At 38.0% G+C, this 144,179-nt stretch overlaps 1 protein-coding gene across 2 annotated transcripts; it reads right to left on the reverse strand.

Annotated features, from left to right (window-relative positions):
• Positions 1 to 884: 884 nt before the first annotated feature.
• On the reverse strand, positions 885 to 100,043 carry MDFIC2 (MyoD family inhibitor domain containing 2). Of its 2 annotated transcripts, XM_027121480.1 has the most exons (4): positions 99,956 to 100,043; positions 43,653 to 43,691; positions 13,724 to 13,945; positions 885 to 1,144 (listed from the first exon to the last, which is right to left on the reverse strand). In XM_027121480.1, the coding sequence occupies exons 1-4, from the start codon at positions 100,041 to 100,043 to the stop codon at positions 885 to 887; spliced, it is 609 nt and encodes a 202-aa protein (XP_026977281.1). The 2 variants fall into 2 exon arrangements, with proteins under 2 accessions (XP_026977281.1, XP_026977282.1); XM_027121481.1 differs by lacking the exon at positions 43,653 to 43,691.
• Between the last annotated feature and the right edge of the window lie 44,136 nt (positions 100,044 to 144,179).

The raw sequence follows: 144,179 nt of genomic DNA on the forward strand, positions 1-144,179 counted from the left end.
TCATCGTTCAGTAAAATGAAATGGTTCTGTTTTAATATCCTGCTGCTTATTGTACCTGACAAACAGGAATGAGGAAAATGGCAAATTGATGATCTGGGGTCATTTTCTTGAAACTTGCACGTAATTCCCATTTCTGCTCATTAGAATAAAGAAAAGCCTTTCTGTAACAAATTAAGAACATGCATAACCTGTTATGACATAGTCATAGACATAATAATAATATGGTCTAGAATTACAGCACTCTCTCGAAGTACATCATATTCAAAATTCACTGGATATGTCTTGGAGACATCTGTAGTAATTATAGGAACACGGTTTCTAATTCATTTAATTCCCTTTCTACCTAAACTGAACATATAAGTGAATTTTAAGAGACTGTACAAATAAATTTTTAATTACAAAATGATGTTATGCAATGCATTATTAATAATAACCAACAATGCATAATGTTTATACATGAGTCCATTAGAAGGACAAGCTAATGTATGTCAGTTCTAAAAGAATGTGCTAATTTGTCCTGAATTTGTGAATGAAGTTGAATCCATGATGCAAGCCAGTGAGTGCAATAACAGAATGGCTTCACATGCTGTTTTACAGTTAAGAAACATCTTGTACCTATGGCATTTAAGAGGTATTTAAGATTTGTTCATCACATGTGATCAAGATCTGATTTTTCAGTGAGCCATGCGGTTGGGAAATTTGGAATAAGGCCATTGAGTTGACAATACTAGCTTTTTCCCAGACAGGTGCAGAATAAAATGGTCTGGAGCATCCAAGAAATGTATACAGTCCTTACATTTCAGCGCATAGAAATCACAGTCTCATTGTAATGGAGTTTCCCCCGGGGGCCAAAGGGTCTGCCGGGATGTGGTTCCTTTGTCGCGCTAGTGGTAACAGATTTCTGAAATCTCCATGGCCAGCTCCAGACACTCACTGGTCTCCTGGCAAGATTCAAAGAGGCTGCAGTCTATGTCACAGTTGCAGTTGCAGTCATTCCGGGAGTGGCTTTCATCTGAGGTGTGGCGATACCTGTGAGAGGGGCAGCACAAACTGGTACACACCGTTTCACACGTATCCGGGAGCATCAGGAGACAATCCAAAAACTGGCAAAACAGACAGGTGAGGATGAGGGAGGCACAGTCCTCTGTTTAAAGAAGAAGAAAGACAATTACAGGTGGCCCCTCTGGGGGCGCATATGAAGAGGAGGCATGTGCAGTGGTGTGCTTGATAACTTTATAGCCCGCTCTTAATTATTTATCCGTATTAGGGGCGATGTACACCAGTTATCCTCTCAAGCTCCCCCTCCCCCATCCACTCTACTTAATTAATTGCTTCATTAACTTCCTGAGCATTTCCTATTGATTCCACGTAATCTGGTTATTTAAAGTGCTGTCACTTTTCTAAACTCCTTTATTTACGTTGCCTGCAGAGGTGCTGGGAAGCCGCACAATTAGCTGCCTATCTGGAAACCTTGCAGTGGTCTGAAAAACAGTCCTCCCCAAGTGCAGGGAGCTTGCAGCAGCAATTAGATCTGGGGACAATGAGCGATCATACACATTTCTGGCTTCTCGTCACAAGGCTTTCTTATTTGTTTGATGTGGACTCCAGTAAATCTGTAACACCCATATTCAAATGTGAGTGAAAAGCACATTTCAAAACCTAACATAAATGACTCTTTAAATAATCATAGTTGTTTCAGGTTGTCTTTTATTTTTAATCCCTGTCTTCTTTTTCCTCCATTTATGTAAAGCCTTGATTTTATATCAACTTAAATGAAATATGTCATCGTGTACACCTAAAATGGTGTAAATCTTATCAATCCTCTTTAAGAAAATTGGTTTAAAAATTTACTATGCAGACTTGTAAAAGTGTGAAAAGTATCTCTAAGGCATTGAAGGTAATTGGTAATTCTAGCCAAACAGCTGTGATGGGTTATAGATTATTGTATTTTTTGTTTCCATAAAGGGAATTAGTTAGAAGATGTAGCAGTTCTCTTGTTAAAATTATAACTTCTTAACATCTTCCTTCCTTCCTCCCTCCCTCCCTTCCTTCCTTTCTTTTTTTTTAACATCTTTATTGGAGTATAATTGCTTTACATTGTGGTGTTAGTTTCTGCTTTATAACAAAGTGAATCAGCTATACATATACATATATCCCCATATCCCCTCCCTTTTTCGTCTCCCTCCCACCCTCCCTATCCCACCCCTCTAGGTGGTCACAAAGCACCGAGCTGATCTCCCTGTGCCATGTGTCTACTTCCCACTAGCTATCTATTTTACATTTGGTAGTGTATACATGTCCATGCCACTCTCTCACTTCGTCCCAGCTTACCCTTCCCCCTCCCTGTGTCCTCAAATCCATTCTGTACATCTGTGTCTTTATTCCTCTCCTGCCCCTAGGTTCTTCAGGACTATTTTTTTTTCCTTTTAGATTCCATATATATGTGTTACCATACAGTATTTGTTTTTCTCCTTCTGACTTACTTCACTCTGTATGACAGATTCTAGGTCCATCCACCTAACTACAAATAACTCAATTTGGTTTCTTTTTACAGCTGAGTAATATTCCATTGTATATATGTGCCATATCTTCTTTATCCATTCATCTGTCGATGGACACTTAGGTTGCTTCCACGTCCTGTCTATTGTAAATAGTGCTGCAATGAACATTGTGGTACGTGACGCTTTTTTTTTTTCCCCCCGGTATGCGGGCCTCTCACTGTTGTGGCCTCTTCCGTTGCGGAGCACAGGCTCCGGACGCACAGGCTCAGCGGCCATGGCTCACAGGCTTAGCCGCTCCGCGGCATGTGGGATCTTCCCGGACCGGGGCACGAACCCGTGTCCCCTGCATCGGCAGGTGGACTCTCAACCACTGCGCCACCAGGGAAGCCCACGTGACGCTTTTTGAATTACGGTTTCCTCAGGGTATATGCCCAATAGTGGGATTGCTGGGTCGTATGGTAATTCTATTTTTAGTTTTTTAGGGAGCCTCCATACTCTTCTCCATAGTGGCTGCACCAATTTACATTCCACCAACAGTGCAAGAGGGTTCCCTTTCCTCCACACCCTCTTCAGCATTTATCGTTTGTAGACCTTTCGACGATGGCCATTCTGACTGGTGTGAGGTGATACCTCATTGTAGTTTAGATTTGCATTTCTCTAATGATTAGTAATGTTGAGCATCCTTTCATGTGTTTGTTGGCAATCTGTATATCTTCTTTGGAGAAATGTCTATTTAGGTCTTCTGCCCATTTCTGGATTGGGCTGTTTGTTTTTATGATATTGAGCTGTATGAGCTGCTTGTATATTTTGGAGATTAATCCTTTGTCAGTTGCTTCATTTGCAAATATTTTCTCCCATACTGAGGGTTGTCTTTGGTCTTGTTTATAGTTTCCTTTGCTGTGCAAAAGCTTTTAAGTTTCATTAGGTCCCATTTGTTTATTTTTGTTTTTATTTCCATTTCTCTAGGAGGTGGGTCAAAAAGGATCTTGCTGTGATTAATGTCATAGAGTGTTCTGCTTATGCTTTCCTCTAGGAATTTGATAGTGTCTGGCCTTACATTGAGGTCGTTAATCCATTTTGAGTTTATTTTTGTGTATGGTGTTAGGGAGTTTTCTAATTTCATTCTTTTACATGTAGCTGTCCAGTTTTTCCAGCACCACTTATTGAAGACGCTGTCTTGTATATTCTTGCCTCCTTTATCAAAGATAAGGTGACCAGGCTTCCCTGGTGGCGCAGTGGTTGAGAGTCCGCCTGCCGATGCAGGGGACGTGGGTTCATGGCCCAGTCCGGGAAGATCCCACATGCCATGGAGTGGCTGGGCCCATGAGCTATGGCCACTGAGCCTGCGCGTCTGGAGCCTGTGCTCCGCAATGGGAGAGGCCACAGCAGTGAAAGGCTCGCGTACCGCAAAAAAATAAAAACAAAAAAATAAAAGATAAGGTGACCATAGGTGTGTGGGTTTATCTCTGGGCTTTCTATCCTGTTGCATTGATCTATACTTCTGTTTTTGTGCCAGTACCATACTGTCTTGATTACTGTAGCTTTCTAGTATAGTCTGAAGTCAGGGAGCCTGATTCCTCCAGCTCCATTTTTCTTTCTCAAGATTGCTTTAGCTATTAGAGGCCTTTTGTGTTTCCATACAAATTGTGAAATTTTTTGTTCTAGTTCTGTGAAAAATGCCATTGGTAGTTTGATAGGGATTGCATTGAATCTGTAGATTGCTTTGGGTAGTATAGTCATTTTCACAATGTTGATTCTTCCAATCCAAGAACATGGTGTATCTCTCCGTTTGTATCATCTTTAATTTCTTTCATCAGTGTCTTATAGTTTTCTGCATACAGGTGTTTTGTCTCCTTAGGTAGGTTTATTCCTAGGTATTTTATTCTTTTTGTTGCAGTGGTAAATGGGAGTGTTTCCTTAATTTCTCTTTTAGATTTTTCATCATAAGTGTATAGGAATGCAAGAGATTTTTGTGCATTAATTTTGTATCCTGCTACTTTACCAGATTCATTGATTAGCTCTAGTAGTTTTCTGGTAGCATCTTTAGGATTCTCTCTATATGGTATCACGTCATCTGCAAAAAGTGACACTTTTACTACTTCTTTTCTGATTTGGATTCCTTTTATTTCCTTTTCTTCTCTGATTGCTGTGGCTAAAACTTCCAAAACTATGTTGAATAACAGTGGTGAGATTGGGCAAACTTGTCTTGTTCCTGATCTTAGTGGAAATGGTTTCAGTTTATCACCATTGAGAACGATGTTGGCTGTGGGTTTGTCATATATGGCCTTTATTATTATGTTGAAGTAAGTTCCCTCTATGCCTACTTTCTGGAGAGTTTTTATCATAAGTGGGTGTTGAAGTTTGTCAGAAGCTTTTTCTGCATCTGTTGAGACGATCCTATGGTTTTTCTCCTTCAGTTTGTTAATATGGTGTATCACATTGATTGATTTGCATTTACTGAAGAATCCTTGCATTCTGGGATAAACCCCACTTGATCATGGTGTTTGATCCTTCTAATGTGCTGCTGGATTCTGTTTGCTAGTTTCTGTTTCCTTCCTTTCTTTTTCTTTCTTTTTCCTTCCTTCCCTTCCTCCCTCCCTCTCTCCTTTCTTTCTCTCCCTCCCTCCCTCCCTCCCTTCCTTCCTTCCTTCCTTCCTTGCTTCCTTCCTTCCTTTCTTCCTTTTTTTTAGTTAAGAAAGTCTCAACAACATGTGAGGGTTTTGAAAAAGGGTAGGTAAGTGTCATGTGATACAGCATCTAAGTAATTAAAATCAGCATCCTGAAGACTTGATGGTTGAAAGTAATATTCTAGCATGAATTGGAGAAAAATTCATTCCTCCTGATGGGCTTATCAATCAATTAACATTAGACTTTTTGTAATCTATTTTTCCCCCATTAAGAATGTTAATAACCTTTGGTTTTCAGACTTCAGTTGACTGTAACTGTACAAGCCTGCAGGAGAGATTTCGCTCTTTGCCTCACCTGTCAGAGCGATCTAAGTGTTCCTAGAGCTCCCTTCATTGAATTCAAACAATGTTTTCCAGAAAACTTTTTTCTTTTCTTATTCATATACTTCTTAGTGTTTAAGAGAAGGGAGAGCATGGAAACTTGCTCTGAAAGGGAACAAATATTTTAAAGAAAACCATTCTTATTTCTTTTAAAAACATCTATAAAGGTCTAAAGTGAGTTCTGCATATAGGTAAACAGAAATCTCCCTTCATCCCTGTGTTCCTTCCCCTCCCCCTGCCTCTCACCGTCCATTTCTTTCTTCCGCATAAGACAGTGGTAAAGAACCACACCATGACTTTTATGACCACTTGAATTGCCATATATTGTTGCAGGTGCTGTGGCCATTACTCAATATTTGTAGTTTAGGTGGACTATTCCATAGTATGTCTGTGGTGTGTGTACTCATCTCTTTGCCAGACTGGGAGTATTTTTGTTCACTCAGAGCCAGTTTCTAGCATGTGGCCAACTCACCCGTAACTCATAAGTCACTATAAATCTCCCGCAGAAATTCAGGAGTGAGTGAGTGCTGTACATAGACGCTATTCTGCATATGCATTTCTGAAGAGGGCGTGTTGGTGGTCAAAGATTTCAGGCATAAAACCTCGTCACGTGTTTTGCAATTCCAAGACTGCTGCTATAGCAGCCCCTGGCAAAGAAGTTCTCAGAAGAAAGTATTCCAAGCAAATGCTCCCTGATCTTTTAGGCTAGAGACTCAAGTCCATGACCATATACAAATGATTTTCCCTCTAGATCCTGTCTTTTGTAGGTGCGAGACTGAAAGTTTGGCTTGGAAGTAAGTCAGGTTGGGTGTAGGGTGTTCTGTGGGGATGGGAGCTGGTGTTTCCTATCAGAGTGTGAAAACCTGTTTGTAAAATGGCCTTATAATTTCCTGTGGGCGTATAACCGTTTGGTTCAAATCCTCTTGCCAACGTCTCCTCAAATTGGCAGACTCCAGAGGTCTCTACTTCTGATGTATACTATAGATTTTATTTATAAAAATATATATGTTGGCGTAATCCTTTGGTCAAGTTGGCATTTGTTTCCTTCCATCTCTCTATTTTGCACTTGAGAATAGAGCCCATTTTTTTCTGTTTATAAGTCAGTCCTTTTTATTTGGTTGTAAAGGGCAGAGCCTCTTGCCTAGAGAAACACGGCAACATTAATGAATTGAAAACAGATTTTTCCCCACTTTCAAGTGTGTTCCACACTGTTCCTAAAAGACATATTAAATAATTATACACGAGCAGGCAAACCTGTTTTGCATATGGCCAGTTATGTTTGCACAAAGGTAGCGTAAGCAGTTCAGAGGAAAATTGAAAATGGCACTGTTTGAAAAGAGAGTTGGACTTTCCGTTCTCCTGAATGGGTATATTTTCCTTTGCCTGCAGTATTCCTTGGGACTTTCATGTTTAATAAACTTGATGTTCAGAGTCATAGCCTATGATTAGTTCTCCTCTCGGCCCATCCAAAACATCATCCCTGCATCCTGCTGCCTGCTTCCCATCTCTTCTGCTCTGTGCTCAGAACATCTCACACTTACCAAGGCCGCATTACATCATGGGTGTCCCTCTTTCCCGCATCCCACAAACCTGTCTCTTCCCTCGTTTTCTCTTGTGAATGGCTCCCGAACACGCAGATGAATTGGCACAAATCTGGGACTCATTCTTGTCATTTTCCCTTTCCTCATCATACCCTTCCCAGCCAGTTCTTTCCTGAGTTCTGCTGATTCTTTCTCAAATTCCTGTTTGAAACCCATCAGCCTCTATCCACCATCCTAGCTGTAGCCACCATCAGCCATCATCAGGTCAACAGAAACAGCCTCCTGTCCTGACACTGCTTCCACATGAGCCCACCTCAAATTCATCAGCCCCTGTGATACTGTTAATCATTAATTAGAACATCTCACTCTCCCTTTAGAGTCAAGTCCTAAATCCTTGGCATAGCCTGCAAGCTCCTGTGTGATCAGGTTCCTGCCTATTTCTCTGCCTTCCAGTTCCAGTGTCCTCCTTACTCACTGCACTCCAGCCACACTGGTTAAATTTCAGCTCCTGGGATGCACCTAGCTCAGGGCCTTTGTACGTGCTCTGTCTCTGGCCTGTGTTGCACACTTTCCCCTCACAACTTTACCTAACTCGTACTCAACCTTTGGGTCTTTAGCTTAAAACACCTTCCCTGTAAATCACATCCTTGCAGAAACTCTCATAGCACCCTGCTTTGTTGTTTTCTTCATAGCACTGACCACAGGATAGTATACTAATTAGTTTATTGATTAGTTCCCCCCCTACTAAAACCTAAGTCACAAGAATGGCTTATCTCTTGTTGAATGAATGAATAAATGAACAATAAGAGATAAACAACATGGTCCCCACTTTTTAGATGTAAGGTAAGGCTTAGGGATTGTCACTGACTGTCCTAAAACTTTCACCTGTATGGTGGTGGAGCAAGGAATTAATCTAGCTCTGGATCCAAAATCTGTGCTCTCTCTCTCATTGTTAGATGTGTCAGCTGGTTCGTGGAAAGCAAATTTGCAGTCCTGTACACTTTACAAACATCTCACATGGGTCTTGAGATAACTCTCAATTGAGTACTACTACTGTTCTATAGATGAGGAAACTGTGACTCAGAGAATTTAAGAAATACAGGAAGTGGTGGGGCTGTCATGTGAACCTAGATTGTCTCCTCCAGAGCCCTTAACTCTGAAGCTGACCTGCCCTTCATAACACACACGCTTTCTTCTGTCATGTTCAAGCCTGGCACGAGATGCTCTAGGCCTCCTGGTGACCTGTTCTCCCTTCCATTCCCCTCTCACCCTACTCCCCTCTGTATTCACAAGACTGGTAAGGTGTGTTTTGCAGGTTCTGCCAGGTGGCTTCTGGCTAGCTCCAGCCAATAGGAGGCAGCTATAGGAAATGGGAGGGTGGGAGAAAGGAAAGCCTGGGGTATATCTCCTTCTTTCTCTCTGCTTTGTATCTTCCCTTTGGTTTTATCTTCTTCCGAATGCCCTTCTCTTTGTGACTTCTGCTAATGCCACTTACTAGTGGTCTGTCTAGTAATAGTTAGTTGCTAGTGGCCAATGAGCTAATGCCAGTAGTAGTGATTTACTAGTGCCCTAGAGAGACCAAGGGAGGAGGTGGCAGAGCTTTCCTGTTGTCGGTAATTTCCTCACGTAGCTTTTCACCTCTCCCTATACCTTTGTAACACATTTCCAAGTATTAAATTTCTTTTATTGGACTACCTGGCATCATGGCATAGGCTCTAGTTGCTGCTGTCATAGTACCCATCTCATTTCCTACTTCTTCCTTCGTTAAACCTGGATTAAAGGAGGTTTAAGATGTATCCAAGACCTGCAGGCCATTCAGCTGGAAGTGGTATTTGCCTTTGAGCAAGAAGCCATGATAAAAACCCTCTCTGAAGTTGGTTCCATTTCCTCTTTACACCGCTAGGGTACATTGAGGATGTGGAGGCTATAATATGCTAAGTGATATCCTCACGCCCCTGAAGGACTACTGCAGCTTCTAAAGGTGCTAAATGTTAACTGGATAGTGGCTACTTATATAGTGTTTGTCTTTCTCTGTCTGATTTACTTCACTAAGCAGAATATTCTCTAGGATAATCCATGCTGCTGCAAGTGGAAGTATTTCATTCTTTTTTACGGCTGAGTAGTATTCCCTTGTATATGTATACCACATCTTAATGTGGTTACCAAAGGGGTGATGGAAGGGGGCCACAAATTAGAGGTATGGGCTTCACAGATACAAACTACTATGTATAAAGTAGATAAGCAACAAGAATATACTGTACAGCATAGAGAATTATACCCATTAACTTGTAATAACCTATAATGGGATATAATCTACAAAAATACTGAATCACTATGCCGTACACCTGAAAGTAACACAATATTGTAAATCAAGTATACTTCAATTTAAAAAAGAACAAAAAAGAGGGTAATAAAGAGAGGAAGAATCTGCCTCATAAGAATGGATCATGTTTAATCATGGTGGAAAAGGTAACAGTGTGAAGGAGTTTCCACTCATATACCTGAGGTTGGCCCCACGTTCACGGTCCTGTAATTCCTGAGTTTGTCTTTCCAGCTTTCAGTGTTCTTGCCACCATGATTCCCCAGGATCAGGAGGAGGGAGGAACAAGAGGTAGCTGTAGCTGCCCTCTGCGGTCCCTGGTGCATTCCTCAACTCCAGAAACATGCTTCCTGCATCTTTGGGAATCATTTTCCAAAGTGGCAAGAACATGATTCTTCCAGAAGTGACCGCAGATAAACAACAGTCTCCCTTCCTCTCCCCCCAAAACAAAGTAAGAAAAAAAAGGACAAGATACCCCCAGTATTCTCATACGTTAATGGTTAATGTGCTGTCCCTGAGAGAATTTGGCATAATAACAAGATTCATGACACCTGTCTCCAACTGATCACTAGAAGTTTTTGGTCAAAGAGTATCAAAATTGGGACTTCCCTGGTGGTGCAGTGATTAAGAATCCGCCTGCCAATGCAGGGGACACGGGTTCAAGCCCTGGTCCGGGAAGATCCCACATGCCGCGGAGCAACTAAGCCCATGAGCCACAACTACTGAGCCTGCGCTCTAGAGCCCGTGAGCTGCAACTACTGAGCCCACGTTCTGCAACTACTGAAGCCCGTGCACCTAGAGCCCATGCTCCACAACAAGAGAAGCCGCCACAATGAGAAGCCTGCGCACCGCAAGGAAGAGTAGCCCCGCTCTCCGCAACTAGAGAAAGCCCGCACGCAGCAACAAAGACCCAATGCAGCCAAATAAATAAATAAATAAACCAAAAAAGTATAAAAATTGGTTCCCACTCCCCCAACATTTAGTTCTTTAAAAAAGTGTAATACAGAATGGGAATAAATAAAGTGTGACTGCCTTTCTCTAGCTGGGGTATCATTCCTGATGTTATCAATTTTAATAGCTACTTAAATATGTCAAGATCTATTTAAGTTCAGACAAGCACAACTAACATTCAAGTCAGTTCTTTAGAACTAGAATGACTAGATTTGGGTGATACTTAGTAAATTTTTGCTTATGTTTTTTTCTGAGCAAATGAACTGAAATAATTATAAAATTGAAACATTTTATAAGATGACACTATTGCATTTAATTGTATGAAATTTACAGTGTAGAAAATGTAATCATTTTATTCAGTAGTCCATGGTGTAATTAAGACTGTTCTTTTGAGGTATCTTGTATTTATGATTTTCCCCTTCCACCTGGATGAGACATCTCAAATTCAAAATTATACATCAATTAGGTTTATTCTCAAGATTCTTTTTAAGGAGCCTGTTTTCTCATATCATGTGTATCCCTGGTTTTATCATCCACGGGGATGCTTTTGCAATCTGAACATAGAAGCAGAAGCAGAGACACAGATAGTGCTCTGTACTTGTTCCATTTTCTTCAAGAAAGGGACCACACAGGATGAGGCACAATTTAATAATAATGTCGCAGCACAGAGTGTGTGATGTGCAGTAAAGATCATTTTAAATTCCCATCAGAGTACACACCATGAACTGTGCTAATGGATGTAACACATTTTACAAAATCTGCATGTGTGAGGCTTCTCCATCCTGTTTTAAGTGGGGCAATGTATATAAATAATAGATATTAGCAATTAAGCATCCATTCCTATGCACTCATTTATATATTTGAAAATAAATTAACCACAAACTACATAAAAGTGGATGCAATCTTCTCTTTTCCCTTCTGTTTCCCCTGCTGTTCCTGAAAGATATTTCTGTATTTATCTCAGTATGAACAGTGACCCCAGCTCTCAATTTCTGCATCCTTAAATTAATTACTATCAAAATTTTCCTAAAATGCAATGAGTCTGACTTAACTCTTTATTTCCTTGATGTTTGCTATCTAGGATAATGAGAGGTTCTTAGCACCATTTGTGGGCCCTAGTCTAGGTGTTTTACTCTGTTTTTTAACCAGGTACCAAAAACTCTTACCTCAGTGGGAGGATTTTTTTTTTTTTTTTTTTTTTTTTTTGCAGTGTGAGAAATGAGGATGAGCTATTACCTGTGTTGTCAGCTTAATACTGGAATTTTCTGGGTCATAATAGCCTCTGTCCAGGGCCTAAGAAAACAGTCTAATTCAATGGTCTTCATGAATCTCCTTTGCCCTTTTGAAGAAAGAGTAGTTGGTTCTTTTCCTACATGAGGCTCCTGAGTATGTGTTGCCATTTTAATGGAGTAGTCATTTTGGTCTTCCCTGAGAATACAAGGGTTCAGGTATCATGCTAGCTGCATTGGTCCTTCTCATTCTGCCAAGATACCTGATAAGACAGATCAGAGTGGTTCCGGAGGGGCACTCTCCTGTATTGTGTGGATACATATAATGGTAATTCGTAATTCTGGGATCATTACAACCAAGATCCATTACAAGTAAAAATCCATGCATCCCTTACATGATCTGATAAAATTCTCTATTGTCAAAATGTAGAGAACTCTCCTCTGTTGCCTGTTTTCTTTCTTTTTTTTTTTTTTTGCGGTACGCGGGCCTCTCACTGTTGTGGCCTCTCCCGTTGCGGAGCACAGGCTCTGGATGCGCAGGCTCAGCGGCCATGGCTCACGGGCCCAGCCGCTCCGTGGCATGTGGGATCTTCCCGGACTGGGGCACGAACCCGTGTCCCCTGCATCGGCAGGCGGACTCTCAACCACTGCGCCACCAGGGAAGCCCTTGCCTGTTTTCTTGATTAGCATCAAGCTCTAACAAAACCAGAAGCTTGGACATCATCTTGGACTCAAGGTCATACCTGGCAGCCTATTGGCCAAAGTTAGCTGAAAGCTGTGTATTGTTGGGAGTGTCTGGGGCTTCATAGAAGAAATAGAACTATTGCCAACACTTAAAAATTGGGAGATTTCCTGTAACACTCTAGTTCTGGCAGGTCTGAACCTCTTTTTCCTTCTGGCAACAATTAGCTGGAGCTGAGTAGAGGCAGTGTTCTTCTCCTTGCCACAGTCCTCACCCATCCCTGTCATACATCTGGAGTACTTCCTTATTCTCACTGTCTCCTGGCAACTGCAGGCAATCGTGTCTTCTAGTCTAAAGCCTCCATGGCAATGTTTTCACGAGATCATATATAACGTGTGTTAGAAATCTCTCCCCTTACTTTTTAAAACCATAATCATAATAAAAGCAGAAGTCGAACATCTGTTCTGTGAGAGATTGTCTACTGGATGTTTTACCCATGTTATTTCATTTGATCTTCAAAACACCCTATTGCGTGTTACTAGCTCCATTATATAACTGAGTCTGAGATTTAGAGATGGTAAAAAACTTAATCCAGTGTTCCAGTGAATAAATTTCAGAGCCAGGAATTAAACTGATGTGATTTCAAAGTTCCTGTTATGCAAAGTTTATTTCACTTTTTTATCTTATTTTAAAAAAGTAAATATGAATTTAAATATGGACCAGAAACTGTACCTTTTTATGTTTTCCTTTGAGAAACTTCAAGGTTTCTTTAAATGCAAATGTCAATATGGAACATTACACAATTCCTGAATGGTTTATGTCTCCTATGAAGGTCAGTGCAAAGTTAACATGAGTAAAATTCCATATGTCTTGGTGTGGAGTCCATGACCTTGAACTTGACTGTGCTGATCATTTAGCATAAATTCAATTTGCAATTGGTTTTGCAAATGCAACATGCCTCTTATGTCATATATAGAGGTGGTTTGGTGTAGCTTTGCACTGATTCGAATGCCTAGGAGGTGATGTTACCTAGAGGAACCAACCCTTTTCCACAGGCTGCTGGTGTAAGCATCCTTGTATTTTGCTGCAGTCTATATTTATACTTTTCCAGCTTTGCAATGCTATTCCACCCTATCTTCTTCTCCTCTCAGCCTAGAGTCGCGGGTTGAATGGTCCCAGATGCAAGAAGAGAAAAAAATTGGCCATTTTTTAGTCTACTTCATAGCTCCATAGCAAGAATGATTTTACCTCACTCTAGCTATTTAAAACACTTTGCCTCAAACTCCCAGCTTTGAGAGCAAACAACCTGCCAAGCACCTCATAATTGCCAGGTGACCTTGACATGTGTCATTCATCAGAGTTTTCAAATTGAAGCCTTCCTGTTTAATATTCATGGAGACTTTTTTTTTTCTAACAGCATATATGATGGTTTTCCAGGGGCTGGGGTTTGGGGAGCTTTATTTAGAGATGGGTTGATTGTGAGAAACATACCATCAGTGTCTCTTGGATGAACTGAAGGATGAGTTTGGAGGTAGGAAAATTTCGTTTGGCATTCTTCAAGGGAGGTCAGTGATATGCTGGATTCTGACAGTTTTTTCTCACCGGGGGTTTCCTTGGCTGGTCCATCTGTGATTTTGAATTCGGATACTGAGTTTATAACGATGGTATTAATGGCTTTCTCGTCTGCCTGCTTTCCGTTTGTGAGTTGCGTATCTAGAGGAAAAAAGAAAACACACATACACAGACCCGCTTATAGTTGACGTGACCTCCCGATCCAAGAAGGGACGTTGGCAGAAAAATTCACATTCTAGGCTTTTATAAGATTAAAATCTTATTTAGAAGCATGAAGCATTATTGGACAGGATTATCTTGAATGAAAATATATGTAAGAATGAAAGTTCAGTAATTATAAAATCTTACCCATATTACAAGTTTCACCTATCACAGTAATTTGTACCACTTATTTCAGAAACACAGTGGTTTTTATAGTGATGGGTGGGGAGAATCAAGGCATTCATTCACTAGGATTAACAAAACCTCATAGAATGTTGTCAGCTTATTGTCATAATGTTTTATGGATCTCAGAAGTAGTAGAAGTGTCTTAAATGCTGTTAAGTAATGTATGTGATCTCAATCAAGTTGTTTTATTTCTTTGTGTCTACAAACCTCAGTTTCCTGCCCTGTATAAGAAAAGTGGTCACACATAACCATCCTATGAGCCCATTTCTACATCTGCCCTTAAAGACTGTTATTTCGCCAGTCTTTTCTCTGCCTTGCCATTTGTTAGGTGTCTATGAAGTTGATAGTCTTTGTGGCTTTGGGGGTGTACTTCTTGGGAACAGACTTTTATTTCCATGTAACCACCTGGCAGGGAACCTAGAGCAAAGTCCTTGACTGAGATTCTGGTTTGGAGAGGCACAGAGAAGGCTGAAAAGACCTAGGTGCTTCGTGTATTTCAGAACTCCCATACTCATTTACTGGTTCCCGCAGAATAATTGAGGGTCTGTTACATAACAAGCACTGGTCTCGAAACTGGGGATTAAGTGCTGACTAAGACAGGCATGGTCCCTGGCTTTCAGAAACATCCAGACGGGGTAGTGATGCAGGCAGTGTATAGCTTACCTACACCAATTAAATCATCCTAAGATGGAGAGAAGAGTTAACAGAAGGTATTCTCAAACCTGCATCCAGGATGACACCCAGGGACTTCTTCAGACCTAAAGAAGCATCAGTCCTGGTAATTTGGCAGCACTATTGGGAGATAGTGAAGACGCCTTCTAGAGAATTGCCTTTTCCATCACTAGCCCAATGCCTGATTCATTGATGCTCACAGAGTGACTGAAATCAATAAAGCAGTTGGCAACCTGGTTTAATTTTACTGTGCTTAGGTAGCTCTGTGCAAGAAATACATTCTTGCCAAGTCCGTTTTCATTGTCCTTCGAGAAATTGCTTCTTAGTTTGAGGTAGATGGAAATCTCTGCTTGATCTGCCTCCTAGGACAGTGGTAGATGTGTCTACAGGGTAGAATCATCTAGGAAACCTTCTAAAAATTTGGAATTTTTTTAAAGCTCAGGCAATCCCTCCTCCCCCTCAACAGATTAGATCACATTTCCTGAGGGATTTTCAAAGCTCCCTGAGTGATTCCAGCATGCAGAAAAGTTTGGGAACCACTGCCACAGGGGCCTTCTGCTTTTGAGAGTGGAGAAAGGAGAGGACAGCCACTGATACATACATCAGTGATTTTCAGAAGCTAATCACGAGGCAGTTGCTCTCCAAAGGCTCCTAACTGGCACGAGAGCTGACAGTATTGCACGCACAGTTGTCTTAGGCCATTTTTGTTGCTTTCTGAGCCTCCAAACAGCTTTGGCTTTCAACAGTGTTTAATTTTTATTCCCTACCTCTTAGGCTGCTAGCTTTAAATCTCTTGGTTGCAGAAATAGGGGTTCAGAAAAACATCTATTGTTGATAGCAGTTAATGTAATATTGAATAGATAGAATTAGTTCAACAGATTGGGAAGCTCTTGGGTTCCTTTAACCCAAGATTCACCAAATTAATGGTATAGTGATGATAACGATGATGATGACGATGATGACAAAAATCATAGTTTATTTTTCTTGCTTGGATATCAAAGTGTCAAGTAACCAGCTTTAATCACAAATAGTCATTCACATTATGCCTTCAGTACTTAGAGAAGCACTGATATTTGGGGCCAGGTAATTCTTTGTCACAGGGAGATTGTAGGATGTTTAGCAGCATCCCTGTCTTCTACCTGCTTGATGCCAGTAACACCAGCTGCCCTAGGACATGACAAACAAAAGGTCTGTGGATATTGCCACATTTCCTCCATGGGGCAAAACCACCAATTTTGAATATCAAACCACTGCTTTATACACGTGCGCGCGCGCGCGCGCACACACACACACACACACACACACACACACACACACACACAGCACACAGAATTGTATACCTTGTATGTCAAGTTCTGTGTTACCACTATGTACCTTATTTAATTTAAGCATCACAAAGACTCTAGGAGGTAATACTGGCAGCCTCCCAGGACAGATGGGAAATGTATAAATTGGTACCCCAAGTTAACAGATGAATGAGCGTAACCAAGGCTTAGTTTATTTAGATAAGTTCCCTGAGGCTTCCTTGTTAGTAAATGGTAGAGCTGGGATTTGAACCCAGGCCGTTTGGATTCCAAAAGCTTTGCTCTTGTCCCTGTCTCTTTATATTATTCAACATTTTCTCCAATTTGTTGTTAGCTTTTATCTCTGCTTCCTCACTATTGGGACTGCACATCAGCAAAACCCTCTTCACTCTCAATCCCGTGATGTGTCACCTACCTGCAATCAAGCCTTGCAAATAACGTTGCTTTACAGACATACCTAAGCAGTCTTTGCAAAGCTAAGACTACTTTCTTGCACACTTAGGGAATCCTGCCTCTTTAGTTACAGCTGCTGTATCCCGTACATCAAAGAGCATTTCAGGAAGAGTTGATAGATAAGAAAACCTTGATGAGTATAGAGATTACAGCAGCTATTTACTACAGAATTAATTGACTATCAGCTCAAATTATCACACGTAGTCAGGCTGCATGTAATGTAAATTGCTTTTGCACAAAGTAATTCAGTAACAAAAAAAAAGTTGGATAGAGGTTACTGGAATATAAGAACATGCGGAGAATACAGTATACAGCCAAGTGGTATATGATTCTCTTTTTAATTTCTCGACACTTTTAAGTATAGCATTTTGAATCTAAGTGGTGTGCTACATTAAGCAACCATTTGGAGACACTGGGCTTGTACTGAGAGAATTTTATGGAGAAGTTAAACTGCCATTCATAAAGTTATTTTAATTCTATAATCTCTGTTTATATTTTTATTTTTTTTCATTCCCCACTGGGAACTATCTGTTACTCATTAGAAAATCATCTGACAAACACACATTTCAGAACCCAGTCTGTTCAACCCAGAATTCTGACATCTGAAATGAGTCACAATTTTTGGGTGAATGTTACTGACATCTTCCATCTTTTATAGATGGAATGCTAACAGTAATTTCCCCAGATTCCTTCTTTTGTGGTGTTATTTGACTTTGTACCCGAAGTATTATAAAGTAGCATAAGCTAAAAGGAGAAACACATAAAAAGTGGTATCACATCTTCTGCAGAGAAAACTATTTTGGAATTAAATAAGGAACTCGTGAAACTAAATTTGGGATGTTATACATAGTTCTTGACATTAACTTAGAGAAAATAATTTTTTTCAACAGGAAAAAATCACCAAAATTAGGACAAAAATTAGAAGTTCAACTGTATTTCTTGGGAAAGAAAGTGTGTACTGAAAGTCAGGGAAATAGAAAATTTCTCTTTGGGCTAGAAGTAATTGCAGAAGCAATGGGCATAAACTTAAGTAACAGAGACGACAGACAGTAAATTAATTTTTTATTACCACTGAGCAAATGTTATTAATTTAATTCAATTAACATTTATTGAGTGCCCACATGGAATGGATGAATCAATGTGACAGGAGCTGTTAATTTATTTACTTTAAGTCATTAATGAAACATTTTAATGATTTTCATTTTTGCTCACTAAGTGTGACTTTAGAATTTTTGCATTGGTGCATCTTCTGAGTCTCTATATATATGAATTCAAATCATGAATAAGTAACATCTCTTCTCCCCCCCCACCCCCGGCTTCTCCCATCCTATTCTTGTTTTCCCCCTCCCTTCCCTTCCCATTTCTCTGTCTGGGTTTACTTCTTTGACCTTTCCTATCTTGATTATTGGTTTCTTTTTTCCCTCCCATTCCTTCAATGTAGTTTTTTCTCAAACTTTGTTCTCTTGGCTCCTTTCTTTGTTCCTTGGTCTTAAAGTCTGTTTTCGTTCACACTCACAACTTATTTTCTTTGTGCACTTGGGCCCCAAATCTCTATGCAGTTAGCCAGCCGGCCACAAAAGCTATGTGTCTAGCTGTACTAGGTGCTTGGGAATTCAAAGACTAAGAGCAAATAGTCCTCAAGAGACCCAGAGTCATCACAAATTGCAGTCTCAAACTTGCAACTGACTATTGGATGTTTTATTTGAATTACTGGCCAAATCCTTACAATTACTGTGTCTCTTTCTATTGGCCCCTCATTCTCCTCCCCAAACTTGGTAATCCTGGATATCCCTGGAGAATTCACAGTTCGATTTCTTTTCATAGTATTGTCATTTTGCCAGTTTCATGAGCTTAAAAATATTTGATTTGCCCCATCTCTCCGTTCAATGACCTTCCAGTTTTTCTTTCTTATTCTTTCTAAATATCTCACAAGTCTATCTCTGTTTTTTCATTTGAAATACTACCACTCAGGTTTAATCTTCTGTGCCCTCAAATCTGGACTCCAAGGCATACCTCAGAGATACTGTTGGTTTTGTTGCAGATGGCCACAATAAAGGAAATACTGCGATAAAGCAAGTCACACGAATTTTTTGCTCTCCCAGTGCATATAAAAGTTCTGTTTACACTATAGTGTAGTCTACTAAGTGTGCAACAGCGTTATGTCTAAAAACACAAGGTACATACGTTACTTAAAAATGCTTCACTGCTGAAAAATGCTAACCGTCAGTGAGTTGTTGTCTTTTTGCCATAGTCATAGCAAAGATCATTGATCCCAGACCACCATGACAAATACAGTAATAATGAAAAAGTTGGAAATATTGTGAGAATTATCAAAATGTGGCACAGAGACATGAAGTGAGAAAATGCCGTTGGAAGAAATGACTCTGATAGACTTGTTTGATGCAGGGTTGCCACAAACCATCAATTTATAAAAAACACAGTATCTGTGAAGCACTATACAGCAAAGCACAATGAAACAAGGTCAGCCTGTGTTTCAGTAATCATTGATCTCAACTATAATAACAACTCTCCTAAGACATCTTACTCACTGTAATCAAAATGATGTCGTGAGCAGTACTCTTCTGGTCATATTACTCATGAAAAAGCAAAACGAAACAAAGCAGACGCACATCATGCATACACACAAGATGTCAGTAGCTCTTTCTTTCCCATTCTCTTATTCTCAGTTAACTTATCCATTCTACCGACAAATTGCCTTTGACAAAAGTTGCTTGTTGTTAAGTTTTTCTTGTGAACGCTAAACTCCAGAAGCCTCTATGAAAATTATTAGATAAGTTGTTAAGGCAGGGTGATTTTAATTTTAATTCTAGACCAAAACGTTTAAGGTGAGTGTGTATTTCAAATGTTTGGACCATTTTTAAAGCTGTAATGGTGAATTATATTTTCCTTTGGATTTAAACTATAGTCTAGCTTAGAATTCAGTACTGTGATTATCCGTGGTTGAAATCAGATCAAAACAGACAGGTGACATTTCAAAGTGTAAGCTACTAAACCATTAATAAATAAGTATGGTTAGTAAGCTGACACGGTAGAGATAAAAAAAAGTTCTTTCCTTTGTATGTAAAGTTTTTAAAGTTCACACAAATGTCAGAAATGATATTTTGTTGTTATTGTTAGACTATATGGACTTTCTTCTCCACAGCTTGGTAGGTAATGACACAATACACAAAGTAGAGAAAAGCATACAACATGATCACACATGATGAAAATTATTAGAACGAGCTAGGATCATTTTCTGTATGTATAGAGCATTATTTTTCTTACATTGAGTTAAATTTGAGATTTGATAGTATGGCTAAAGACAGAGCAAAATGAGGACGATGAGGGTTCCCTAGTAGTCACAAAAGCATAATAAAAGGTAACTGATACTCAAAGAAGGTGTTTTTTTTTTTGAAAAAACCCACATTTTCTTTTTTGGAAGCTGAGTGGGGTAATTTTCTCAAGGTGAGCGTTGAAGGTAGTTTTCTCAAGGTGAGCGTTGAAGGCCTCCTAAAATGTTCTCACCTTTTGAAATGAATGGCAGTAAGTAATTCATGGAGCATTCCATTGTTATATCCTGTTAGTTAGACTGAACAAAAAATCTTGGGTTCATTACATCTATTTTTTGTTGGGGGAGGGATAAATGAACTAAGAATATTATACTGGACCTTCTTTTTCTTTAATTTTTCAAATGCCAGCTCTGGTTAGATGTCTTTTAAAGACATTCAGGTTTTTTGTTTGTTTGTTTCGTTTTTTAAGACATTCAGGTTAAAGCAGCAGTTTTACATATCATTGTTTTGCTTTGTCTTCTGCAGCACTTCAACTGAAACTCTGCTTCAAAAAACATTAGGTAAAATGTCTATCAAGGGCCGTGACAAGAGGACATTTTAAGCCTTTTCAGTCAGCCTTAGTAAATCTTGTTTTTTAGAGAGGGAAAAAGCAAAAGAATATTATTCCTCCAGATGTCATAGCAATGAGTGTTCAAGGTAAAAAGGATTCAGGGAGAAGAAGGTTCTAAGAGAAAGTTGAACGTGGCCTCCTCCTCAGGCTTCCCTGATACCTGCAAAGCAACTTCAGTCTTTTGGGGCCGAAGTGGGATTTTTGGCCTAATGTTTCTAGATAATTACCTCCGTTTTCTGCTTGCCACTATACTTTGCACCGGTAGGCAGACATAGGCTAAGTGATATACTTTTATAGCTTGATCTTAAACTTTAACAAGGAGCAATTCAGTCCTAGGAAGTGGTTGAATCTTCTTTAGACATGAAAACAGTTTGCAATTATGAGTCTCCATTTCATTTTCATGCAGTTAGCTTCAGTTTAACGTTAGTATAAAGTGTCTCAAGAAGCAGAGATTATGTTATCTCAGGAAAAAAATAATTGGTTAGCAGTTTTTATAGCTTGATGCACTTGGATTAGTAATAGGTTAAGAGCTCTGAAAAAATAAATGAAGCCAATCAGGCTATAAACTCATGTATAATTGGTGTTGTGTATAGATTTGATTTCTTTTTTTACTGTTATGTTTGAATATAAATGTTAAAAATTAAATTATAATTATTCACGATCGTCTCTATTATGTTAAAACCATCACAATTTATCATCCCAACTATTTGAATGTCACTGAAAGTCTCTTACTTGCATTATCTCATTTGACGCTCACAACAGTATTGCAAAGTATTATTATCACCATTATATGAATGAGGAAGTAGATGGAGTGTCAGAGATTTTAATGGTTTGCCCAAGATTACCCGGCTGGTAAGGGGCAGGGCTAGTACTTGAACTTATGCCTTCTAATTCCTATGACAGTCAAACTTTCACAAATTGCTTTATGGAACCAGGCACTCTGATATGAGATCAAGACACTTTTCTGAAGTATAACTCCTTTGTCCTTTCTGATTTTCCTTTCTCTAGGCTAAGCGATTTTGCTGGTGTTTGATTAGGAAGCACGTTCTGTGTTTGCTCAAAACCAGAATTCTTACAAATGATTGCATTTTCCAAACTTATCCCTCAAAGACCATTGCAAGTGTCATCTCCTAGGTGAAGCTTCCTACACTGCCCCCCACTCCAACTGAAATTGTTACCTTTGAGAGCCCCCAGAGACCTGGGTTGGTCCTCATTATACTTCCATTTATTGTACTGTGGCTAATTGTGGATGTATTTCTCTTCCCTTTTCTGTTGTGAGCTCCTTGAAGAAATGTGACCTGCATTCATCTTTGATTTTCCAGCACCTGGCACAGTGTCTGGCAGAAAGCAAGCGTTAAGTAAATTTCAGATGACTGATGAACTGACTGACAGATTGAACGTGGGGTGTCTCAGCTTTCAGTTGACAATTGACTCATTTTCCCTGGGACAGGTGTTTCTGAGCACATCTTCCATTGGTCTTCCTCTCCCACTCTCGCTATGCCAGTTGATCCTGGTGAAAGTCTAAAAATTCTCTCTTTTGTGCTAAAATACATATTGATTTTTACTTTGATGTGAAAGCAACATTTGCATTTGTATCTATAAAAGTGTGAAGAATATAAAAAGACACAAAGAAAATAAAATCCCCTGTAATTCTACCATTATTAACACATTATTTCATTTGTTTCACAAAGAGACAATGGAAAAATCTGGTGTATATATAGCATATATATCTACATATATGTCAGATTTATAATATATAAAATATTAAAATTAGAATGTTTATCTAATTTTAATATATTATTATATATGCAATATATGTGTATATATTATATATAGTGTTTCCAAGATGTGCCACTCACTCTTCTAGGAACTTTGCGTGTATTAACTCATTTAATACTCCCAGAAACCTTATGTGTTAAGTACTACTAGTGTCATCCCCATTTTTTGGATGAGGACCCAAAAGCACAGGGGTATAAAGTAACTTACCCAAGGTCACCCAACTAAAAAGTGATGGAGTTGGGATTATAATTAAGGCAGCCTGGCTACAGGTTTGTGCTTCTAATCATCATGCTATATTGTCTGTCTAGATAGAGGTTTAAAAAGAAAATCAATATTGCGATTTTATTGAATATATCGTATTATATATGTTACAGTTATTTCATGAATGTTTCCCTATATCCTAAAGATTATTTAAAAACATACATCTCAGCTCAAATGTTACCTCCTCAAAGAAGCCTTCCCTACACTAAATCTAAAGCAGTGGTTCTCAGTTGGGGCAGATTTTGCCACCCAGGGGACAATGGCAATGGTTGGGGATGTGTTTTACTGTCATGACTGGGATGAGTGTTTTTAGTGACTCATGGCCAGGGATGCTGCTAAACATCCTGCAATGCTCAGGAATCCTCCCTGCCTCCCCCCGACAAAAAAAAAAGCCTCCACAAAGAATATGGTTTCCTCTGAATTTGAGAAATCCGTATATAAACTAATCTCAAGCCCTCACCACCAGCCATTTCTACTACATCACAATTTCATTGTCTTCATAGTGCTTTCCATTATTCTGAAAATGTTTTGTTTATGTATTTGTTTACTTGATTATGGAGTATATATCTCTTCTACCCTCGACTAAAATATCACCTTTATGAAAGCTTTGTCTATATTAATTAATTGCAATCTCCTAGAGGGGTGCCTGGAACATAATAGGTACTTAATAAATAAGAAGTCAAATAATGCATAACATTTCTTGCATGACATATCATAAATTATTTAACATTCCACCATTCAATAAAACTGTAAATTGTTGCCAATTTTTGCTATTATAAATATTCTTAAATGCTATTTTCGTGAATCTTTTCATATATCTATTCATTTATGCAGGTTTAATTCATAAGTAAGGACTTAATTGGATTAATGGCCAAATTTCTAAAGCTTTTCGTATAATTTACTAATTGCCTTCCAAAAGGATCATGTCAATTTATACCCACACCAGTAGTGATTGGGGGAAGTTTGCATACTCTTTTCTGGCTGACTCTAGGTTTTACCAATAAAATAATTTATTTTTATCAATTCAAACAGAACTTTGAGCCAAGTCTTCAGTTTTCTATATCTGAAAAGACCGTCTTTCACTATCATGAGAAGTGCGAGGTTTTTTTTCATATCCACTGCCTTTCTGAAGAATTTTTGTTCCACAACTAGATTCATGGGTAATTCTGAGCTCTGCTGTATTATATGGAATTAGACAGTGAAAGACATTCATTTTGGGTTTATAGATCTATACGTTTTTGTTCAAAAATATTTATTGGATGATTGACGTTTGGATTTCGTTTATTTAGCTGGTTCTTGCTTTTGTGTCCTAAGGGCTCTGAGGTGACATGTCTGTTGACAGACTATGCAAGATCCCTGTTGGCTTGTAGGTCTTGACAGGTTCATACCCATTTGTAACATGCCTATCTAAATGTAGGATAGGGATGAGATCTAAACAGAGAGCCTGGAGGCTAGAAGTCAAGCCACACTAGGAGGAAGGGCAAGAGGTAACAAGATGGAGTAAGTAGAGAAGCAAAGCACGTGCTCATTTACAACTCCTTTGGCCCATTGTATGTGCCCAGCGTATTATGGCATCTATCAGAAGCCTAACTGGGCTTTATGATCTATTTTCCTGGTGGCCCATCTGGTGGAAGTGTACTCCAATGGTCTCCCTCCTAGGGAAGGTACAAGTCTATCCAACGCGGGTTAGAGCAGCTACTCACATTTTTTTTTAAGAAAATTATCATATAATAGTTATTTTGGTATATTTTGTAACATACATAGCAGTTAATGTGGCAACTTATATATCCATTGCATGTGCACGTGTGTGTGTGTATGTGTGTGTATATATGTATACACATACCTACCTAAAGTGGGCCTTGCTGTTTTCCCCCCTTTTTTACTAGTAAAGGTTTACAAGAAAAACTTTGGAGACCGCTGGTCTAAGTAATAGACTGAGGTCAGCCCTCTACATCCCTCTCCACCTGAAGGAAAATCCATTTTCTTAGGCTTCCTTCTGGTACCGAGGGTGTGGCACACTGGAAGACTGACAGCCACAGCAGCTGCAGTAGTGGCCTGAGTAGACTTTTCCTCTGAGTTTCTATAGTGGTAACAGGATTAACAGACTCTATTCTGGAAGTACTTGGGTGGCATAACACCTCCCAGCAGAACTATTCCTGACAAGGACGTGCAGATGGAAATGCATATTTATGTCACTTAAAGCCTACCAGAGACACAAGGATTTCAGCTATAACAATAAATAGAAAAAAAAAATTCTCCAGAGTTTTTGGTAACCCATACTCAAGTGCACTGACGGTGCTTGGCGAAAGACCTACGGTTTGCTCCTTGTCCGAGCGTAAAATATTCAGTATTCCAGCATGTGAAGGTAGACTATTCTGAATATATTTTAGAATGCTTAAAGCAGGCTAGCACAAAGTTAGGTTACATATTCAGGTCTTAAAAATAACAGAACAATTCTATGAAGTGTTTGGACCATTTCAAGGAAAAAACGAGTCTCCTTTAAAAAAGTATCCACTTATTCCATGTATTAATCATGATAGGTTTTAAAAAGTTATTTCCACAGGCCTAATAGTCACTGTAGTCACAGCTTCCAAGTTTAAAATATTGTCTTTATAGAAATCCTTGATAAAATTTCTCCTAGCTTCCTTCTTAAACACCTCTGACAATATGGAAAAAGAAAAATGCTCACGTCCACAAAATATGGGCTTGCTTGTTCTGGGAAGAATTAACACAACATATCTACTCATTAGAATTGAACTAAAGAATCCAATCCCTCTGGCGCTTCGGCTAGCTCAGCTGAGAGGGCAGTGCACAACCTCTGTCTCCCCACCGTGCCCCAACACCTTGCCTGGTCCAGTAATGAATATTCTGTATCATTTGGAAAATTGAGCTGCCCTCTCCTTTGAAGAGCTGTGCTTTTTGATCTGACCAGCGAGCTGTAGTTCTTTGTCACTCTAACCAATCCAGGTATGATTTTTTACAATAAACAGAAAATTTTCAAAAATTGAGATTCTGATTAGATTGCCTGAAGAAATCTGTGAAGAAAAGAGAAGAAAATATTAAGGAGCAAACAAATGGAGGTGAAAAGCCTGCAGGATAGATCCAGAGGGACACAGTGAATTAAGAGATTCTGAAGAAGTCAAGATTATAATGACAGAATTAAAATCTGCGTTCTGGGCAGTAAAACAGAGAATTGACCCTACAGAGAATATCAGTAGTCATGTAGAGAGTAAATATGAACAGCTTTCCCATAGTTTAAAAGTAAAGGATAAAGGACTGAACTTATGATGATAAACATGGTGTTAGATACAGAGGTCAGAGCACATAGATCTCACCCAAGCGTTAATAGTTTCCTAAAGAAGAAACCAAAACAATTTAAATATAAGCTTTGTTTAAAGATAATCTTGATGTGTATGTCTTCAGTAGAAACAGTTCATGAGTGTGTACCTCACTGTCTAAAATTTAGTAAAAAAGAGACCAATAATCCTACAAAGTATTTTAAATTATAAAAATAAAGATATTTTTCAAGCACCCAGACAAGAAAACTGGATCATATAAAAAAGAATTGTTCTGAGGTTGTCCCCAAATCATTTTTGCCAAAGCTACGTGCCAAAAAACAGTGGTGCAACATTTCTTAAATTTTGAGGAAAGATTAGGCCTTGACAATTTTATCCTCAATCAGTTTGTCTTTTCTGTGGGAAGGTATGCTAAGGTATTCTCCTAATACATTATCAGAAGAAAATATTCTACTCTAAAGAAAACTAACAAAACCTTTTCTGAAAACATTATTTAAAGTTATATTTTCACTTCCAGAGAAAGCAAAAGCAAAGATAGGAACTCAGGTTTTGAGATGCTGAGGCAAGGAAAGAATGACAGTTGTCTTGAGGAACGATCAATGGTTATTACAAAATTAAAATTACAATGAAAATATTGAGGTGAATGTCCTTATTCAAAACTAGCACTGATTGGAGGTGACAGAGCCAGAAACCAGGAAGTGTGTAGAACTCTTTGGTCTCCTTATCAGATGGTATCTGGGTGTAATTATAAAGCAACCTTTGCAGGATTCATTTTTATTCTTCATTATGGCAGTTACCTGGAAATTATACGTAAGAAAGATTCTCAGATAAAACCTCCACTCACAAAAGTGTTTTCTGAATTTTCCAACTGCCTGTAACGAGCATGAGTTTTCCAAAGTTTCAGAATCTTTCACGTTTTCTTAAATGAGCATTTTGACACAAAAGGCCTTTGTAAAAACTAAGAAAAATATATTTCTTCATTGAAAAAATATTCCTTTTCAAAATGACCAATTAAAAATGGGGAACTTTAAAATGAATGCTATAAAATACTGATGCAACGATATGGATTAGAAACCAAGATAGTCAAATAGAAACGTTAGTGTCTGGAGTGGTCAGTTGTGTACACGTCAATAATTTTATTCTTTGGAAAGTACTAGTATAAGTATTTCCTTTGTTTAATGAAAGGAATGATGAAGGCAAGTATTATACGTCTTTATTCTTTAGTGATTCTCTAAAATATTTGTATAAAGAAAGGCGGAAGAGAGAATTCAGGCATTTTGGAGAAGATCCTGGAGCTAGTGAATGTTGAGATGAGGAAACCATCTCAGAACCCTATGGGATGCCAAAAAGGTCAGAATCAGGGCAGCAAGCAGCACAGTAGTAATGCAGCTGTCGGGGGCTTTCAATTCACGCAGTGTGTTCACAGCCACTGTCTCTTTTTTTTTTTTCCCACTGTCTCTTTTGATCTGCAGATCCTTTTCTCCCAACAGCATCCTCTCCACACATAGACATTTGTGACTCCCAATTTTGCGAATGCCCTTTACAAGTGCCATTCTCTCTGCTTAGAGTTCCCTTCCCTCCTTCCCCACCTTACTCAGCGCCTCATTCCTCAGACCTGGAGGACATGGTACTTATTTATTTAACAGCTATCTGTCATCTGCTCCTGTACTTAGAAACCCTGCCAGATACAGGGAATATGGGGATTAATGAAACCCATTTCCCATCCTCAATGGGCATTTCACCTTCTCTGAAGCCTTTCTTGACTTGTGACAAAGGTTCTTTCTGTGCTTCCAAGACATTCTGTTATGCATGTGTCTTTCTTTTCTGTGAGGAAAGGGGTCCATGCCTTGGTATTCCTGACCTTAGCAGAGCATTTGGCATAAAGGTTGCATGAATGTAGATCAGTATCTGCTTACTAAGTGGTAGGCAATGAAATGTTTAAATTCTTGTTCCCCTGGCCTCTAGTCTCTTTCTCTTTCCGCTATATTATATTGCATCCAAAACAGGTACAATAATAGCCAGGACAGGTGACATATTTTCAGGTAAGTTTTCAGATATGAAATTCTTTGGAAACTGAGTCAAATTATAGAATTTTAGATGTTGGATAAATCATAGATGTCAGTTTCATCTTCCAGACACCAATTCATCCATCCATTCATTCACTTAGCACCTGCTGTAATAATGAAAATAAGGACACCTAATAGTCGCTCCACACCGTGAGAAGCTTTGGCTAAGTGCTTTAAATGAATTCTCCTTTAATCCTCACAATAACCCAATGAGGAGGTTATTATAAGTACAGTTTTCCTAGCGAGGAAAATGCAGTTTAGAGGGGAAGGGGGCTGTGCTTTATTCATTGGTGTGTTCCTAAGCTAGTAGAGATTGGAGTAGGAATTTGAATTTAGGCATTTGGAAGCTACGGTCCTTCCTCTTAACAAAGATGCAGGAGGCACAAAGATGAATGTGGCATGGTTGTGCCTTTGGGGTCTTTATGGTCTATTTATAGGAGGCAAACTTGTCAACAGATAGATTGCCCACAGGTATCCCTTCTCTGCCATCTGTAACCTGCTTTTTGTACCAATGAAATTCCCCTTAATGACTAATAGCTGGTCAGAAATCCCCAGTGAGGCCAAGGTTCAAATGAAGGGGCAGAAAGGACAACGTATGATGGAAGATAAGGCAGTTTGGCTCTTGTCCCACTCCCTGGGACTCTGATGCATATGATCATGTTTGGCTGTCATTGTTAAGGAGAGCTTGCATATTTACAGGACATTACGAAATTAGATGATGAGTGTTGGGCCTCATCCTATCAGTTGGGTAGATTAATCTCCTGATTCTCTTTAAGAGCCTCTATCAATTAGGTTGTCATAGAAAAAGAACCCCTGAGCCTGGCGGAAATCCTTTGTGTCTAGCAGGTGAGCGCTCTGACTCTCACTTAGAAAATAACAGTAGTATTAACCATGATGTCATCCACCCTTTATGCTTTAGATCGCTGTAGGTGCTTTTATGGTCCACCCACTCCCCCCAAGTTTATAGGACAAAGAAGCACTGCCGGTCTCTTTCTTTGGAAATCTAAGAACTCAAGTAGGGGAACAGTCATAGCCATGGAGAGTTGGAGGTTTGGGTAAAATTTGAGTTGTTTTTGGTAATTGGAGATGAAGACTCTTTGAGATTCTAGGTCCTCAGCATCTGAAATGCTTTTATGTTTCCATAAAGATAAAACTAGGCATTGTAGCTGTTTGTTAAGAGCGCATCGGCATTTGTATTTTTGTCAAATGAGTTGTATGAAACTATGCATTTTAAATCACTTTAAAGAATTGATACTTGTGGATTTGTTTGTGTCTGTGTGCTTATAATTTAGTACTTTGGATGGGTAGGCTTTCAACAAAGCAATTCTTTACTAGTACTACTACTACTACTAGTACTACTACATCTGTTTTGGATTAATCTCACTTTAATTGAATGCCAAATACATTTGCAAGAGCTCAAAAGGTTGAAAACAGTAACAGAAACTCTAAAGGAATAATACTTTAGGTGGAACCACAGGGCCTCCTGGGTTACGTGAACTTCCTTACAACTTAGCTAATGGGATATTTAAACCTGAAATGAGCCAGCTATACTTTGAGGTTGTCCCTTGGTGATACACAAACAGGTATAAATATACAAGGTGTTTCCAATTCAATAATTGTGGCAGACTGGAATGAGGATTTTTTGTTTCTCTAGGAGAGCTCTGTAAGTCATCAGAAGATACTGCTGAACGAGGATTTTTTGTTTCTCTAGGAGAGCTCTGTAAGTCATCAGAAGATACTGCTGATGTTTTAAAGGAAGTACCTTTGCTCCTGTCAAGGTTGCTCTGAAAGGAATACCTTTATAGGTGATCACCTTGTTGAGTCCAGCTGGTAACTGTGCAATAGTTTATACATTGAGCCCACCTAGATCTTGTTTTCTAATACCTAGGAGAGTGGTCCCCAAAATTTTTGTGTAGCTATTATGAGCCCCAAGGCAACTGAAATTCAGAGAGATGAAGCAACTTGTCCAAGGTCACACAGCCAAGGCTCAAACCCAGTTTGTTCTGATTCCAAAGTCCTCTCTCTTATTACCATCTATCTCTGCACAGATTCCTTCAGATCAGCTGAGATGAGTGCAGAGTGCCGATAATAAACACTCGCATCCAATACTTCGGGCACACATATGTTTAAGAAGATGTTTGAGTTAGAATTAGAAATGATCCTCTCTTTTCCTTTCCGAGCAAAAGTTACTTTTCTAGATTTCAAAGAGACTAGTTGCCATGCATCAATTAGGAAAGATTGAAATTCTCTTCTAGAAAATGAGTCATCTATTAAATTCTCGTACTGTCTGAATGAGACTTAAAGGCCGGTGCCCTGTCCTAGGTTCATCACCAGAACTTAACTCTGAGATATTTCTTTTCCCAACCTACTACCCAATTTTAAGAGCATCCTAGGACAGAACCAGGTCAACATGATTACAGGCAGTCAATTTAATTCACATACAAATGAGCAGATGACGCTGGGCTTCTTTGGGTTCTTTTGGTGGTGTTTTTTTTTTTTTCTTCTCAGAGGTGAATTTACTTTTATCACTTTTTGGGACCTAATCTTTAACCCTCTTTTACTGTGCTCTTTCTGTGGTACCCGTTAGTCTATCTGACTTTTGTAACTTCTCCCCCCGGCCCCCCTCCACAGTCCTTGTGGTGTCCTTTCTTTCTTGACTTAGCTGATATGCTCTCTGCGTTGGATATGTACAAGAGTGCAATATCTCTAGTCGTTATATATTTCCTCGTGTATCTTAATCTTTATTATTTATCACAACAGGCATTGTAGAAAACCCCAGGTTCATGTAAAAGCCAAATTCTCATGTGTATCCTTATCACTAACAAGCAGAGGGAAAATATTGAGTGTGGATGAAATGGGATTAGTAAACTGCAAGAAATAGCCAAAATATGTTTTCTTCTAAGTTTGTAAGTGGGCTTCTTGCTTACTGGTTCAGTGGGCCTTGAGTTGAACTCTACATGGACCAGATACCCTGCGTTCTTCCTTGGTCTTACGAGTATTTATGATGGTGGATGAATAACCCTGGTACGTGTGCAGAAATGACTCTAGCCCTCAATGGCTGAGGTGTTGTGCTTTATTATGTTCTTGCATCTATTCTGGAGGCCCTTTGGATGGGCTCCAGATGTTTCATAAAAGGTGGCACTTTTTCTAAAGACAAACACTTAGTTTTCTCGTTGGCAGCATTTCATGAGTGTTCTCTGAAGATAGGAAGGCACCCTGCAGAGGATGCATTTAACACAACGCTATAATTTCCAGGATGCTCACTCAGGGTCTGACTTTACAACTGCCCCTTTGCCTTCCCAGTGCCCAAGGCAGTAATGGGGTCAGTTAGAGAGCTTCCTTCAACACTTGGGAGTCTTCCCTCTGAGACTTCAGTGGAGATAAACACCAGGAGAAAATTCATCCCTGTGGGTTTTTTTTTTTTCCATTCATTTAGAGGTTCACTCAGCAAAATGCCATTTCCAATTCTGTTCTCTATTGAAACACTGCGGTTGATAACATCACTGTAATTTTTGTAGTATTTTTTTCCCCTCTTACACCATCCAACAAAGAAAGGAGATGGATGAAAATGTATGTTAAGTGAAAACATAATATTATATCTTCTTTGACTTTCGCAAATGGTGTTAAAACAGATTCATTAGTTTTGCCTAAATGTGAAGTTTCCATGAGGATTTTGGATAAGTGACATGACAGAGTTGATACGTGTGCTCAAGACAGTGGAGGTTAAAACTGTTTTGAAAATGTATTTCTCTAATATATCTCACATGTCGAGCAAGTTACAGAATAAATACATGGTAGATAGTTTTCAACGTAAGAAGAGAATTTTCAAGGCAGGTCTCTCTTTTCATGAGATGCCTTTAGTGCCATGATGAGCTAGCCAACAAAAGAATTTTGGGGGGGAGGTCAATAAGAGAAAGTAATTTATAATACTAATATGTCAATATGTGTTTCAATAAATTTTTCCCCAGATTTTCTTGAATTCTCGTCATTGTAAGAATTATAATTATATGTCTTCCTCCCACTTTCAAAGTGGCACAAGGCGCCCGTATGCAGTTCTGCTGTCGTTGTCACTAGAATAGAAATGTCAGGACTCAGTTAACAATGCTTTATTATTCACATGGATCTTTTTTTTTTTTACAGTGTTCTTTATCTCAGAAACATTGTAAATCAGATATCTACCTCCCACTCTTTTGTTCACTTGCAAATTTGTATTATTCTAGTTGAAGAAAGCAATGGTGTGTCAGGAGTCAATGTGTACTGTTTATGTTCTTCCTGCTTCAAAATCCTGTTCTCCACAAAAAGGGAAGATGCCAGAAGCATGCCTAATTCTAACTTCTTTATACATGTTTGTAAGAAAACTTTCTCTTGTGGATCAAACGAAATTTGGTGTTTCTGTAATCCATGAAGATGAAACAATGGAAGGAAAATATATTTATCATAGAAAGAAAAAAGTACTTTAGATGTATGTCTTTTAAAAATATGTCATTTGCTTCTATCTCATTGTCTCCCTTTGCAGCTATGTATGTGGCTTTTACTGCAGCACTGCTGTGTTCAGTTCAAGATGTATGGTGGTGCTTTTATCGAAATAACTTCAAACTGTCCCTTTTAGACAAAAGTTACTAGTGGAAAGAGTGTTGGCCTCCTAGGACTTAAAAATCATGCTATCAAATCTTTGTTTCATCACCAACTATCAAGGTTTTTTTTTTTTTTTTTTTTTTTGATACGATACTTAACACGATTTAAAACAATTTAAGGAGTGTGAAACATAGCACCTTATTCCTGAATTCAGAAGTATGGTATTTATGTGGATTAACCACACGGGTTAAAAAAAAAGATCCCTCAGAAAATGTCACGCAATATCCACCTAACAGATGAATTTGAAGCAAGACAACAATCAGTAATTCACTCACTCATCTGTGAAACATTTATGGATTCTTTACGTAGTACTTAGCAGTATGCTCACTGCTGGTAGATACACAAAGGTAAATAAGACCTGCTCCCTGTCTTCTGAGTTTACCCTTCAGTGTGGTGATAGGCACTCAGATGACTTCAATAGCATATGATAAACGGATAATAAGGTTCGGTGGTACATAGTTCTCTGGGTGTGAAATTCAGGAATTTCTAATAATGCTTGGTGTATTGTAGCAGATAGAAGTCTAAAAAGAGATGACGTTTTCACTGGATCTCAAAAAATTAGTATTCAGCTGCCAGGTGGCCACTGATATTCAAGAAAGAAGAAAAAGTTTGTAAAACGTGGAAGTGTGAACAACAGTACTTAGTAGAGCATGGGGGGAAAAGGGAAAAGAGAGAAGAAGGACTGTGAGAGTTAAGGTGGAGTTTTTTATGTATGTCTGTGGATTTTAGACTTTCCATTGGGGCAGTGGTTCTTGATTTAGGGGGAATGGACCCCAAGGAAGTATATGAACTCTTTCCTTGGAAAAATGCACCATACGCAAACATATAATACAGACTACTGACCCCTCGCCCCCCCCAACACGCAAACTATATCCAAGTTCCCTTAACTTGTTTAAGAGCCTGAAAGAAATGTTTTAAGCAGAAATAAAACAAGATCATATATTTGTCTTAGAAAGTCCAATATGGAGGATGAACTATAGAGAAAGTAAACTGGAGTCCAGGATTCTAGCTATTCTTATTTGACTACTTTCCATCACATTACCTGTAAACCAATTACAACCTTTTCCTTACACTATTTTTTTCTGGGGCCAAAACTATAATATCAGTCTCTCTGAATTTTTCTGTGCCTCTTCTTGCCCAAGAGATGAGAACATTTCCGAAAAATGTGTGATTAAAAGGGCAAATGTTGTAAAGAAGGCGAGGATACTTCAGGATGGAAAACAAACTGCTGAGTTTGGTAATTCGGTGACAATTTGCTAGAGGAATTTCAATAGGTGGGTGAAGCTAGAAGACAGATTAAAGTACGATGAATGGGGGAAAACAGAAATAAGAAATTTAGAAAAATGGAACATATAGTACTCTCTCAGTAAGTAATAATAGCCAAATATTTCTAGAGGCTTTAGCTGTGCCAGAAGATGCTCTGAGACTTTCCATGTGTAAGCTTATATGATCCTCACCAACCCTATGGGCTGAGGACCATCACTATCCACATTTTATATATGAGGAGGCTGAGGCACAGATAGGTAATATAAGTTATGAATTGTAATTGCAGATAGTGAATGGCAGCGCTGGGACTTCTACTCAGGAAGTCTGGTTCCAGAAAAGAAGATGAGCTTTTAATTATCATGGTGCCCTGCCTGTGATAAAGTAGACTTAATAGGCAAGAAATAACATTCTTAGTATGTATAATATAATAAGTAATATTGATAATATAGTGGTATTATAATGGTAATAGAATATGCAGTATACATTAAATGCAAAGGAGAAACTTTAATGATATCAGTTTGAATAGGTCACCACAATTATTAGGATTTAGTGTGCAATATTTTAATATTTGGAACTGAATAAGGTGCTAACAGTAGTCTTTACTACCCTTAAGTTTAAGAAGTTTTGTTATAAAGAAAGACATTTTTTAGAGGTGAATATTTATAATAAGATGTAAAATAGACAATAATGCAAAAATACTGAAGAAAATGTAACACTATATATTTTCACAGTGAATGAATGGAAAAACCTTGATAAAAAATCTTGTAATCAAAGTTTAACTTGAAAAGTCACCCACCTTTAGCATAAGTATTTTTCTTGTATCTTAGAAGGAACTATTTGTCTTATAATTATATTAGGCTGCCAAAAGAAAAGTTTCACTAATAGAGATTCAGAGATGGCCTTTTTTTTTTTTTTTTTTTTAACATAGCTTGCAAGCTTTGGGAGAAGGCTCTTTGATAGTCTTGTTCTAAGTTGTCTTTTCTCTTCAAGTGATAGTATATGAATACATGAAGGAAAGAAAAATATTTCCTAAGTCAGTTTACTGGAAACTGGTGCAGCATTCAAGATTGTTTGCTTTTTAAAAGGTATAGTGTTAAATGTTGAAAATTGAAAACAAAAGATTTTTATACTTTTATAAAGGTAAATATATTCCTCCCGTTTATTTTTTTCATGACTCATTTTTTCTTTGATAGCAGTGAAGTTCCATTTGTATTTTGGTTTTCTTTATTGACTAAGATGTACAGATGGATTTACCTCGAAATTCCTTAATTCATTCAGTGAATGGTATCGTCTGCGATGTGGTAGATACTATTATACTAGGGGAGGAGAAACTCAGATAAAAGACATAAGTCAGTTTTCAAATCACTTCCAAGGAGCAGACTCCGCTGAGGAGACACTGAGAATTCCATGTAACAAATGCTCTGACAGGGGTTACAGGGCTGCTGGTGAGGGGCACCCAGCTCAGTCTCCATCATAGAAGAGGTCTTCCCAGAGAAGGTGAGTCAAGAGCGGAATCTGAGGAAGAGTAGGAAGAATACACATTTTCTTTTGTTAAAAAAAGAAAAAGAAGAAAAAAAAAGGAAAACTTTTTATGAAAAAAGAGTTCAGTTATCAGCATTCTGGTACATATGTTAGACAGGGAATCAGCAAGGAAGAGTGAGGAGGAATAGTCAGAGGGTAGAAGAAAAACCCAGAGGCAGCCAAGGAAGGTGAGTGTATAAAAGAATTTAGTGGTCAACAGCGCCAGTGCGTCTAAGAAGGACATTATATATTCAGAAAGCTCCTACTTTGCATAAATTGGCATGCGCAGTGCTTCAAATATGGCTAAGGAAACTACTCTCAATTATACTGACTTTAGCTAATAAAGATTTATGTTGGTGACAGAGACTGGCTGTCTACTGAGCCAAATCTTCTTCTTCCTGGATACACAGTAAACGTACATTCTTTGGCCTCCTTGCATCTAGGTGGGATCATGTACATAGTTCTGTGCAAAGGAATGCGTCCAGAAGTAATGTGCCTCACTTCCAGTTTATCCCCTAAAATACGCCCTGTGATTCTCCACGTTTTGTTCTTTACTTCTCGGACAGAGATAAGCAAAGAATACAGTAGAAAACTCTGAGGGGGCTTCTAGGGATGGCAGAGCCACAAGAGAAAAAATGCTTGGATCTCTGAGTCACCATGTGGTAGGAGACAACTGAGAAGTGTTTCTCTGCATTGAACTTCGGGTGGCCACGAGTGAACGTTTATTAAGTTAGGCCGTGGAGACTTGGGGATTGTTTACAGCAGCTGCTGTTAATCAATCTGGTTAATAACGTGTTAATTTGGAATACAACTCATAAGTAATCAATAAATATGTTTCAGTAATTATTATAGAATAATAACGATTTACTATTTATAGGGTTACAGGATTGATACAAAATACAATATATTTATTACTTAATTTTGAACTATAAGAAATGTACTTAGTAGATACTGTAGCAGTAGTACTATGTAGTTGTATAATAGTAGGTACTATTACTGCCCTCACACAGTAATGGTTAAGAAACTGAGAGTTGGAGACATTTTACTTAAGATCATAGAATTAACAGTATCGTGGCCAGGATTTGAATCCATACTGTCAGATATGGGAGCTGTCCTCTTAACTGTATATTGTCTCCCGTTGGTAGATACCGTAATACATGTTGAGCAACTAATATCACCTATTATTTCTTTCCTGAAGGGGAACATAGTTTAATGACACCCAGTTCCCTTTATCCTGCAGAATAATGCAGAAGATCCATTTCACCCTTAGGATGACAACAGAAATTCTCCTCACCAGTATGTCCCTTCATAAAAATATATTTATTTGTGGGCTAGTATCAAAATCTTTATTTTTGACCACTAGAACTATTATTTGGTTCTCAAAATCTCTGTCAACTTGTTACCGTTATGCAAATAATAGATGACTCATATATATATATTTTAAACTCTAGCCAAATGGATGTTTGAATGACAACAGAAATCTCTCTAGAAATTGGCTGATAGACATTCTCTATTGATTATTTATTATTTAATATCTGGTTTCATTTAACGAAACAAACCTGAGCTGTGATCACAGCAAACTATAGTTTATAACTCGAGGATTCTAGTTTTTGGGTGAAAATCTCTTTTAAGTGGAGGTTTATCTATGGAACAATTCATCTTGCTTGAGTTTTAAAGACAGTGCTCCACGGTGAATCCAAGGGCCAAATGTATATTCAAATATAAGGACGCTGCACGCCCACCACCTACCTGGCTTGTGTTACCATCCCAGAGGATCTGAACAAACAGAGGTCTTTATTAGAAAGGGGAACTTCACTATGGAGAACAGTATGGAGGTTCCTTAAAAAACTAAAAATAGAACTACCATATGACCCAGCAATCCCACTACTGGGCATATATCCAGAGAAAACCATAATTCAAAAAGAGTCATGTACCACAGTGTTCACTGCAGCTCTATTCACAATAGCCAGGACATGGAAGTAACCTAAGTGTCCATCAACAGATGAATGGATAAAGGAGATGTGACACATATATACAATGAAATATTACTCAGCCATAAAAAGAAATGAAATTGAGTTATTTGTAGTGAGGTGGATGGACCTAGAGTCTGTCATACAGAGTGAAGTAAGTCAGAAAGAGAGAGACAAATACTGTATGCCAACACATATATATGGAATCTAAAAAAAAAAAAAAAGGGCCTGAAGAACCTAGGGGCAGGACAGGAGTAAAGACACAGATGTAGAGAATGGACTTGAGGACACGGAGAGGGGGAAGGGTAAGCTGGGACGAAGTGAGAGAGTGGCATGGACATATATATACACTACCAAACGTAAGGTAGATAGCTAGTGGGAAGCAGCTGCATAGCACAGGGAGATCAGCTCCGTGCTTTGTGACCACCTAGAGGGGTGGGATAGGGACGGTGAGAGGGAGACACAAGAGGGAGGAGATATGGGGATATGTGTGTATGTATAGCTGATTCACTTTGTTCTAAAGCAGAAACTAGCACACCATTGTAAAGCAATTATACTCTAATAAAGATGTTAAAAAGAATTGAGCATTGAGGATGAAATGTAAGATCTTTTTATTTCTTCACATTTCTGCTCTTATAAGAGTCATCTAAAGTGAGTATTTCTACAAGTCTCCATTCTGACCAGGGCATGTATTCTGGATAATGTCTCTATACATATATCTACTATATAGTTGTATAACTTACAATTGATTTAGCATTTATTTAAATGTAAGCAATAAAGTACTTTAAATTGTTATAGACAAAAGAAAATCAATAAGTAATCACCAAAGAAGAATATGTTCTACTCCATGAAACAATATATTGTCTATAAAATGTATTTATGTTAGGAAAAAAAAGGTGAATTTCAATTTGAATAAAAAGACCACACCCTGATCACATTTTGCTCCTTTTCCCTGCTCTCCGGCAGCTGGATTGACACTTAGGAGGGACCAGCAGCCACCACGCACAGCAACACTGGTCCAATCCTGTCTTGCCATTGCTCTGCATTTGTAACAAATACTTTTCTTTTACCTTTCCTGACAAAACAGCCCTATTGTTATCAACTGTAAATGTATTAAAAGCTCACAAGGGCATTTTAGTAAGTGTATCACGCCTGAAAAATACTATTGCCTGACAGGTTCCCATTGGCAAGTGAAAAGAGGTTTTATTGAAGGAAACAGCAGTAGCAAACAGCGAGCAGTGCACAGGAAGGTAATTGTTCTTTTAATATTGGAGGCGCACGTTCACTTAAGACGAGGGCTCCTACCCGTGCCTCATGCACACCCAGAGGACCCGCCAGACAAGCAGCCCCACAGCCTCTCTCTGGGATCAAGCTGTCAATGCAAACTTGCATTCTTTCCCTTTTTCTGAGCTAAGTAAGCTCTACCCCCAGAGCTCCCGATGCCTTCCTGAGTGAAAGCTCTGAAAGAGCTCCCTTCTAAATTGCATCACTTGCCCAGCGCTCTTCAAACTGACAGAACAAAAGAGCCAAATTCCAAAAGTCTGGTCTGAGTGACTTGTTAGTTGCGTCGGTTGATTACCTCTTAATGGGCTCTGAGAATGGGCTGTGGTCGTTTTGACGCTGCTTAAGGAAACCTTGCAGAGTTCTTTTCTACTTAGTTCCTAATTAAGGTCGATTTGCTTAATCAGCAAAACACACACTAAGCAGGGAGAGAGAGAGAGAGAGAGAGAGACGCCAGAAGGAAGTTCTTAGTACCATCCCCCTCCCCTTCCAATCAGTGGCAATAAAATTACTTGGACCAGGAGTTACAAAAATAAATTCTCATTGGAAAGGACTAAACAGGACTGCTGTGGTGTGTGATGTCTGTCTGTGTGTGTGTGTGTGTGTGTGTGTGTGTGTATCTTTTTCCCTTCCAGAACTGATGCAACACCAAATAATAGTGTTTCCTTGCCGGCTATTTAGCGCTGTGAGTTCCCAAAGCCTTATTGTCTGCTCCTTCCGCCTGCTTCCCGCCCCCCACCCCCAGCCATTAATGAATACATTCAGCCAGCCGGGGTCACTTTATTATTCTGACACATTGAACTGGGGATGTGATTTCCAAGGTCTGAGGCTGACACTGGCAGGGTGAAACTTTCACCTCGAGGTTCCGCAACTGTATACTTGACACACTTGGAAGAATAAATATTGATCTCCTTTCTGAGGATGTGTGGCCATGTGAAATGTTAATGCTTTTAAACGGCTTTGGACATACAAAGCAGCTATTATTACCACTATTATTATAAGGTATAAAATCTCAGAGAGTGTCTCATCTTTACCCTTTATCCTCATGATTAGTGCGTCTGTGTTGAGTGCCCGCTGTATTCACATCACTGCTCATGTGACTGGATACGATGATGACATTCACAGACAAAGACACTAATTTTGAGACGCCCCAATAAGGAAGGTAAGGATTATTCTCAACAGTAATGTGTATACGTATTCCGTGGACTTCCAATGACGAATGTTTATTCCCTCACGGGGCCTCATTTATTATTGGGTTGGGGATTTTCCATTTGTCTTCCCAGGATGATTCATTCTTTTGTATGGAAGGAAGGAAAAGGCCATTTAAAATCATAATTGGCTATGAAAGTTTGGGGCCCTAAAAAGGTTGGGGTTAATATCTAACCTTTGGTTTGGCAAAAGCACTTCTGGGAAAGTTTAGGTACTAAAAGTGAGATCCCCCCAAGCCTCCGTGTAGGAGATAGTCATAGTGAAACTGCTCTGCATAAGAAAAGGTGAAATTTGTGGTTTGGGTGGTACTGGTGAAGCTTGACAGAAATAAGAGTGCAGCAAGATGGCAGGAGGCGAGGGCTCAGCATGGAATAAGGGCCAATGAGAAAGGCCAAGTGACATAGTTAACACTATGGCTGTCTAATACCTAATTTTAAATTGCTTGCTGGCTGCTGTTTTGCTGATAAAGCCCTCCTCCCCATTGTTTTCTCACTTTTGTAAAACTTTAGTAAAAATCGATTACCCACATAACCTATTGTTGATGGCATTAAGAATAAAGAGGTTGAAATCATATCCCCTGAAACCAGCTGAGGCCCCATGTAGATCTGAGATGTGAGAAGTATTTGCAGTGAGTGACTTGGGATTGCGTATGAGACGATTCCACCGTTCTCAAGGATTCTAGATACTTGAAGAGAGGGCTGGGCTGCCACCTGAGTTATACATTTGTTTTTTTATTAAGTTATTCATTCAACTAATGTTTATTAGTATCCACTGTATGCCAGGGACTCCGATGCAGATTGATTGGGAATGCAAAAGAGAGTAGTACTGTTAAGACCCGTGCTTAGTACAGTTTATGGTCGTAAGTAATGGGACGCACGTGTATCTACTTTGCAGCAATTTGGAAATTTATAAGGATCCTTTGTCATCTCCCCACATACTAATGTTTCTATTTTCTTGCCCACTTCTTCCTTCCTTCCTTCCTTTATTTGAGGCAAATTCATTTCTTTATTGGATCCTAGTTTTTCAGATTTTACTCAAGTTGTTATCACATGTAACCTCCCCCCTAGTCACACCTCGCCAAGTCCTCTTTACAGCCTTGGATATCCTCAGCCTGAAGAAACCTCACATTTTTCTGATTTAATTTGACTGGAGTTCAGTCGAAGCATCACAGTTTGTAACAACTGCCAAGATGATTCTAGCGTGTAGCCAGGGTCGAGAACCAATGTCTAGAAGTGTGCACATAAAGTCTTATTGGTACAGTTTCCTATGATTGCATTTTGCAGCAGCATTTCTCAGTTCCTTTATATTTTCTTTATCCCCTACCAGAGGAAAAGGGACCCTTCTCCTTTTAAAGATAACCTTCTGCCTCAGGAGTCTGCATCTCCTTCTCTTTCTCCATCCATAGGAAGCATCTGTATTCGCCATCATCCTCTTTCCCTGCATTTTCACTCTCTCTACTGACTCCATCCTGCCTCTGCGTGCTTGCTTAGGTACACCATAGCCTGAAAATCCTTCTTAAGCTAATTTTTCCATCACCCAATTCCTCAGAGGAGTCCTTAACGCAAGCGATTTTACCATCTACTCATTCCTTAATCCTTCACAATTGACTTCCATCCCCACAGAAGTAAAACTGATCTTTCAAAGCCCATGCGGTAATACATGCTCCTGCTTAATACATATTGGTTGAGTGAATAAATGAATGAATATATGACTTTCTAACCATCAAATCAGTGATCTTGCATCAGTTTCCCTCCTCCTTGATAACATGGCTTAGCAGGCCCACGACTCTGTCCCTCTCTTCTTTAGCACAGAATGCTGTTGTTTTTTTTTCTTTTTCTGTTCTCATGTTTCTTCTATGACCCATTGGTTGGCCACTTTGCAGCGTTACACAGGCTTATGAGTTGTGGTGGTAGATAAACTTGGCGTTCAAATCAAGTCCCTGCCACTTCATAGCTGTATGACTTGGGACACATTGCCCACCTCACTAAGCCTCATGGCTTCATCCATAGAGAGGAGATGGTAATAACATTGTTTTAAGGTTGATGTGATACTTCAGTGACATTGCAAAGTCACGAAGCGTTCAGTTACTGTTAGTGGGTGTTCTCATTCCAGTGGTTGTAAGTCCCTCTGGGCAGTCACCATGCCATTTTTTCCACCGCTCTATTCTGTCCTCAAAACCTACAGTGTTTGGTTCAGGGTCCTTGAAAAAAATTAGTTGTGAATGAATGAGCCAGTGCATTGCTTCTCTTCTCTTAATGGATGATCCTTCTCAAAGCTTTGCCTTAGGCTCTCTTCAGTCTTTCCCTTGCTGACCTCATTTATTCCCTGATGACCTTTTGACCTCATTCATTACTTCACTTCTCGTCTTCATGTAGATGACTGCCACATCTCACCTGAAATCCGACTCTGCTTGTGATCTCCATATCCAGATGTGTTGTCTTTAAGACACTTTGCAAGCAAACATCCCTAAAGGCATTTCTTTGATATCTTAAAATCCCTCATACTCAGAAAAGAACTTGTCTTTCTTCTCTCTCCCTAACTCTTATCATTCATTTATATATATTCATTATTTTATATGTATTTGGAATAACCTCCTATATAAAATATATTTATTTAGGCTGTATATTTGTTTAATTTATATATACATATACACCTACAAAATATATGTATTTATCTATGTAACGACCTCCAAAGAGTTCTACCTGCCCATTTGTTTATTGGCTTGAAGATAATCCCACCTGCAAAATGTTATTCTTCCTAACGTCTCGCTCAGGGTATTGGCTCTCTACCCCACTGACAACCAAAAATAACAAGAACATTAATTTTTAAAAGTTCACACTCCTTATCCTGCCAGTGTTATTTTGGTCCTTGTTTTGATCAAAAACTTCCTTCTATGTAAACAATATTTATTTATTAGGCAAGCAACATGTAGATAAAATTTTATTGTGGAAAAAAAAAGAGCTTAAGTGATACGGAAGTGTAAAAGCAAAGGAAAATTCCCACCTCACTCCTGCTGCTTGCTTCATTCTGACTACTCTTTATGGAGGCTGTTCCTATCTTCAGTTTGGGGTAACTCATTTCTAGACCTTTTATCTACATTAACGAACATATGCATGTCTGAGTTTTACTTAATGTAAAGGGGCCGTACTGTATTTGTCAGTGTGACACTGGGTTTTTTTTCCCCTCATTAATGTGTCTTGCTCATTTAGCCCTGCCTCTTCCTGAAGAACTGGGGCACAGTATTGCCTCCTACCGGAGAACCACGACGTATTTAGGCAGACTTTCATTGCTGAATGCTTAAAAGCTACCTCGCTATTTATTCCCCATTCTTCTGTGTCATCTTTTCACTAAGCGAGAAAGCACATTTCAACTTTTCTGTCTTGGCCTCTTTGTACATGCCTAACAGTGAAACTTCTACTTATGCCCCCAAACCCAGCTCAGATGTTAATTATACATGGAGTCCTCTTTGAAAATTCCAGCTTCAAGTGATATCTTTGAGAGATTCCTTGGTCCTTCGAGGACAGAGACTGAGGTTTTTGTCATCCCTCAAAGCTGAGCATAGGGTCCTAAACATAGACTCTGAATCCATGTATTGTATAAATGAATACATGATTTTTAAACTTTTGTGACCTAACATGTATGTAGAGATAGGGTATAAGCACCTTCAAGGTGAAAACTGATTGCAGTATGCCTTGAATAATGCAGATGTGTGATGATGTGTGTGCCAGTGCTGTGGCCACTATACTGTTGGATGTAGACAAAGATGGAGTCCTTCCCTTATCATATTGCACCAAAAGTACCCATTAGCCAGTATAGGAAGCTATTACAAAGAAATAAAATGAACCTACCAGGGTCTTCCAGAGGATTTTGAATTGAGCTGGATGGTCCTAAAAGAAGGGAAATTAAAAATAATTATTTGAGTGGATATCCATTTTTTTGCCTTTCCAGGCTCCCTTTACTCCCTTTTTCAGGAAAGAGAAACCCACTTTCCAACGGAGGACCTATTCCGTGTAGCTTGAGTGGAATGGTCTTGTCCATCAGTGTTCCATGTACAGAGACATGGTAACCCATGTCCTCTGTTTCCCAGCCATAGAGGTTTGTGGTGGGATGGCTCTAAGAACCAGGCAGTACCAATCAGGTTGCTCCCTGAGACTTGAGATTAGCCTGCTGGAAGTGAGGGTTCTCTCCTCCTTTGTGGGGTAGAAAGATAATGTAGGCTTGTGACTGACAGAAGCCATCTTTCCTGCCTTGTGTAAAAAGCCTGAGAATAAAGCCAAAACAGGGAGCCAAACAGCCAAGAAAAAGTAAAGGCAAGGTACCGAATTCATCATTTGGGTCCCTGGATTCACTTACATCTGAAGCTCATCTACTCCTGGACATCCTAGATACATGAGTCTACAAATTCCCTTTACCTATGCTAGTTGGCTTTCTGTGTTCTATAATGGAAAGAGGCCCACGACATTATATAGGAGGCTTTATTCATTTTGAATATTTCTTCTGACTGTTGTTTCCTTCCCATCTCTCTTTAGAGGATGTATGCTGATGAAATTCTCTAAATTCAATTGTTTAATCTCTGCTTTCTAACTCCCAAAACGTTCACAGAGTAGAAATGTTAAATTATGTGGAGGTATGCCAAAAATGACCTACGAAAATGGATTGAAATTGGAGGCTGGATCTTATGCTAAAATAACTGGTAAGAAATAAACTGAGGTGTGGTTTCTGCTAACCTGATCTTTCAATCAGTTCTGTTCAATTTATATGTGTGAGAAGAGGGGACAAAAATTTATGTGTATTGAGTTTCTACTCAATTTCTTTCATGAAATTTACCCCTTTCATGTAGATAGTGTGATCCTGACTTGGAAGATTTTTTTAAAATCCAGATGATTTTCAGAGTTTCATTCTTCTCCAAGGTCACTAGTTAGTTAGGCATGGTCGATTTAAGGTTAGGATCCAGTTGGGTCTGACCTCTGAGCCCTCCCTCTCCACCATCGGGAATGCCGTACAATTAGGAAGAATGTTGACCCTTTGATCTCAAAGCATATTTCCAACAAGTCAACTGCTTTGACATTCATGGCTTGGCATTATTGTTTTCGGGAAAATTATGTTCTGGGGAGGAGTATATTGCTGTATAGGGAGTTTGAGATTTGAATTTGGAGACATGAATTCTAGTCCTGTGATTTTTTTCCAGTAAAGAGCTCTGGGATTATGCAACTCAGTCTTTTTAGATCTTAGTTTCCTCCTCTGTCAAATAAAAGATATGAGGGCTGATCATCTCTCAAGTCTATCCTAGTCCACTTGTACTGGTAAGCGCTTCCCAGAACCCTATACTTCCAATAGGAGAGATGGTAACACCTTGCGTTATGATTATATGCTATATGCAGTGATGTCTTGTTTAGTTCAGTATTTCCCAGCAATGAGCCCAGCGTATGGCAAATAATAGAGGATCAATAAATATCTGTTGAATAAATAAATGAGGGAAGGAAGTCTATTTGTGTACAGAATACTACTTTTTATATATTTTTTTCAACTGACCAAAGGAGTGATCTTTGAAATTGCAGAAAATACCTCTAATTTTGCTGGTGAGAAGTGAAAATAAGCTAATGGTAGATTTGAGTACTACAACGTTCGATCCATCACTGTGGATTTTAAAGAGGACTTTCCTTTAATTCAAAGCTCAAGATAAGCAAAGAGTTAACTGAAATTTTTCAAATGGAGATGTACTTTAAAGTATAGAATGGTCATTTTAGGTGGCCATTGTAATTCAGCTTTTAAGGCTTGGTAACTGAGCCATCTTGGTGAACCTTCTGTGTGAGTGAAGTTTTCCTTAATCGGCTTTTCCTATATTATTTCATCCTGGGAAAGAAAAGCAGTAGCTGAGCCAGAAACAAGCAGGATAACAAAAAAAGGAGTCTGTGGCCAAAGCAACAGAACTACTTTTCTTTTCTTTTCTCTCTCTCTCTCTCTCTTTTTTTTTTCCTTTCACTTGTGTTTATAAAGGAGAAGTAAGAAACATAATTTTTTGTCTTTGTTTAGACATTGGACAATACAAATCACGAGAACATTTATTTTTGGCATCCTATTTTTTAGGTGTTCTTTGGGATTTGGACCCTAATTAAAAAATATGTGTTTCCTAGCCCTTCTTACTGTGAAAATCCTTGGCAATGTAAACAGATGCACTGGTTGGCTTTTAATTCTGACACCAGACTGTCTGAAATAATAGCTCTAAGAAAGTGTGAATTCTTTCATTCCTCAATCTTTAATTATAAGTACTTAATTTGTTTCTCTTTCTACTGCTGACTATCATACCAATCTGGTTTATTTTTTATCTGGCTAAACATGGTACACCTTAGAAGCCCCTCATTTTGAAAAGTTTATTCTGCATGGGAAGACAAAAACAAGCTAAAAGTTTGAGTTATTTTCATATTCCAGGTCACATCACTGTGACAACTAAGATGTTAAGTGGTGTTCTAAAATTTTGAGTAATATAGGCCTTTAAGATGACAGAATTAGGAACTTGATAAGCAGTTTGAAAACACTGAATGTTTCTCATAAAAATTGACTCATCATTTGAAAAATGAGCCAAGTTAATAGCTTACTAACTCATCTTGACCTTTCACAGTCAAAGATATTCTTCATTTTTGTGTCCACCATTTTTTACATCTTATAACCAATTTGCTGTCACATCATTTTTAGCCATGGGACTGACTGTGGTGATACTGACTTCTGTAATTAGATGAGGTACCATATATGGCACATTAGCCAAAAAAGTCATCAGTTGCTGGAAGTGGGAGCATTTTTGAAGAATTGCTAGGTCTGAGCTTTCTGAATATTGTCATATTTCCACTTTGAAAAGTTCACTGTGTTGAGATGTGTTTTTATTTTTCTAAGGGCAAAAATAAGATCAAAGAAAGACAGATCCTTGCTGGAACTCATGATAAACATAATGAAGAAAGTCTTATGTTGTTCCTCCAGTTGGTTTCTTTCCAAGTTTATCTCTATATATGCATTTACATTTTGAGATACTTTCATCATTTATTTTGGAGCCTAATACTAAAGATGTTAAATCTCCTTTGTAAATATGATGGAAAGAATGATTATGGTTAAAATGTAATGTGCTTTAATTTAGGTTAGGAATTGTCAAGCCATTATTATTATTATGTCACTTTCATTCTCGTAACAATCCTGTAAGTTATTATCATTACTATCCTCATTTTAGAGGTGAGGAAACTGAGATTTTATCCAAGTTCACAGAGCCAGGAAGCTGTGGAAGCAGAGATTTGAACCCAGGAAGGGTTCCTGCTGCTGCTAGACTTTACTACTATTAATTTACCTAATGTTTTACACACATGGCCCCATTTAATCCTTCCCCAAAACCATTAATATAAGGACTATTATACACCCATTTTATGGATGGAGAAAGTGAAACTCTGATAACGGAATTTGCTCAGAGTCACTCAGTTTGCCCATCTCACTAAGTAGGCGAGATCAGCTTGGAAGTGAGGTGTGCCTGATTGCAATAAGCCTGTGCTCAAAACCTTTATTCTAAATTGCATAATAACGTTTATCTAGGGCTTCAGAGTTTACTATCTAAATCTAGTAGAAAGCACCAAAAAATTCTTTGGTGTGCAATGATTGAGGTAAACTATTTTAGGTGCCAGAAAGACTTTTTAAGATAAAGGTAAGGGCCAGTGAAGTAATTGCTGTTTTTGATTTTTTGATTTTTTTTTTTTTTTTTTTTTTAACAGTGATGAGAAGGAGTCTTGGGGGATATGTATTTCCGGTGGTAAAAGCAGAGGCTGGGGATTTGGGCTCCTGGGTTATCTTCGTAATTCCCTTTCACATGACACATCATCTAATTCATTTGCCTCCAATTTATCTCCCCTAAAATCAAGTTGGTCATGATAATATCTCTTCAGGAACTGTGGGAAAAAATGATGGTGACGTTCTCTTGACCTTTTTGCGAAAAATGCAACCACTCTTTTGTCCATTTTTTACTTTTTTCCCATGAGTCAAAAATTTGTTTATGTGGAATTAGAGTTTTGAGAATATGAAGTCTCAGTGGCCATTGGGTTCATGACCATGCTTTAGGGCAATAGCTTGCACAGCCATGATAGCTTCTAAGTTGTTTCCTGTTTTTCTTGGTCTTACTGCAATCCTTGCCAAAGCTTCCCTTCTCCTCTGCTGCATTAGTAATGCAAAATGAAATTCATTGTGCCCATTATATCTGTTAAATGGTTTCCATTTTAACTTGAGAAAAATGTATTGACGTTCATGTGTTTGGCATGGAAAGTGTGTATATCTATCGAAGATAGCAACTTGTCTGTTGGAATTACAGTGCATTATGTATAATGCTGCTTTTAGCTGTGCATGTACATTTCCTGGAATCTTATTGTGTCAGAGCTTGGAAAGTTTACACAAGCATTGGTAATCTAATTTTTGTCTGGTGGGTGGCTGTGGAAATATGGAGTATTTAAAAAAGCAAATGTCTTGGCCATCTGTGCCAGGCAGGGGTGTCTAGTCAGGTGGGGTAAAAGCACTCATCAAAAAAAGGTTTTAAAAATATTGCCCCAGGTCTAACCTAAATATTAATTTCCCAAGAGCAGAAAGATGTAACAGTTACTGTAACGTGGTTTTGAGCATATTTCTGGTTATTCTTTTTAGGCGTTCTAATTGTAAGGTGGAGGAATCCGTTTTATCTTTCTCCTGCCTCTTAACAATAATCCTTCTCTAGACTGTATTGTTTCCTATGTCTTTTGTCTTCTGCAGACATGAGTCTTTGGCTCATGAACATCTTGTTAAGGTCTGTTGAGGATTAGGGGCTGTGATACAACTTTCTTGCGGAGTCTTTTGATTGGAGATTTTTCAGTTGGTTTGTCTTGGAGGTCTTTGAAATGTCTTCTCTCAAGCCATGATTTTCACTTTTCTTTGTTCTCCTCAAAATTGGGGTTGTATTTTGCTCCACTGTTCCTGGGGTCTAGGTAAATGAATTGTATTATTTAATAGGCGAGTGTGAAATCCTGTGTGTAGTCGCTGGACTGCTCTCTGCCTCTCAGAGTTGCTAAAATCCTGCTCACTGCACTGCTGCTGTACTGTGATGTAGTTTTTGTTTTTTAGCTTTACGTGTATTTCAGTCAGCCATCTAAAGCCGGGTTTCTTAACTTCGGCACTATTGTCATTTGGGGTGGGTAGCTCTCTGTCGTGGAGGGTGTCTTGTGCACAGTGGGGTGTGTAGCAGCATAGCTGGCCTCTACTCACCAGGTGATAGTAACACCTTCCCCCAATGCCTGCAGGTATTTCTGATGTCCCCTGGGGGGCGTGAAATCACCCCATTTGAGAATCACTGATCTGAAGCAAGGTTGAAAGACAAGGCTGGCGTGATGTAAAGGAATTTCCATAAAAAGCACTGAACTCAGGCAACGCAGTGACAATGCTGAGAGAGCTTTGTGTCTTGGAGGATATGTGGAGAAACTGTATCACACATCCCTGGAGAAAATACTGTAATAATTGTCTATAGTTTCTTAGACTGAGTAACAGAGGAGGTAAGGGTCACCTTTTAAACTGCTTTGCTTCTGATCTGCTAATTATCTCCTCACCCTGTGATGCCTTTTATCTCCTCTCTAAGCAACTTGACTCACACAAGGAAGATTCTAATTCTTTGCAGATTTTCACCTTAACTACTTTTCTACCCTAACCTCCCTGCTCTTCTGTTTCCCCCACTGGTTTTCTTTGGCTCCAGTGGGAACATGGTGCCCATTTATTTCTTTAATCCACTTCACCACCTAATAGTACATTCTCTTCTGAGGATGAATTTTAACAAGATGCTTTTTACTCCATAATACACTCCAGTAAAGAACTAATGTTTACCGCAATGAGTATCCTCTATTCCAACTGAAAAGCGGAGATGCCGCCGACCACTGCCGTTGTTCACTTTTTTCTCCCGTTTAACTTTTTCTCAATGCTGCTTTGAGTGAGTTACATCTGTTATATTTAATGGCAATCTTATGGGCTTGTCCAAAGGGCATCTATTTGCTACTGAAATAACACTGAAGATAACATGCGAACGAATGAAGTCATCAGATGTATCTGATGATAATATCGAGGTTATTTTTTTATTTTTTTAAATGCTGTGAAAGCTGTGGAGGGATGCTAACAAATCTATTTGATCAATATATGGGATGTGAAAAAGAAGAGGAGACAAGATTGACTGATGAATAAAATGAAACTGACACAAACAGGCTGACAGCCAGCTGTAAGTCTCTTTAGGGCAAATGCAATTAACTTAGAATAATAGACTCAAATTTGATGGTTAGAAATGCATTTTTATTAACAATCACAGGCTGAATCATTATGCTCTTATGAATAAAATGGTACTTACATTTCGTGCATGTGTGTGCATGCATATATAAATATATATACATATGTCTCTCTACGTATATATCCATGCCTCTCACATTTCTGTGTGCTCTGCTTACAATTTGGGTGGAAAAGTTGATTTTTAGAATAATGTACTTTAAAAAGGAAATTCATTCATAAATTGTCTCCGGGACTATAAATTCTGAATATTCTCCCAAATTACATATATAAAAATCATGCTACTTATCTGGTGCTATTAGACATAAAGCCAGCGAGCCCTGGTCCCAGAACTGCTGGTCCTTTGGGGATTTGGAATTGCAATCAGGGATTTACAGATTTCATTTTGAAGAGGAGAAGTCATTACTAGAAACCTAAGCTCATTTCCTCTCCTTTAATAGCTATTTTAAATCATTCATTTAGAAAATACATTAACTATTTAGGGTACTTGCAATGCGTTTCTCTTGGCATTGTCTGCATTTTTTAAAGAGTTTTTTTTTTTTTCTAAAATTATTTCAAAAAAAGATGAGAATTAGAAGAAAAAGACCAAATGACTTTTGGGTGATATAAAATTACTTTTGCATAATATTTCCCTCTCTCATTGCCTAAGAGGAAACAACTTTAACAAAATATTAGAATATTATAAGCAAACTTTTTAATGCCATAGAGATGAAAAAAAGGTGTGTGATCCTTGGAAACTTACAAACTGGATTTTAAATATGGTTAAGGAATGGCATATGGTTGATGGCCTCTTTAAATGAACTTGTTAATTTAAATCAAAAACAGCTTTAATTCTGTACTGCTTGCTTAATATTGATTCCCACCTTAACTAGGAAGTGGATAAAAACTGACATGAGATTACAGGAAAAAATAAGGGACCTTAATTTCTACAAAGAATTCAGAATGTGGAGTCTTGCATAACCCTGCAAACTCCTTTAGATACATATTTTTTCAAATGCAAAATAAAGCTCCCTGAGTTATGTAATTGCTATTCTTCAAAAGGACATCATGAAGGTTGACAATTTAAAATGTACTCTTCCTGTCACCATCCAATTTTGTAAAATGTCTACTGATGGTGTAAAAAACAATCTCTGCAGAAGAGGGCTGCCACTGCCAGTTTAGGACACTGGCTTTGTTATTAGCGTAGGCATATTAGATCATCCTCTTGCTCTTCCTGCCTGCTTTGTTCTTTTGATATGGCAGGGAACTGAAATTGACAACAGCCTACATTTATATAACAATAACTCGCATTGTTAAATATATATGTGTAGATAGACAGATAGAGAGTTCTTTTATTCCCCAAAGATATCAAAGTTCACTACACACCATGAAGAAAACCACAGAAATATGCAGATGCTTCTGGGGTGAACCATGGCAACTATTTAAAAGCATAAAGTATTGACAGCCTCAAGATTCTGGAATAGTTCATAGTCTTTTTTAATTTCGGCTATTTTTACCCCTTTAGAAAATTTCTGTTTTCTTCAGGAGAAGAGAAGGATAAAGGTCACGTTTTGTTACTTGTGTGATAAACCAGAAATAGTTTAGGAAAGTGAGCTGGGAACTCAGCTGTCCAAGCCTGCAGGCTTGAGAAACAATGTTGTGGTAAACACAAGGCCGAGGAGACTGCTTTGTATCTCAGTCACTGTGTGATCCACTGCGTTCGTTAAGACCACATACAGTGCACTCCAAGTGGGGAGTCTGAAGATTGGATGGGCACCCCTATAAATAGGGTTACCATGTTAAATTAAAAAATACCAAATAAAAATACAGGATGGCCAGTGAAATTTGCATTTCTGGTAGATGATGCAAAAATTTTAGGAGAAGGAGGTCCCACGCAATATGTGGGACATACTTAATACTAAAAACTTATGCATCATTTAGCTGAAATTTAAATTTAACTAGGCATCCTGCATTTAATCTGGCTATCTTCACCATAAAAGCAAGGCTTCGTGTACTGTTTAGAAAGCAGATTATAATTGGGGAAAGAAGGCTTTAGAGAAAAACCGGTAGAACTTTAACTTTTTCTTATCCTTACAACAGCCTTACCATCTTAAAGACTGTAAATCTCTTTCCTCCTCACAGAATAGTAATGCACAATGTTATGTTGAGACATGACTCTCCGCTCAAAAATTTATAATTATAGGTCCTGGACAGAATATTCTTGAACAATGTAAGGCTTAGGTCCTATCATAATAATTGGTGTCTGTCTGTCTCCCTAACTGCCATAAAGGATAGATAATTTTTTTTAAAATGTGTTTTCCTGGGTACCAAACATGGAGTCAAGCAAATCGTAGGAGTTTAATCCACACTGCTTGAACGAATTTATTCCCTCACCATTGAATTGATTTTCTCTCTCCTTCTAATTTTTTGTCATTTCCCTCCTTTTTCAGACATAATGATAATATTTCCTCTATAGTTGAATTTCCATTTTGAGATATCCTTTAGCCTGCATAGGGTGAAATGTCATACCATCTTAGCAGTAGGGTATAGGCAATATTTCTTACAAGGATGGAACTAGATTAGATCTGGAAGGTTGAGGGTGACTTTCATGGTGATGGGAGACTTAGTGAAGTAATTTTTTAAGGCCACCAGGAAAGTTGTATTATAGAAACAGTTAAGTTCAGATATTCAACTATACTCTTGGGCACTTCATACGTATTCTTTATTACGTAAAGTATATTATCTGTTGTATGAATGAATGAAGAATTTTCTTAGAGGACTTTTTTTTAAGATTTTTTTTTTTGATGTGGACCATTTTTAAAGTCTTTATTGAATTTGTTACAATATTGCTTCTGTTTTATGTGTTTTGTTTTTTTGGCCACAAGGCATCTTAGCTCCTCGACCAGGGATGGAACCCACACCCCCTGCATTGGAAAGCGAAGGCTTAACCACTGGACCTCCAGGGAAGTTCCTCTTAGGGGACTTCAAGTATATAGAATTTTTATCTTAGGCACTGTACCAAGTTCTGAACCACAGACTCAAGCAGCAACTCCATTGTATCAGAATTTTGATATATGACATTATGTCTCTTTTAAAACTCAGAATTTTGTGACTCTTTAATAGCAAAAGGTAAATCTTTTTATCCCCATCATCATTATCATTGGTTTTGTTCCTATTATATACACGCCATGGGCTCTTGCCAAGGAAGTATAAAGTGAAAGAAGTGTAGGGTGAGGGAAGCAAGAAGTAGAATGAGTTAGAGCCTTAAGAAAGATTCAAGGTCACAAGCATGCAAAATGGAATTATGCTCATCAAGAAAACAGAAACTGGAAGTTCAGCAAGAACAAAAATAACATCAACATTTTTTTTTCTTAAATGTAAGTTTCCATCTATTTTCTGTGATAAAGAGATGCTTACTCGTCTTTTAGATTAGGTTAGACATTACATTAACAAATAAAGTAGAATTTTCAGTTAACTTCTTCAAAATAAAAGTCCAAACAAGCCAGTTTAATCCATCTTTATACTATTTGAAGGGTAGGGAGGAGAGTGCTAGAGGACATAGGCTAACATTTACTAACATCTACTGCATGCAGGCACTGTCCCAGGCAGTGGGAATGCTAAACCATAATCTCTGACCTCAGGACTCTTTTAACTCATGATCTAGTGGCAGAGATACCCAAGGAAGTGAATGATTGCAGTGCACCGTAATTAAGTGCTATAAAGACAGAGTATATTGTACAGACATGGTCCCGTGTAGAATCTTATCAACCTTCTAAAGCAATTGCAGGAATGTCTTCACTGGGGAGATAATGCTTGAGATGGGTTCTGAAGAATTACCAACTGGCCAAAAAAAGTGAGAAGACATTTTATGTAGAGGGCACAACAGTTGCCAAAGTGTTGAGTCTGAAGCAGCATTAGAAGCAGACTGGTTTCACTGGAGTATAGAAGTAATTCCAGGAAATGAGACTTAAGAAATAGGCATAACTCAGAACTTGGAGGCCCCATAAAGTTTAATATGGTCAAATTTAGAAAGAGAGTGCCGGCCGCAGATTGGAAGAGACAAGGTTAGGTTAGAAGAGCAGTGTTTGAGCTCTCGCAGTCAGTAGTTCAGGTGAGAGGTAATGAGGGCTTAAACAAGATGTCAGTTTCTAACTGGAGATGCACAAGATGTAACAAGCCAAAGAACTAAACAGCTGCACATTCTGAGGAGTGGAGATTACCCTGCTCAGCATCAAACAGGATTACATTGAGTAGGCTGCCATATGTGATAAGTTTGCTGATGGTGGCCTATATGACTCAGAGGAAACAATACCAAGAGAAGGAAAGTGAGTCTCCTTTGTTGATGGTAAAATCAGTCACCTTTAAAGGAAATGGGATAGGTAGCTTTACATGCATTATTCTAAGTGACAACTTCACAGCCATCTTTTTTTTCTCCCCTCTGGAGTTTTATCCCATTTGGCTGAAGAAGAACCTGAAGCTCAGAGATGTTAGATGTAATATTGTAAATTCACAGAGCTAGGAAATGATGGTGTGGAGCTCCCTGCTCAAGTCCATCCAATCACAAAGTCCCTGCTCTCTCCTTTCAATTGCACAGCCTCGGGTTCACTTCAGAGTGATGCGCGTGTTTGGACCACGTCGAGCAAGCATTTAATTCTGCATCAGAGACACTTTAAGTAATCTCTGCAGGAGTTTGAAGTGGTTTCAAGAGGTTTGTGTCTCTACTATTTCCTAACCAGTTGGAGAGGCCAGAAATGGATTCATTCATTCTTTGACTCTATTTATCGAGTGCCTTCTTTCTTATTTTAAGTCATAATTCGGAGCTACCTCAGGCTTTAGTGTCTAAGGGAAGGAACTGCTCATACTGTGCAAATATGAGCATTGGTTTGGATACAGTTGAGGAGATGCCACCATTGTTGTGACCCCCAAGTTCCAGGAGAAAAGGGAACAGAAAATAATTACATTTCACATTTTCCCTTCGTATCTTTCTTTTTGGATGAATCATCCTTTTCCCCTCCCTCTTTCATGACTGCCCCTTTAGGTCTTAGTGAAATTTTCCCTAAAATATAGTATTGTAGGTGCCCCTGCTGTGAAAATGTAAAGAAATGTAGTGTTTTTGGCGATGGGAGAGTTGCCAAGTCCAGAGTACCAGCACGGTGAGAGTCATCCTCTGTTGATTTCCCCCTTCGCGTTTTTTGGTTGGTGATGAGACACTCGTGTGGCATGAAGCCTGTTTGCTCCTTGCTGTATTTATTTTGTTAAGATTAGAGTTGCTAAGATACGGTAGTCATTTCAAATTGTAACTGCTGATGCCAGTGGTCATAAGATAAAGAACGAAAATTCCTTTATTTGCTAAGCCTAATAAAAAACATTCTTGAGGGGGTGAAGGAGTTTTCTGGCAAAAAGTGAGCAGTATGCCAAGTGGCCTAAGTTGTAGCACATAAAATTAGATCTTCTCGTCCAGCTGATGTTGAGCTATTTCCATCAGAAATCAAGAGAGAACTTCTGCCTTCGAGTTGTTTATTAGATTATTGTTTTTAAACAAAGGAACGGTCAGGTTGTGCACATTTTGTGTCCCCTCTTCTATTTAGTGGTTTGAGCCAAGGGATTTCTTTTTCAGGCTGTTGGTAGTTATTCTTCTCTGTTCAATAAATATCTTGAGGGATTTGAAGTTTCAACATTTTCTCGCAACTTCTTGAGTTGGGCCCCTTAATTCTTCTCATTTCGTGTAGCTAACGCCCTAAATCTCTCTTATTGTATTTATTAATTCTGCTCTCGTAGTACATAATTTATAAGTCGCTTGTAGCTTTATTGTTGTCAATGACATTATTTAGGTAACTGAGAAGATACCACACCCTGTGTTTCAGATTTAATCATTATTGACAAGAAAGCATTCTGTGTTTTTCTTCATAATGAATAATTTTTTTAAAAACTCAGAATGTTTTCCAACCGAATTCAGTCAATTCTGGGACATTCCTCTGAGCTTCTAGGTAAATATTTTCAACTAATACTTAAAAGAAAAACCATTAAACTATTTGGGTGGAAAAATAGTCTCAGAGCAGCCAGTTTGGCTAGGTTTATTCTATGAATGTGTGTAATTTCAAATTACTGTATGTTTTTATTTCACAAAAATTTCCAGCTTCCCCAGAACACTTCAAATGCTAATATCCAGAGTTTCCACTGGCAATCCTTTGTTTGTCCTGGAAGCATCTTGCAATTTGGGACCAAGAAAATACTGTGTTCCCTTTGGATTTATAGACATAAACATATGTATTTCCTCTTCAGCACACAGTTCTTTTCAGGGGAAGCCAGGTTTAATGGGCAGGTTGTCAAATAATAAGGATTCACCAAAACTACATAGCACGTTTGGCTGAAGAAGTGATCTTTGATAAAGTTTAATCTATTTAGAGAAAGATAAACTATAAAATAGTGACTCATCCCGATGTGATTTGATTAAAAGTAATATTTTGTGAAATCACCATTTAAATGCCTTTCCAGAGAGACCTAGAAACTCTGTTGTGTACTGTGGAATTGTATTCATTAGGCCGAACTTCTAATACCCAGTGGAGCCTTATTCCACAACAAGCCTGTGGTTAATTGTAATTCCATTAGAGAAATTGCAGAAAGGTGGTTTCTGCCCACATCTTTGGAGATGGACTGACTCTTCAGGTTCTGTGGTTATTGCTGTCTCTGGATTTTGAGATGCCAGCCCTTTGTAGTTTCAGTTCTAACATCTGAGTTCTTAGAACTTAATGTCCAGAAGGTAAAGTCATTTACCACAGTCTTCAGCCTTCATATTCTAAGTTGGTGGCTCATCTTTGCCATTAATAAGGGCACCATCTGAAATTTTATTTTATCTATGTATACTGAGGTCTCAGATTATAGATATACCGTGTCTCTACTTTCATATAATAGTGGGTATATTTAGACTGATTTATCGGTCTAAAATTTTCACTCCCCTAAGAAAGTATTTTACCTGCAGAACATTGCTCTGGCTCATGATGGGTGGTGGAGTGTACATCGAGAGTTTAGTACTGTGACTTGACTGGCAAAGATAAGGAATCAGATGTGAGCAGCGTGCTTGCAAATGCGGGCTCCTGCCTTTTGCATTGAGAATAACATGCCTAAAAGTTGCTGGTCCACGAGTGATGAGAGGCATGTGGGGCAAAACGGGACCCAGCGTACAGCTTTGAGCTAAGCCCTACTGTACCCAGCCTACATTAGCCAAACTGTAGCTGACTCATAGATACACAAGCAAGAAATAAATGCTCATTGACATTTGACCCTGATATGTGGGGTAGTTTGTTACATAGTATTATTATGGCAGTGTCTGACTGAGACACTATGTCCGATTATAGTTCCTTAACCTGTGTCTTCAAAACAACATTCTGCATAGGTGAGCAGGTGAAGGAAGACATCTACTCTTTTCTTAAGTCTTTTGGTTCTGTGCTACCTTTAAAGTTGTTTGACTTCAGCTCCGTACAGATTTGAAACATTTCAATAAATTTATGAGTTATGTGTAAGTGATCAATGCCCAAACCTCTTTCTTGGTGAAATAGAACAAAATAGAAGATTTTTACAGGCTCAAAATAATTTTTGAAATGGAGCTACACACAGTCTGGGTGTAATTCTTACCCAGTATATCACGTAGGTTTAAAGTATATGCTGTAATTGTCCACTGGATTATGGTGGCACGTACCAGTGGTCCATAAGCCTTTCACAGGTGCTGCTACTTCATTTGCATGAATGTGTGACCTTTTTTTTTAATGGGTAGTAGAGGAGGGGACAAGTCTTAACTGAGGGTATAAGCTATTATAGTAATAGCTGGCAAATGGGTTATTGAACTAAGTAGTTCACTTAAGGTAGATTAGAGAGTAATAGGTTAGAAGTATAATTCAAGTGTTTCAATCTCAAAACTTAAGCAAAGACAGGCGAAGAACATAAATCAATAAAGTGGGCCAGGTGATAGGAATGGGACATGCCTGGTAAACTGGAGAACATGTACCCCATTTATAGGAGGTGGGTATTTGGCTCTAACTAGTTTTGTCATGCAGGCACTGCATTGTCTTTGAACACCTACTATGTGTCCAAAACTATTCTAGATTCTACAGATACAATAGTAAACAAAACAAACAGAAATCTTCATGGGATTAATATTCTGGTTCATGAAACAGACCATAAAAAATTAAATAAGTAAAATGAAAAATATTTTGGATGGGTATAAGTGCTAAGGAGAAAAAAAAAAAACAGCAGAAAAGTGAGGTAACATAAAACATCCAACAACACTATGCCATAACCCATTTTAGAGAAATTTGAAATTCTCGCATCAAATAAACCTAAAAGGAAACATTCTGTTCCATGAGATGAAAATATTTAAATATATTAAAATGCACAATCACATCTAAAAACAAAACAAAATCCAGAAGCTTTTCTGTTTTGCTCATTGGTAAAATGGAGCTAGTTCGGTAGAATTAAAGAAGAGGGTTAACAAATACAGAGGTAAGATTCATTATGAATCTGTATAGTTTGATTCAAATAGCAGGAATTTAGTAGGCATGTTTATATTTTTAATATTCTTTTCAGAGCATTAAAATTTTTTGGTAATTATACATAACAAAACCTAGTTCCAATTACACACAAAAAATTGTATGCTAAATAGTAATGATAAAACATTAGTGTCAATTGCATGATTTTAACAGCTGTAATGCCTGTTTTTGAATTCTCTTGGATTTAATGGATAAATTAAAGTCATATTTTAAGACTACTTAAAAGAATCCTTTTTTAAAAAGCTCAACCCCAAACATTCAAAAATTGCTTATTTTTATTCAGTCTGTGCAATTATTCTCAATTATTATTTTGTTTTATACAAGTTTTACATTATTATAAACAGATGTGAGTATGATCTGAAATAATATAATCCATCTTAGATACAAAGGATATAGAAGAAAAATAAACTCTTTTGGGGCTTTCCTTCTGCTAAACATTGGAGAAAATTAATTTTCACGTAGAAGTCTTTGGAACAATAAATACAAGTCTATTTTCCCCAGTGGTGAAGTGGCAAACGTAGTTGCACTTAAAAACCAAAATGTGGAAAGCAATTTTCTTCTATGAAATCAGTAATTACAAAGAAGTTCATTACTTAAGTTTATCACAGTGATAGAAAAAGATAGTCTGTTTTTTGAGATTACAAAGTGAAAATTAGAAGTCCTATCATCACTCAATCACTCTACCCAATGGAGATGTTCAGTCACTTCCCGCCCCATAGTAGTTAAATTGTGGGTAGTTTCTTGTGTTTTTCTTTACGTGATTTCTGCATATATAGCAGTTCCCTTTTTTTTTTTTTTTTTTTTGGTACGCGGGCCCCTCACTGCTGTGGCCTCTCCCATTGCGGAGAACAGGCTCCGGACGCGCAGGCCCAGCGGCCATGGCCCACAGACACAGCCGCTCCGCGACACGCGGGATCCCCCCCAACCCCGGACCGGGGCATGAACCCGCGCTCCCTGCATCGGCAGGCGGACTCTCAACCACTGGGCCACCAGGGAAGCCCTAGCACTTCCCATTTTTATTTTATTTTATTATTTATTTATTTATTTACTTATAAATTAATTTATTTTTGGCTGTGTTGGGTCTTTGTTGCTGTGCGCGGGCTTTTCTCTAGTTGCGGTGAGCGGGGGCTACTCTTCGTTTCAGTACACGGACTTCTTGTTGCGGTGGCTTCTCTTGTTGCGGAGCACGGGCTCTAGGTGCGTGGGCTTCAGTAGTTGTGGCTCAGCTCGCGGGCTCTAGAGTGCAGGCTTAGTAGTTGTGGCACATGGGCTTAGTTGCTCCGCGGCATGTGGGATCTTCCTGGAACAGGGCTCGAACCCGTGTGCCCTGTATAGGCAGGCGGATTCTCAACCACTGCGCCACCAGGGAAGCCCTCATTTTTATTTTAAAAATGAGAGCTTATTATATGCAGTGGTCTTTATTTTACCCTTTTTCTACTTTAACATTTTCTTTAATGATTTTATAATATTCCTCTGCATTTGACCAGTAATATGGCATTTAGCTTGTTTCCTATAGTTTTATAATACAGTCAGCCCTCTGTATTTATGAGTTTCGCATCTTCGGACTCAAACAGCCGTGAGTTGGAAATATTTGGAAAAAAAAATTCCAGAACTTTTCAAAAAGCAAAACTTGAATTATGTAGAGTTTACACTGTATTTACAACTATTTACATAGCATTTACATTGTGTTAGGTATTATAAGTAATCTAGACATGATTTAAAGTATATGGGAGGACGTACATAGGTTGGTTGTATGCAAATACTATGCCATTTTATATAAGGGACGTTAGCATTGGCAGGTTTTGGTGTCTGCCGGGTCCCTGAAACCAATCCCCTGTTAATACTGAGGGAGGACTGTAGTAATTTTTGGAATGATTGGGGAACCAGCTTGAAGAAGAAAGAAGTGCAGATGAAAGTAATGGAGCAATTAAAGGGAAATAGTTCAATTAACAAAATAGTAAACTGGTTCTTAAACCATGCTGCGTCTTTGGTATCAAGGAAGTTATTTTGAGATATGTCATTACAAGAAAAGTAAAAGAAATTTAAAAATTTTACTAAACTACAGGATAAAGAGTCGATTATACTAATGACTGATACATTTTTTTATAAAACAAAACTATGAAAAATACTTTGTGATTTTATGGGTGTCACCAGGCACACAAATAAAAGGGCCATAGACGAGTCTAAGCTGTTCTTGACATTTGGTTCATAATAAGCAGATATGGAACAAGTGTGTTGGTTCTGTGATTCAGGAGTAAATAAGCAGTCCTATTCCTCAACTTGCCTTAGGTACCCTTTGAACACTGGGAACTGGGACAAACACACACCAATTGGCGGAAGCCTCTGTCGCTTTGGGAATTGCTTTAACTCCTTGGTTATGTGTAAATTGTGGATCCTGAACATGTTGTGGGAAAAAAATCTTAATTACATGGAGAATTGGTAAAAATTGTAAATATGTGATTTAAAATCAGGATCTATCCCTTTCTCTCCCCATTAGAATTGAACCAATTTACAGGTAATAATACCACCCGGAATTCATTTTTAGTGCAAATAGTAATGAGAATTCAGGGTTCTAGGTGATGGGGCAAGAACCAACAAGGTCAAAGAAATTTATCTATTAGTTTCCCCTAGTGTAAGGAACAACTTTTTGAGGCGGGTCCTTGTAATTCAGATGGCAGTGTTAAAGCAATTATATTATAAACTGTTTGCTGCTGGTAAAAATAAAGCCACTTTCTGGGAATCAAGATAGCATGTGTCAAGGAGGCAAGGATATACAATGGAGAAAAGACAGTCTCTTCCATAAGTGGTGCTGGGAAAACTGGACAGTTACGTGTAAAGGAATGAAATTAGAACAGTCCCTAACACCATACATGAAAATAAACTCAAAATGGATTCAAGACCTAAATGTAAGACCGGAGACTATAAAACTCTTAGAGCAAAACACAGGAAGAATGCTCTTTGACATAAATCACGGCAAGATCTTTTTTGACCCACCTCCTAGAGTCATGGAAATAAAAACAAAAATAAATAAATGGGACCTAATGAAACTTAAAAGCTTTTGCACAGTAAGGGAAACTATAAACAAGATGAAAAAACAAGCCCCAGAATGGGAGAAAATATTTGCAAACGAATCAATGGACAAAAGATTAATCTCCAAAATACATAAACAGCTCATGCAGCTCAATATTAAAGAAACAAACAACGCAATCCAAAAATGGGCAGAAGACCTAAATAGACATTTCTCCAAAGAGGACATACAGATGGCCAAGAAGCACATGAAAAGCTGCTCAGCATCACTAATTATTAGAGAAACGCAAATCAATGCGTTGAGGTATCACCTCACACCAGTTAGAATGGGCATCATCAGAAAATCTACAAACAACAAATGCTGGAGAGAGTGTGGAGAAAAGGGAACCCTCTTGCACTCTTGGTGAGAATGTAAGTTGATACAGCCACTGTGGAGAACAGTATGGAGGTTCCTTAAAAAACTAAAAATAGAGCTACCACATGACCCAGCAATCCCACTATTGGGCATATACCCAGAGAAAACCATAATTCAAAAAGACACATGCACCCCAATGTTCATTGCAGCACTATTTACAATAGCCAGGACATGGAAGCAACCTAAATGCCCATTGACAGATGAATGGATAAAGAAGATGTGGTACATGTATACAATGGAATATTACGCAGCCATAAAAAGGAACGAAATTGGGTCCTTTGTAGAGACGTGGATGGACATAGAGACTGTCATGCAGAGTGAAGTCAGAAAGAGAAAAACAAATATCGTATATTAGCGCATATATGTGGAATCTAGAAAAGTGGTACAGAGGAAGCGGTTTGCAAGGCAGAAATAGAGACGCAGATGCAGAGAGCAAATGTATGGACACCAATCGGGGAAAGTGGCAGGAGGGGGATGGGAGTGGTGGTGGGATGAATTGGGAGATTAGGATTGACATATATACACTAATATGTATAAAATAGATAACTAATAAGAACCTGATGTATAAAAAAATAAATGAAATTCAAAAAAAAGGAAAAGGATAACATGTATCTCTGTTACAGGTTCTCTGAGTCATATAGAAATGTGCTCATCGTTTGAGAGACATGGTTTGGACTTCTTATTAACCCTCTCTATAATGATCCAGTGTATAAACTAATCTCTAAGGTTTTTTTAAGATAGGATACTGGACTTCCTTGGTGGCGCAGTGGTGAAGAATCTGCTTACCAATGCAGGGGACACGGGTTCGAGCCCTGGTCCGGGAAGATCCCACATGCCGCGGAGCAGCTAAGCCCGTGCACCACAACTACTGAGGCTGCGCTCTAGAGCCCACGAGCCACAACTGCTGAGCCCGCGTGCCACAACTCCTGAAGCCCGTGAACCTAGAGCCCGTGCTCCACAACAAGAGAAGCCACAGCAATGAGAAGCCCACGCACCGCAACAAAGAGTAGCTCCCGCTCGCCGCAACTAGAGAAAGCCTGCTTGCAGCAACGAGGACCCAACGCAGCCAAAAAAAATAAATAAATTTATTTAAAAAAAAAAAAAGAGTGCCCATCATCGGATGAATGGATAAAGAAGATGTGGCACATATATACAATGGAATATTACTCAGCCATAAAAAGAAACGAAATTGAGCTATTTGTAATGAGGTGGATAGACCTAGAGTCTGTCATACACAGTGAAGTAAGTCAGAAAGAAAAAGACAAATACCGTATGCTAACACATATATATGGAATTTAAGAAAAAAAAAATGTCATGAAGAACCTAGGGGTAAGGCAGGAATAAAGACACAGACCTCCTAGAGAACGGACTTGAGGTTTTGGGGAGGGGGAAGGGTGAGCTGTGACAGGGCGAGAGAGAGTCATGGACATATACACACTAACAAACGTAGTAAGGTAGATAGCTAGTGGGAAGCAGCCGCATGGCACAGGGATATTGGCTCGGTGCTTTGTGACAGCCTGGAGAGGTGGGATAGGGAGGGTGGGAGGGAGGGAGACGCAAGAGGGAAGACATATGGGAACATATGTTTATGTATGACTGATTCACTTTGTTATAAAGCAGAAACTAACACACCATTGTAAAGCAATTATACCCCAATAAAGATGTTAAAAAAAAAAAAAAAAGATAGGATGCTGATGGTAAACTGTAACTATTAAAAGCTTGTAATCCCAATTCTAATTTAGGGTGGTATACTCACTCTTTGAGGGTCTCAGGACCCCATTGTTCAATTAGTTCTTCTAAATGTTGGAAACCTAGTGACTAATGAAATTAATATAACATTGGAAAATTGCTGCCATTTTCTGTTCCATCAGTAAAGTAAATTATGCCTTATTCAGTAGGGCCTAAAGTTGTGAAATATGTCCCTCCTTTTCCAGAAGTAGGGGGAAGCAATGGAAAGGGTGGAATGATATTATTGGTATTGGTCCTCTAGTTTATTCTGACTGTGAGAAATTTCCCTATTAATCACTTACTTTCAAGTTGAGAGCTTCTAAACATGTTTTATCACACTGACACTGCAATTCAGAGTAGATAGGCTATTTCCCCTATGTTGGCAACTGGAAACTTAAATGAACTTCTGTAGATGGATACTTAGAATTTAGCAGTTGCTTTCAGTTCCTTGGGAAATGGATTAAAGTTTGTCCCCACTGTGAAGCCCAAGGAAAAGCCAGACTTTGTGACTAAGCAAATGAGAGAAGGACATGGCCAGGGGTGGGGAGAGTATCTGGTCAGTATTATAAAATTCACAGATATGATGGTGAAAAATCAACATTAAAGCATAGAATGAAAAAGGAGAGAGGATATTTGTACAGTGTTTATGGTAGGGTAAACCAGCACAACTTTCCTTGAAGGTAATTTGATAACATACGTTATGATTATTGTTAGGAATTGGTTAACTCTGCTTTTTGTCTTCTGAATACCCCTCCCCCCGTGCCCCCGCCCACTCAGTATTGGAAAGGGGTTTCCTTGGCAGACTTCCTAATCTCTTAAAACCTGTTGCATTTGGTCACTCAGGGCAGTTCAAGAATAGACTTCCTGGGGAATTTCTTGATGGAATCAACAGGGAAGAATCTTTTCCTTTGGGACCATGACCTTTAAGGAATTAGGTTTAGCAATGCCAGTGGCCATTTTCCCTCCTAGAGAGAACCTGTTTGTGGCAGGAGAGAGTATCGCTAAGAGGAAAAAGGAATCGTAGACGAGCTGTAAAATGGAGGTAGGGAGGTAGAGGCAGAGCGGGGGAGAGAGAAGGAAGGAGTGGAGAGAGAGAGAGAATTGGAAAATGAATATGAAGAAAATACCACTTACAATAGCATCAAAAACCATAGAATACTGAGGAATGAAGTTAAGGACATATGTGTATGACCTGTACACTAAAATCTACAAAACAATAGATTTTTGATAATAATTTTAGACTATCAAAACAATCTATTGTTTTGATAATCTAAACAATAGATTTTAGTTCAACTTCTGAAAAGTAGACTTGGGAATTTGAGCTTTGGTTCTAATTTCTAAGCATTCTTTTTCAAACGATTAAATTCTCAGTGTCTGTCCCAGCTCCTCTGCAGCCAATTGAAAAAAAAAGTTATTGATTCTAGTAACTCCTTTAGAGAATATCTCAATGTAGTATCCACTTTACATGTGATAATTTGCTTCAGAAATGTTTTTCTCTCATTTACCAAAGAAATTAAGGTATTATTACCAAATATTTAGTATCAGTGAATTTATAAACTCTCAATATATGAGAATTATTTTTTTCTGAAGCACATATCATGTATGCCTACTATTAATAATTTACGATGGAAGTGATTAAAACATGGTGCTCTCTTTTGAACCAGAAGAAGACTTCAGCTTCCTGTATATTACAAAGCTCAAAGATAAAGAGAAATTGAGAAAAATACTTTTATAGTGGGAGATCGTAATATCCTTTTATCAGTCTGTCACAGGTTAAAAAATACATATATTTTTGCATAAAAAGGAAATAAAGGATGGAGTAATAAAACTTACGTATTCTTTTTAAACATTTGTGGAATATTTGTTTGAAATATCCACATTCGGTATTTCAAAAAATTAAAAGGTAGTCCCCTATCACATGGTAGGTCATAAGAAAATACCAATAAATTCCTCAAGTAGAAAACATACAGGTCATATTTTACTATAGTGAAATAAAATTAGGAATTAATGACAATTGTAAAAAGATATGCCTAGCCAATTGGAAGTTTAAATATTATTCTCCAAATTGTTATTAGGACAAAGAAGAAATCAAAACACAATTATATTGTGTTCAGAAACAAAGGCAGTGATACTAAATATCCCAGTTTAAAGCACGAGTCAAATATAAACTTAAGGAAAATTACTACGCTTAAGTGACAGTTACTTATGTAAGTATACAACTCAAGACAATTTAAAAAGAAAATGATCCTAAGGGAAAGAGAGGAAACGGGAAACAGGTTGAATGAGAAATAAGAATTGGACAAGAATGCAAGGATAAATGAATCCGAGAGTTTATTTTTCCTCCAGGGAACACAAAGTTCTGAGAAATATAGTAATGCAAACCACACAGTTATACAAATAAATTAGAAATTTTAGATTATTTTAAAATTTGGAAAACATAGACAAACAGAATAGACTAAGAGCTTTGGAAAAAGTGGTTGAAGTCTCAACTATTAGTTGATTTTAAGGATGATTCCTTTCAAATTTCTAAGGTACAACTATTAATTCCAGCGCTTTATAAAATATTTAAAGCAGGGAAAATAAATAAGCACAGCTTCCAATAATTTTATAAAGAATATATAGTCCTAAAAAAAAAAAAAAAAAAAAAGAATATATAGTCCTGAACCCCAAATGATAAATTAAACAAGAAAACAAACCAAAAAAGGAAAAACGCAGAGCAGTCCCATATGAATGCAGGATCTGTTTCAGGGCTAAATGTTTGTTTCAGTCACTAGTAGATCAGTGGCTGATTATCATACTGTAGGTCTTGGGCTGTTTTAATTATTGAAACTTTCTCTGGTACATGTAGGCTGCTACCTTAGTCCTACTCCAGTGTTTGGAAAAGGTTGCCTGGAATTTCACAGCTTGTGAATGTTTTCTCTTTGTGTATACCTGAGTGAGTGGCTTTGCAGGGCTAATTTTTCATACATTGCAATTTTATTCCTAAAATTAGATCGTAGGTCATTTCTCAGAGCTGGGAAGTTGTTCACACCTTGAGGGCACCAGTTATTCATCATTAATCTAGCTTAGGATTTCCAAACTCAACATGACCAGGGGACATGAAAAGGGCCTGGGAGAAGGCAAGGCGAACTGGAGAGTATTACGCATGGCTAAATGGAGTTGTGGTTAATCCTTTCCAGCTAACTGGTGCCGTTTGGGGTGCAGATTAAGTGTCATCAGATACTTGCTTTTCAAAGAAGCCAGAAGTCTGAACTTTCTATGAAAAGTTTCTGATGTTTAAATATTGGTAATTAATTCAAATATTTAACAAGAATTACACTGCAAAAATTACATTGCACTGGACCTGCAAATTTGATCAGATGTGGCCCATAGCCCATCATTTTGCAAATTCTGGCCTAGTCCATTACCTTCATTTTACAGCTGAGAAAACTGAGACCTTTGTAAGTAACTGACCCATCTAAGGAGGCCTCACAGAGAGTTGGGGGCAGGGGTGACCCTTGAATCTCAGCCTCTTGACCCACACTCGCCGAAGCTGTGTTGTAGTGAGAATCCTATCAAAAGGCACAAAAGAGTGCCATGCTACCTCTGCACGACATTGGTTAAAATTGTAATGGTTTGATCACATTTTTTAAAGGAAGAATGACAATCCCCATCACAAGCCAAGGGTTGTTCAGCACATTTATTTTGGTCAAGTTTGTTTAAGTATAATTTATATGTAATACAGGGTACCTCTTCTATGTGTGTGTTGGGATCTTGGCAAATGAAAACACCGCCATGATCAAGATGCAGAACATTTCCACCTCCCCCAAAGCTCCCCCATTCCCCTTTGTAGTTCCGTGCCCCCCACCAGCCAGCCCCAGGGAACCACTAATCTGTTTTCTGTCCGTATAGATTAAATCTGCCTTTTCCTGAACTTAATGTAAGTGGAGCCGTACAGTGTGTACTCTTTTGTGGCTGTTTTCTTTTGCTCACCATAATGTTTCTGAGATTGATCCATTTTGCTGAGTTCATTCATTTGTAATGCTGAGGTGTGTAGTCCATTGTATGAATAAACCACAATTCATTTATCTATTCTACTCTGATGGTCACTTGAATGTTTCCTGTTTGGAGCTAATAGGAAGAAAGTTACTGTGAACACTCATGTGCAGGCCTTTCTGTGGGCATATATCTTCATTTCTTCTCTTGGGTAAATATCTAGGGGTGGAATTGCTGGGTTGTATGGTGAGTTTATGTTCAACTTTGTAAAAAAACTTCTCAGCACATTGTGAGTTTAGATAGACTATGTAGCAATGCTGAAATACCAAAACCCTATTATCCTTCCTCTAAATTCTTCCATGCTTTCCTCCAAGTTTTCACTGAAAAGCACAAATGAATGTTTCCTGGGTCACCGGGTTAGAATTTTCTTTCAGCAAGATTTTGGGAAGGAAAGGAAATGCAAAAGAGATCAGAGGAGATCACTCAAATAAATAACTAAAAGAGACAGCCAGCAGGTAACATTCTGCAATAGCTCTCCAAAGCGCCCTTCCTGCTCACGTGCCTTCTAATTGGTGCCATGAAGGCCTCCATCCAGGTCACATAATAACCTCCCTCCTCATTTAGCTTCATAGATTCTTTGTCACACTCCTGGCTCCCTTTTGCCAAAGGGAGTCCAGCCTGAGTTTTGTATGAGAAAGGTTATGTGTAAAAGGAAGATGAATAAAATCCTAAGAGAACTGGCAAATCTAAGATTTACCCTGGTGATCAGGGAGACATGAAAGGTATGCATGAGGTTTCATGCAGATGTGAATGCTTGTCCCAGAGGTAGAATAACAAGTGTGCTAAACCCAGCGAGTTCATTCAAACTTACTCGACTCCACAATTTCTCTGAAGATTACTCTCAAGAAAATATGTGTTTATATAGTACTCATCACCTCGCTTTTCTTCTTAAAGATGAGATGCTAAGACCTTTAATCCGAAGGGAAGTCTTAAAAGCTTCAGGATGAGATCACAGAATTGTTTCTCTCCAGGAGTAATTTAGGATGATTGCCATCACCCGGGAGATGCTCCAGAAAAATCCTCCCTAAAACAGCGAACTCCAGATAATACAATAGTATCATCTAATTGGGAAAAAGTCAATCCTTGTGTAAAGTCTGTGTTAGGAGGATCTTTTTTTTTTTTAAAAAGAAGTGAGGTGTCTTGTTTTTGGTTATAAGAGCATTTTGCTAGTGTCAGGGGAGAAAGGCAAGCCTTAGAAATACTTGGCACACATACGTTGCCATTCTCCATTTATTGTGCCAATGGCAGGCATTATGAATTGATCATAGTTTTTTTTTTTTTTTTTTGATCATAGTTTTTTAAAGGGTAGCTTTTTCAGAGTTGGTTAGTAGTCACATTTGCAGAGCGGTCCAGAATTTGCTTTTTGATACCAAAATTTATTGGCTTTTTCAGAGCAAGAGGTTGGTATAAATATTATAATTAAAATGAAGAAATAGCTGCATGTGGGGTGTGTGTATGTGTGTAGTGAGAGAGAGGGAGAGAGAGCTGATTATTTAAATCTCAGGGAGTTCAATTAGGCAATTCGGGTTATAATATTTTGGTGCTTTTGATTGCAGATAAATTATGATCGATGAAAATGAAACAAGGTTTAGAGTCATCATATTCAACAAAATAAATTTAACTCTTGGAAAACAGTGAATATCTGACAGAAATGAGCATTGATATATAATTTTTCAATGAGATTATTCATCAGCTTGGTGTTATAAGATACATTTGCAAAGTATTTTCTGGAAATAATTAATGTTAAACTGAGTAAAGAACTTAGGAACTTCCAAATTGAATATGCATTAAGGAATGTTATAAAAATTATTAGATGTTGCTAGTGATTTAACTTTAAAACCCAATTATTTTTTACTATTCCTCCTGTAAGCTCTGGGTTAGTTTCGTTCAAGATTTTTGCCTGTTCTGCAATATAAGTTATATAAAAAGGGAGAATAAAATCTATTATCATTTGTCTGTAAGGAGGAAGAGTCTCAGTACTTTGTCTTCCAAAGCAAACTGCAAAAATAAGCTGCCTCTTCAGGGTGATATAAGTCTGCAGCTGTCACTCATAACTTCCAAACAAAAATTCCCATAGTTAACAGAAATGCCTCATCATTCTAACTGATCTTATTATATCAATGTTCGAAATTTTAACTTACAAAGAAAGTGGATATTAAAAAAATTATTACTTATTTTATATATTGCGTTTCCAAATAGTATTCATGATGATTAAAACTACAGGCCTTGGAATGGTACAGGCTGCGTTTAAACCCTGGCCTTGCCATTGGTTAGTTTTGTGACCTTGGGTAAGTCGCTTACCCCACCTCCCATACGTCAGTGTCCTTATCTGTCAATTAGGGATAATAATAATACTTACCTCATAGGGTTGTTACAAGGATTAAATAAGTTTATATTTGTGAAGTACTTAGAGCAGTGTCTAGCATAAGATATGTATGTGTGTGTGTATATATACATATATATGCACGCTATATGAGGGCTTGGTGAATAAAATAAATTTCTTTCAAAATAGGTACTTTTCTGCTAAAAAATTCTAGAAGTTATGTCTTACCCCATCAGTGTTTAATTAGGCAATAATTACTTGAAATCAGATTATTTATTATTGATACCATTCATGTTAAGTAATCAACTTTGTTTAGTATTCTTAATCAAAATGTCATAGATAAAATTACTCAGGAGTTTATTCCCTGACAATTAATTTCTAAAAATATTTTGATGAAGAACATTTCAAACTTAAAAATATTATATGTACTTTTTTTTGATAGTACAACCATACTTATTTAAGATAATATGTCCTCTATGTGGACAGGATTTTTGCTGGTTTTGCTCCTCTCGTATTTCAGTGTCTAGAATAGTGTTTGGTATATAGTAGGTGTTCAATAAATATTTAATGAAAAATACTTTTTTCTAATAAATTTTTTTACTTCATGCATTTGAAGATATTTAAAAAATGTTAAATATTGTTCTTCCAAATCATCATTTTTAATGAGTAATTAACATTCCATCTTATTAATATACATATTTTTCTATCCACTCCCCTATTATTGGTTATTTGTGTTATTCTGTTATCTTGTTATTGTAAACAAATATTGTGACAAGTACGCATAGCAAAATACTTATACTCACCTCTGATTATTTTCTTAGGGTAATGTCTAGAGGTGGTTGGTGAATGAATTATATGGAATTTTAAGGCTTATGATTCATTCAATATTTATTTAGTAAATATTTACCAAATATCTAATTTGTGCTCTTCTCAACACCCACTTGGAGATACTATGGTGAATAAAGCAGGTTTAGCCCTATGACAGGGATCTTACAGTCTAGTGCAGAGGTTGGTAAACTATGGACCAGAGGTCAAATGCAACCTCTTTTTTTTTTTTTTAATAAAGTTTTATTGGAACATGGTGACACTAATTTATATATTGTCTATGCTGTCACACTATAATGGCAGTTGAATAGCTGTGACATAGACTATATGGTCTGCAAATTTGAAAATATTGACTGTCTGGCCCATTACGGAAAAATTTCACCAACCCCTGATCCGGTAGATGGTAATTTTGTCAAATTATCCTCCAGAAAGTTCATGTCCTCAACTGTAATCCAGAAGTTCTCACATGAACAAGCTAAACATAGCTTGGTTTTTACTGGACTTATTTATTTTCTCTTAAGAAACTCCTTAGAAGCAAGTTATTTTGAGCATAGCATGCGTGAATAATCACCAAATCTGAAATTTAGTGGAATCAGAAATATTGAAATTTACTTAAAATGAGACGTGAGAAATATTGGCTGAGCCACTGTGACTGACTGAGCCCTCAGCAGTTTTATTGAACTTCCTTCTGTCCTCATAAGGCCTGAGAAGGCTTCAACAACTTAAGTAGCCCATGTCTTCAAGTGCCTGGAAATAAGATTTTTAAAAATACTGGAATTGTTGAAAGCAGTGGTATATGACTTTACATATGAAATCCATTTTGTTTATTCCGAAACTAATCAAAATTACCTTAATGACTTCTGTAAACGGGAATGTCAGTTGCTGACTTTTTTCCCTCAGTCCTGGCCTCACACAAGCACGCTGATGATTATTTGTCAGATTGCTTACAAGGTATGAAGGCTTTTTAGACACTGTAATGGCGGCTCTTGATTCACTTGATAATATTTAGAATAAGCCATAAGAGCTGATCTCGGAACGAACAGACCGCTTTTATCAGCTTTTAGTGCTATTACTGCTGTCATAAGTGGAAAATTGGCCTAATGCAAGCAATACTTCTGTGTCATACTGCAAAACTGCTGCTTGGTTTTATGGTTTATTTCTTCTAATGAAGGTATGGCCAGGTCTGGGGATTGGTCCCACCACCTCCTGAGCTGCAGAGCGTGATGCCACCACAGTCTGTGGTTTAGCTGAGGAACGAGAGGGATGTACTTAATGGTGGGTGGGAACTTGCCTATTGCCCTAGGCATGTGCTCACTTGTTACATAAATGCTTGTTGAGTTCTACTACTGTGTGCCAGGTGTAGGGGATGAAAGGGTGAGACAGATCTGATTAATACAGAACTGGTTTTGATCAGAGGTTGATGATTGAGGGCCTGCTGGCTGGTTTCATTGGCCTCCTTAATGTTTTAAATTAAAATTTCATTGAGATATAACTTGTATAGAATAAAGTACACAAATCTTAAGTGTACAGATTGTTTTAAGTTTTTATGTACACCCATGTAACCACTGTCCATCAAGATAAAGAACACTTTCAGCACCCTAGACAGTTCCCATGTGACCCACTCCCAGTTGGCACCTTTGCCCCCAAGAGTAACTGTTATCCTGACTTCTGTCACCATAGATTACTTTTGCCTGTTCTACCTATAAATGGGATTATGTGATGTATATTCTTCTATACCTAACTTTATTTGCTCACCATCCTGTTTGGTAAGATTCATTCATGTTTTTATGTGTACAAGCGGTTCATTCTTTTTGCTGATGTGTAGTGTTCCATTGCAGGACTACACCAGAATTTATTTACCCATGTTATTGTTGGGGGACTTGGAGGCTATTCCAAGTGATTGGTTGTTTTGAATAAAGCTGCTTTGAACACTCTTGTGTATTATTTTGGTGGACGTAAACACTCAGTTCTACTGGTTATAAATCTAAGAGTAGAGTTGCTACGTTGTAGAATGAGCATATTTTTAGCTTTAGGTAAATAAAGCTTAGCAGTTTTCCTAAAATAATTCCAGTTTGTACATCCGTCAGCGGCATATGAGAATGCTAGTTGCTCTGTGTTGTTGTCAGTACTTGATATTGTCAGTTGCAATATTTTAATAGATGTGAATGCCTTTATATGCTGCATGTGTAGAAAATTCAAGAAAAAATATACTTGGCTTGGGAATATGTTTTCTAAGTATACTTGAGCATGTGTGCGGAATATCATGGGGCATGGGGGAGGTGGTAAGAACACCAGTTTTGGGATCAGAGGAATTTAGGTTGACATCTTTGTCTCTACCTATTTATAAATGAGTGGCTGGGGTAAAATAACTTATGTTCCCTATGCCTCAGATTTCTTTTTTTGTAAAGCATAGCAAAACACCCTAAATCAAAGGGTTGTCATGAAGACAAATGAAATAACACATGTAAAGTAGTGAGATAGTGCCCGACACATAGCTGGGACTCAATGAATAGTTCCTTTCCCCTCTTCTTAGTGGTCTGGGTGGTCAAGCAAAACAGTGAAGCTGCTCCAGGAAGATCCATCTATATATAGCTGTCTGTCAGCTTCTCATTTTCTACCTTGTCAAGCTTTCTCCCCTCCCTAATATCCTCAGTTGCCCAAGCCAGACTCCTGAATGTCCTCCTATATTCTTTCCTCTGCCTCACTCACTCCATGCAATAATGACAACGAGTATCATTCCACTTTTTAATTTACCAAGTGCTTTGTGCCAAACCCTGTGATAAATGCTTTACACATTTTGCTTCATTAGAAGCTTGCATAGTGCATATTATTCTTTCCATTTCACAGATGGGAAGAAACTGAGAGTTTGAAAGATCGAATTATCCTTAATAATTTGAGTAGGTGGTAGATAATTTGAGTAGGTGGTAGAACTAGGATTTGAAACCATATCTCCTTGACTCAGATGCTCATTTGATTAACTACAATTCAATATAGCAAACTAGTTAGAAAGTCCTCTTGACTGTATCTACAACACATCCCCGAATATATAATTTCATCTTTATACCCCTTATCCCGTGCAGATTTTGTACACATTCTCAGCTTCTGTTGACAATGTTCTTCTTGCCACATGAGTCACCATGCCGTCACCTTTACTGGTACCGCCTGCTGAGCTCCCAATTCAGACAGAATCAGAGTTGGAGGCTGAGATTTGCATGGGTCTCTTGCACCGCATGCTGAGTCCTGTTTACATTAAGCAGCTCTTCTGTTTCTGCATTTACATGAAATGCACACCATGAGGTGTGGAATGGGGGTTTCCAGATAGTTGTCAACGGGCTAGATTATGCATACAGGCAGATAAATTCCTCACCCTTTGTCCTTTAGCGGGCTGCTCTGGAGTATTGTTTCTCCTTGTATACCTTCTCCAGAAGTCCCTGGGCTGTATGGCAACCCGCCTGTTATGACATGATGTGGTTGTTTGTGAAGTGGTGACCAGCATAGTAAGGCATCGTAATACATCACACTGCCTTGCATCCCTTCTTTCCTTGCTTACTGGATTAGTTTCCTAGGGCTGCTATAACAAATTACAACCTTGGTGGCTTAAAACCACAGAAATTTATTCCCTCCTCGTTCTTGAGGCCAGAAGTCTGAAATCAGTTTCACTGCAACAGAGTTGGGTCAGCATGGTTTTACTCCCTCTGGAGGCTCTAGGGGAGCATCAGTTTATTGCCTCTTTCAGCTTGTGGTGGCTGACTGTAGCCCTTAACTTGTGACTGCTTCACTCCCATCTCTGTCTCTGTGGTTGCATCCCCTCCTTCTCTTCTGCATGTGTCACATCTCCCTCTGCCTGTCTCTTATAAAGACACTTATGATTGAGTTTAGGGCCCACTCAGGTAATCCAAGATAATCTCTACTGGTTAATATCCTTAACTTAATCACATCTGAAAATATCCTTTTTTCCTTACAAGGTAACATTTACAAGGTTTCAGGGATTAGGATCTGATATTGTTGGGTGGTCATTATTCAGTCTCCTACACTTACCTTATTTCTTCACCTTCACCACCATAGGTATGCACCTCTCAAGTAAGCCATCAGCACTTTACCCTTGCCTCAAGCTCTGATTTCTAGAGCATTTGAGTGAAGGCATTATCTTTGCCATTAACTTGATTCCAGCCATCACTACTTCTTGCCTATATTCTTGCTGCCAAAAATCACACGCCAAAACTCACATCTGATTACATCATTCCCTTGCATAAATTTCTTCAAGACGACCCTCCATGGATTTTGTGTCAACATTCAAACACTTTGGCTTATTATACAAAGGCATTCACGGACATCCTGATCTGTTCTATTATCTCTCATACTTTGTTATTTGAGTCTCCTCAGTCTAATGGCTAAGATCACATGCTTCAGTTAAACATCATTTGCCTCAATTCTGCCTTTACCATTTACTAACTGAGTAATCTTGAATAGGTCCATTCATTTCTCTGGTTCTCACTTTTCTTAAAGTTCCTTTCATGGTGATTGGGGTCATAAAATGAGATCACATATATGCCTGGCACAGGATAAATGTTGAAAAAAAGTTGCTTTGGTTATGTCATATTGCATGTGGGAATCTAAAAGTCAGATAATATTTTATGTATCTAGGTATTTATTCATAATGGTTTCTCTCCCTGAGGGATCCTGACCACCATTGCTCTCTGCCCCTCCCCCATAAGTTAACTCTTTCTTGTTTTTGGAACTCAGTTCAAGAATCATCTTCTCTGCCAAGCTTTCCCTGACCCCATTAGCTTTCCAAAATTCTCGTATATGTAAGCCACTAGGGTACCTTGTTTGAAATGCAGATTCTTTAGCCCTGGCCACAGAAATTCTGGTTCATCATATCTGAGCTAGCCTCATGGAATCTTCAATTTTATAAAGCACTTTGGTTGATTTCACCGTGTGTGGCTCCTTGACCTACTTTAACACCCTGTGTACCACACATGGCGAGTCCCAGCTTGTGTGGAAGCCCTCTTGGACAGACACACCATTCAAGAAGATGTGTCCAACCCCGTGGAATCCGTTATGTTCTCCCACCAAATTCCGAAATGCCCACGTCCTATCCTGACAACCGAAGTTTTATAAGTCAGATCATGATACTTATACATACTAATGATTGCTCATTCTTTTTGAGCTAAAATTTAAAGGCTGCTATGATCTGACCTCTGATCCTCTCTGACCTTAGCTCTTAGCACTCAGCCTGGCTCATCCTACTTCACTGGCCTTGAACACGTTGAGAATTCTCTTGACTCAGAGACTTTGCACTTGTTATTTACCATGATGGAAATTCTTTTCCTCCAAATACAAATGTGGCTCTTGCCCTCATTTCATTCTAGTCCCTGCTGGGGTGTTACCTAATCAGAGAGTCCTTCCTTGACTACTCTATTTATACCCTACCTGCTTCTACTCCTTAACCATTTTATCACCAGAAATACCATATACTTGTTTGCTTATTGTCTGCCATTCTCCACTAAAATACAAACATCATGACTATTTTGTTTGTTCCTTCCACAGTGCCTAGAATAGTGTCAGGGAAATGGAGGGCATTCAGTAAATATTTGTAAAATAAATGAACCTGCCAACATTGTCTCACCAGTACAAAATAGGGAAAGGGGGAATTAGAAGATGAGTCTTATAACAATTGCGTGTTCAGGACAGGCCTGTTGACAAGACTAATTCTGGTAACAAGACAGAATGGAGCAGGAGATGGAAGAAACAGTTGACTGTATCCTGATCATCAAAGCTTTTGAGGTTCATGGCTTGGGAACCTCGGTAGAATTCTCTCCACCAGTGGCTTTTGGGGTGATTAATAATCAAGGAATAGAATCCATTTTGCCTGGCACAGAGAGTAGCACTAGATGGCTGGGAGCATAAGTGATCCTGTGGCAGGAGATGCCCGTGAATCCCAGCTTTATTAAGGAAGGAAGACACTGGAATAGATTTGCAGAAGCCTTGTAAAATCAGCAGTGCTCTGACTGATTCTTTTTTGGTGGGCCTGCGTTTTTAATCCACTGTGCCTGGAGCATAGTAAATGCTCAATAACCACAGTATAAATAGGCCTAGATTTGGCAGAAGCTGGGACGGAATGGTTACTGTTGAGACTGATGGATATCATTATTATTCCTGGGAACTGTAGGCACATGCAAAGAATAGGGACCTTGAAGACAGTCAGAGCTCAGTTCAAATCCCACATGTGTCACTTACTAGCTAGCAAATCTCAGTCTCTCCTATTGCTGGTTACCTCTTCTGTACGATGGACATGATTGTGTCACCCATCTCCATGGTGTTTGCACGGGATTGATGCTTGGGTTAGACCTTTTGTAGCTATGATCATAATAAAAGTTAGGGTTTGAATGTCTGAATCTCCAGGGGGATTCAAGTTAGAATCCTGATTTCATACAGAGTAAGAGAGATTAAAGAGTATGTGGTACTTAGTTTTTAAAAGAAAAAAGAAAAAGGATCTGAGGCAGAGATGGCCATATGTTAACATCTGTTCAGTCTGGGTGGTGAGTAAATAATATCTTTTTAAGAGAATGTGTAAAATGTCAAAAATCAAGTAGTTAATATACGTGCTGTTAATAATCTTACATGATGATTCCAAGATTAACAAGTCTGCTTCTGATCCCTGATCTGTAGTCTTCCTACCCTCATACAAAAGGCCTTTACATGTTTTTGGGTGGCAGTGATACTGGCTAGTGGCTTTTTAAAATCCTGAATAAAACTTGGATTTAAAGCCCAATTAGACTGGTTTTCATGGGTCTGACTCTTAAAACTGTTACCTTGTTCTTGTTAAAGTTCCATGAAAGCTAGAGTCATGTTGTGCTTCATTTATAGTTTTTATTTCATTAGACAGGCTTAATGAACATTAAGCAGCAGGAAAAGTGACAAGGCCAGGATATCTGTACTTGTTAATCCCTGTGATTTATTTCCGTAATCCTGCCCTACAATTTTATAGAATTTTATAGAGTTGTATTTGGAATTTGCAATTCCAGTTGGCAAACTATCAGAATCAGTATTTGACTTTTCGTATGTTTCCTTGCAAAAGTCTGTTAACCTATGTGAAAACAAAAGCAAAAACAAACAAAAAAAGAATTCCTTGAAGAGTGACAAACATCAAGAGTTAATGAATTGGTATAGCTGATCCATGTTTTTGAAGTTTCATTGACAGTGTTAAGTGGGTTAAACTTAAATCACTGTGGTTCCAAATTACTTGCTTCTTACTAAGGAAAAGAATATCCTTGAAGTAATTTTACTTATCTCTGGAGGAAACACACCCAGTGCCAAAAAAAAAAGTATTTTTCACATATTTTAATGGGTAACGTCTTGGGCTCTGGACCATGTGAGGTTTGCACTCCGGTTCCCCACCTACCATGTATTGATCTTAGGCAGGTTAATTATATTATCTAGAGTTCAGTTTTCTCAACTGTTTCTCAGTTTTTTGCGGATAATAATAGCAGCCATCTCACATGAATTTTGAGAGAATTTGGTGACTTAAGACATGTAAGTAGTTAGTACAGTGCTGGACAGATTGTCCGCTTGCAATATATTACACTGTTATTGTTATTATAACTAATAAATCAAGTTACTAATAACTACAGGCAGAACTCCTATCTCCCTTTTTGGGACTGACCTAGAATCTTGAACATAGATCTGTTCCTGCACTTGTCAGAGTGTCCTGTGCTTTTTCTCTTTCTTTGAGCTTATCTCCCGCTACACTCTGAGATTCTCCTGAGAAAGGACAGTTCCCTTAGCACAGTATCACAACATCAGTAGCCAGGAATGGCAAATCGTTGGCAAGCATCCTGTCATTCTCCCCTCCTCCAGTACAGCGTTGCTACCCTTACCCCACTCAGAATGCTCTTCAGCACAGCCCTCCTAGGAGTTACTGACAGCCGATTAGAACCAAAGAGTTCAAGATCAATGTATTTGTTACCCGTATAGTAGATGCTTATCAGATATTAAATAATACGTAATATTTCCTTTGTCTGTTTATTTATTCATTGTTTATTGTGGAAAAAAAATGTAAAGAGACTTTTTTAGAGCAGTTTTAGGTTCACAACAAAATTGAGAGGGCGCACAGAGATTTCCCGCCTACCCCTGTCCCTCCGCATGCATAGCTTGCTCCGTTACAAACCTCACTCACTAGAATAGTACCTTTTTTCTGTTTTTTGACCGAAGGTGAACGTAACCTTCTTCCAAAATGTACAGTTGGCAGATCTTGTCTTTGGCTTCCTGGCAGAATGTAGGAGTGTAATACTTTGTGTTCTCCCACTCTTTACCTCTTAAATTTTGTCCAGTGATTTATTTTTATTGTCATTCAGTTAAGTTTTACCTATCACGTTCAAGACATGATGGTTTCAAAGCTGAATAAATAATCACTGTGTTCCTTCAGAAAGCTAAACACCACTGTAATATAAAGCTATTACTCTACAATTAAATTTGTATGTTTCAGCCTCTCCTGTTACGCTTGTATCTTTGTGGCCCCCTTTTGACATGGGGAAAGTTACTCCACGTCTCTGAATTTAAGCTTCTTTTCATGAAACGAAGATAATAATAACCTATCTCACAGAGTTGTTGTAAGAATTAAGTGAGATAATACACAATATGATTTTCCTTCATAATATTAACAATTGTATTTAACCGATTATTTACATTATATAATACCTGCCTTACTAAACCAGAGTCTCTCGGTGTAGTCACTGTGCCTGCCTTGTTTCCTTTTATAGCTACAGTTTGAACTAGTGTGCCTGACACCTTGTAAATGCAATTACTCTTACTTTACTGTTAATCACTATTAACTATAATAAGGGTGAATCTGGAAGCAATTGCAGAGATGGAGTTCAAGCTATGTTTGCCTGGCTCCTTTAATTTGAGAGACATTGAGAAAAGAAAGTTCACAAACTTGTGATTTCTTTTTTATGTAGGAGTCTTTCATATCTGTTATGTATTTTTATGTATTTTTTATGTAGGAATATCTTGTATTGGGATGACTTTTCTTCTCTTTGAGCAATAGCACTTTTAAACCACCTTAAAATTTGACAAAATCAAAATTCATTTCCAGTATTTTCGCCTATGAAATGTCCTCTTTAATGATGTGCAAACGTTTAAAAGTACATATTTGATGATGTATATACTACAGATATATCTACATATAGATATATGTATTATCTATCTATAATTTGCAGATAAAAAACCATTACTTTCCTTTCCGTGGTTACACATTGGAATTGTAATTTAAAAATAGAAGTTTTGGGCTTCCCTGGTGGCGCAGTGGTTGAGTGTCCGCCTGCCGATGCAGGGGATGCGGGTTCGTGCCCCGGTCCGGGAAGATCCCACATGCCACGGAGTGGCTAGGCCCGTGAGCCATGGCCGCTGAGCCTGTGCGTCCGGAGCCTGTGCTCCACAACGGGAGAGGCCACAATAGTGAGAGGCCCAGGTACCTCAAAAGAAAATAATAATGATAAATAAATAAAAATAGAAGTTTTGTTCAAAAATTTTCTTTTGAAGGTAGAATTACCCTGGTGGGTATAAGTCTGATATAATTAACTTTTCCAAAATAAGCTTAGAATATTTTTGATTCAAAATTATCAAACATATGCAGGAGAAACATATGCACAATTGATTTCTGAAAATTTAAGAATTTATCTTTTTGAAATAAGTAAAAGCTGTTTGTGGAAAGTGTAATCGACTTTGATTTTTGTTGTTTGAGAAGAAATAAGTAGCATATTGTATGATGGGAGGGGCAGAGGTTCAGTCTTAGCTGATTCTGCTTCCACCTCCTTTACTTTTTAGATTTCTGGAAGTGTTCTGCTCATTTGCATTTCCTTAGTTCAGGGGTCCTTAACATTTTTTTTTGAGCCATGGAAGTCTGGTGAAGGCTATAAACCACTTCTCAGAGTCATGTTTTAAATGCATCAAAATAAAATCCATAGGATTATAAGGAAATCAATTACATATAGTTATCAAAATATTTAAAAATTGTTGATATAGTAATAGATGTGCATCTTTATCACATAAATTCAATAAGTACAGAAATCGAGTAACTAATGATGGGATAAAAATAAACAACATTTTGAGATATCAGTTACAATTGTAAGGTGATGTGAAAATATCCATGATTTCTGTTGTTCACATAATCACAATTGTTGCCAATTATTGTGATGTTGCCTTTATGATTGAAGGGAATTCTAAAGTTTAGTTAGAGGTTAGTGAAAACAAAACACTTCTGCTTTAGTTGGCTGTTACAGTGATATAAAACTGTGTTAGCTTGGGATTTGTCCCCAGATAAGATTTTTCTGGTACGCTTGATCCTTTTCTTCCCATTTTCTCTTTTCAGCACAACACTAGACTTCACTAGAAGTTAACAGGATTTCTTTTTTTATGACATTAATATTCATCCAGAAAGTCTTAAGAAAGAAAAAAAGATGAATGAATATCTGACTCTTACTGAAAAGAGAGGGAAGAAAGGCCTCCTTATGAGCTTGCTTGTATTTGCTAACTGGTAAAATTAACTGTGCTGTTTTCTATTTCGTCACTTTATTTACTTTTGTGTTACACATTGAGGCCTAAAGAGACTCTTGGAGCCAGAAAGGAAGAGTGGAGTTATCTGATGAAAGAGGGAGCATAAAAACATAAAAAGCGCAAGCTATCACTCAGGAATATGAATATAAGATCAAGGATGGTACTTTGGGCAACAGTTGAATGAGTCTTTAATATTTATCAATTTTTATTAAGAGTACGGCTTGGTTTTACAAAGACATTGTCATGTTTTAAGTTTTCTCATCTGAGTTTCTTTTTCTCGGTGCTTTAGAAATGTCACTTGTTCAAAATAGTATTGCTCTAGCATTTGAAACTTGGTTCATGGAAATTTATATTTTCTCTTTAGAATGAAAAATATATCATTCTTTAGAATAAAAAGTACATTGATTTTTCTCATACTGTTCTTTATAAAATACACCCTCTTTTGCTAATGAAATCTGTCTACTCTAGTTCATTAATAGACCCTACAGTACAATGTGTGAAAATGCTTTGATTCAATTCTATTTCATTTTGACAATATTTGTAAGCAGTTACTGTTGATAAACACTGTTGTAGGTATGTAGGGGAATATAGAAAGGAATAAGAAACTACACATTCCCTGATGGTTTCCATAGGGTCAAGAAAAGGGAGAAAAAGACCTAAAAAGTGACTATGAGAAAAAAAGGTTAAAGTAATAATGACAGTAGTTATTATTGGGTGCTCAGTACTTTTCATTCATTATTATTCATTCTGCAAAGTAGCCTTCAGCTGCAAATAACAGAAAATTCCAACTAAAACTTGCCTAAAAAAAAGGTAATTTATTTCTCACATATCAATTTCAGAGGTAGGTTGGCTCAAGAGTTGATTAAATCAACTGCTTGACAACACTCATAAGATTTTTGTTTCCTTTTTTCCCCTGTGTTAATTTATTAGGTCAGATGCATGACTTTATTATTAGGCTAACTTCCCTTTAGGACCATAAGGTGGCTTCCCACTTTCAGGCGTCACATAAAGACTCGACAGCATCCAAAAGTGGAAAGAACTTTACTTGTAAACTTCCTTAGGATCCCCCAAAACCTAAAACCTAAATAAAAGTGAATAAATAAATAAACAAATAAATAAAGCAATCAACTCACCTTTCCTTATACAAAATAAAACAAAACGAAAACCTGTACCAAAAGTCTCCAGCAGATTCACATCTCATTGTCCTGAATTATTTCACAAACTTGTCTAAAACGATTACCGGTAAGGGCAATTGGAACCACCATGATTGGGTTAAACGAATCAGAATTCATTTCACGCCTGGGACTGTTGATGGAGCCAGCCTCCCTGGAAATGCATGGCTGTAATGAAATAGGTGGGTTTCTGAACAAAATTGAGGTTCCTTAAGAACAAGGGGAAAACGGATGTTGGGTAGGCAATCCACTGTATATGCAGCCTTTATTATTTTTGATTTATAGCTTTGGAAACTGAAGCTCAAGGATGTTAAGTGATTTGGCTAAGATTACTGTTTAATTAGGAGTAGAACCAGATTTTAAATACAGGTCAGTGTGGTTCCAAAGACTTGGCTCTTGACAGTGTCATTCCCAGTGGTATAAATACTGCAATGGAAATATTTTAAAGTGCTGTATTTTTGATCCATGATACCTCTTGATTCATGTTGGATATCTCAGTTGTTGCATTTTTGTTGTTGATACGGGCCTTACTGAATGAAACTGAAGTATGGTTTGATAAAAGAACACATTCCCCCTATTTATTTTCTCTTTGCTTCTCATGCCTGCTCCTTATATTCTTTCACCTTTATGGAAACAACAAAGGTAAATTATGTGTAAAAATAGAAACAAGCTTGTTTGCAAACCTCACAGCCTCTGTGTACCCCGTTTAAGACTGTGTTTAATGTGTGAATCACCTTGTTAAAGACATCAGCAGAATTCTAGGTCTGTTTTACATGTTACATTTCATTCCAAGCAGCAGTATTTTTACTCGTGGGGAAAGGGTGAAAGCCTTGTTTATCAAAACATTTTCTTTACTTTGTAATAAGGTGAAGAGAAAATGAATGAGTCGTTTATACCTACTACGAACCTTAGATTTCCTTTCCCCATAAGCCCCAAACAACTTGAAATTTAAAACATAAAAGGCCATGAAGCTTCATTTAAACCCTATGCTTGTTTTCCCTCTCCAGATCTTCAGCTTACTGTCTCCCTAAGAGACTGAAAGAACTCTGAATATGCTGCTTCCTCCCTATTAACTTCTGCACCCAAAGCCCACCAGAAAATATGATGGAATTCATGTTAGTTAACCGAAGTCCAAGAAATACTAACTCCAATTTCTAGAACCCAACACTTCTAACACCTCCACATTGGTTGACATCCTTCTTCAATTAAGGTAATTAAAAAAAACCCAAAGCCATTTAGTTATGTAACTCACAGCAAGTGAAGGATACACTACAGTTCCTGTGTTTCCACCTGAGCAAAGAGCTTGGTAATTGACCCAGCAAGTTGCATACTGTCTTTGACATCTGTCTCCTTCATCCCCAGAACCAAGTTACCAGGAAGTCCTGACAATTGTAGATTTCAACGAATCCTCACATTTTCTCTTCTCATTCATATTGTCATTTAAAAAATTTCTCCTTCGGCTACTGCAGAACCCTTCTATCTGCTTTCCGCCTCTCCCATCCACACTGCTGCCAGAGTGGTCTTTAAAAAAGGCGAATCTAATAATGGTCTCTCTGTGTTTAAGGCCGTTTTATGTTTTCCATTGCCCTTCAAGTAACTTCTTTCACATGGTTAATAAGTACACTATGATCTGCCTCTCTGGTCTAGCCTATTGCCAGGCTTTGGTCCAATACCCTCCTCTCCAACCCCTACCCCCCCCCCCCAGTATATTATGGTTTTGCCAATGATTTTTGATTGACTAATTAGTGTATATATTATTCCTTATGGAAATCTGAAATGATACAAACCTATTTCTCTCTGATCTCTGCTTATTTTAAAAAAGAGAACAAATAAAATTTACATTTAAGCACAGTTCTCTCCTTGTTGAATTTAATATTGGACAATTTAAATAATTGTGCAAATTATTTTGTCTGACTCTGAGTAATTGGTTATTGTAAAATGAGTCCTTACAGAAACAAAGCAAAAGAACCAAAGAGCCAACCTGTTTACTTGAATATGGTAGGCAAAGTTTAGATAAAGGTTGTAAGAAAATTGCTTCAGACCACAGAGACTAGATGTCTTGGTGAAAATGAACAGTTTAGATATTTGAGCCACTAGAGGGCTGTAATTAGACTCTACTTCTGTTTAACCCTCAAGTTATTCATTGAGCTTCTCTTATTACTAATGCCAATTTCATATAATCACTGTAGTTTCAATTGGTTAGACAGAAATAGGAATGCTTTTCATTGCGTATGTCTGGGTGCCTTGTGGAGCAGTAAGTGTATTTGTGTAATCAGAATTCTTGGAGTTGCATTAAACTTCTTAGAGGGTGGAAAAATATTTGACTCACTTTCCTCCATTATGTGAAATGAGAAATTAAAATTCTCCCCTAAGCATTTTGTTATTGTTGTTGTTTTCCGTTGGTGGGGTAGATGGTAAGAATTCAGGTAATTTGTTAAGTGTCATTTGATTACCTACAAAAATAGCTTTATTTATAATTTTAACTAAAAATATTATTATTGTAAACTAGCAGGCTTCTGATCACCAAAGTACAATTGAATTTAATTTATGGTTGAAAAATACAATGCATGAAGTATCCATCATGTCTGCAACACATTGTGTTTGTTTCTGGCTTCAAGCTTTTACAGAATGGTGTCTTTTATTCTTTGCTAAATCCTACTATTTAAAGATTTAAGGGGACAAATTTTTTTAAGTTCTGAATATAACAAGGAAAATTAAGGTCACGTCTAAGGTTGACCGTGGGATGCTACTTGCTGAATATGAGAAAGCAGGGCTATGTGTAATGTAATTTTCTTGCTGGAGAGATGGTAAGACCAGATAAGGCTATTTGAAAATTAAAGTTAGATTTGGCATCCAGATATCCTTAGGTCTGCAGGTTTTTGATCTGTTTATTAGCCATGCAAAAATATATTGCTGTTTCTTAATCTGATCATGGTTGATTCTGCCGCTGGAGTTATTTTCCCCCCACACTTTGATGTGATATGTTTTATTTTCAAGTGCTCGTTTCAGAAAGATCAGCAAACAAAATAAAATTCCCACTTCCCTCCTCCATCAGCCATATTTTTTCTTTAGTTAGCCAACATCAGTGGGAAGATATTAACATGATTAACTCTCTTGTGTCTTAAATGACTGGCTATTATGGGAACTGAACTCCAACTTTTATCTCTTAAATATGAATGCAGCAATATTACAATGTTGTAATTCATTCTGAACTATTTAATCACTACAATCTGTAGATAAGTTGGCTTCTGAATCTTTGCCTAATGTCATAACTAAGTCCTCCTTCCCACTTAAATCACCACGTCTTTGCTGAAGACAGCTGTTTAGAGAAACCAACTACATGAATTAGAGGTTTAAAGATGCATTATCGGGCTTCCCTGGTGGCACAGTGGTTAAGAATCTGCCTGCCAATGCAGGGGACACGGGTTCGAGCCCTGTTCCAGGAAGATCCCACATGCCACGGAGCAACTAAGCCCGTGTGCCACAACTACTGAGCCTGTGCTCTAGGGCCCGTGAGCCACAATTACTGAGCCCGTGTGCCACGACTACTGAAGGCCACGCGCCTAGAGCCTGTGCTCCACAACAAGAGAAGCCACTGCAGTGAGAAGCCCATGCCCCACAACGAAGAGTAGCCCCCGCTCACCGCAACTAGAGAAAGCCCGCACGCAGCGAAGACCCAACACAGCCAAAAATAAAATAAATAAATTTAAAAAATAAAAAGTAAATATACATTATCCACAAGGCTTCCCCAAACTTTTTCAGTTTCCTTTAATTTTATTTGTCATAATGAGTGCAGGTGAGGGGTTATTGGTTATCTACCTTCAAGTATATTTCAGAGCAGAGTCTAGGGTGAACAGGCCGTGGATTTAGGATCAGCATGCCTGGCTTGAGATCTGGTTCTGTGATCTGTTGCCTGTGTGACTTTAGACCTCATTTTTAAAATTTCTCTGACCTTTACTTTCTTCCTGAGCATGGCTGTTATGAACATGAAGTGAAGCACTGATGTGCAGTACGTTGCATACGGTTCCCTGACAACCAAAGATAAGGTGTGAGGATGCACAAGGTGCTTCTGGTTAATCCGTTTGAAAGGAAATCGCAATAGATGCTGTAGTGTATTCTTCTGAGATTTCAAAGCAAGAAATTGGAAACAACCTAAATATCCGAAAGTAAGGAAATGTTGACATATATTTTATGACTTCAGTAGTGGAGTACTGTGTGTATAGCCATTGACATGGTGCTATAAATCTGTATTTGTTAACCTGAAAAGGTATTGACATTAATTTATGAGTAAGAAAAGCACATTATTAATTATATTGCATAATCAAGTTTCATTAAATTTACTAGTGTGTGTATATACACTTTGGTACACATATAAAACATATAAGGAAAGATGTACAGTGGCTACCCCTAAGTGTTAAGATTTGGAGTAATTTTTTGCCATTTGCGTTTTCTAATTTTCTGAAACAGATTATTTACATAAGGGGACACACACACACACACACACACACACACACACACACACACAGAGGCATTCCAGTTTCAACCCTGAGGTTTTCTAGAATCTCTGACAACTCCTCCTTCTCTTACCCTCTACCATCTAGTCCATGGCCAAGGCGTTGGGGCCAACACTCTCTTGGGTGCCAGCCCCTTTGTTCCCATTGTCCTGGCAACCAGTAGCAGAAGTCATTCTTTCTCATCTGTGGATGCAACATTCTTTTTCTACCCTTCCCCTCAATTTATATGCTTCTAATCCATTTAAATAAGGATGCTCAAATCACACATGTTTTCTAAAGCACAGAGTTTTCTGCCATCTTTAGGTCCTGTCCGCCTTCCCAACCCCCAGCCCAGATACATTTGATAGCTTCTCTTTGTCCTAGAACTTTCCAAATATGCTCTTCAGCCTAGTATTAACAGTCCTTCATGATAGAGCCAATGTTTATTTCCTACTGTCACACACATACCCTTTACCCAGGAAAACTTAACTACTGTTCTCTGAACACCCCAGACTTCTCTGTCTCCACTTTAGACCATAGTATTCCAGCAGTTTGTAATGCTACTGCCTACTCTACTTATGATTTATAGCCCGGCCACATCCCCGATTTTTCTGAATTGTAGATGTGTTCTTTCTTATATCATATATCACTTCTGAATATCATATCATCTTTGGAATTTACTTACGTATTCTTTCATTTATTCATATCATTTTTGAGCATCTGCTCTGTTCCAGGGGCTATCTGGATGCTCAAATATAGAAGTAAGTAAGCTGGATACACCCATGCCCTTGAGCAATTAGCAATCTAATACTTAACATTTCTGCTTTATTAAATCTGGTGGCTTATGGTGAAGTTTCCTTAACTACTACCAGCCTCTGCAATATCACATATACACTGATTGTGGGCACCTAGAGTGTTATTTATGTCTGATTCTCTCCTAAGAAGCAACTATGTTGTCTTACAAAGAGAAGAAAGTCAATAAATGTATTGTTAGAAGGCCAGAGAGAAGGATGGAATAAAATATTTTGTTCCATATACATATGTGTTATATATAACTATGTATATTATTTGTATGTAATATATAATTATATATATAATTTTTAACCATGTAACTTTTCCCTGTTCAGGGTTTTTACAAATTAAATTCGATTTCCAATTAGCATTGTTAACCTGTGAAGTGAGGAGAACAAGTTATTTCTCCTAGCTGCTAGGGGACTACAAGACAAGACTGATGTCCTTAAGTAAAACTGAAGCAACGAGTACATTCTTCTATTAGAGAGGAAGTGATGAATTGAGTTTAGAACTCAGACTTGGTAATTTGTCCTAGAATCCAGAGGCCTGAGGGTAGCTTCTTAATTAATGGTTGTTGGCCTACAGAATTTAGAGGTTTAACAGTATATTGGACACCCCAGTGTATTCATGACCTATGAATATATTTTGCCTCCAAGTTGTGTTGTAATTTTGTTTTTAAAAGTCCTTAATGCAGTTTTCCCTCTTCACTAAATAAGTCATTCACATTAGAATTTCCCCTGGAAAAATGAACTCCCTTACTATTTATTAAGTATCTTTATCTCTTCATGTTATAGTTTTTCCTCATTTTAAAATATGGACATCAGTTGTTTTTCTTTTCTTTTTTCTTTTAAGAAAAAAGGCTGGGTAATAAGTTAAAGAATATTTACAAAAAGTTCTTTTCTTTTAAGAGACTATGTAAGAAATCTAAGTTAATATTTTTAAATGAATCCTGTTTTCAAGGGAATCTTTAGTGCAGTTGTTTTAGCCGAAATCTGCTAAATCCATTAAAAATATAGCAAACCAACAAGCTCTGTTTGAATCTTAAGAGAAATCTTTATCTAAGGAATTAGGTATACCCGTATGGTTTGGTGTGTGAGAGATTGGTACTGAAAAGTTCCATCCAAATTGGTTGTGCACAGTGTACTATATTTCATATAAAGTTGAAAAGCTTGCTCTTGTCTGAGTCCTCTGGCACACAGGATGTGTTGTTGATATTTTGTTTCTCCAACTGAATTATAAGTTCCTTGGGCACAAGAATCATGACATATTATTTGTGTTAAGTCTTTGCGTTTCAGGAAATCAAAACATTCGTTGATTTGGTTTACTTAATTGTATATTATTGTATAAAACAAATGCCTCTTTTATGGTATGAATACTTTGTCTTATCAATCTGAGTTTTCATATAGTGGTCTAAGAAATTAGTTGTAAGACACATGTATAGAGTGGAATCTTTCTTTTTTTTGTTGAATGTAGATGGAATATAATTTTTGATGAATTTTTTCTTCAAAGAGTTTATTTATAGAAACTTTACATATTTTAATGAAATTTACATTCAGGATGTTTTAGTGTTGACATATATCTTTTGTCAACTCTGGGAGAAATTTGGTTTCCAGTCTATAATGCTGAATATTCTAAATATAATAAAGAAAATAAAATCAGCAAATGAAGGAGCTAAAATGCAGATTTTCCTCTCCTCTTGTCAGTTGTTTGAGATTAGACATCATGAAGCACCTTTCTTACCTTCTGCAAGGTAGCTGTTTCTTTTCGAATCCATAGTAGTGTGGAAATTCAGCTCAAGAGGAGAAATTGCCTGATGCCTTATTTAATACTACACCTCTAGGAGTTATCCCTTCTCTTTTTTCTTGAAGTTATACGCTGGCAAAACTACTGTCATTGCCCTTGCTTTTTGTCTTTGCTGCACATTTACATTTCAACAGGCTTAAATAATGGCTAAAATGGTTGAAGTGATTTATGTCTGTAGACTGATGTCTTCATTTCCTCTCTTCACATTCCTTTTTGTACTAATGGTCTGGTGCACACCTAGCGCAGGTACGTTTTATTAGAGAGTATATTCCCTCTAAATGCTATTCCTGAGCTGAAAGAAATGGGCCATAATCATATAAAAATAAAGTATCTCTTTGTGGAATTTACAAGAAATGGAATGTCCTTATTCCTGAGCCATAGAACATAGGGAACTTTTTCTCTCCCTATAAGATTTCTCTTTATACTAATGTTGATTAAGTGAATCACACCAACAGCTGTGACATAGAGGAAAAGGAGTCTCCTGAAAAATCTCAGTTGAAACAAGTAAATCTCTTGAACTTTCTAGTTAGCTACAACTTTCATTTTCCTGTTGAGACAGGAAAGATTGGTTCACAGTTTCTACAGATGGCTTCACTCCTAGTTCATAAAATTGCAGTTAATAATGGTGAGCTAAGATCATTCTGGATTTGATGTACTGCCCTATCATCATTGAAAGAGAGTGTTTAAATCTGCTATTTAATAACTTATAGGGACTTTGCACTGATTAATTCATCTGGTTATAGTCTCAAGGCTGACATGGCATCTTGTAGGCCTTCCATTCCATTGGGATCAACATCATCATTTTATAAGAAATGAACTTACCACTTTGTAGGCTTAGTTGGAAAGAAAGTTCAACCGTCAGCTGTAGGATGTGCCGTGTGAATTTAATTTGTTGACCTGTGAGAACACAGATCTCATCTTTTACTGGACCTTCTGGACCTTTTACTGGACCTTTACTGGACCTTCTCAACGTAAAAGAAGGTTATCAGAGAAACAAAATGATTCTGACTTTTGAACTTCGGTAGAAGGCCAATACATTTAAAGTAAATACTCTCCTTCCTGAAATGTTCAGTGTTCCATCAGCAGCACATGTCAGGTTCTTAAGAAAATATTATCCCTGTGGAGCAAAGCACTGAAAATCGTGGGTACTGTCTCTTAGAGTAGACATTATTTGGAAGCCACACAGCATCTGTTCTCCTTTCATTCTGGTGCTAGCATACTGAATTTCATCCGAAGAAGCATCTCTCCCCCATTACGCGTAGCCTTGAGGTGCTGTCAGTCACGGTTTCCTGCCCTACCTAGCCAGGATGGGGACTCATGGACAAATCTGTTGAGCTTTCTTCCTTGAGATTTGGAGTCTTGAGTACAGGGGGATGAGAGGACAGAAAAAGTGTGTGGAGCTAATGTTTTAGGAGTGGTGACCTGAATGTATTGTTAAATCTTGCTATCTGGATCACCAGAGCTAGATTACTTCCTGTCCATCCTGGACCTGAATTTTCCTTGTAGACTGCAAACTGACTCCCAGCCTTCCAATAAATACCACTTTTCATTAATTTAACTAGAAAAATTATCTATTACTTTCCTCTCAAAAACTATGTGATGATTAATTTTATGTGTCAACTTGGCTGGGCTAAGGGATATCCAGGGAGCTGGTAGAACATTATTTATGGGTGTGTACATGAAGTTATTTCAGGGAATAGATGGGCCCTTGAATTGATAGTCTGATTAGAGAATATCTCTTTCCATAGTGGGTTAAGGGATAAGTAGAACAAAAAGAAAGAGGAAGGGCATATTTTCTGTCTCCACTGGAGCTACGACATCCATCTCCTGCCCTTGGACATCTGCACCCGTAGTTCTCTGAACTTCTTACTTGGACCAGGATTTACACCACTGGCTCTCAGAACTTGGGGCTTGGCCTGAAACTACTCCACCTGCTTTCCTGAGCCTCCAGCTTCCAGACAGCAGATCGTGGGACTGCTCAGCCTCCATAATTGTATAAACAAGTGCCTCATAATAAATCCTTTATTATCTATCTATCCATCTATTCACCTTTCTTCTATCTGTCTATCTATCAACCTAGCCTATTGGTTCTGATTCTCTGGAGAACTAATACAAACTATTAAAGCTTCATTTTATCATTGTTAGATCTTGAAAGTAGTATGTTATCCTTTCATAGTCCTTTACCTAATTTTTTTTGAGAATAAAATGCAGTGGGTATATTTTACTACAAGATAAAATATATCTCTAGTAGGCATTTCCAGGGTAAAGAGTTCATTGGAATCCAAGATGCTGACTGACCAAGGTCTCTGAAAGGCTTGAAGCTCGGTTCCTGGGCAAACTCCCCACACTCATCAAATGCCAACCTTCCTTTGGGTCAAGATGCTCCAGCCCTTCTTGTTTTTGTTCACTTCCTGGAACATGACGTGTTCTTTCCTGCCTTGAAAGAAATTGTGTTTCTACTTGAAATTGTATCTCATTTCCTGTGCTCTCCCATCGGTAGATGCTTTCTCAATCTTCGGGTCTACAGCAAAATCTCTAGCCAGCTTTCCCTGTCAGCGTTACTTAAACTGGGCACTGGTCTCATATATCCTCTTGCCCAGTTGATAATCTTCATGGGGGTTATCTTCAGCATTTCACACTTAACTTGGCCCACCCAGATCTTCTGATTCTCCCATCTCCAGCCAGTTTTTCTCTTATTCTTCATGCAGCATTACCATCATGCAGTGTCTCAAGCCAGGAGTCAGCCTTGCCTCCTTTCTTTCTGTCGGCCCACACCAGGGCACCAGCCAGTTCAGTTGGCTCTACCTCCAAAATAGGTCCCGAATCCTATTCTACCTCTCTCACCTTCACAGTTTTATCCTATCCCACTTACTATCTTTTGCTTGGTTAGCTGCAGTGTCTTCTGTTTTATTTCCGAGTACACTCTTTACCACATCCAATATAAATGAGTCCTTTTATTCCCCTGCTTAGAATCTGCAGTGGCTTCTAATTCAAATTAAGGAAAAACACCTGAATTCCTGACTGCGACCAGCAAGGTTCTACATTATTCGCAACTTGAGCCCTTTTTTTCCCCCTTTCCCTTCCTTACTCTCTCATTTCCTTTTTTTCTTCCTTCCCTTTCTTCCTCCTTCCTTCCTTCCCATCCAGCCATTCTGAGCCATACTGTCTTTAAACAGGATCTTTTTCCTGTCGGAATGCTCTTCCCAGATTTTTGCACAGCTGGCTTCTTCTTGTCAATTAAGTCTCCACTCAAATCTCTCTCCTTCAGAACTTTTCTGACCACTGATTCTCAAGGACAGTTCCCCACACCAATTTCTATCACATCGTCTTGTTTTAAAGCTTCAAAACAATTACCCTGTGAAATTATCTTGTGCTTATTTTACTTCTTTATATGACTTGCAAGGACATATTTTCACATATAATTTCTCCTTTCAGCTCTGGTTAAAAACAGCACAACATTCTATTTGACTATTACCTTCTCCTTACCTGTATTTTGGTTATTAGGTAACACATTTTCACAAGTTCATGGAGACCTCAGAAACAAGAGCTAATGATTCTGTTTCCTGTGTGTACATAGTAAAAGGAAACTAAGATATGCTATTGGTGGAAATTAGCAATTTAAAATTGGCGTTAATGTGGCTTAATTTTTAAGCTAGACACAAAAAAGTAGCCCTTCTAAAAATGAAAATTATCTGAATGAGCGAATTAGCATGGATTAATATTTAGTCATTATAATAAAGCACTGAAATACATGAGTTCCTTGAGTGCAAAACCTGTGGCGTTTTCATTTTTTTGACATCTTTGTTTCTTCGCCTAATATGTTACCTGTGAGTTCAAGAGGAGCCTCCTCAAATGCTTGTGGAATTGTATAAAGTATGCATTTTGGAATTGTCTTAATGCTCAAGATCTGAAATTATTTTTCTGAGCAAATGAAGTGAACTGTCTTCACTTGGAATTAAGGGAAGTTGCGTGAATTTATGAATGTCAATAAATGTAAGATTTATACTTTCTCTATCTCATTTGCAAACAAACCTTAATCAAGAATGAACTGGGGGCTTCCCTGGTGGCGCGGTGGTTGAGGGTCCGCCTGCCGATGCAGGGGACGCGGGTTCGTGCCCCGGTCCGGGAAGATTCCACATGCCGCGGAGCAGCTGGGCCCGTGAGCCATGGCCGCTGAGCCTGCGCGTCCGGAGCCTATTGCTCCGCGGCGGGAGAGGCCACAGCAGTGAGAGGCCCACGTACCGCAAAAAAAAATTTAAAAAAAGAGTGAGCTGGGATTTTTGTGTTATGGATTTGAGGTTTTGCATTATATTGAGAAGGAAATTTGTGTAACATGGCTTTTTGGACCTCTCGGATGTTTTCCAGTATCTTGGAATATTAGTCTCTAATACTGCTGAATTTTGATTAAATAATAACCACTGTATTCAAGATGCCAACTCATTGGTGACTTGACTCCTCTACATCAATACTAAATAAGTTTAGGGAAGTTTCCTTTAAAATATCTCTAAATAATAATTTTGAAATCACCAAAGACGGTAGTCACCATGTGACTGCTTACAGAAAAGGATCTGTAGTTTGTTCAGAGTTACTACAGAATTCTCATCTCCCAGGCTCTTTTCTTCCTGGCATTTTTGGAAAGTGAGAGAAAGCTTATTCATTGCCCTCTCCCTGTGCCCACCCCCTGGCCATTTTTTAAAAATCAAGTATTTTCTATAATATGAATTTTCCCTCTGGGGCCCACCCAGTGTAGCAGGTATGGGACCGAGTCAGCATCAGGTTAGAAGATTATAAAACTATGCTTCATACATTGAGGGCACACTTGTAACTTGGGATAATTTTATTCTTCCCTCTATTTATTACACTCATAAAGAGACTGCTCCACTAAAACCGTTACAGAGAGCTAGTCTTCTGAAGGGCAAACAGTTTTATTTCGATCTTCTTAACTTCACATGTTGTAGGTCACACCATTGTTTTGACTTTGTGTGTATATATATATATATTTATGGAAAATCAGTTTTTAGGAAATTGCACTAGATTTTGTTAAGAGATACAAGCTCTTAGAACAGAAGTTACACACTGGTAGCCCATGGGCTGAAATAGACTCACAGAACCTGGTTTCATTTGTTCTGCATGGCTCTTTCTTGAAAGTGTTGTTTGTTGTTGTTAATTGTTATTATTTAACCTTTAGAAATCAGGAGATTTCATATAGAAATCCACTTTCTCCTGAAAATTCAGGAGACACTCTAAGAAATCGTGTGCAGCTCAAACACTGGTGATGCTGTGATTTTTAAACTGCAAATGGCAACAATTTAAAGGCTTCCATCCCTTCATTCTGATGTTTCTCTTCTCCATCAAATAGTGTAAGGAACGAGCACTGAAATGCTTACCCAGAATGCTCCCTGGTTTAATGGGGTGTTACATGCCATCTTACTCCACCTGTAATTTCCCCCCCAGTTTCTATGTTATATCAGTTTTTCCTTTGTAACCTTTTTCACGTTTGGGCCTATTTTCTTCTCCTTGTTATGACTTTCATGCTGGTCGTGTTGTCCTCACTTCAGGGCTACTGAATGCATTGCTCTCTTAGCCATCAACATCCCCCTTGCCTTAAAGTTTCCTCTGCCTGCCTCATCCCACTTTGCACTCCAGTTACAGATTTAAATGACACTTCAGTATATTAGTCCCTGACCTCAGACCTGCAGTGACAACTTAGAACCCATGTCCAACTAACTACTTAACTTATAGTTGGAACTCAGTCTCTCTGTCCTCCTTGTTTTGTGTTAATCCATACACAGGTAACTAGCCCAAATGCCCGTTTCCCTAGCGCCAAAGCGGGCATCACGCAGCCTGTGATTTGCACCCAGCATTACTCCTCTTCACCTGTGCAAATAGAGGATGACCACCTTCAAGACTGGCCTTTCTAGACCACTTTGGTGCACAGTTACACAGTACAGTTCATCTTGCCTGGTGCATATTTCACAATCATATTTTGTTTCTCTGATTGTCTTAAAACAGGGTTTCCTCAAGTATGGTCCCTGAACATGTTACTTCATGTTAACTTGCTCTTAAGCATTTATTTCTGGCCTCCACCTATATCCTCCTGAATTCCTTAAGTTGGGACCCAGGAATTTGATCAATCTAAAATTTGAGAAGTCAGGAATTTAAAGGCAAGATGACGAATAATGGTACAAGATTGCCAGGTAGTTTGATAGAAGGTAAAATAGGATTCAGTTAACTTGACTCCGAGTGCATTTTCAGGTTTATTGGTGTGTTTCTTAAACGCTATTTACCCTAATTGTTAATAAAAGCTCTGGATGTTGCTTTAAGCAGCTCTTTGACACCATTGCCGAGGCCATCAGGCCCATGGTGCATAGGAGAGAAAGTAGAAGGCAAGTAAGAACCTCTTCACCTTTCAGGGGAAAGCAGGACAATTAGATAAAATTCCTGAGTGCAGGACTGTGTTTCTGTCCTTCTTTCATTTTTTAAAATTGTTCTGCGTTATGCTCATGCCTTGTCTCCAGTGATACCGCTGTTAATAAATGTTGACTTGAACTGGATAAATTGAATGTTTGAAGATGAGAAGTTAGAGTATCAGTACTCAGGTTGGCAGTGATGGTGCTAACTCCTGTTGGTCCCATGCTCACTCTGAGGTCAGGTGCTGTGCTCAGTGGTTTATGTAGATTATGCCAGTGAGTGCTTGCTGCAACCCTAATAGGGCAGTGCTGTGATTCCCTATGTTTTAAACATGGCCAGTATTCAGCTGGAATTGCAGAGGGAGGCAAGAGGCACTGTGATGGGAGAAGCAATTACTTTTGCTATTCATGAAAAAACCTTTTGAACCACTTTCAAGTGTCTTCAGTCAGTCCTCCCTATCTATGGGTTCTGCAGCTGTGGATACAGGGGGCTGACTGTACCATGCCATTTTGTGTAAGAGACTTGAGCATCCTTGGATTTTGGTATCTGCAAAAGGTCCTGGAACCAATCCTCCTGCAGATACCGAGGGATGACTGTATTTCTTTTTCTTTTTTAAGGGGGATGGGGTTTGATAAATTTCAAATACTGATAACTGTTGGAGAAGGCATTGTGACAAAGTGGTTTAAGGCAAAGAACAGAATTTGGAAGATTTGGGTTCAAGGTTCAGTTTGCCACTTAACAGCTCTGTCAGTTTGAGCAAGATCTAGTTTCTCTGAGCCTCGGTCTTTTAATCTGTAAAATGAGACAATACTACTGCACACCAAATGGTTGTAGGGACCATGGGAAGGAATTTATATAAACTGCTGTGAGAGAAACAATGGCAGGAATGACTGAAGTGTCACGAAGGACCTCCGTGTTTGCTGTCCATGCTGAACTTCGGCTGAACACTCAAAAATAAAGCTGCTGAGTAGTTGCTGAATTGCCAAAAGGAAACAGTAATGCTGAGACCTGGACTTTCTTTGGACTAAGGAAACCCTACCTTTCCCTAGTAAGGGATGAGACGTGCTTGATAACCCAGCTGTATATATGGAACATATTTACCCTCCAATCCAAATCTTTGGTAAACAACTTGCCTAAGCCTGCATGAACTTCCTCCTTTTTTCCATAAAACCCCCTGCCTGTTTTCCTCTGTTGAGACACTATTCTGGGTTCCTCTGGAATCTGTGATTCCCCAAATTGCAATTCTAAGATCCCAAATAAACTGCCTCTTTGCGTCTTTATAGAGGTCCTTTCTGTTGACAAAGCTATTAAAATATACAGTGCTGGTACTAGTGCAGATTGTTCCAAGTGTGAACCAGGATCTCAAAAAAAACATTATATTATTTTGAATCATGCTTTAAAGAGGAAGAAAAGACACAACAGTAATGAGATCTCTCTCCCGTAATTTCACAAGTAGGTGTTACAGTCCTTGGCTGAGGAATCTGCAGCTCAGAGAGGTTGAGCAACACGGCACAGCCAAACAGCCAGTAAACAGCCGAGCTGAAGTTTTAAACCTTCACCTGCCTGACTTTAAATCCTCTGCTCTTTCCATTGCACCAGGTTGCTTTAAAAAGAAAAAAAGGGCTTCCCTGGTGGCGCAGTGGTTGAGAGTCTGCCTGCCGATGCAGGGGACACGGGTTCGTGCCCCGGTCCGGGAAGATCCCACGTGCCACGGAGCGGCTGGGCCCATGAGCCATGGCCAATGAGCCTGCGCATCCGGAGCCTGTGCTCCACAACGGGAGAGACCACAACAGTGAGAGGCCCGCGTACCCCCAAAAAAAAAAGCCAACATAGATCCTTTTTCTTAACATTAAAACAAACAAAAAAAGACATTTATGTTCAAAAACTAACTCATCCTGGTAATTCCCAATTAAGATGTTGTCATCTTGCATCTGGCTGGAATCCCTTTTATGATACAGGAAACATAATTTGAGTGTAGCTTAAGTGAAGTGTCCAAATGGGCTAAAACAGGTCACCTAGGAAGTTAGATTTTGTAGATTATAAAAATTTAATCCTAAATTGTACTTAATGGAGACAATTTTTTAAAATGGAAATTCTTCAGGAAGCAAATGACTGGTATATCAATTTTTGTCATTATTTCTCTATGAGACATCTATAGCATGGGCAATTGAAGCAAAAGAAATAAGATAAACGACACTCTAAGTCACAGTGAAGAACTTCTCTGTCTTTGCGGGCTTGGTCTTCTCAAGAAAAACACAGAGGGATCTTTGGCCTGAGTTCAGTTTTTTTACTTCTATATTGTTTTTTTAAAGATTCTATTTAAAAGATTGTTTAATAAAAAGAAGTTAGAGAATTTCTTAGCTCTGTGGCTTTTTGAAGGGAATGATTCTGAGAATACATGTCTGTACCCACTTTTATCCTGAAATAAAGTCTTCACTGGAGATGAGTTCCAGCTATTAAATTTGATTATGGGGCCCTGGGGCAGAAGGATAATCTTTTTTTAAAAAAGTGAACAGTTAAAAAACGAGGATGGGGGTAAAGCAGGATTAAGAATAAGAGTGGATAGAAGAGTACGTGTGAAGGTGGAGGTGTTGATTTAAACACTTTAGGAAAACTTTCTGAGCACAGATCATGTCCTGACAAGTAACTTAAACATCTTTTCTATGAAACAGTGTGTAAGGTGGTAGTTCAGTTTATATGCTATGGAGTCACATAGTCTGGGATCAAATCCCCGCTCTGTTACTTCCTAATTTTGTAATTTTAGGCAATTTACTTAAACTCTTTGAGACTCTATTTTCCTACCTGAATATTAGGAGCGATTAATGCTTCCTAGGGTTGTTGTGATGATTCAGCATAATCACTAATGCACATTGTCATCGTGTTTGATGTCATGATTATTATTATTATTATTGGTGTTGTAGAACTTACTTGACATATATATTAAAGTCTCCTGTGACCTTAGAAAACAATTTTGAGGCATGGCAACTACTTAAGAGCCGTCTTTTAACAACAGAATAGATTCAGGAAATGAAGTAAAAAGACACAACTTATCTATTTAGATAGAATATCAAGTTGGTTTCCTTTTAAAGATGTTCATAAGAAGATTAAAGACATTAAAGATGTTCATAAAAAGAAAAGATTATGAAACCAAACCTTCTAGTAAATAATCATGAGTTTACACGTATTTTAGAAAGTGCACGTATTTGTACTTCTCCTAGGAGGACATGTCGATTTGTGTGTGTATTTCAAGCAAGCATCTTAAGCACGTCGTGCTGTGGCTGACAGTGCTCTCCCGGGGGAAGGTGGCTTCTGTAATTGCAGTGAATGGCAATTCTATTTGTAGACATGACTTCCTACAGCCTGCACTCCTTTCTGTGATTATTATTTAAAAAATACTTGTCCTCAAATTATTTCATCTTCCTGGCTACAAGGGAGAAAATTCTCCAGCACAACAAGAACCTCACAGGTAACGTGTATTTGAATTGAAAATGTATATCCTCTTACCCATAAAGTCATCTGAGTGACCTCTGCAGTCTAAGGAATACAAAAAGCATTTCAATACTAAACACCCTCAAACTACCACTTAGGCCAAAAAAAGAAAGAAAGAAAGAAAATCAGAAGTATTAATGTCATTTGAAATGCTGGGACATTTTTCTTCTTTCTTCCACACTCTTTTTTGTTTATAAACAAAAGCACAATTCTCACATTGATAGAAAATCAACAGCAAGAGGACTTACCTTCCTTCAACCAAGAAATGTTATTTTTGTCATTTTCAAAATGCTCAGCTGTTCTGACTTTTATCTTTTCCAGCTCAGTTTCTGACATCTAAGTGGAAACAGAATTGGTTATATAAAAAATTCATTAAGAGCCCAAATTTATAACATGGAGCCTTATATTTAGAGACAATTCTCGTATTATAGGAACATTTTATCTCTGTAGTTTTTCAGCTCCCTGTCTAACGTTAAGTCTTACATTTTATCCATGTATAGTATTTTACAACACTGACATTGAAAACGAAACTTTAGATGATATTTCACTTTTCAGCAGTCAAGCTTGCTGTGAGCTCTGATTTCTGAATACGAAAGAAAAACAGATGAACAAGTAGCCCCAGATTTGTCAAAACCCAAACATTCAGTGGCTGTTTTAATGCATTTCTTAATAGCCTAGAGAAAAGCATGCTGCAAAGTGACGTGCAAAGCTAGAAAGACTAATAAACACCAAAGGACTTTTCAGCAATGTGCTGGGTAGAATGAGAACCTTATGACCTCAGCCAGGCCAAGCTGAGCTTCCTGAAGGTGTTGAGACCTATTAGGTATTCTCAGTACATTGCACTTGACTTCCTCCATGGCTTGGTTGCAGTGAGCTAGGATGCCCCACTTGCATCAGCACCTCGATGTACTTACCTGTTTGTTCCTAAGGGAGGAGGCCCAAGGCGTGGGACGGGGGAGCAGCGTGCCGATGCTCTGGGCAGCCTCCCTTCTTGTCTCTCAATGTCCAGCATTCCTCTGCCCTGCCAGAAGTGAGCGAAGAAGCAAATACGCTCCCTCCCTGGGTGGTGCTAGATTTGTATTGCTGCCAGAAGCATCCAACTTGCGGCTGAGAGGGTTTTTTTTTTTAAGGTAATGTAAAGCCTGTGGTTCAAAACAATAAAAACCTTCTCCAGGCCAGCACTTATTTAAAATGACACTCTGCAAAATAGGATGAGAAGAATGAACTCTTTTCAAATGGACGGAGTTTCTCCAGTCTCCTTATTTCCACACCCGCCATTCATCACTTACAGTTAATATTAAGGATGTGGAAAGAAGAGATTGAAAAATATACGTAGGCTATTTGGGTTAAAAGAAAAGGAAGAGAAACCTCTCAGGGTTTATTTTCTAGAAGTTCACCCTGCAGCTGCTGTTTCAAAAGGCAAGTTTTTCTAACGTTTTATAGACAACAAGAAAACATTCCACGTTCTTTTGAGAGTCTGCAGGTATTCCCAAAAGAATTTGGAATCACATTCCAAAGAGGATTTGTCATTAGATTCTTAGGCAAAGATCGTACTGTTTTCAACAGAAGGTTAACAGCAGAGAGCATAACCCATAACCCTTAGGAATGCATGATAATAAAGAGTCCAACATTCCTAAATGTTGTTTTTTATTTTATTTTATTTTTATTGGAGTACAGTTGCTTTACAATGTTGTGTTAGTTTCTGCTGTAAAGCCAAGTGAATCAGCTATACCTATACACATATCCCCTCTTTTCATCATAAAAAATAATCTTTATTTTTTAACCCAAAGTGTTTTGCCTCCTCCAGTGTCTTTACCTGGAAACTGTCTGTTATCTGATCGACTTGTATCCATTTCACCTCTTTTCCCAACTTCATTCCTTCTTCTACTTTGCTCCCAGTTCTGCGTGAAAGTTGACTGATCAACGTAGTTTTTAAAAACAATAAAACTGGGAGCAAAAGATAAATTTCAGATTCCTTAAATAGCCAAGGAAGACCTTGACTGGTCAGAATCTATAGCATCATTTTCAAACTGTGGCTTAAAGTTTTAAGATTTCTCCGAGGTGCCTATCCTTTCCCTTTAACCTAATTGCAATGCTGCTGTTCTTGAACTCACCTGCTTTTGTTATGAATATTTCAGAATGCTGCCTCAAAATCCCACCTCCACCCCCATCTTGAAGCCTTCTTAATGTCTAGAAACAATCATTCCCTTCTCTGATCCCCCTTGGGACTCCTGGCATCATCATCTCCATTGTGGTCTTTTGTAAACCTGTCTTATCTTCCTGGCAAGGTTAGAAACACCTCCACCCCAACCCCCCAGGGCTCTACCTCTGTCTCTGCATTTTCTACATCTTGCTCAGTGTAAGACATGATCACCTACAGATTAACAATGGTTGGATAAACAAAACCAGTATATCAAAAACCAGTGGTGTTTTCCTTGTCCCAAAGTCATAGGCAACACCTGATTACGATGTTTCCTTAGGTTGTCTCTTTTCTCTAGTTATAGCACTTTAGGTCCCTGCATCATAAATTGGAGACTTAATCTAATGCCCTTAAGAGTTCGGGCATTGTCCTTTGGAAACGCAAATTATCTAAATTTTATGTATTCCTGGGGTCAGGAAGATGTTTGGTAAATGACAATCACAGTGATCTTAAAACAATAGAGACATCATCGGAGCTAAAGAAACCTAAGATGCAAACACTGTCCAGATGAGAAGAAGTAGTCAAGTGTTCAGGCGAGAATGAGTGAGCCGGAACGCTGCTGATCGTATTATTCCTCCTAGTTTATTTTCAGTTGTATTTTAATCATAGACCATATGAATATCCGTGTTATTCCTCAACAGAAACTATTTTTTTTAAGATTCAAAATGGTTTTAGTTCTCTGTAAGTTTACAAATTGTATAACCTGTTCTTCCGTGCAATTTCTAAGGCAGAGAATCCATTCCTACCTTGAGTGTGTGATGATGAAGCCTCTCCTTGGATTCTGTGATTATGTTTACATATTTTATTTATGTTCAACTAAACTAGTTTCTAATTATCTGTCCCCAGAGCAACGTATAACTCAAATCCTGTCCACATTTCTTACTCTGGAGGTTATGGTTTACTCTTGATTTTTCTTGATTTATACATATTTTTCCACTTGTTTTACTTTTGAAATTACTGTGATACACTTCTTTGTATTTGTTAAGTAAATTGCAAACTTTAAAATCCTTTGGAAGAATAGTTCTGAGGGAATTTTTATGAAGATAACATTCATTTCTAATTTGGAAATATTATCCAGTTTTGACTGATATATTTTATTTTATTTATTTATTTATTTATTTTACATCTTTATTGGAGTATAATTGCTTTACAATGTTGTGTTAGTTTCTGCTTTATAACAAAGTGAATCAGCTATACATATACCCCAATATCCCCTCCCTCTTGCATCTCCCTCCCACCCTCTCTATCCCACCCCTCTAGGTGGTCACAAAGCACCGAGCTGATCTCCCTGTGCTATGCATCTGCTTCCCACTAGCTATCTATTTCATGTTTGGTAGTGTATATATGTCCATGCCACTCTCTCACTTTGTCACAGCTTACCCGTCCCCCTCCCCGTGTCCTCAAGTCCATTCTCTAGTAGGTGTGTGTATTTATTCCCGTCTTACCCCCAGGTTCTTCATGACCTTTTTTTTTTTTTCTTAGATTCCATATATATATGTTAGCATATGGTATTTGTCTTTCTCTTTCTGACTTACTTCACTCTGTATGACAGACTCGAGGTCCATCCACCTCACTACAAATAACTCAATTTTGTTTCTTTTTATGGCTGAGTAATATTCCATTGTATATTTGTGCCACATCTTCTTTATCCATTCATCTGATGGTGGACACTTAGGTTGCTTCCATCTCCTGGCTATTGTAAATAGAGCTCCAATGAACATTTTGGTACATGACTCTTGTTGAATTATGGTTTTCTCAGGGTATATGCCCAGTAGTGGGATTGCTGGGTCATATGGTAGTTCTATTTGTAGTTTTTTAAGGAACCTCCATACTGTTCTCCATAGTGGCTGTACCAATTCACATTCCCACCAGCAGTGCAAGAGTGTTCCCTTTTCTCCACACCCTCTCCAGCATTTCTTGTTTCTAGATTTTTTGATGATGGCCATTCTGACTGGTGTGAGATGATATCTCATTGTAGTTTTGATTTGCATTTCTCTAATGATTAATGATGTTGAGCATTCTTTCATGTATTTGTTGGCAATCTGTATATCTTCTTTGGAGACTGACTGATATATTTTAAACATGTCCTAACAGTTAAAATTTTTCTGTTGTTCTATTTTATCATTTTTCTCTGCTTAGACTTTCACTGCCCTTTGATTTCACTTTTGCTCTTTGAATTGGCTTTTGTCTTGAAGAGTGGGTGACGTTATTTGAATTTTCTATATGGAAGTTTTATTTTCATTTTGAAGATGCCATTTTTTGAAGTTAGACAACTCATTTTAAATTCCTTTCCTGTCTTTGTTTTAGCAATCATTTAAAATGAGAACTGTAGACATTAATAAGCATGGTATTTGCATTTTTTCACCTACTTCATCAGGAAAGATGATAAAAGTAAGTAAGCATCAAGTACTTTATCCTGAACCAGTTGTATATCACTAGTGTCCCTGTTGGTTGGACATTGCAGTAAGGGTATTCCATACTGATGCCAACCTTTAAATCATTCATTCACCCACCTAGAGAGGTACTTGGGTCACAGAATTCTCCATTTGGGTGATGGAGTCTGATTTGGACTGGGTTTTAGTCTCTTGAGCTAGACTGGGCCTTGGGATGAAAAAGATAAACCACAGTGGATGATAGGAAGTAAAAAGGAGTTAAGTCCAGTGGGTTCCAGGCAGAGCAGACTTGGAAATAGATGGTCCAAAATAAAGCCCAGAAGTGACTGGCCAGCCTCAGAGGTCAGACTGGTCTGACTAAGCTCCAAGGAGAATAAACATGTTATTGAAAGGATCCCCTGTCCAAATTATGTTTGTTGTGCTCATTTCAAATAGCGAGCTAAATAATTCAGACCCAGGAATGTGGTCTCCAGGCTCAAGTTTTCTTTTTAAATTCTTTTTTTGTTTTCTTTTCTAAAAGGAGATAATTTGAATTACCCATTTCCCTTTATTTTGACTCATGCGGCAGTAATAATTCCGTTCCCTTTATTTTGACTCATGCAGCAGTATTTCTAGTTCCTAATCAAAATCCTATCCAGAAATAGAATCTTTAAGGGCACACTATCCAGCATAAAGCTATCTTTGCCAAAAAAAAAAAAAAAAAATCCCTGCAAGATCGTCATATGTTTCATCTTCTTGTTTCTTTTAAAATAAAATTGAATGTGTGAAACTAGAGCCTTCTTTAACAAATAATTATGTGCTATCACATTAGTCTTTTGTGATTGGCTTCAAAATCATTGCATTGTCTCTTGCCATTGTTTGTATAACAGTGACATTATATGTATAATGCACAAAATGGTATTAATCAGTGTGTAGAGAAGTCACCAACTTGGATTATTGGATTTGAGGACTCTTGTAGAGTACATCTTTCTGAAGGATTGGTGGATTGGGTCCAGATGGAAACGGTATAGGATGAGTGCTTACCCTTCAAAAGTATGTTTTCTCCTACAGAATGGAATCTCTATATTATTTAGTATAGTTAATGAAAAAGTTTTCAGTAGCCATTCTAATGACGAATGTATGCCATCACGTTTTTTTACATTTTAAAATTCTCTTTGAGATTATGTGGCCTTGATACAAAAATACACATGGAGTAAATAAACATTGGTCTAAAGTATCCGTGGTAAAGGCAAATAAAACAAGAAGAAAACTCCTTATTTGTAACACAGGCTCTCCCAGCGGAAAGCTACAGCCAACACCACAAGGCACACCAATTCAAGGGTTTATTAGATGTTAGATCTCATCAAAAGTTTAGGTTTAAGAAATAGCACTCAGGGATATAAAATGAATTAAGTTTTATCCGTGTTTCATGCCAAACCATTAAAAAAGCTGTTTACCTTGACCAAATTATTTTTATACCTTACAGAGTTTCTGTTACTGACATAGACCTTGGTTGGCACTGAGAAAAGATATAAGAATAAACATGTGAATGACACTTGCTAGTGGGTTATGAAGATTTTTGTTTCCTCGGGATTACAGTATAAATCCTTTAATTTACTACTGTCCCATTAGTGTAAATATTGTTCCACTTCATGTTAAAAGTAGTAACTTTATAACTATATAATGCAATTAACACACTCACCTTTGTACTATTATTTCTATGTGCTGTACATTTACAAATGTTACAGTCCGATGGGCAGTGTTCCTGTGTGTATGTGTGTGCATGTGTGTGTGAGTGTGTGTATTTAAATAGTTAACTGTCTTTTAAATAAATTAGGAGAAGAAAAAATAGATATTTTAAAAAACATTTACCCACACAGTTGCCATTTCTGGTTTTCTTCAATTCCTTCTAGTAGACCTGAATTTTCATTTGATTTCATTCCTCTTCAGCCTAAAGAACTTTCTTTACCATTTCTTGAAGTTCGGTTCTGCTGGTGACAAACTCTTTCAGCTTTTGTTTATCTAAAAATGTCTTGAGTTCATTCTCCTTAGTAAAGGATATTTACCCTGAGTGTAGAATTCTTGTTTCCTTCTCTCCTTCCCTCGTCCTTTCCTCCCTTCCTCCCTCCCTCCCTTCCTCCCTCCCTCCCTCCCTCCCTCCATTTCTCCCTCCCTTCCTTCCTTCATTTTAGTTTTGACATCCTTCCTGTTATTGTACCCCTATATCTAACATGCCTTTTTCCCTGTCTGATCACTTTAATTTTATTTTTTAATCTTTGGTTTTCAACAGCTTGTCTATGATGTGTTTAGATGTAGTTTTTAAAAAAAAATGTTTTCTTCTTAGATTTTGCTGAGATTCTAGATTCTGCGAGTTGACGTTTTTCTCCAAGTTCAACACATTTGGGACCATCATTTCTTCAAATATGTTTTCTCTTCCCTTCTCTGTCTTCTCTTCCAACAGCATTCCAATTACACATGTGTTAGACCACTTAATATTTTCACAAAGGTCACAGAGGCTCGACTTATTTTTTCCCCAGCCTCTTGTCTCTCTTCTTCAGATTGAATAATCTTTGTAGAATTGCTTTTTTTTTTTTTGCGGTACGCGGGCCTCTCACTGTTGTGGCCTCTCTCCCGTTGCGGAGCACAGGCTCCGCACGCGCAGGCTCAGCGGCCATGGCTCACGGGCCCAGCCGCTCCGCGGCATGTGGGATCTTCCCGGACCGGGGCACGAACCCGTGTCCCCTGCATCGGCAGGCGGACTCTCAACCACTGCGCCACCAGGGAAGCCCTAGAATTGCTTTTGATGTGACTAGCCTTTTCTTCTATACTCCCCAATCTACTACTACTAAAGCAATCTTGTATATTTTTCATTTTAAACATACTTTAAGTTCTAGAATTTACATTATATTTGGTTCTTTCTAATAGTTCCTACTTTTTTGCTGATAATACTCATTTATTATCACCATTTTTTCCTTTAATTTCTTGATCATATTATTATAGCTAGCTTAAAGTCAGCATTTGGTAACCCCAACATTTGGATCTTCTATTGACTGCTTGCTTTCTTGGTTATTCAAATGGCTGATAATCTTTTATTGTATATTAAATACTTTGGATGATACATTATGGAGATTCTGGGCAACACCGCATTCTTTTAAAGGGTAATGAATTTTGTTCTAGCTAACAGTTAAACTACTGGTATATACTTTGGATCCTGTCAGGCTTGGTTTTATGTTTTGTTAGGGTTGAGTCAATTTCAGTTTTTTTCTTAGTGTTACGATGTAGCTCAGGCTAAAATATCTGGTTATTATGGCTGAGGCATGTCCTTTTTCAGGGCTCAGTTAAATGCCCAGGTGCTCAGTGAGATATCTCTAGTCTAGTTGGACCAGAGTGTGCTCTAACACTGTATTAACCCTCATACATGCATTCATTGCTCAGTCCCGCAGAAGCTAATTTTTGCGAGATACTTCAAGTCTCTTCCTATGCATGCACAACCCAGCCCCTAGCCAGGAATGCTAGGGTGAACTCTGCCCCTTACCTTCTTCGTGCAGCTCCCTCTTCTCCAGAACCCTGCACTGAACATTCTAGCCACTTCAATAGCCCAGACTCCGGTCTGTGCCTCTTCACTTCAACAACTTTGCTACTCTACTTTGGCCCCATCTGTTCAGTACTCGCACTTTGGTAGGGAAAGGGTTGCCAAGTCAAGAGCTGGAGCAAATATGTAGTTCGTCTTTTGTTTTTACCTACTCTCAAGAATTATCAGGTTTTATAACTATAAATGAAGACATGCAAGTCCAGTATCATTTATTCCATTGAGACCAAAAGTTAAAGAAATTTTGCACATTCCTTTTTCCCTATCCTTCCAGTCAATCAGACATCAGAGACAGGTTTCAACATCCCCTGGTGTGGGGCAGATGAGTCTAGAACAAAGGGTGGCTCCTTTTTGAGATTCAAATTTCATTTTATTTTAAGTTCATAGAAGAATCAGTAGTTTTGAAAGCAAGTCCTTTTTATGATAAGTACCAAAGAACTGAGATCACATTTAAACCATAAATCATATGTTAGGTAAGACTACAAAATTGCTTTAAAGTTTAGTGTTTGAGCTAATCACCCCACCCAATTAAATTTTGACAAGTGAGTAGGAAGGGAATTTGAAGGGGATGTGTGACTGCGGTTTAGATGCTGGATGTTCGTTAAATAGGAGTTTGGTGCATTATTGTTTTAGTTAATTCTTGAAAGATTGGGACAGTAGGATCCCTGGATAATCTGGGGATTACTAGGGCAGAATAGTTCTTTGCCCAGTTTCCTAGAAGTACTTTAGTAGTTTTCAAGACTTAGAGAAAAATCTTTGCATCCAGCATGACATCTAAATATCAATAGCAGATGGAAAGACTAGGTGAAAAGATTTGAGTATTTCCATTAATACAGTGTATTCTGAGAACACCTGGGGAGAATTCCAAACTTCGTCCAAGTTTGAGAGAAGTGCTGAGGGCCAGTAAACAGAAACAAGGCTCTTGGTCTCAATAAGAGATGCCATTCATGGGTGCTGCATAGTAGACAATCCACGCTAGCAGCAATGGAAGGGTTATGGATTTGGGGAGAAGAAATTGTGGGGAAAGAGATGATCCCCAAAGGCTATCAGGAAGTGTTCTCTCTAAGTGAAGACCAGCAATGACAGAGGATTATCATGTATTAGATTTGCTATCCAAGGGGAAGTTAAGGGGGGATTGTATATAGCCTGAAAGCCTCTCTTTGAAGCTGGAAGAGATTGAATTAACTTGAATTTGTAAGTTTTTTTCAACTATCAGTAGGAATGTTGGCACAAATGCTAAGTTAATATCAGTTAAAGAGAAATAAAAACACCGTATGTTTTGTTGATCTGAAGACATAGCCTTGCTTTATACTTCCATTCCCACTACTCTCCCGAGATCTCTAAAGATGAGTTCACCAATGTAGGCAACATTTAGAAGTGCTTTTTAGGAGTCTGTTTAGAAAGGCTTCCTTCTTAGATAATGACCACCATCACTCACAGAGGTGGGTCCAGCACCCTATTCCTTGGCCATAACAGGTGGTATCAGAAATAGGTGGTTCAAGCTGACCAATCCAATATCCTCTCTCCCAAAATTTGGAATTGGGATCCAGTCGTTAGGGATTGGGATCCAATCGTTAGGATTTAACACAGGATGGCCTGTTTGGGTTGTGAGAAAGTGGAAAAATGGGGCAATCAGGAGAGCAAAGTGGGCAACTTATTTGTTCCAGTTTCTTCATCTTTAAAGTAGATGTAATAATTATGGTATCTATTTTGAAGTTGTTGGGGGTGGTGGTTAAATATTAATGAATGTAAAGAGCTTGGAAAAGAGCCTGAACATACATTAAACACTCAGTAAAGACTTAGAAATTCTGTTTATTATGAGTGAATTATTTTTCAACTCCATTGAGGTATAGTTGAAGCGCAAAAAGTGACACATATTTAAAGCATGTGGTTTGGTCAGATTTGACATGTGTATGAACCCATTAAACAATCACTGTAATCAAGATAACAAACATCCCCATCACTCCAAAAGTCTCCTCATCCCTTGGTAATCCAACCCTCTCTCCACCCACATTCTCAGACAAATACAAATCCTCTTTTTGTTACTCTCTATAGATTAGTTTGCATTTTCTAGAATTAAATCTAAATGGAATCATATACTATGATTTGTGTGGTTTTTTTTTTTTGGTTTGTTTTGCTAGATTTTTGAATTCAGCACAATGATCTTGAGATTCATCTATATTGTTGTGTCAGTAGTGCACTTTTATTGCATTCCATTGTGTGGGCATACCATAATTTGTTTATCTATTCACCTGTTGATGGGTGTTTGAGTAGTTTCCTGTTACAGCTATTACAAATAAAACTGTTGTAAACACTTATGTATCGATACAAGTCTGTGGTTTTACTTTTTGTTTGGTTTTAGTATTTATCAAATTAAAAAATTTTAAGGGGAAAATGAGAAAACCCCTCAATAAATAAAATTGTGATTAGAAAATACAGTTTTAAAAATAGCGTTCATTAGCTTGCAAATTAATTTTACCCTAGAATATACAACTTTACTTTTAAGAGACTAGTTGACATCCAAATGGAGTTTACAACTGTCTCATCTTTATATTTGACTACTGTGAGGTCTTTGTTGAACTACCATCTGCTGGGAAACCTTCTAAGAGGAAAAAGGTGGCTTATAAAATTGAAGACAATAAGACCAGACACTGCCCCTTAACCTCTCAAAATTGCATTATAGAAATGAAGAGGCATATTGTCTTCCCAGAAATGTGCACTATTGTTTTTTAAAAAGATAATTGAACTTTTCATACAGTTAGAACATTTAGTGCAATTTATTTTAAAAGTAAATTGCAGAAATAGCAACTTTGCTTTCTCACTGGAAACCTAGATATTTTGAAATATTTGGCTGATAGCGATTACAGCCATATAGAACATTGCTTACTGAGTTTGTATTACAAATTACTTAAAAATTATTTATTAATGAGAAGGGATTGATTTATTGGATTCTTACATTACAGTACCTTTTTCTAAATTCTTAATAATTATTTTAAATAATTATGTAAACTAGTGGATATTATTGGTGGAGGTATGATAATGCTTAAAACAAAGTCCTCTTTAATCAGTACATTATGTCATTCAAATGTACTCTTGAAATGTTAACATCTGGAAATTTCTGTCTCTTTGAGGGAGAGACATTTCTTGACTACATGTAGTTATTTCCCTCCTATTTGAGTCTCGTCACTGTCAAGTTCTTTGTCATATTCTTGGTTGTGTCTTGGCTTTTTTAGTTCCAAGATCTCCTTTGGAGATGGTGGTCATTATTAAGTAGGATGGACAACCGTGATTTCTTTCATACAGTACCTGGTTTTCTACCTACATCAGTGAGGAATACTGTTTTTTTTTGTAATCCTTGGAGAGAAAGAAAAAAATATGTTATCTTGATCAGTCTTTTCTCCAGACCACCTCTCATGGGTCAGTCTTAAAGCAGGACATTTAAATAAATTGAACTTCAAATACAATCCCAGTTTAATAGGACTTTTGGATTCAAAGAGAAATTCTAACATTTGATCAGCTATTCACAAATGATGTCTTTGTATCCTTTAAAGAACTATAAAGCAAATAAAAAGTTGTAAGCTGTTTTATTTGATGTTATCTGAGATAAAGTAATTCTTTGAAGAGCTGTAGAGACTAATTGGAAAAGAATATCAGTATATCCCTAAATTATGAACTTAATAAAGTTAAAACCACACAAGACCTACATAGGTAAGCCACAGTGATCTAAGAATACACAATTGTTAATGTTCTGGAAGCTCTAAGGGGAAAAAATGAGTTTTCTTGGAGAAGAGATGAGAAAGTTTTAGTGGACAGAGATTAAAAAGAAGGAATGATTGAAAAAGGGAAAGGAGTAGGGTACAGATAATAAAAGGGGAAATTCTCCTTCCACAAATTAGATGGAATTTATCCAGCTTCTCTGCAGGGTATCTACTTCCTCAGAGTTGGAGCTAGTGACAACCAACGCAGTTTCCAATCCAAACTCATGGCTTCCAGCTCAAGCTCATGGGTGTCAGTTTATCCTTTTTATCCTCTGCTTTACATACCTTCTTGTCTTCCTGATAACCTGCTCCACCCACTTGAAACTCAGGCATCAGAAGCAAAACTACAACTTTATAGAGACTAATTGACTTCGCAAATTGTGTAAGATCAAATCCCTGTTAACAGATCCCTTACTATATAAACCTGCCAGTGGTTCTGCTTTTCTGATTGAACTCTGACTGATAAAGTGCTCCATTCACATTGCGCCATGTAAATGGCGCCAACTGCTATAGTCCTGTAGTGTACTGCCTAGGGGCCGAATCAGCAGCTCTGAAAGTCTGTATTCCCATAGCTTAAGTGGCTTATTAAAGACTAGAATCACTTGTTTCTCATTTATTGCTCCAGTAATAGGTGGGAAAATTGACTTCGTAGCCAAATACATTTGAAAAACACTGAACTCATTCCTCACCACTGTACTGAGATCCTACCACCTTCACACAGTAAAGGTTCTGTAAATCCACGCACTAAAGTAATTTGTTCAGTCCATCCTTCTCCAAACTTATTTGACCATGGAATCATTTTCCAAGTAGCTCCTGTTAACATAACTCTGCAACCAGTGGTTACAAAACACACTTTGAGAAATATTGGAATACATTCTGATAAGCTCAGTCATTTAACATTTGACTCATCATTTCTAAGTGCTATCTAAGAACAGAATTAATATAACTTAAAATCCCACTTAGGCAGTCAAAATTCAATGCATCCAGGGGATGTGATCATAAGAATGCAATGGAGAACAATGCCTGCTGATATGCAATGTAACTCCTTCCAGCCCTTTTCAGGAGATCTTGAACCACAGGAGAAAGGCTGGTGGCAGAAAATGCATGCTGGTGTAGGAAAGGCACAGTGCACTGCACCGTGACAACAAAAAGAGGTCATAGAGGGAATACTTCTTCTCCTCTCTCCATTCTTTTTCCCTCTTAATGTTGAGTTAGAAGATGAATATGTGAATGGCAAAAAAAGGCAATGAGATAATGAACAGAAGGCATGGAATATTGAAAGCTGGAACCAGGTTAGCCTTGAGTGAAATGGAGGAAAGTCAGGCTCAGAGCAGACCACATACTTCATTTGTATCTTAACTCAGCTGTTTACATGTAGATGAGACATTTCCATGGCACCCTAGTTGCTGCAAGGCCAGCAAGGCAAAACTGTAAAATAGACAAGGTTAGTTTTTGATGCACTTGTTTTCTCTCGGTGAAGCAAGCAAGTGGTTCGCAAAAGGAGTCCTTTGGGTGCCTGGAATGACTAGGGAACGTCACTGGCATATCAAGGACAGGAACCTTGGATGCTGAACATCCTGTTATGTAAGGAGGATCCCGCACAATAAAGAAATGACCTCCCCAAAATGAGTTGCCTCTCTGTTGACATACATGGAAAGTACTTCATCTGGGTCTATTTCCTTTCCTATTTCAGCGATTTCACTATGTGTGTATCTCAACTAGGTGTGGAGATCCACACCTAGCTGATTAGCTGATAAAAGTTATTGCAGGAAGATTGAATAAGACTCAACGTTCAAGTGTTCATTTACATTTCAAAAGAGGAAATAATCAACTACAAAGAGTCTCTAACTAATTGATGCTGCGAGAGGGAAAAATATATTACAATATTTTATTGGAATAGTAATGTAGTCCTCTTATAGGGAGAGCAATTTTGAGACACTTCCTTCCTTTGCAATTTGCTCATTTCCAATTCTACTCTCTCTCTTTATCGTTCTATTCACAATACTCCCTTTCCAAGAAATCATTTGTGAGTGGCTGATATTGCACCTGTACGACATCAGCCTATAACCTTTGTAAATACATGTTTATGAAAACAAACAGCCAGTACTTGGAGAGAACTGGTAGGTATATCATATTATAAAACATGTCTCTGTCCAAGTAAAGGAAGTCTTGTCTGAACTATTAAACTCTCTATGAAAAATAGGTAATGAGACAAAGTGGCAGTTTCTGATTTTTCCTTCTTGCCTAACATGACCAAAACAAAAATATTTCGTGTTCTTGCTTGGTTATTGGTGTAATAGTCCCTTTATGCATTATTATTTTGTATCTTGGACTAAGAGCTCCAAAGATAGAAGAATAGGAGTAGCTGATGAGTTATAGCACTAGCCCTATGTATCTAAGGAAGCTCTGCACTCTGAAATGTGCCATTATCTCCACCCTAAAGATAAAACCTGAGGCTCAGAAGGCTGAAATATCTACTGCGTTTAATGCTGAGAACTAGTGGAAGTCAGAATTGACCCCAGGTCATCTTAGTATCTAAACTTATACTTTATTACTATACCCTACAGTGTACAGGTGTTTTTAGTTTGCCTCATAGGCTGTCCTACATGACTATGCATGTTCTAGATAGCTTTGAATATAACCAGTTATTTAAGGGAAGGATATGTAATTTAAGGGAAGGATATGCAATCTAAGGGAAGTACATGTAATCCCTACCATCAGGGAGATTTCACTCTAGTTGGAGGGATGTCACATGTACAGTGACACATACATATGGAAAGGTAGAGACTAAAACATGGCATGATATTAATTAGTGCCAGCTGAGATGCACATTCAGTAACTGTAGGATTTTAGCAGGGAAGAACTCACTAGGAACTGAGATAATCGTGTTTCCGTAGTGTAGTGGTTAACATGTTCATCTCACTGAGTTGAGGTAGTCAAGGAAGAAAACAAGGCTGGTTTTCAGACCTGAAGTGTTACTAATAATAGCCATAATGTATTCATTAAAAAAAGTGTGATGAGCATTTATTATGTGTAGACCTGAACTAGGCTCTGGGAATACAGTGATGAAAGGGGTGGAAAGAGACCTTGCCTGTCGTGTGACCCCTTTCTCTCCAGGCCCCAACATTTCTTATGCCTACAGAATGACCTGGGCATCCTGTTGAAATGTAATTTTTGATTCAGGAGGTCTGGAATAGACCTGAGATTCTGTATTTCTAGCAAGGTCCCAGGTAATGGACATGCTGCTGCTCTACAAACCATACTTTCGAGTAGTCAGACTCTAGAGGACATGGTGGATGAGTGAATGGTGGGCATATAACTTTAGCAAAAATAACTGAAGGTCCACCAAGAGCATGTAACCATCTACTCTAGCTTTCAGGTCCTGTCTCCACAAAAAGACCAGGCTACCATTGCTGCCTTGTCATAGCCTGCATAGGCCTAAAGTATGGGATTAGTCACTTTGGTTTACTTTCTTCTAGATCTATATAGAGATTTTCCTTTCTGTTGAATTGTTTTCCCTCACCCATTCACAGTCCAGTTGATTGTAGCACATTTTTTTTTCTTTTTTTTGTATATCACCTTTTCGCTCTTACTTTCCTGGTAACTTTCTCCATATCCTAGCAGAATTCATTTGATTTCAGCGCAACCCTGATATTCTTGGGATCAGTACAGTTGAAGAGCATTTCTGAATTCTGTGAATTTGTGATCTTATTTCTAATGTGTGCTCTCTCTCCTCCCTCCCTCTTTCTTCTTTTCCATCTCCCTCCCTCCCTCCCTTCCATACCTTCTGTTGTTTTTTTCTGTCATTCTGTGTTTCTTATCTACCCTCAGACTGGAACATTTTCAAATTAGTGGGGATTCTTAATATAGCCCCAAAATGATGAGTTTCACATCCCAGATATGCCACTTATTAGTTATCTGACTTTGGGTAAGTTATTCAACCACTCTGTTTTGCACTCTCCTCATCTTTTAACTGGTTAATAACAGTATGTATCTCACAGTGTCCTTGTGGGTTAAATGATTATTAAATGTTAAGTGCTTAGAACAATTACTGGAACTTAGTAAATACTATATAAATGTTGGTGGCTATTGTTATGTAAACTTCTCTTTCTCCTTGGGCGGCAAAAAACTTTCTTTTGATTTGACAGTACAGACGTCCATGGCACTTAGTCACGAAGTTCATTGCAGTTGTTGTCTCTCATGTTCTGAGGAGACACTTGGAAGGGCTAAAGAGTTGTACCAGAGTTTTTATCCTTCCATTCCTTCTTCCTCCATGTCTTATCAAGTTTTGAACAGTTTTTCCATTTGATATATATTATCTTTCATTTATTCTCATTATTCAGTTACCCCATAGATATGTATTTCATGTACATGTAGTTTATGTCATGATGGCAAGACAGTTACGGATGAAAGCTGTTTTACTAATTTTTGGCATCATTGTACATATTTGATGATGATGATTACCACTAATACTAGTATTACCCCATCAAGTATATTACAAAGGACTTCTGATTCTAGCCATAATGGAATAAGAAGAACCAGATTTACCCTTCCACTTTAAACAGCTGAAAAAAAATTTAGACAAACATAAGGAACAACAATTAGATATTGAACAACAGGAAGTGCAGTGATCCTTGACAGAAAGAAAACAAACAAGATGATCCTAATGATTGTCCTAGCTTGCTTCTTAGAAGGATTTTAAAAGTTCATTGCAGGGTGAGGAAACCTAAACAGAGCCTGGAAGTCTCTCAGAGTTTAGGAGACAGAGTTCAGAGATGAAGAAAGCCAAAACAAATAGAATACCTATGGCAGAGTCCTGGGGAGAAGAGAGCTACACACAGAGTGAATGATTCCTGTCAAGAATTCAGCTAAATATGGCTCAGTGCCTACCTGTGAGAAAACCATGAGCGTCCAGGAAGAATTATCAGAAAGAAACAGGCAGAACGATACCTGGAGCTCACACAGGGCCACAAAGAGTTTATGTTCCCACCAGGCAGAGTAAAAAGACCTAAAACATTGAGCGTTGAGTAAGTCTTCAGCATAACAAAGTGTAGAGGCAAGCCAAAAAAGAATCGTTTCCAAATAACTTAGTTGTGTCCGAGAACAAAAATGAAAAATATTTCTAGAAATAAAGAATCGTCCAGCACTCAACAATGTAAAAGACAATGTCTGACATCCACTAAAAAATTATCAGGCACACAAAGGAGCAAGAAAAGACAATTGATAATAAATAGGAAAAAATCAATCATTAGAAATAGACCCAGAATTGCCACAAATAACAGAAATAGTAGACAAGAACATCAAGACAGCTAGTAAATCTATACTCTCTTGTTCTAAAAGGTAGAGGAAAGCATGCACATAAAAAGAGACAGGGAAGGTCTAAAAAAGAACCAATTTGAACTTTTAGAGATGAAAAATAATTATACTGAATGGGATTAAAAGTATATTAAACACTGAAGAAGAAAAGATTAATGACCCTGAAGACATAGCAATAGATATTATCAAAAATAAAACACAGAGAAAAAAATAACTGGGGAAAAACAACAGAGCATCATTTGAGCTGTGGAACAATTTAATCAGTATAATTTATGTAGAACTGAGGCTCAGAAAAAGTGGAAAAAGTAGGGAGACAGAAGAAAATATATATTTGAAGAAATATGGCTAGAAATCCAATTTTTTGGAAATTTCCAAATTTGATTAAAAGTATAAACCCATGTGTTAAAGAAGTTCAGTGAATTTCAAGCACAAGAAACAGAAAGAAAAGTACACCAAAGCACATCAAATTACTTAAAACTAGTGTTACGAGAAAAATCTTAAAAGTGTCTGGGAGAAAAGACGCATTACAAATAGGGTACAATAGATAAATGACAGCAGACAACAGACATCTAAAATAATGCAAGAGGGAAAACAGTGGTGCAACTATTTTAAATATTGAGAGGGGAAAAAATCAACCTCAAATTCTATTCCTAGCAAAAATCTCTTTCAAAAATAAAGGTGAAATAAAGAGTTTTTTCAGACATAAAAAGCTGAGAGAATTCAAGACTGGCAGACCATCATTACAAATATGCAAAGCAGCGATGTGCTAAGCATTTTATGTGCTTTTCCTCATCTAATACTTTTCCAAAACTTAAATATATATACTATTGACATCCTTACTTCCTGGAGTAGGGAATTAAGCTTGTGAGATCTCAAAGAAACACAGCCATGGTGTAGCCAGACGATAGAGCTTGCAATAATGTACTTCAAGCCAATATGAAAAGGCTATATATTGTATGATTCCAACTATATGACATTCTTGAAAAGGCAAAACTATAGAGACAGTAAAAAGATCAGCAGTTGTAAGGGGATGGGAGTGGAAACATCAACAGGTAGACCACAGAGGATTTTTAGGTCAGTGAAAGTACTCTGTATTATACTATAATGATAAATACATGTTCTTATATATTTGTCCAAAGTCATAGAATGTACAACACTAAGAGTGAACCCTAATGTAAACTATAGATTTTGGATGATTATGTGTCAGTGTAGGTTCGTCATTTGCAACAAATATACCACTCTGGAGGGGGATGTTTGTAATAAGGAAGGTTATGCATGTATGGGGGCAGAGGTTATATAGGAAATACCTGTGCGTTCTCCTCAGTTTTATATATATATATATATATATTTTAATTTTATTTTTTGACTGCGTTGGGTCTTGGTTGCTGCGTGCGGGCTTTCTCTAGTTGCAGTGAGCAGGGGCTACTCTTCATTTTGGTGCACAGGCTTCTCATTGCAGTGGCCTCTCTTGTTGTGGAGCATGGGCTCTAGGCACGAGGGCTCAGTAGTTGCGACACGCAGGTCCCAGAGGGCACGGGCTTCAGTAATTGTGGCACATGGGCTCAGTAGTTGTGGCTCACGGGCTCTAGAGTGCAGGCTCAGTAGTTGTTGTGCACGGGCTTAGTTGCTCTGCGGCATGTGGGATCTTCCCGGACCAGGGATTGAACCCGTGTCCCCTGCATTGGCAGGTGGGTTCCCAACCGCTGCGTCACCAGGGAAGTCCCCTCCTCAGTTTTAATGTGAACCTAAACCTGCTCTAAAAAATTTCTTTGTATTTGTTTCACTAGGCTAAGTCCCAGTCTATAGCTAGGGAATAGTGCTTTTTGGCATTTGGAAGGAGGTGGGTCTGTCTCAATTGAAATCATGTGTCCAATAAATATTTCTGACAATTAAGCTATTAATGTTATTATCATTTTAAAGAGGGATCGTACTTACTAATGATGTTTTGTTGCAAGAAAAATTTAAAGGAATTACGTTCTTAGTTATATTTTAGACAGAAAAGGTCCAGTGCAAATTTTAGGCAACACACACAAAATTTTAGATAATCAATTATTTCATATATTCAATCATAGTCATTCATCTTTAATAATAATAGCAGTAAACTTCTGAAGTAATTAGAATTAAAGAAGAAAAAGACTTATAAAAGTCTTTAAGCTTTTCAGTAGCTTAATAAAAGTGAAGGATTAACCTTATATCTTTGATAAATTATTAAATTTTAAAGCCTCTCTTACCATTTGCCTTTATTTTTTCATTCAAAAAATTCTAAAAATGCTATTTGTGAGCAAGTTAATGGTTAAGCTGTTTTATTGTTATTTTGCTCAATTTTTCTAAAGACTATTGAATTGGGAGTACTTGAGATTTCTAACTCAATTTATGTCTGGCTGTATTAATCAACTGGTAGTAACTTGATTCTACACACTGAATCTCGGTAAAGATTTGTGCAAAATTATTGTTGAAGTATTACATCATAGAAAAAAGCCATGGGCTTATACCACTGAAAATGTAACTTCCATGCAAAAAGTTTTCTGTTTTAATGACAAATTTTCGAGTGATTCTGATATGCTGGAGAAACCAGAAAACACTGCCTATGAGAAAAAAATATGAAATTTAGCATGTTTCAGAAAACTCATTTGTAGATGTATTATCTGACATACAAGGAAAATCACATGATTGAAAGAATTCTAAAGATTTTACTTTATTTAAAATTTTGAAGGAACAAGTAAGATTATTTGCTTACTTGAAGGTTCTCAAAAATTCATTGGAGTAAAAGGTTTAATCGAATAACAAGACATATTTTGAGTAGAGACTTTCATCTTTGTATTTTGAAAATTATCAAAAAACACCTAGATATACTTCATACACCTATGAAGTATTGGTGGAAACTGAAATAATTTTATATGCAATATAAAGTCACTAGATATTTACATTTTAAAAATTCAGGAAAAACATAGTCTAAGTTTACATAAGAAGACAGCTATAATGCTTGATTCCAAGGTGAAAAAGGACTGCTAACTCTGTTGAAACAGAATGAATAACCTCTAAATAACTATATAAATTTCTTAATAATAACTGATCATAACCCTAATTCAGAAAGAATATATAAACTTCAAGAGAAACTTAAAAAGTGATCCAAGGAATAACTAATAATATTAACATGTTTAAATGTGTTTTTATATTTTAAAAAGTCAAATCATTTTAAAATCTTAATGATGAACTAATCTAAATCTTTCAAAACCCACATACCTTTTTCTATAATTAGTTATAGAACTTTGAGAACTTATCAGTAATCTGATGTACGTGAAAAGTGAAATGAACAATTAACATTAAATAGCATATTCAGACAAGCTATCTTTATCTTCATGGTATATCTATATTTGTCTTTATGTAATACCATTGAATACAGCATTTAGATTTCCTAAGGTCTTTTATAGGTAAGAGAGAATACCAGAAGATAATCAAAGGAGGGGGAAAAACCCAGTATTCATTGTTTTTCTGTATTACAGCATTTGTTTATTAATGCAATCATTATTTCATGTATAATATTTTCAGACCATTTAAAAACAGTTGTTTATGTGCTGTACTTGATAATTATGATTGATACTACGCTCTTTGAGTCAGTACTGCTTGTTTAAAACTAGGTCAATTATAAATGAAGGATGTTTTGGGTTTTTAATTAAATATAAAAATAATAGTAGATTATAGTGAGTGGTTGATTTAATGCTATAATATTCTCACATCTCAATAAAACATTCCAAATACAATAAAAAATCATTTATATTTGTATCAAAAATTCTATAAAAAGACATTATTGTATAGAATCTGAATGATTGGAGTGATAGAAAATGAATTACAGGCAATTCATTATATATGATTTCATACACTTGAAAGTGGAAATAAAACAATTCCTTTTAGATTAGGCTGCGTTAAAATTTTACATATCTTAATTTAGTTCTATTTCTATTGATAACAATGTGCGTAACTATCCTATGGGGATATGAAACCTGGGAAAATTAAGATCCCCAAACTGAAGCTTTTTTCCTCTTAGACAAAGCACAGATACTTCAGAGCAAGAACTCTGAAGATTGTTTAAATGTACGTAGGATATCTCATCCTACATGTTGGGAATAGCTTCTATAGCCTTATGTTTATTTCCATTGCTCTTCTATATTTTTTTCTCTCCATTGCATGATTTTCTGCTCCTCTGAACCCTCCTACTTGGCCCAATCAAAACTTCGTCCCATGAAGTAATTGGTCCTGGTGGATGGGTGATCTCATATTGTGGACGGCTAGAGCTTATGTGCAGCTTATCTCATTGTGGTACTCCAGGGAGAGAAATGTGTGTTTTCTGTTTCCTTCTTATCAGAATGAGACTTGGGGCCACCTGCTATCAGACCCTAGATTTTACCTCAACCACAAATCCAATTTATTCAATCTATTTTAGACTTAAGCATTCCACATAGCCCTTGACGCCTTACTGGACTTCATGATAGATAAGGTAGAAAATTCAAGGTGCTGTTGATGAAAGTAAAACAACAAAGTCTGCACACACACATCTTGCCAGAGAAGTGCCTTTAACTATTTTTAAATATAAAATTCACTTAAACTTTTCCAAGCAGCTTGTATATATAAATGGTAGAATAAAGTGCCCTTGTTTTTGTTTCTAAAAAATTGTCAGATAATTTGCATCCCTGCCCTTTATCTTTACTGTTATTGAAGTCTTAGCGGAATAAAGTTCCATTTGCTTCTACTCACAGAAGACTGTCATATTCAGATAATGGCACAATGTAGAATTTATCAAGTGCCAGGAGATTATAAAAGTTAATGGAACAAAATGGTATTAGTATGAGATTTGGGGAAAATCTCATGAGATTTGGTACAGTAACTTCACAATTAAATTACTATTTCACTACTGTCTGTGCAGACAAAGGGAAGTGTGGCACTTGTGAATTCAGTATTGATAGATCTTAGGAATGATCTAGAAATGCAAAGCTCCTTTGTTTAGGTCAGTGTGAATCTTTTCAGAGAGTCGCTTTCTCTTCTCTGTACAAATATTCCAAATGAAGGACACAGTGATGTAAGTCAACTAAACAGACATTTTAGGATGGCTTTCTTTAATTCAAAACACACAGCAATCAAAAGAGAAAAGATGTGTTTGGGGAGGGAAGGGCTTTGACCAGGAGCTCACTTCAGATTGATGGTTTGTTTTCTTTTCACTAAAACTCTCTCATGAATAGTCTGACTCTTGTAGAAGGTCTCCATGGTGTTGAAATGACTCTGTTTCCCTCCTTAGCACTACAGGCTAGCTGGCCTTCCCTAGGTTAAGCTTCTTCTGAATGCCTCGTAGGCACTGCCCTGCAGTCCCCATCCTGGTGGCAAGCGAGACACAGCTGCTGTCTTCATGTTCCTCTTGGGTGTCCAGGTATCATCTCAGATCTAGTATCCTCCAAACTGAGCTCATTACCTTCTCTGGGAAGAATTTACATAAAATATTTCGTCACAAGGATTCAAGTGAGGATTAAATGAGACCACGAGGGTTTTAGCACAGTGCTTGGCACTGTGTAAGTTCCTAGTTGTTGCTATGATGAGCAGTAATATTCTTGGATATGGTGGGTCCTTCTGTGTTCTCTATTGTATCCATGTTATTATCTTTCCTTGACTTCTCAGCCTCAAAAACTGGGAGTCATTTTTCTTCCTGTGTCATCCTCACTCAGGCTGTCCTCCTAGGTCACAAATTTCTCTACACTCTATCCTTTGGGAATTTCTTTTCTCATGTCACTGTGCTTCAGACACTGCTCAACTAGTAGTCCCCACTCCTTCCTTGTACACACAGAGCGTGTTTCCCACTTTGGAGACTGAAATGCCATACATAGGCATTCCTTGGAGATATTTCATGTTTGGTTCTAGACGACTCCGGTAAAGCCAATATCACATGAAAGCGAGTCACATGAATTTTTTGGTTGCTCAGTTCATATAAAAGTTATGTTTACAGTATACTCTAGCCTATTAAGTGTGCAATAACCTTATGTCAAAAAAATGATGTATTGTACGTACCTTAACAAATATTTTATTGGTAAAAAATGCTAACCATCATCTGAGCTTTCAGAGAGTCATCAGAGTAACGTCAAAGATCACTGATTACAGATCACCATAACAAGTATAATAATCAAGAAAAAGTCTGCAATATGGCGAGAATTACCAAAATGTGACCCAGAGACACAAACTGAACAAATGCTGCTGGAAAAATTGCACTGACAGACTTGCTTGATGCAGGGTTGCCACAAACCTTCAACCTGTAAAGAAAAAAAACAATGCAGTATCTGCAGAGTGTGGTAAAGTGAAGAAGGGTAAAACGAGGTCCACCTGTACTCACATTCCCACTGGGCCTAGAAGAGAGTCATGGGACGCAATCCTGCCTCTGAGATGTGTGGGAGATTTCTAGGAAAGGTATTCTTCTCTTTAAAAACTAAATTTAAAAATAAGTACAATAAAAAACAAATAAAATAAAATAATGTAAAATACCTGAATCATGAGAAACTATATAAAAAAAGACCTGTAAGTAGAAACCTAATTTTAAAAAGACTTATAAGTAGAAACTTCCATTGTTTTTCTCACTGGAAGTTGTCATATCTATTGGGTTGGCCAAAATGTTCCTTCAGTTTTTAAGTAAAAATAAAAAACGTATTTTTCATTTTCACCAAGAACTTTGGTGAAATTTGGAAATTTCACTTTGGAAAGCAGTTTAGAAGTTCCTCAAAATGCTAACATTGAGTTACCCGATAATCCAGCAATTCCACTCCTGGGTGTCTACCCAAGAGAAATGACAACAGCGTATATGCCCACACAAAAACTTATGTTGATGTCCACCCGGAACTGCCACAGTCATCCTGATACTAGGCAAGAAATACTATACAGGATGACTGGGGGATAGATGGATGCCATCTGGGTCTTGACTTTTTTTTTTGGCAATACGCAGGCCTCTCACTGTTGTGGCCTCTCCCGTTGCGGAGCACAGGCTCCGGACGCGCAGGCTCAACAGCCATGGCTCACGGGTCCAGCCGCTCCGCGGCATGTGGGATCTTTCCGGACCTGGGTACGAACCCGTGTCGCCTACATCGGCAGGCGGACTCTCAACCACTGTGCCACCAGGGAAGCCCTTGACTTTTTTTTTTTGACATCTTTGTTAGAGTATAATTGCTTCACACTGGTGTGTTAGTTTCTGCTTTAGAACAAAGTGAATCAGCTATACATATACATATATCCCCATATCCCCTTCCTCTTGCTTCTCCCTCCCACCCTCGCTATCCCACCCCTCTAGGTGGTCAAAAAGCACCGAGCTGATCTCCCTGTGCTATGCGGCTGCTTCCCATTAGCTATCTGTTTTACATATGGTAGTGTATATATGTCATGCCACTTTCTCACTTTGTCCTGGCTTACCCTTCCCCCTCCCTGTGTCCTCAAGTCCATTCTCTACGTCTGCATCTTTGTTCCTGTCCTGCCCCTAGGTTCTTCAGAACCATTTTTTTGTTTAGATTCCACGTACATGTGTTAGCATACAGTATTTATTTTTCTCTTTCTGACTTACTTCACTCTGTATGACAGTCTCTAGGTCCATCCACCTCACTGCAAATAACTCAATTTCGTTCCTTTTTATGGCTGAGTAATATTCCATTGTATATGTGCCACATCTTCTTTATCCATTCATCTCTTGTTGGACACTTAAGTTGACTTTCTTTTATTTGTCAAACTTTTATATAGAGCCTGGAGTCTAAATTGGTTTTCTCACTGGTCTGCTTGTTTCTTCTTTCATCCTTCCAAACTACCCTGCACATTGCTGCTAAATAGTGCGCTTCACCCCCCGCCCCCCTGCTTTTTTATGTCTCAGTCCTTTTAAACATCTTTAACAGTTTTCAGTTTCCATAGTAGTGATATCCAAGTGGAAGGATGTGGGCAGGATAGCCCAGTGGAGCACATGAATAAACTATTAGAAATTGTATATCAATGAGAAATTAAACATAACTAATATTTTATATATCAACTGTCAATGGCTTTCTCACTGGATCATTTATCTGATGGTCACCTATCACTCAAGGTGGGAATTGTACACGGGGGGGTCTATAGACGAGGCACCCTCACTGGTTCACTTGCTTTCAGAATATTTTGAGCTACTGAAGGATATTGGAGTTTTGTTAAGTAGATTTATAGATTATATAATTTAGTTTTTTCTAAACTATAAAAAGCGACATCAAGAGATCTCTAAGCCACAGTACTTGACGGTAGTATCGTTATGTAAGCATCCTTCTGCTCTTTGGGGTACAAGCTCTTTGTCAGCCTCACTGTAAGACATGAATAATAATAAACAATAATACACATATTCAATATGAATTAGTCCAAAAAATTCAGAATTATCAAGTAGACAATTTAAAATGTGGATTTACATTCAGTATTATTAATGATGACATGACCTCTTGGGAAGAGAATGCCTTGAGATATTCGCCCGTGACAGAAGCATATGTATGCAATATATAAATAACTTCATGTGCATTGGGGGTATAAGCTCGAATCTGTATTTCACTAATGCTGATTTCAATGAAAATAAATTGAATACCTGTGACCTATAGGATAATATATTCCTTTTGCTACTTAGCTAAATCCTGCTCCTACTTCAAAAATGATTATAAATAAGTGCTCCTATCTACTGAATGCTTAATTGTATGCCTGGCAGTGGGGTAAGCTCTATGCATGATACCGTTTATTTTGTTCAATATCCCTTGTAAACAACCTTGTAAATTATTTTTCTCTCATTTTTATAGATGAAGAAACAGATTTGAAAAGTCTCAGAGTTCTCCTGCTAATGAATTAAAGAACTGAGATTGAGGTTACATTTTAGCCTTAAATACTACTTTAAACTATCTCTTTTATCTTATCACGACTCTTGTGTCCCCCTGGGAGTGGCAACAAATGAACCAACAAACGTAAATAGATAAGGGAATTCCCTGGTGGTCCAGTGGTTGAGACTCCACCCTTCCAATGCAAGGGGCGTGGGTTCGATCCCTGGTTGGGGAACTAAGTTCCCACATGCTGCACAGTGTGGCCAAAAAAAAAAAAAAAGTAAATAAAACTAAGTATATAGTGTGTATTAGAGAGCATGCTAGGTATTTGTAACATTTTCTAATTTAACATTTTCAGTAACCCTGTCAGCCAGCTGGCACTCTTCCCTGTGTATTTCTGATGAAGAGACTGCAGTGCCTTCTATCCCACTGTAATCTTTCTTCCTTCTGAAATTTTTGCACGAACAGTATGTACTATTTCTTTGGAACTTAATAGTATCCTTCCTTGTGACATATTTTTAGTACCTGATTTTACTCATCAGAACCAGTGTGATATAATGGAGATAATTGGATTTGGTTCCAGGCTGACTTAGAATCTAATCTTGGTGCCTTACCCATAAATGAATCACTTTAGGTGAAAAAAACCACAGTTCCTTCATGTTTAGAATGGGCATAAAAGACATTCTTCAGATAAGTAAACATCTAACCCAGTGAACACACATGAACATTCCATTACAGTTATTTTCTTACCTGGTGGGTATATCTCACTTCCAAATAGAGTGCAAATTCCTTGAGGGTGAAGTGTGGATGTTTCACTGTTTTGTTTCTTTCAGAATATTATGTACATGGTAAATACAGTACATGTTTTTTTCTTTTTTTTGAGATATTTATTTATCGGAGTATAATTGCTTTACAGTGTTGTGTTAGTTTCTGCTGTACAATGAAATGAATCAGCTGTATGTATACCTATCTCCCCTCCCTCTTGGAACTCCCTCCCACCCCTGCCTCATCCCACCCATCCAGGTCTTCACAGACCATCAAGCTGAACTTCCTGTGCTATACAGCAAGTTCGTGCTAGCTATCTATTTTACACATGGTGGTGTATACATGTCAATCCTGATTTCCGAATTTGTCCCACCCTCCCCTTTCCCTCCTGTGTACACATGTCCGTTGTCTACATCTACGTCTCTATTCCTGCCCTGCAGTAGGTTCATCTGTACCATTTTTCTAGATTCCACATATATGCATTAATGTATGCTATTTGCTTTTCTCTTTCTGGCTTACTTCACTCTGTATGACAGACTCTAGGACAGACTCTAGGTCTATCCACATCTCTACAAATGACCCAGTTTAGTTTCTTTTTATGGCTGAGTAATATTCCATTGTATATATGTACCACATCTTTATCCATTCCTCTCTTGATGGACATTTAGGTTGCTTCCATGACCTGGCTATTGTAAATAGTGTTGCAGTGAACATTGTGGTACATGTCTCTTTTTGAATTTTGGTTTTCTCAGGGTATATGCCCAGTAGTGGGATTGCTGGGTCATATGGTAGTTCTATTTTTAGTTTTTCAAGGAACCTCCATACTGTTCTCCATAGTGACTGTATCAATTTACACGTCCACCAACAGTGCAAAGAGGGTTCCCTTTTCTCCACACCCTCTTCAGCATTTATTTGTAGGTCTTTTTTTTTTTTTTTTTTTTTGCGGTACGCGGGCCTCTCACTGCCACGGCCTCTCCCAATGCGGAGCACAGGCTCCAGACGCGCAGGCTCAGTGGCCATGGCTCACGGGCCCAGCCGCTCCGCGGCATGTGGAATCCTCCCAGACCGGGGCACGAACTCGTGTCCCCTGCATCGGCAGGCAGACTCTCAACCACTGCGCCACCAGGGAAGCCCCCTATTTGTAGGTCTTTTGATGACGGCCATTATAACCGGTGTGAGGTGATACCTCATTGCAGTTTTGATTTGCATTTCTCTAATAATTAGCGATGTTGAGCATCTTTTCACGTGCCTCTTGGTTATTGTTGCTAGCTCCTGGATTCCTCAAATCTCCAAACATTGTTTTGGTTTGTTTTGTTGTGTTGTGCTTGAGGATGGTTGTGGTAAGCAGAACAAAATATGTATGCTCAGCTTCTGTCCCTTTGACCAGTACGTGATCATATTTCTCAAGGTTTTCATCAAAATTTTATCTATGTATTTTTTCTTAATACCACACAAAATATTTCTATGAGAGAAAGAGCTCAGTTAGAATTGACCATTCTGAGATTTAATAACTAAAGTAGCTGCTTTGAAATAAAGACTGTGGGACTGTCCAGTGTTATAATCCTGAGCGGCATTGACATATTGAAGGTATCTTGAACTTGTGCCCACTCCAGTCTGGGTAATTTTTCATCAATACCCTAGGCTTATATCATGCTTGTGAAGTACAGAAGTTAAATTCACTTTACCAATGAGAAAATAGCTTTACTATCACATCAGCAAAGAGTAAAGGGGCTTATTCTGATGTTTTAAAAATTAAGAGTATTAGTCTTCAAACCCCTCAAATAATAAATTTGAAATGTGCCGGTAGTCTCAAATTTATCTTCCCCACTATGTTCTTATACCTATATCAAAACAGGGATTTCCACCTTGGAAAACCAAAGAGAATTACATGGCTAGAGGGTATCATAATCTAGGCACTCTTCTCATATAATTACAGTTTCAGGCTGTAGTGAGGAATTGGCATCACCAGCAAGACCAAAAGTTCTTCCTAAGAAGGGAGGCTTAAATTTTAAATAATTAGATCCCCAATCACTGTCTTTAATATTTAAACGAAGCACTGTGCAAAATAGCACTCAGCACTGAGAAAACATGTGAGCTTTGACATCTTCCAGGCTTACAATTTGATTCAGTTACATATTTTAACTTGAGAATTGTGATAATTTTTTTTAATATCTAAGAACTGCATGGTAAGTTATGTAAAAGAAGAAAAATAAGTAGAGCCTGAGTTTTTGAAGGCAAGGCCAATTTGATGCCTTTCTGAATATTATCTGAGTTTCTTGGGAAGCTGAGTGTTTCAAGTAGACTTCCGACTAGCAATTGCAAGACAGGAGTTATCAGTGTAATGATGTGCTGTGTATTTCTAAAGTTATGCAGTAGTTTAGTTCCTTTCTGGAGTTTTCCATGTAATACAGAGTTCCCCTTTCCCGCTCAAAGATGGATCTGTCAATCAGGGAGATTTGTGGGAAACTTTTGGGAGTCAAAGCTTCAGGAAACTAACATTTTCTGGCTCTCTTGATTGGTATGGACATCTCCTGCTTATGAACCACTTTTGTTCTTTATCAGTTTTGTAAAGTATAAAAAACCCACAGCAGTATAATGTCTGAGATAGAACTTGGAAGAAGAATTCAGTAGTTGAGTCTACTAGCAACGTTTTTTTTTTCTGTGTTGTCCGTACCTAATGAATCCTTTCTTCAGAAAGAATCATCATCTTTCCTTTGGAATGTTTTGTTGCGGGAGTTGAACATGATGGACAGTTTTGTTGTTCTTGTTGTGTGTGTGTGTGTGTGTGTGTATTTGTGAGAGGGAGAGGGAGAGAGAGAGAAGTTCATTTCATTGAAGAGTAGATTCCTTACCAAAAGATAAAAGTTCATCTCTTTCTAGCTATTCCCAGACCACCATCAGTGAATCAAATATTCTTCCTTACGTTACAGAAAATTAGAATGACTTAATAATATCTAAATTTAACAGGGAGTTTTATATCTCATGCTCTTAGGTATTTAATTTAAAAATAATTGCTCTGGTATTCCAGGATTTAGAACCATAAAGAGAGTACCAGCTCCTCTTTGAGTCGTGGCTTCCTGCTCTAACTGTGGGCCAGCAGTGTTGGAATGCAGTTACCCTGTTAAGTGCTTGTTTTCCCTATTGTAGGTTCTGCACCGTGGCTACATTTCAGCTGCTGGTTTTCCCCAAGGAAAGTGCAGCAAGCAAAGAATATGAATAAATAAATGCTCACCATCTTGCATGTCCAAAGTTTATTATAATTTCTTGCAATGATGATAGACATCTTGTAAGCTTTATTTAGCGAGATTTTTTTCATCACTTGGCATAACCATATGCTATAACTGATATTTGAAGGTGCCCCTATTCCTGCTAGGATATGGACTGGCATGCTAACTTAAATAATGATTGTGCATTTCATAAACTGATCTTAAAACTGTGATTCCCTGAATGGAATTCCGCTGGTCACACACTCAATGAAAACTTGAATAAATAAAATTCAAAACTGTAACATTTATCATGTTATCTTCTATTTAATAATTACTTTTGTTTTTATATTTTTTTCTCCATAGGTTAATTTGTACATTGAATCTCTGCTTTTTCTTTTTATTTAAAATTCAATTTCATTGCATTTCTCTAGTTCCTTTGAAATATATTAATTTGTAGATATCACAAAATTATAGTTAAAATATTAAACCCTTTTGATTGTGTATGTTCCAGTATGCCAAGATTAGAGTCATGTATTTTTTTTTTTTTTTTTTTTTTTTTTTGCTATACGCAGGCCTCTCACCGTTGTGGCCTCTGCCGTTGCGGAGCACAGGCTCCGGAGGCGCAGGCTCAGCGGCCATGGCTCACGGGCCCAGCCGCTCCGCGGCATGTGGGATCTTCCCGGACCGGGCACAAACCCGTGTCCCCTGCATAGGCAGGCGGACTCTCAACCACTGCGCCACCAGGGAAGCCCTAGAGTCATGTATTTTTATTATTCAGTGATCAACATTTATAATGTATTTGTTATATGATCAATTTTATAAAGCAGTGTGTTTTTTTAAATTTAATTTTTACTTTGTATTGGACTGTAGTTGATTTACAATGTTGTGTTCGTTTCAGGTGTACAGCAAGGTAGTTCAGTTATACATAGACATATATCCATTCTTTTTCAGATTCTTTGCCCATATAGGTTATTACAGAATATTGAGTAGAGTTCTCTGTTAAACCAGTGTGTTTTAATGGGGGGAAATTTGACTTTAACATTTGGACAAGCCTATGTTAGAATCCCAGTCCTGTAGCTCCCTCACAGTCATTACATTTTTATCTTGGCCAAGATATATGAACTCTCTGAGCCCCTCCTTTTTCAGTCATAACTGGATATAAATATCCCAATATCTACTCCTTTTCTTTTTAATGTTAGAAATTCCCTTTTTTATATTCAAAAAGAAAAAAGGGGAATGATGGGATATAGAAACAGAAGACCCATGTTCTAGTCCGGGTTTTTGTCTAGTATTCTAGATCTGTGATTGTGCAGAAAAGAGTTAATAGCACACCTGAGACTGCTACCCTTAAAAAGCTCTGCTTGAGATGTTGGCCTCTGGCTGTTGTGTGGGAACTTGGATTTGGGGAGGGTTCCCACCACCCTAACTGATAAAAGAGTGGCTGCCTTTGCCTAGATTGTTTGTATAAACACAATGTGGTTTACGCTGAGCAGCTGCTTTCCTTCAAGGACTCTGGAGTTTTGGTATGTGCTCAGCAGAGGATGCCTAGGTAACAAGCCCCCCAACAAAAACCCTGTGTACTGCGTCTCTAATGAACTTCCCCAGACGACCACATTTCACAGGTGTTGTCACAGTTGGGGGAGTGAAACATACATTGTGCGATTTCACAGGAGAGAGCTCTTGGGAGCTTGGCTTCCTTTCCTCCACATTTTACCCATGTGCCTTTTCCTTTGCCGATTTTGCTTTGGTTCTCCTCCCTGTATAAAACGTAGTCGTGCATATGACTGTATGCTCATGTATAGTCCTGTAAGTCCTCCTAGCAAATCACTGAACTTAGGGTGGTTTGTGGACCCCTGACACAGTGATCTGGAATGAGTGAATACACCTCACTGAGTCTGTTCCCTCTTCTGTAAAATGTTTATGATCCTGACATCTCCCTTGCAGGGTGGCTGCCAAGTTAACATGTGATTGTATGTGTTGATTGTATGTGTCTGCAAAGTGTCATACATACGTGAGTTGTTGCCATTCCTGTTATTATTATTATTTTATTTGAATCATTGTGTTTTAAGTTAGACCTCTTTCAGGTGCTTTGGGATATGCTTCCTTGACGCAGTTGGGGCTGGGGGAGGCAAGGCATCCAAGTCACTTCCTTTTCTCAGCTTGGCCCTACTATGATTCTGTAATTAGCCCATAAGAGACCAAGTAGAGCTGAAAGGACTTGCATATACTGAGACTGCTTTTACCCAGCTAGAATCTAGAACTGTGTAGCAACCCCTTTTTTTTTTTTTTTTTGGCCTGCTGAGCATGCAGCTAATACCATCTTCATTTCCATCTATCACTATCCTGATACTTTTTATAAGGAGGGTAAGACGGCTTAATCTCAGAGAAGGTAGGTTCCTACCCAGCCCAGACGATAAATCCTGGTTAGTCAAAACAAATCATGATAAAACACAATCTCATTCCCCTTGATCACTGATTGGTTTATGACTATGTTCTGATTTATGCGATGGAAGAATAAGACTACTAGGGAGTATTTCCCTTCCTCCATAAGAAGACAAAGCCTCATGAGGCAACAGCCCTTTCCCTCTTGCCTCTTTCTTGCCAAGAACATGAATGTGATGACTGGAAGCACAGCGGCCATTTTGAGTCCATGAGGACACAAGCTATTCAAGTAAGGATGTCAGAGCAGATGGACAGAAAGACCTTTGCCTTTAATGGTGGCATGAAACATCGCAATGTTCCCTTATTGAGACACAGTATCCAACATGAGATAAGGACTCCAATAAGAGAAAACTTTAAAAATATTGCTTTATTAGTATTGGATACATACAATATTTTATAATATATCAGTAGTATATAAGGTCTGTTAACAGATACCCCTGTAAATCAATGAATGTGGCATATTCGAAGCAAACATTTGCATAAATGGTTATTAGAAACTTGCTGTAAAACTGCCCTTGTTCAAAATCCCCAAAACAGGATTCTTATTGGATTATTACAAAGAAACTAACATTTTTAAAGCAATAGTAGCAAAGCATATTCTGAAATATAGCCTTTAATAGAAATGCTTTATTCTGTATATACCATTTCGAGTTGTGAAATACTATTACTGTTACTATTACCATTGAGTGTTTGGGGATCAGTTGTTTGAGGCAGAAAGAGTGATGACAGAAAGCACTTTTTTTTCTTTACAAAAACTGGGAAGAAGATCACATGATATCTATAACAGGAAACTTTAGGTGACTCACTTCAAACTCATCTCTTCAGTAGCTTCGGTAAACACCTGCTGTCATATTTGACACTGCTTGTTAATAAGTGGAAAATTTTTAAAGAATCTATATCTTAGCATAAATGCTTAGCTGGCTTAGAATTCGTGAATAATTGATGATAATTTTGAGTGAGGTGCATTGATGGTGTGCACCGGCGTAGTTGGCTTTACACCATCCATCCTCTCGCCAAAGGGTTTATGTGAGTGTCCTGTTAACTTCCGAGGAACCAAATGGCACTTTTCTTTCACTAAATTGATTGATTAATGGATGAATGTAAGCTACATTTTCTGAAGAAAGCCCAAATGTCCTGCGGGTGTTTTATAAACTCTGCCTTAGAATGTAAGAGGGAGTTTATGAGATACACACCCTTTCTTTCCAGAAACATCCTCTTTAGGCAGAGGTAATCGACCAGTGGCTGAGGTCAGCACTGCAGGAGGTCCCTGCTGGTGACCTCGGCGCTTCCAACATAAACGTGCTTGTGTTTCTTTTCTTCTCTGTCTGTTTCATTTTCAATTTTTCTCCCTTTCCCTTTATCTTTGGCCAGTGTTTTTGTACTGTGGCAGTTAGGAGTAAAGAGGTGGCTGATTTCCATTACGTGGTAGTTCAAGTCATTCAGCACGTGGCAAACAGGAGTAGTAGGTACTGAAAGTTAGCAGTGGGTGTAAAATGCTCTGAAGAGTTACAAGTGCCAAACAAGAGGGAACTGGAGATGTTACCTTTGTTTTTTATATAAATTTATTTATTTTATTTATTTTGGCTGCATTGGGTCTTCGTTGCTGCATGCAAGCTTTCTCTAGTTGCGGCGAGCGGGGGCTACTCTTCGTTGTGGTGCGCGGGCTTCTCATTGCAGTGGCTTCTTTGGTTGCTGAGCACAGGCTCTAGGTGTGCGGGCTCCAGTAGTTGTGGCACACAGGCTCAGTAGATGTGGCTCACAGGCTCTAGAGCGCAGAGTTTAGTATTTGAAGACAATTCCCCATTGCTTTTTTAAAATAAGCCTTTTATTCTAGGATAATGTTAGTTTTACAGAAAAATTGGTAAGATAGTAGGGAGTTCCTGAATATCCCACACTTAGTTTCCCTTTCTCTTAACATCTTATATTGTCTGGTATATTTGCCACAATTAATGACCAGTATTGGTACCTTATTATAACTGAAGTTCATACTTTATGTAGATTTCTTAGTTTTTACCCAGTGTCCTTTTTATGGTCTAGAATCCCATCCAGGACCCCACGTAACATTCGGTTGTCATGTCTCCTTAGGCTCCTCCTGGCTGAGACGCTTTCTCAAACTTTCTTTGGTTTGGATGAGCTTGAGAAATTTATGGAGCCCTGGTTAGGTATTTTCTTAGAATGCCCCTCAACTGGGATTTCTCTTATGTTTTTCTTTTCTATTTTTTTTTCTATTTTTTTTTTTTTTGTGGTACGCTGGCCCCTCACTGCCGTGGCCTCTCCCGCTGCGGAGCACAGGCTCCGGACGCGCAGGCTCAGCAGCCATGGCTCATGGGCCCAGCCGCTCTGCAGCATGTGGGATCTTCCCAGACCGGGGCACGGACCCATGTACCCTGCATCGGCAGGCGGACTCTCAACCACTGCGCCACCAGGGAAGCCCTCATTTATGTTTTTCTTATGAATAGACTGACCTTATAGGTTTTTGGGAGGAAGGCCACAGAGGTAAAGTCTGGTGCTCATTGTATCATATCAAGGATATGCACTCTCAATATGGCTTACCACTGTTGAGGTTAAGTTTGATTACCTGGGTGAGGTAATGTTTGTCAAGTTTCCACTATAAAGTTATTCTTTTTCTTTCCCCTTTCTTCACTGTACTCTTCGGAAGGAAGTCACAATGCCCAATCCACACTTAAAGGGTGGGGAGTTATACTCCACCTCCTGGAATGTAGAGTATCTATATAAATTATTCAAAATTCTTATGCATATGGGATCTGTGTCTTCTCCCTCATGTATCTATTCATTCATTTATTTATATGGATGCATGGATATTTATTTTATACTTAACACAGAAGCCAATAATGGTTTACTTTGATGCTCATATTGCCCCATATTTGGCCTTTGGGTACTTTTTCAACTGGCTTCTGTGTGCCTTGGACATACCTCCATGATTGTGGGTGTTTTTGAGCACTTCCTTACTTTCTGGCACTATAAGGTGCTCCTGGCTCATCTGGTATATTTGCTGCCTCAGCCGTAACATTAACCATTTCTCCAAGGATTTCTGGTTCCTTTTACTAGAGAATGATACCAGAAACCAAGGTCTGGGTATGAGGTCTTCTTATTGTTACTGGTATATCTTTGCTTCTAGGCCATCTCAGCTTAGAGAACAAGGAAATATGTGTGTACACTTACTCCTGTGTATACTTATAAGTATCTCTACATGTAATAATCTATATCTATATTAAATTAAACATGAGTTCACATGGATGTCTCCAACTCTAATCCATTATTACATGGATCATACTAACTTTCTCCCCTTGTTTATCTATAACTTCCCACTCTAACAGTGAGAAATCTTGTTCCCAAAGTTTGTCATCCATTTTCTTAATTGTTCAGTTCCAGCATACATGAAGAGTGGTTTCAGAAGTGATAACCTGTATTCCCATAGGAAACAACTTTATCAAGTATAGGTCAGTGCTTATGTACAGTTCCTTTTGCCTTTGGTCTTATAGAATTCAGTGATTGCAAATGTTACTTAGAGCATTACTTCTCTACCTGCCTCCTTTTGGTGAAGTTGTTTCATTTAATTGTAATGCAGTCAGATCGTTTTGTCACATTATGCATTTCATCCTTTGATTTTCCACCCTCCTAAATTAGTAGTTTTTTTAAATTCACACATTAAAGTTCATTCTTTGTTTTTGCTGTAAATTTCTATGGATTTTGACAAATGCATCATGTCATGTATCTACCATTACAGTATCATACAGAATAGTTTCATGGCACTAAAAAAAAATTCCCTTTGCTTTATCTGCCCCCCTACCCTCATCTTCTCCAGAACCTCTGGCAACCACTGATCTGTTTTTACTATCTCTATTGTTTTTTTTCTATTTCAGAATGTGATATAATTGGAATCATACTGTGTGGCCCTTTCAGACTGGCTTTTTTAATAGCAATAGCATTTAATATTAATCTGCATATTTGCATGGTTTGATAGATCATTCTTTTTTTTTTTTTTTTTTTTTTTGTGGTACGCAGGCCTCTTACTGTTGGGGCCTCTCCTGTTGCGGAGCACAGGCTCCAGACGCGCAGGCTCAGAGGCCATGGCTCACGGGCCCAGCCGCTCCGCGGCATGTGGGATCTTCCTGGACCGAGGCACGAACCCGTGTCCCCTGCATCGGCAGGCAGACTCTCAACCACTGCACCACCAGGGAAGCCCGATCATTCTTTTTTATCATACAATAGTATTCTATTATATGGACGTAAGCACATTGATTATCCATTCACGTACTGAATCTTGGTTTTGGTGATTTTGAAGAAAGCTTCCATAAATATTGCAATTTTTTCTTGTGCAAGTTTTTATGTGGATATAAGTTTTCAAATCAGTTGGATAAATACCAAGGAACACAATTACTGCATCCTATGGTAAGACTGTTTAGCTTTGCTATAAAGTGCCAAACTGTCACTGAGAGTGGCTGTATCATTTTGCATCTCATCAGCAATGGAGTTCCTGTTGCTCTGCATCCTTACCAACAATTGTATTGTAAGTTTTTTTTTTTTAATTTAAGCCATTCTAATAGCTGTGTAGTTTCTTATTATTGTTTTAATTTGCATCTCCATAATGAAAAATGATGTCCATATTTTCATATGCTTATTTTCCATGTGTATATCTTCTGTGGTAAGGTAACTTTTCAGGTCTTTTGCTCATTTTTAAATAGGGCTTTTTGCTTTTGGTGTTGTATATTTTAAAAAAAACCCATCATCAAACCTAAAGTTACTTTGATTTTCTCTTATGTTCTCTTATAAAAGTTTAATAGTTTTCTATTTTGCATTGAGGCGTATGATACAATTTGAGAATTTTAATTAAGGTCTGTGTCTAGGTTTATTCATTTGTATGTGGATGTACAATTTTTCAACACTATTTGCTGATAAGTCTACATTTCTCCATCGATTGCCTTTGCTGCTTTGTGAGATATCAATTGATTATATTTGTGTGAGTCTCTCTCTGGGCTCTCGATTCTATTCTGTTGACCTATGTGTCTGTTCTTTCACCAAACCCATCGTATCTCGATTATTGTAGTTTTATAGTAAGTCTTGAAATCAAATAGTTTGAGTCTTCCAACTTTGTTCTTCTTCAATACTGTATTGACTACTCTAAAACTTTTGCTTTTCCATATACATTTTAGAATTAGTACAGATATCTACAAAGTATCTTGCTGTTGTTTTGAATGGAATTATGTTGAACCTGTAGATCAAGCTGGGAAGAATTGACATTGAGTCTTCTAATTCACGAACATCGAGCTTCTTCCCATTTATTTTCATCTTTGATTATTTCGTTGTAATTTTCCACATACGGAAGACTTGTACATATTTCAGATTGATACTTCATTATTTTATTTTTTAGTGCTATTATAAATGTAAATTATATTGTTACAATTCCTTATTCTCATTGTTTGGTAGACATTGCTTTTATCTAAGAAAGCAATTAAATTTTGTATATTAATCTTATATTCTACAACCTTGCTCTACTTATATCATTCATTCCAGGAGTTTTTGGTAGAATCTTTGGGGATTTTCTAGATAAATAGTCGTGTCATCTGTGAATAAAATCAGTTTTATTTCTTCTCTTCATGACTTTTTAACAAAACAATATCAAGAAGTCCTAGAATATAATGGAAGGAAACAAAAGATTCTTTTTCAATTCTCTCTTAGGTTTCCTATGGAGTCTTTTTTTAAAAAAACTATCAACACAACTACATTTAAACTTTCCTCTGTACTAGGTGCATTGAAAGAAGAGGAAAAAAATGTCTTATATATTTATTTAAGGGAAAAAATTTCTCAAACAGAAATTTCTAGGGAGGAAATGAAAATTTAGGGAAGATGTAACTCTTCCCGAGTTGATTGAATTTTCCAAGTCCTCCCTTTGATAGACTAATAACTATCTTTTTTATGATATGATATTTAATTCTAAAATTCTTGCAAAACATGTATTCCAGTCTTTCTTTGCAGGAACACAATTGGACATCATAAATGTACCATTAGTATGTTGTATACTTGTAATCCAGTCATAGAATATCCCTTTTTCAAGGGCAAAGTAATAATCTATGGTGTGTTACACTTAAGCTTTGAGCTGTTGATTTCTTTCAGGAATACACAAATAGATCTTGCAATGAAATTAATGCATAACCATTAGGCAAAGACATGTGCTGATTACACACTGATGATACATTGATTACGGACCTTAGCAGAAGAGAAATGGAGATCACCACCCAACACATGAATTGAGCCATTAGGTGGATTGCCCTATGTTAAAATAAGATGCACGAACACTGACCTCCCACGTAAGGAAATTAATTTACTAGCGAACCAGACTAAGGTAACTCAGGCAAGTAAATACATCATCAGTCTGAACTTCTGGCTGTAAGCAGTGGCAATACAAGAATTCCTTACTGTGGTGCAAATACCTTAGCAAGTTAGATTTCATATAAGCAAGGTTGCATTTATTTGTTTAACATAAATATGTGCACTGTATGCGAGGCATTGTGACAGATCAAGGGAGGGCGGTCAAAAGATAGAAATAAATCAACTTGGCTTTGGCCTTCTTAATTGTATTAATTAGATTCTGAGTTCAAGCCATAGTGATTTTTTGGAACTGACTTATATAGAAGAGGATGGTTATTTTGTAGGCGTGTCCTGCATAGTAAGAGGAAGGGTGGAGAATGACTTCAGGATGGCTGTGGAGCCTTGGGCTCTGAAGGACGCAGCAAGCTCTCTTCCTCTGCCTCTCATCTCTGTCTCTCTTTTTTAAAAATACGTTTTCTATTGAAGTATAGTTGCTTTACAATATTATGTAGGTTACAGGTATATAATATAGTGATTCACAATTTTTAAAGGTTATACTCCATTTATAGTTATTATAAAATATTAGCTATATTCCCTATGTTGTACAGTATATCCTTGTAGCTTATTTTATACTTAATAGTTTATACCTCTTACTCCCTACCCCTGCATTGTCCCTGCCCCTTTCCCTCTCCCCACTGGTGACCAGTAGTTTGTTTTCTAGGTCTGTAAGTCTGCTTCTTTTTGTTATATTCACTAGTTTGTTGTATTTTTCAGATTCCACATGTAAGTGATATCATACAGTATTTGTCTTATTCTGTCTGGTTTATTTCACTTAGTGTAAGGCCCTCCAAAACCATCCATGTTGCTGCAGGTGTCAGAATTTCATTCTTTTTTATGGCTGAGTAATATTCCTATATATATTAGGTGTGTATATATGTATATATATATATATACACACACACACACACCACATCTTCTTTAACCATCCATCTGTTAATGGACACTTAGTTTGCTTCCATATCTTGGCAATTATAAATAGTGCTGCTATGAACATTGAGGTGCATGTATCTTTTTGAATTAGTGTTTTCATTTTATTTGGATATATATCTCAGAGTAGAATTGCTGGGTCATTTGGTAACTCTATTTTTAGTTTTATGAGGAACCTCCATACTGTTTTCCAAAGTGGCTGCACCAGTTTACACTCCCACCAACATCATACGAGGGTTCCCTTTTCCCCACACCCTCACCAACATTTGTCTGACTCTCTTCTTTACGTTTAGTTTATGCTTCTCTTTAGCATCTGACCTTTTCTACTCCCTGGGCACATATTAGAAAACAGTTTTCCATTTATTCCTCCAACAAATATTTACTGAGTGCTCGTCATTCCAAGCATTCTTCTAAGAACCTAAACACAGGTAGTAATGAAGAGATTAGAAACACCTGTCCTCCTAGAGTTTATACCCTAGTGTGTGGAGATAGACACTCAGCAATAAACATCAAAAATAAGAAAAATGTTAGGGAGTGATAAGTTCTAAAGGTAAAAATAATGAGAATAGCCTGAGGAGGACTCCCTGTACTGGGAATAAGGAAGAGAGGTTGCAGTTTTAGACAGAATGTCAGACGAGGCCTCCTTAATAGGATAGCATTGCGCAGAAAGACTGAAGGAAGTGCAACATTTGGCCATGCATGTATATAGGGGAAGAGTCATGGGCAGAGGAAATCGTTAGGGTAAAGGTCTCTAGGTGGAATGTGTCAAGGGTATTGCAGAACAGCACGGAAGCCAGCATGCCTGGAACAGAGACCGTGAGGATAAAGAGGTTAGAGGAAAGATGTAACAGGGCCACAGGTCATGTAGAACTTTGCAGACTATTATAAGAACTGGGATTTTTCCCCCCCCAGAAACATAAGGGTTTTGAGGAGATGAATAATGTGATTCATTTTCAAGGTTAGTTCTTACTTTCTGAGCTACGTGGAGACAGATGAGTGAAGCAATCAATCTTTCCCCTATTCCTTCTTTTTAGTCTCTGTTACGGAGGAGAGAGCTCACTTGCCTATCCCAGGCCAGTCATTGCTTTCTGAGGAGCTGTGGTTTTGGTCCATGAGCTTGGTTCCTGGAGTGTACTTCCTTTTTTTCTTCTTTCTTTTTTATAGGTTATATGATACAGTACCTTACATGAAGAACAGTGTGTTTGCAAATTTAAATGCTATCTGTATGTATAGTGGCATATATTCTTATCAAAGATAAATTAAATTTTCTGTTTATCAGTTTCAAAATGCATCTATATAGATTGCTAAAACTGACAGAATGAGGCATAAAATAGTCAAATGTTCTACATTATCAGGGAGCCTCCTTTTAACAGTCTTTTCCCCCTTTGTAAAAAGTTTTGAAAACTGTCTGTTAAAAGGCAACATTTCAGGTTAACCACCAATTCTTTTTTTTTTAAATTTTTTTTGCGGTACGCGGGCCTCTCACTGTTGTGGCCTCTCCCCTTGCGGAGCACAGGCTCCGGACGCGCAGGCTCAGCGGCCATGGCTCACGGGCCCAGCCGCTCCGCGGCATGTGGGATCTTCCTGGACCCGGGCACGAACCCGTGTCCCCTGCATCGGCAGGTGGACTCTCAACCACTGCGCCACCAGGGAAGCCCATTTCTTATAGTCTATATTAATAAAAGTAGATATGTGTAGATATGAATATGTGTAGATTATGTAATGTGCACACTGAGTGTTTCAAACAAGCATACACAGGTCGCATCCCTGTGTATGCAGCATGGGGGGGATGGCATGGGAAAGGTGAGGGGCTGGCGTAGGAGAACGGTTTTCAGAAAGTGGGGAGCAGTTGGAGGGGAGAATGTAAGGAAGCTGGCAACCCGTTAGTTGTTCACGAAGTGTCAGTTACGATCTAACGGATTAAAATGTGTTCATAAATATTTTGTCACCCAGGTTATAGCTAAATGTAGTAAGAGGGGTATCGCTAAATTCTAAAGGGAGGTTGAGAGGAGGGGAAATCACTTTTTAAGTGGGTCATTAAGGCACTTGAGCTGAAAAGGCAGTTGGGATTTGGCCATGTGGAGATGGGAGTGAAGGTAGGGGTGGGAGAAGAGGTCACATAATGTGGAAGAATGTGCCCTCCCTCGGGCGGGCGGGGGGTAGGGAAAGCATTGCAGACAGTATCTTCTGCACAAATTATGCATGAGTTTACTCAAGAGGCTGCCGAGCTGCTCAACAATAATGGGTAATTGCCTCTGCAAATGCATCCTCCTTTCACTTATGCACCCCAACAAACACTTGCAGGGAAAGGGATTAGGAACAAATAATGCGAAACATTATTTTTATGAACATGATTGTTGCATGGAGCTGTTGAATAGCAATCTTCTATGAGAAAGTCTATAGACACGTGATCAAAGAAGTAGGAAAATTTCCACTTAACCTTCTTCTCTTTGGATACTTAATCCTGAGCACCAATACTGGGCATGCACTATGGTCCAAATTCCAAAAATGGTGGAGGCACTGGTGTCTTATAAGCCAGAGAGAAATCCACTGGATAATTAAAATTTCCAGAATGTTAAACTTGTTCCCCAGAGTTATTACTTTAAAATATAGTTCAGTTTATTTGTTCTCACTTTTTTTTTGACCTCCCAAAGATTCTGTTCTAAAGCTGCTCTTTTCTTTTTTTTTTTTTTTTTTTGCCATACATACATACATATATAAATAAATAAATAACATTTTCTTCCATCGAATTGCATTGAAATTCTAAAGAACAACTACCTTTTTGGTCCTTCTCTTTTGAACAAAATATGCAAGAAGTTTGACCTCAGGATTTGCTACAAACATTATATGGCGAGTCCAGTGTTTCTCTTTTTTTAAACAGTAGTAACGGTTTATATGGTCTGAGTTTTTTCTTAATGTGTATTTAAATAAATTATGATATTGGAAATATCATGAGTCCATTATTATATGATGAACTAAGGATTATATACGAAAGACAATCCCACATATAGTATTTTTTCATCCAAATTCAAAATTTCAAACCAATTATAAGACTGTTACCATGTGGCATACTAGGTATTCGTTCATTCATTAAAATGAAAAGTTTCTTCCTTATTAAATATATGCTCTAGAGAGAGAAGATAGAAAACAAATGTGAAATATGTAAATTAATTAACAAGGTAATTTTAAATATTGAGACATGCTGGAAAGAAAATAATGTGGGTTAATGAAATCAGGAATACTCTGCAATGGATAGACTAATTTAGGTTGGGAAGTTAGGAGCAGCATTTCTAAGGGGGTCACATTGATTGGGTTGAACAGTGGTGAGGAGCCAGTTTTCCAAAAATATAGTTGAAGCACATTTCAGACAAAAGGAATAGTCAAGATAGCTCCTAAAGTTGGAATGAGTTTGGTGTGTTGAAGGGTCAGAAAGAAGACTTGAGTAGAATAGTCATAGAACTCATAGTGTACATCTAAAATATATCCTACTTCAGGTATTGTGATTACTTTGTGAGTGTAAAATCATACCCTGAGGGCAGATTTGAATTTCATGGCTAAAAAAAATATTACCTATATAAAAGGGGAAAATATGGGGAGATTGGCCAGGTGTAGTTCATATTATCTGTTCCCGTAACACAAAAACAAAGAGAAGGATTCTAAGAATAAGGTAAGTTGACACTCGGGGGATGAAAGAGAACATAAAAAATTTCTGAACCTGGATAGAGCATGTCTTCTTTTTTTGCAGTACGCAGGCCTCTCACTGTTGTGGCCTCTCCCATTGCGGAGCGCAGGCCCAGCGGCCATGGCTCATGGGCCCAGCCGCTCCGCGGCATGTGGGATCTTCCCGGACCGGGGCACAAACCTGCGTCCCCTGCATCGGCAGGCAGACTCTCAACCACGGCACCACCAGGGAAGCCCAGAGCTTGTCTTCTTAAATGGTAAGTAATCAGGGGGAAAAACGTATAGACTTGTTACAAGGTTCTATAGTAGAAAAGATGGAGACTGTGGTATTTGAGGCAGGGAATGGAAATATACTTCAAAAATGTTTTAAAAGTGAAAGAAATATTTCTTCCATTTCCAGGGAAATAGAGTAGGTATACTTTCTCTATTTCTTCTGCTAAGTTCAGCGAACACCCCTGGACATTATACATTTTTAAAACCCTAAGAAGAAAGGTGGGAAAAAGAGGAAAGACTGGCTAGAGATAGGGGGGTTGTGGAACAGCATGGTTGTGAGTTTCCAGGTTTTGTTTTTCCCTCATATATCCTACACTTGGAACTGAGGACCTGGCCCCTGGCAATGCTTCATAGGCACAGATACACACATCCCAACAAAAGCCTGCTCTCTCTAGCCAAATGACCAGGGAAGGGGAAACACAGGAAGACAAAAACTGTTAGACAATAACCACTGTACTGTAGATGACCATAGAAAATCTGTGGGTCCATCTCCCTGCCATGCCAGCAAAGGATCAGTAGGAAATCTAGACTTTCTCACTCACCAGGCTGTGATAAGGCTCCCAAACTGCATTATAGGAGATTAGAAATTATTTCATCTGAACAACAGACAGGAAATAGACAAAAAAAAAAAAGAAAAGAACAGAACCTCAAGGACCCTTGAGGCTATGACGAAAGATCTAGTATTCATGTCTTTGGAGTCCTGGAAGGAGAGTTGAAAGATGGCA

The sequence above is a fragment of the Aethalodelphis obliquidens genome, unplaced genomic scaffold (assembly GCF_003676395.1).
Source record: "Aethalodelphis obliquidens isolate GAN/ISIS:26980383/991018 unplaced genomic scaffold, ASM367639v1 scaffold22, whole genome shotgun sequence".
Classification (NCBI taxonomy): domain Eukaryota; kingdom Metazoa; phylum Chordata; class Mammalia; order Artiodactyla; family Delphinidae; genus Aethalodelphis; species Aethalodelphis obliquidens.

Bases quoted from the DNA above. Each gene is read 5' to 3' on its own strand.
- MDFIC2 (XM_027121480.1), bottom strand. From the start codon at position 100,043: ATGTCAGAAACTGAGCTGGAAAAGATAAAAGTCAGAACAGCTGAGCAT. The intron at 13,946-43,652 runs GTAGGTTCATTT...TTTTTCCTCTAG, and splicing joins AAATCCTCTGGAAGACCCTG to ATACGCAACTCACAAACGGA. The intron at 1,145-13,723 runs GTATGTTTCTCA...TTCTTTAAACAG, and splicing joins TCATCCAAGAGACACTGATG to AGGACTGTGCCTCCCTCATC.